A 109,640-nucleotide genomic window follows, 5' to 3' on the forward strand; every position below is an offset into this window, starting at 1 on the left:
AATCACATAGTGCCAACCTGGCAAGCTGAGGTTTCAGTTTAAAAAAACTGGTTGGCTCCCTCTTCCTCCGCCCCACCCACTTGAGCAGGGGCCAGCCTGCTCTAGCCTCCAGCAAGTCCTGTGCACACTGCTCTGTGCCTCTCTAGCATCTCTGCCTCCTCTGCACCCCCCCCCCTCGGGCAGCAGCCACCCTGAGCTCAGGCACAAGGCCCACCAGCTGGGTCCTCCCTGGTCACTGCGGTGCGCACACGCCGTGCTCAGTGACCCAGGCCAGCCTAGATGTGCGTGTGCAAAGCAAGCGGTGACTTTCTACCCCCCACATGACGAACGCTGTGTGCACATGCCCACAGAGAGGGCTCTGAGTGCTACCTCTGGCACCCGTGCCATAGGTTCGCCATCACTGATTTATGGTCCTCAAATGCAGTTATTAGCACAATGGTCCAAAGCAAAATCCAAAAGCAAAAGTCATGTAATAAAGTCTCCAGTGCTCTGTCATCCAAATGGAAGCAACCCAAATATCACTACCCTGCAACTTTATACCATTCAAGGAAGTGAGGAGCATGGAAACCTTTAGTTTCTATTGATTTCAGTGACACTTGAAGCTCTTACCTGTGGTGAAATTGTGCTCTTTGTGTACACATGCGAAAAGTTCCTAGAAGAAGCCCAAAATCCTACTGAATTAGACACAAGCACTAAGGAAGCTGACACCATGCTTGAGTAGCATAATAAGACTTGCATTAAATTAAACAGTGATTTCAAGATTCCCATTTTCTGCTGTGCTCTTGTTTTACTGCTGTCCAGGACATCTGAGCACTATTAGGTTTCTGAACTGTGGAAATGTTGTCACCGCATCTTTAAAAAAAATTCAGACAACATCATCACCCCATAACTATTTTAAACCTCAGCTTCTTTGGGGGATAATACATTCCTTTCCCAAAGCAATAAGGAAATAATAAACAGAAGAAATGGATGGAAAGAAACATTGGAGAAGACAGCAAACACTTAATTGGGGTATTTTTTGGTGCCCATAACCACGTGAAAAACTTAAGAAATATACTTTAAATAGTGATCTTTTGAAACTGCCAGGGCTTTATGGGTCAAATTTTAAGTTTAAACCATTTTTAAAGGACCTATACTTCTTGTTACGTTTATTTAATACAGTCCAATATCTTATTTCAGAAACAATTGTGTTTCTACCTTTATAGAAGATAACGAATATACTGTTGGATTAAGCACTGAATGCTTCCACCACGGTTCCAATTTTTATGAAAGCAGAGGGCCCATTACAAGAAAGCTGGCTGGGTAAGTATATCTAAAAGACAGAGAGAACCTCATGTAACTGAAAACCTAGATTATTGGCTACAATTTATGGTTCTGTCATTTCAGTATAGATCAACTGGCTTGATCCTGCTCCTGAAATAACTTTTTTTCAAAAGCTGACAGAGGTGGAGTTTGGAGGTGGAGCCAACAGTATAGAAGCCTGGTTGACCCCCTTCTAGCTTCACATGGAGTTCAGGAGTTGCTTGCCTTTAACTGTACTCCAGCCCTGACAGTGTGCCCCCCAGGAGTTGGTGTCCAGGGGTCTACCCCCCTCATGCCCCCCACACTTCTGTCTACAGCCACCACTTAACAGGTAGGCCTAGGTCTAAAAGCCTAGAAAATAGTTGTATAATTTTACAGTGTGGCTGTGAAACAGTGTGTTTGGTTTCTTTTCCTTACCCAGCAGTTTTTGTTGTCTGATAGATGCAGACACCATGGGACCAGAGTGTTCAGAATTAGGACCGCTTACTGCTTTTCTTGCTGCAGCACCTGGGGTGCTTTATTTATTTATTTATTTATTTACTTACGTACTTATTTATTCGATTTGATAAACCGCCCTACCCCCGAAGGGCTCAGGGCGGTGTACAGCAAACAACAAACATAATAAAACAAATCGAATAACCCCAATTAAAATACAAAACCTTAAAACTATAGCAGCAGCACCTATCAATAAATAGTTAATAATTAATGATAATAAAGGGCATCTGGCATCACACCCCAGTGATCAAATCCTGGGAGTGGTCAAATTCTGGGAGGGGGCTGGCAGATGGTCAGATACACAGCCAGTGTGAAGTTGGAAGGCTAATTTCTCCCCCAAAATTAGAGTCTGGTTTTTCCACTTTCTCTAGATTCCAGTTTAGCTGGGAAGGAGAAATAGGGAGGCACTGCACTGTCTTCTTTCGGTAGAGCAAAAAAAAAAAATCAACTGTGGTTGAAGTATAAATTTCTCATCAGTTTCCCGTATGTTTGGATGGTTTTATTGTTTTTAGTAGATAAACAATTCATATTAGGGATTTAGCTAGACTTCATAATATTATAGGTTGCTGGTGTTCAAAGAGAGCTATTCTAAGATATTAGCTAAGGAACTTCATTTCCAGAAAAAATTCTGGACACCCTCCCCCCAAATGCAGATTGAAATACTAAAATGGTAAAGGCCAACATTAAAATCTGATCTGAAATACTAACAGCCCCCTTTCTTTATCCCAGATCCCAAATTATAATGATTTTTTCCTGGTATACAACTTACCAGTCACTCTCACAGCCCTAATCTACCACACAGGGTTGTAGTAAAGAAGGAATGATGCAAGATGTTTTGGGTCCCCACTGGTGTGATACAAATTATGTAAAATAATTAATAAAACAGAAGACTGGACAGGATTGATGAAAGAAAGGTTGGCTGGTGCATAGGGAGGAGAAAATGAAGCAGGAGACAGGGAGAGGACAGGGGGATTGCCAGAAGAAAAGAAAGAATAAATAGGGCAGGGAAGAAGATGCAGGGACACAGGGACCCTTGCAACTCCATATTGGCTCCCTACTTGTCTGAAATCACTTCAATCAAGGTAAAGGTTTTGCAGCTTGCTCTGGGCTATCCTGAACCTCAGTAAGGCATACCATATTCCCATGTCCATTGGGCTGTGGCCAGTGGCATAGCACCAAAGGAGCAGGTGGGGCATTCCGGGAGTGTGGAGGGGGTATTCCAGGGTGTGGCAGAGGCAGGGGGCAGGGTGCACGCATGCCCCAGGCGCAGTTCCCCCTCGTTTCACCCCTGGCTGTGGTTGAGAGAAAGCTTCAAGACTGAGCAAGTTTTTGAACATTGATCTGTGCAATTTATATATATAATTTATTTATTCAATTTGATAAATCGCCCTACCCCCAAAAGGGTAGACTTATTCAAGGTGGTTCATAATACATCATAACCAGAGGTGGGATCCAGCAGGTTCTCACCAGTTCCCGAGAGTGGGTTACTAATTATTTGTGTGTGCCGAGAGGGGGTTACTAATTGGGTCTGCTTTTCCGTTAGAAATTCCATTTGGTCCAAAAATCATCAAGTCCTGTTGTTTCCTATGTGGCTGGTTAGCGAAGGTAGAAAACGGGATAATTCTCCCTGTTGGGCTAATTTAAAAACATGCTTTAGAAATATGGTAAAGTTCCTTGTTTAAGGAAACCATTCTACTTTTGATTTCTAGAAACAAAATTAAGTATTTGAAAGTATTAAGTATTTGACAGGCAGTCAATTAGAGGAGGAGTAGTTGTTTCTGTTGGCAGTAGACGATAGGACTTGCTATAATGAGTTTAAATTATGGACAGAAAGATACCAGCTGGAAATTAGGAACTTTTTTTTACAGTAAGAGTTTTTTTACAGTAACTGAGAAATTATTAATGCCCCGCCCCAGAATGCTCGGCCACGCCCCCGTCGTGCTCCGCCCATCCCCATTGGTGCTACACCACTGTTTGAATCCCACCACCATGGGAACCTGTTACTAAAATTTTTGGATCCCACCACTGATCATAACCCACAAAGACAATCAGAGTTCAATACATCAAACTGACATCAACTTTGAGACAGTATTTTACAACCAACCACTGTTCACATACTGGTAGAGAATTGCTACATAGTGAACTGGTGCTCCATGTACCCGGTATGAATCAGTTATTTACCTGAAGACACTTTTAAGAAGTGTCCATGGAAGCAGTCAGTGGTATATCAGCTAAGAACTTGGTTGTTTTTATTTATTTATTTATTGGCTGGCTTTAATATCGCACTCTCTCCCACTGAAGTGTGTTTGAAGTGGTTCACAACACATTTGTACAATACTCTTTCTTAATATATCATATAAAATATAAAATAACAACATAAAATAGATAATCTAACAACACAATATGGATGGTGCTTAAAAAAACTGAAACAAGAGTAGAACAACATACCACCTCTCCTCCCAGCTTAATCAAATAGAAGGGAAAAAATGAGGGGAAGAAGCAGAAGGGAGACCAGCCAAGATGTACCGATTTCTCCCTGTTGCTGCCCTCAGCTATAGGCCTGGAGGAACTGCTCGGTCTTGAAGGCCTTGTGGAACTAAGGTAAGTCCTGCAGGTGTTCTTTCTTCTTCTCTAGGCTGTGCCAAAATTCTGAATGTGTCATTTCTTTCATGACTGATTAATTTATTTATGTAAAACATTTATTAGGTATCTTTCTCCCTTTTGGAACTCAAGGCAGTTAAAATATGAATCAAACAATGTAAAAAAACACAATAAAAATCACAGTCTAAAAATCCCAACTAGAACCACCAATAATAAAAGCTAAATCACTCAAAATGCAGTCAATAGGTAAATAAAACTGTCTTCAATGGCTCCTGAAGATAGACAATGAAGGGACCAGGGGCACCTCCCTGAGGAGGTGGTTCCATAACTGGGGTTGCCATCAAGTAAGCCCTCTCTTGTGTACCTCCCAAACAAGTGTCTTTAACTGGTGGGATAGTATTCCTATCAAGGTAGTGGTGGTGGTAGAAAGTACCATCAAGTTACAACTGACTTGGGGTACAGGGTTTTCAAGGCAAGAGACCTTGTTTGCCATTGCCTTGAGGTGGTTTGCCATTGCCTGTCTCCATGTGGGCTGAGAAAAGTCTGAGAGAACTGTGACTGGTCCAAAGTAGTTTTCATTTAATCTGACTTATTTCATGAAGTTCTGCATTGTACATCTCCTCAAGCACTGTATCTCCCTGCCAATATCTGCAAGGCATTTCATTTTAGGATGATCTTTTTGTTATGCCATTGTACCATTTAAAAAAAATATGTACGACTATTGTGACTTTAAGTCCTATTCCTGATAGCAGATAAATATCTTCTATATTGTAATTTCCCTTATTTTATTTCAGTACTCTAAGGGAGAAATCTTCTCCTGACACGTCATCAAAATTGGGCTGGCTCAGTTTACAAGGTTTCAGAAAACTAGCTTTCCACGAAAGACTGAAATATTACAATTAAAATTCTAAAAAGCTATAGAACCTGGTCCTTGTTTTATAAGTGACTTAAATAGTCAAGCAATATGGAGCCAAGTGACCTGGCAGTGTAGGAGACGTAATACAGCAACAATAAAATCCTCAAACAGAATTTCAATGTACATCAAAGGTTGCAAACTTGAGCTCATGAAGGTGCATTGATGTGCACCAGCTGGCTTAGCATCTGGAAGCAAGCAAATATTATTTCCCCCCAGATAACATTAAAATGTTGCATTATCAGCAAATATATTTTGCTAGCATTTTAATTTTTATTGCATGTACTTTTTAGAAAGCTCTCTGCCTTATATATGTCCCCCTAGGTCTCTTAAAATAGACTTTCCTGTTTGCAATTTAGAATACATTTTGAATGCGTGTGTATATGTACACAAATCCTGAGTATGTATCATGTGCAGTTGGACATTAGTTGAACTTGAAGACAGGTATGCAGCCTCAAGGGTGTTTTTCTTCCTTAGAAACATACCAAACGTTCCCTTAATTTTCACTTTTAAAAAAAGTTGCTTTCTAGCTCTTATATTTGTGAAGCTATAGTATACAAACAGTATTTTACTCAACCACTTATTAATGGATGTGGGTAGGTGGAGTGAGCTGCAAAACAGAACTGAAGCTGGCTCCCATCCTGAACCAGTTAACCTCTAACTGATTGAACCCATTCTCATTTAGAGTGTCCCCCGCTGCTGCTTCACCTCTACCACCACTGCCATAGTGTCCTACCTGGAGGCGCTTCCCCATGGTTCAGAATCAGAGTATGAGCAAAGGTTGCTGCAGCCAACCCACTGGAAAAGAATATAATCTACATAAACATACTCCTGAGACTGCTTCTCTGTTAGCATATCTCCTGACTTCTGACCTTTTTTCGTTGCTCTTCTTATTCTGAAGAGTTGTCTGTTTGGGGTGCTGTGTGCTTTCCGGGATGTATGGCCATGTTCTAGCAGCATTCTCTCCTGATGTTTTGCCTGCATCTGTGGCTGGCATCTTCAGAGGATCTGAAGATCTGAAGTTGTCTGTTTCTTCTCACCCACTCTACAGTCCAAAGCCAAATCTGCTTTCTTTTTTAGCCTGCCTCTGTGTGTGTGTGTGTGTGTGTGTGTGTGTGTGTTTCATGTTACACATTTGTTAGCAATTCACTTTAGTGGCACTGCCTTCTTATATGAAATTTGTTGTTTGGAAGCTGTGCTTTGGACTTCAATCCTCAACATATTCCTGGTGATTTTGTAGAATACATGCTACTTAGAAACTGAATACAGACTAAAAACTTCCTGCATGTGATATCAGTTATGAAGCACAGAAATGTTCATATGTCAGAAATTTGAAGTCTTAAAAGTCAATACTCATTAACTTGTGGAATTAACTGCTACATGATTTAGTAACGACTTCTAGCTTAGATTGAGCTGGCCTGAAGTGGTTGAAGGTCATAGAAGTGGGGCCGAAGACCAGCTGGACTAAAAACCAAAGACTCAAGAGGCTACTGACCCTATTTTCCCCTCTTAGCATTTCTATCCCTGCTGGACTACTTTCTTCTGGCCCGGTAGTAGTTGCGGGATAAGACAATACAGAGGAGGTCAGGGTGGAAGAGATTCGTGAATGCTCAGAGTTGATTGCAGCAGATCGGGTCTTGACTAGTGAAGAATCCAAGATTCCAAACTTAACTCAGCTATTGGAATAACCCTGTTAATTAAAATTGACTAGAGCTGTAATATACTGATCTTGGAATCTGTGAAATTTCTGGTATACTGGAGAGATTTAATTTTTTAAGGGTTTTGTTGTAATCCTTGTAGGCAACTAAGTGGTTGGGTTTACTCATTATTAATTAGATAAGTATCAGACCATCAGCCCTATTAGAGAATTATGGAGCTTGTGGGAGAGTACATTTAAATTAGTAAGGTTAAGTTGATGATTAGTTGACATTAGTGAGATCGCCTCTATAAGGTGACAGAAGTCTGCAGGTAAGAGTGTGTTAGGCGAATCCGTGTTATATTAGATTGAATTATGCAAATTTAAAATGATGGACCATATGATTCTAGTTGGGGAGGCTGGAATGGGGCTGGAATCTCATTTGTAATGGTGGAGATATAGCAGAGAGACAAGGCATAAGCAAGCTCAATCCCCTTCTGACCCTCATCTCATTCCGAGATATGATGGTGGTAGGCTTAGGAAGGTATACTTGTCCCCAACACTAGTGTTGTGTAACACCAAGTCCATAAATAAGACCACCGTGCTGCAAGATTATCTTAAAGCACAAAATGTGGACCTGGCATGTGTGACCAAGACATAGATTACTGTAACTTGCTCTACACGGCCCTGCCCTTGAGACTGACCCGAAAGTTAAAACCGGTCTAGAATGTGGCGATGCAGCTTCTCACTGGGAAAACAGTGAGAAAGCTTATAACACCTGTATTATCCCAACTGAGCTCATGGTTCTGGTTTTGATCTTTAAGGCCTTGAGCAATTGGGGCCCTCGTACCTTAGAACGAGCTTCTCCCTATATCACCCCGGAGGACATTATGGACCTCTGACTGTAACCTTCTGGTGGCTCATGGCTCCAAGAACATTAGCTTGGCCTCAGCCAGAGTCAGCCCTGGCTCCAGCCGTGTGGAAGTCTGACAACTGATACCAGGGCTCCGCAGGACCTGTAAGTCAGATGCTCCACCAGGTTTTTGGTTGAGGCCACCTATTAGTCCATACTGTCCATCTGAAGCAAGCCTCCCCAAATTTCTATTTCCAGCTGCATTTATCGTGCTACTCTCTATCTCCTTCCCCCATTGGAAAAATTATATTTTATAGTGAAAGGAATTAAATCAGAATGTGGGGGGTGTGTGTGTAAATTATTAGGCTTGGGATTTGAGTCTCTTCTGAAATAGCCATATTGGGTTGTTAATATGTTTTTAGGTTCAAGTTACTGGAATGTAATGGTTATGTTTTAACTCTTGTAAGCCAGCCTGAGCCCGGCTTTGGCAGGGATAGGCAGGGAAGAAATATGATAAACAAACAAACAAACAAATAAAAAGTGTTAGGTTTGTTATAATTCTGTGCTGGTGATTTACATATTTGTTAATATTTGTTCTAGCCCCAACTCAGGTTCTGAATCTGATCCACTAGTGGCGATGCCAGAAGGTGGCATTACTTTGTTGCAGCAAAAATAATCAGCAGTCGTGTGGAATCTTAAAGACCCACAGAATTTTATTCCAGCATAAAGTTTGGTGGACTATATTCCGTTTCTTTAAGGTGCCACAAGGCTCCAATTTAATCTGGTGGTTTAACTTCACCAGGATCTGCATTTCTTGCTATAATCTGCTTTTCTTGCCATAAACCTAAACTTTGTGTGTGAGAAAGAGAAACAATGCATTTCCTGTTAGATTCATCTGTTTAACACCAAAACTGAGTCATACCATCCCTTCAAATCCTTCTAAAGCATTTATGTCTAAACAGAATAAGCTTACTCAATGCTTTCTTTATAACACATATTGTACCTCTGGGCCGTTTTTTCCAGATGCATGAGTTGTGTCTTTGCCAAAGTTTGGGGGTTTACTAATCTGGATTTAATTTGTATGTGAAATGCCTGGGGAGAGCGTAATAAGCTGACATGGCGAGGCCAAGGTCATGAAGAAGGAACAGACTATTATGTGAACATGGTCACTATCTAATGGATTCCCTTTAAAATTATAATAGATTTGTCTTTAAAAAATTTTTAAATTACAGGAAGGTTAGTGTATTCTAGAAACATAGTCCTGTGATCTCTTGCATTGATTAATGAATCATTAATTCACAATCTAAGGGCCAAGCCATAAGTTACCCTGGGGATCCATGACTGGATCTCCATATGTGCTTTTTCAGCTGCAGAAAGGAGCCAAGTAAAGGCCCAATCTGGCTAGGAGGGGTGAAATTGGATAGGGTGGATTGCAGGGCTGCACTTCCTGTAACAGGGGGCGCATTGTCGGTGCTTGCCACTGGTGCAATTTTTTGTAGCTATGCCCCTGGATTGGAACTTGATTACATGGAATAGAAGTTAGGCAAACTGGCCTGCAATTTCCTGGAGCTTCCCTGGTCTCCTTTCAAAAAGTTGAACCTCATCCCTCAATCTGACTCAGTTCTTCTGATTCCCTTCTGAAAACGCTTCCAGCCTGGTTATGTGTTCACATTTTCTACAGAGAAAACAGATGCAAATCTTCCTTAAGTAATTCCCTTGTCTTCCCTGTGCGGTCTCCTGCTCCTGATATATCTGAAGAACTGTTTATTGTTTGCCTTAATGTTTATAGCAATCTGCTCTTCCAGTTCCCCTTTTTTTCACCCTATTGTCAACTTATACTTGTTGTGCCAAAACCTATTCTCCTCTTGAGTCAACTCCCAGTTTTTAAATGAAGCCTGACTAAAAATCTTTTATGGCACAAACAATTTTAGGAAGCACAGGAGGCCGTAGTGACCGGAGGGAGACAAAGGCGTTGCTTTCTTCTAGCAGAACTCCACTTAAACAGCTGAGGATGCAAGCCTGTGTTTCTTTAAAAAAAATACAACTTGAGTCTTTTTTTTTAAAGAAGTAGGGTTAGAGAACTATGTATGTAGCCTGATGTGTTAGTGCTATAGCAGATGTCCCAACAATTTTACCTGATAAAGGTAGGTATAGATGAAGGAGGAGGAAACCAGAGTCAGGGATGGGTGACCACCCTTCAAGAATTGCTAAATGCAAGGTTCTCATGAATCTTTCTTGCTGTTGAAGGATGGTTACTGAAAAACAAGCTCCTCCTCCTCCGAAAGAATCCATGATTACCAAGGGCCTGATGCCCCAAGTGTAACCCTTTCTGGGGCAATTTAGTAGTCACAGAGTTGTATATACTCCATTCAAAAGCTGAACTGGTACTTAAGCAAGCACAGCTTTTATTTAAAGGCAGGAGAAACAAATAGTGTAGAGTTTTGAACAAAAAAAAATGTAGAATAGTCCCAAAGACAGTCAGGGAAGAAGTCAGCATCCTTACTCGCTGGGCTCCTACCTCATGAACTCCACAAGGGTCTAGACACTTGGTGTGCTCTTCTCTCTTCTTCATGGCTCTGAGAAGCAACTTTTCTTTGCAACAGCAAGAGAAAACTTAGACACTGCAGAACAAAAGGATCACACTGGAAGATGGTTTCAATTGGATGTTAGGGAAAAATTACTGTAACAGTTGTGCAATCAGCTGCCTAGGGAGGTGCTGAGCTCCAACTCACTGGCGGTCTTTCAGCAACAGCTGGACAAACTCTTGTCTGGGTTGCTCTAGGCCAGTGGTGGCGAACCTTTGGCACTCCAGATGTTATGGACTACAATTCCCATCAGTCCCTGCCAGCATGGCCAATTGGCCATGCTGGCAGGGGCTGATGGGAATTGGAGTCCATAACATCTGGAGTGCCAAAGGTTCGCCACCACGGCTCTAGGCTGATCGTGCATTAAGCAGGGGGTTGGCCTAGATAACCTGTATGGCTCCTTCCAGCTCTATGATTCTATGTCTACTTTTCTGCCAATGGCCTTTCTCACTGCTCCACAAGCGGTCTTCCCTGGAATTTCTTCATCCATAGAAAAAGCCTCACCTCCTTATGAAAAATGTCCCTCTGTGTTTTCCCCTTCCTTTCTGTCCTGTTTTTCAACCACTCATTCAGTTGCTGCAGAAAACATCTCCCTCTGGAAGGCAGTATTGCCAAATCGGGACCCGCTATGCAAGAAAACATGTCGCAAACATTCAAATCTATATATATATATAAATCTAACAGTGTGTTTGTCCCTGATGGTCTCCCTCAGAAGCTGCTGGACGGATTGCCCCCAAATTTTCACAAGACGTCCCTCCCTGTTGCGGGCAGGTACTCGGACCTTCAAACCGCCGAAAGTCCATACCTGAGCCAGGTAAAACGTCTTTTTCCTGCCCTCCCTCACATCCAACCACCACTTACCCACTTCCTCACCCATATTCGCCACAGCTCTCTTTTATGAAAAGCGAGCTGGAGTTTGCCTTTTTCTTCTAAGACAATCCGGGGGCTGGGGACGAACCAACACTACCGGTTCCGCTTCTTTTGCACATGGCCCTTTAAGAACCTAGGGAGCTGGCCTCGATCTGAGCGCCTCACCACCCTGCCTATGCTGCCTGACTGGGATACCCTCCTTGCCCCAGTTCTGCCTTACCCAAGCCAGGACTGTGCGTGTCAACCAGCCTCATGGACAGCGGGATTCACACTCTGCACAGTTCCGTTGTGGAATGGGAAGGGTTACCTTATACTAAAAAAACAAGACAGAACCATATAACGATGTGCATTGAAAAGGGACAGAGGGATTCCATTTGACCACCCCAAAAGGCTGTGCTGGGGATCATTGGACCTGCATGGACATCTGTGTGGGTTGCGAACTGTGATGAGAAGGACAATTGCCACAGCAACGCGTGGCTGGGCCCGCTAGTCTCTATATATAAAAAGCTAACTGTGTATTTGTTGATGATAGTATACCTCAGTAACTGCTGGGCCAATTCCTCTGAAAATTGCCAGTCACTGTAGTCAGCCAGGTGAGAGTGTATTTAGATGTTCACATACCTGAAATTTCACACCTGGCCCAGGTAAAACACCTTTTTCCTGGCACTCCATGGTGAAGGACATGCAGTTGCCTCTGTGTAACTGTCACCCTTAGAATGTTTGTGCTGCTTATAATGTTCACTCAGATGGTCAGATATGAGCAGTGAAAACAGTACATAGGCAGTAACTCCAGTGGAAGTGAAACACATACACACACATACACACGAGGGAGAGGGAAGGGAGGTGTGGCATGCAAGGGAAGAGAGGGAGGGAGGGGGAGGCATGCAAGGGAAGAGAAGTGAGAGAGGGGAGACAGTGAGGGGTGGCATGAAAGGGCGGGGAGGCAGGGGGCCCAGCATCTTGATATGACCCACTCACCCTAGCGGAGGGAAAGGGAAGAGAGTGAGGGGCGACATGCAAGGGATGGGAGGGAGGGGCCAGCCAGCCTAGATTCCCGGTTACAGTTAAGAAAACCAGGCACGCATGACTCAGGAGTAAGCTCAGTACAGTAACCGTGACATACTTTGAATGGCTGTGTCGCGCCCCTCAGAGGGTTTCCTCAGAAGCGACACCCATTGCCACCAACCAAACTTACTCCCAGGTAAAGGTTCATGACCAGCCAGCCTAGATGTGTGGGAGGGGTGCCTTTCCATTCCCCCCCCCCCAGGAATGCGGGCACACACATCAATTATTTTTTATTTATTTATTTATTTCTTAAAATTACATCGCACAGTATCAGGCTGTGTGTTTGCATGAGCACGTACTGCTGGCCTCTGCAAATGATTTGCTGCTACTGTTCCTTTTCTATTTCACCACAATAAGCCACAGCAACGCATGTAACACATGTAACGTCATGTAACGCATGACACATGTAACATCTATCTGCACGTGAGGTTTCTAGACCTGTACAAATACACTGAAGTCCAATAAGACCGCAGGTTAGCATTGCTTTTACTGAAGGGATCAGTGCAGTCCATCTCCACCTCCCTTTCAGGACTCATCTTCAATGTTACAGTCCATTTGAACTGTGCTATAATGTCAAGAATACAGATTGATGTGTGGTAAACGAGAAAACTGCCCACTGGTTCTAAGTGTACATTAGAACATCTCCTTCATTCCCAGGGATGTACCAAAAGATCTTAAAAGATTCAATCCCCTTACCACTTGTTCTGGCTTTCCTTTTTTTATTACAGTAATTGCACTAGGATAGTTACAGAGCATTAAGGGATAATTAATCCACATTAAACAGTGTTGAATGCAGATTATTACACAGCTGTTCAGACAATAAAAGTAACTGAAATAAAGTATTAAAATCAGAATCTTCCACTATCCCCAAAGTGCTGCACTTATGTAGCAGTAGATTGTGGGTTTCCCTACAAACATTTTAATTCCTTCAAAGGTATTTGTCTTGGCTGTCTTTGGCTTCCATGAGCATTCTGCCATTATGGTCTCCCCTTGATATTTATGGAAAATATACAAAAGGGACCGAGCTTGGAAAGCCCTTCCATAAAAGATCAGTTAGAAACCTGATAGCAAAAGGCATGTCTTTTCAGGTGTGCTTCAGAAACAAGTCCACAGAGATTTTATTTTCTAAAGTAAAAAGGACTTTATGTTTCATCTTTTGAACCATGGAATAACAATTAAGTTATTTTGTACTAAATCATTTCAAGTGCTGCTTTGTTGATTTGTTTTGTTTCTAGCCATGATCTTTATGTTTTTGCTGAATCAACAGTATAACACAATTAAAATACTGAAGTCAACTGGAAGACTTTTTTTAAAAAAAAGATGGCATCATCAAAAAAATGTCCCTTGCTAAATATTTATATGTAAATGGCATGTGTTTTAACTGTAACTATTCAAGAACTTACTGGTACTATTGCAATAAAACTCCAAGTCTAATGATGTTACTGGGAAGCCCCAATTTTTGTATTGCTTAGGCTTTACGCTAATTTTGCCCACTTTCAGGGGGTCTTATGGACCAGCAGGATTAAGAGCAAAGTGGCTCAAATGGCAAGGACTATCATTTGCTGAGCAAAGCTCATGTCCCATTCTCTTACTTAATTCGTTCCACTGCCCAGTACTATTGACTCAGCTTAGTCATTCACATTTTGGGCCAATCTCCATTAAAGAGGCTAGATTGGTCCCTATTTTGCACAAACAGATATAAACTAAAGCATTCTGTTTGCAGAGTGCCACTGTTGTCCTAACAAATGACATTTCCTGTGAAATATTCCTGAAGCAAATAACATATTATATACTTCAACAATTCCCTTACTGCAAAATGCATTAGATGTGTACATATGATTAATGGACAGGTTGTGCCAAGATTATCCACACAGATACTTCCAAAAGTGAGGACCAAGGGGTGTGTGTGTGTGAGGTGGGGGAACAGAAGAATGTAACAAACATCTTCACAGAGAGAGAGAGAGAGAGAGAGAGAGAGAGAGAGAGAGAGAGAGAGAGAGAGAGAGCGCACAAATACAAGAGCCAATAAGTTAGCTTGGATGGTGGAGAACCACAAAATGGGGAGCGGGGCTGGGAGAGAACTGCTCATCAGTAGAATGAAAGTCACTTTGTCACTTCAGCAGTTCTTAGGGATGCCAGCCTCTCCAGGTTGGACCTGAGAATCCCCTGGAATTACAGCTAGTCTCCAGACAACAGAGATCAGTATCCCCGGAGAAAATGGATGCTTTGGAGGATTGACTCCAACCCTACCCGCACCAGTGGTTGGGAGGATTTTCTTTGATGTTCTTTACTGGTTGAGCTTTTCTCTCTCGAGTTAGCAGATGACCCTGAAATGCAAACATAAAAGCTCTGGGGGTGGGTTCCTCCTCTTCCTCTCCTACTTATTCACCACCACCACTCATTTCCCATGATGAAAAAAAAAGTCACATTATTATTCTCAGATATGGGTTGTTATTATTAGGACTGTGAGAAATGGTTAAAGTTTATATATTTAAAAAATGGACTTTGTGGAGCATGTGTCAGAAATGTACTAATTAAAACCAGACACAAACAATATCCATTAATATCAGAAATGCCCTGACATCTCTTTTCTACCTTTGGATAAAATTAATCATATAAGTGCTCTCACTCTGACCAAAATTATTTCTAACTTCCTAACTCTAACTTCAGGAGTGGGAAGAAACCTTTCAGTCTCTCCTGTGCCTTTCTGTCCAGTTTCAGTTGCTAAAGCAGGAGTGTGAGAAATGCAGAAGTGAAGAAGGCAAAGACATTGTGAACAGGACTGCCCAGTTGGCATTCTTATGCTCATCGTTTTCACTCTCTATCAATTCTATGCACGAGTCAAGAAGGCAAAAGGCTTCGCATGCAGACTGTAGCCCTGTGCAGAAGCTGTCTGCACACTGCAGGCCTGTGCAGCCGTCTGCACACTGACTCACAACACATGGAGGGAGAGAGGAGAGGCACAAGTGGACTGAGCCAACCTCCACACGACTGCTGAGTCGTCAGCACAGGGCAAACATGCAGAAGAAGTGGCCATGCACATGCCTGTTTCCCATGATCAGAATTTGATAAGATTGTGAAGCAGCCCTCAAGAACGGGCATTGAGTTTTTAAAAGGGTGGGAGGGAAATTGCTGTTTGTTCAACTCTAAATTAGCACATCAATCCAACAATCTGAGCATCTGGATCATGTGCAATTTGCTCAAGAACGAACTACACTACAGGTTTTTAATGTTTGAGAGGACGGTTCAAGTTAAGGATGTAAGAGAATACAGTAAGAAGTGGGGGGCCACAGCACACGGCGCATCAAAGTTGTCAACTATCCAGAAAAAAAGGCTGAGCAGATCTTATGCAGCTGCTTGATATGCAGAAATCAGCAGGTGAAGTTTCTCACAGTAGGGATGCAAACCTTATGATCAAGTTGCTACAGCTGTTACAGCTACAGAGAGCAGCTGAAAAGTTAGAAATCAAGTTTGAAGGGGGAAGGATCTCATTTTAAATTAAAGCAAGCTTGTTTAATTCTCCTACCTTTATCTTTGTATAATTTGTTTAAATGCTGGGAAAAACAAAATGGGGTTTTTTTTACCATCCTTAACCCTTGTTTATTGGCCCATGCAGAACAGGCCTCTGTCTTTCTATACGTACCATGTACATGCCGCATGTATGTGCATATATCTGTTTGTAAGAAAGAGTCAATGGGCAGTCACTTTACAAATAAAACCAGATGTTGGATAAACATGGAGCTTAAGCCACATGTTCAGCTGTACATGTATACTGAATGCAACATGATAATTACTCAGTTTATGTATCAAGGAGAAACAATTGTGCTCCGTACATGGATTGTACGTGCTTTCAGTATGAACAGGGCTTTTGTGGTGGACAATGGTATCCTGGATGGTGACTTTTGATGGCTCGTAGTTAATCCAAAAATCAAGCCACATAGTGTTGAATTTCCACAACTCTGAAAGCAGCTTTGGGGGACATAGTAAGTTTCAGCGCTGCTGAGTTGTGGAGCTATTCTACCACCCTTTTTAATTAATTAATTAATTAATTAATTAATTAATTAATTAATTAATTATTTATACATACATACATACATACATACATACATACATACATACATACATACTTTGGATTTTTATACCGCCCTGTCCCCGAGGACTATCACCTTCTCCTTTCTATTTGGGAGGAAGGAAATTATCAGTCATGGAGGCAACATGGGGAAAGAGTTGCACCCCCCTTTCCCGTTCTTATGGACCTGATCCATGTTACCCCACCCCAAGATTAAACAGTATGTGAGGAATGTGAAGAATTGCAGCCATATACTTTTTGAATGTGCTGTACTCCACCTGCATAGGAGAGAAGCGACAATAAACATTTTGTAGCTCATGTTTGTACAGAAGGCAGAACGCTTTTTGTTTGGTTTAAGCAGCTTGCTTGTATGTTGGGATGTTAGGCTGATATTGCTTTGTGACCAATCCTAATGGTGTTTATACTCAATTCCCATCTATTCAACCTAAATAGACATGCCACAAATAATCTCCCACAAACATTTTTGGGGCATAAGTAGTGCCTTTTCTACAAGGCAGACGCGCTCCCTGAATCTCCCCATTTGTTTACCCCCTGCCAGCTGCTAACTGATCTATTGGTGACCGGCTAAATGTCTTTTTAAGTCAGGGTTGCTTCTTTATGGGACATGATACCAGCCAACTGGGAACCACAGAGACAGTGTGTTGACTTTTACCAATATTAGCCTGAAGCTCTATAGGGGGAAAGTGCCACACATACAAAGCCTATAATATAACCATTCCCTACCAGTCAGTGTTGCTGCTGCGTATCTGAGTGACTAGGTTGGTTCTAGTTGTTGTCTTTGTTGGAGCGAGGCGAGCGGCCGGGGGGAGGGGGGGAGGTGTCGGGGAGACTATTTAATTGTTTGATTTATCTCCAAAAACTTGTTCTTGTATTATCGTCTTTCTTTCTCTCAAGCTTTCCCATAAGACATTAGAAAACAGAGGCCTGTTATAAGCATCTTGACGGTAGGAAATCTTTTGCCTACCAAGAGCCATAGTTGCAGCTTGTAATCCAGGAGTTTAAATTCCTCTCTGTTTCCCCAGAGCCAATGTATCAGAATGTGTCAGAGGTTGAAGTTTTGATCTTTCCCTCCCTACTTCAATTTTGAATGACACAGTAATTTAAATGAGCCAGCCCTCTAAGCATGCCTCATTGTAAAGACATTACTTGATACTCTCTTCCTCTTTCCAGACCTCACACAAACACACATAGCCATTCATCGTATATCCATCATTCCATTGTATAGGATGACAGCAGTGCTCTCATGCATCACTTCAGGCTACGTGCCTGCTGGTGTTGGCTGCCAGTCTCATACAGCTGTAACCTTGGCCTATTAATTCTATGAAAGTTTATAGAAAAAAAATACAAATACCCTTTTGTCCAAACAGATAGCAGAGGATCAGATTTAATAGCAATTAATTTGACACTCACCTATCCATTTCATCTTGCACACTTAAAAAAAACAACCTTAATAACAGGCAGATCTGGAATCCCTTTGTGACTCTTCCACTCTACAACCATGAAGTTTAGAAAATCAAAGTTGGACTTTTCTGTAATTTTGTTCATTGAGTTATCTTCTACGAATAGAAACAATGTATGGTTGAAGGCTTTCACGGCTGGATTCAACTGGTTGTTGTGGGTTTTCCGGGCTATGTGGCCATGGTCTGGTAGATCTTGTTCCTAACATTTCGCCTGCATTTGTGGCTGGCATCTTCACTCACAACAACCGGACAATGCATGCATTGACCAGATACAGAAAACCCATTCATGATCTCTTATAGGAAATCGACTTAATGTATGCTATTGTCTATTTCAGCAATATAGATTGCTCACATCATAATGTGAGCAACTGATCAATCCCAGTGTTGTGAGAGTTGATGTCTGTAGAGCCAGGGTGAGGGACTTATATTTTTTTTCCTTGTGGCATTTCCACTGCAACTGAGGTTGTGGATGGATGGAGGTGTAAAAAGAACAGTCCTCTATACCAGCTTTTCAGGTTTTTTGAATTTTTTTCAGGTCTTTTACAACTGAATTCAAAAAATTCTGAGCCACAGACCTGATTGGCTGCTCCACCACTTCTAAAGAACACTTGAGCTTCACAGGCAGTGAGGTAGAACTAAGTGCAGGGATTGACTGAGCTGATATAACACTTAATAAACCCAATAGTAAATAAGAATGAAATAGAACAGATAAGAAAGAAAATTGCAGTGGTGATTATTATTATTCATTTCTAAAATACTTCCCAAATATTGGATCGAATTAATCTACTATGATCATCTTTGGAATACATTTAAGTGTTTCCCCCATTTTAGTACATTTTCACTACAATATTTCAGGAATATTATTTATAATTTATTTATTTATTTATTGTTTAGTTTTATATACCGCCCTATCCCCGAAGGGCTCTGGGCGGTGTACAACAAAATTAAATCATAATACAACTAAACACAATCAAAACTAAACAATTAAATTTCAATACAAATAAATTACTAAATCCCTTTTAAAAACAGTGGTTAGTACAAAATTTAGAGTCGAAGTCAAAGGCGCCCAGCAAAACCCATTTTTAAAACCCTCCCTAAACGGGAAGACTGCTGGCTCCGTCAATAAAAAGATATAAACAGAGGCGAGAACAGAACAGAAGGGGGCACCATTCAACGGCTGGTTACTCCAAAGGCCTGGTGGAACAACTCAGTCTTACAGGCCCTGCAGAATTCAACAAGGTCCTGCAGGGCCCGGACAGTTGGAGGAAGAGTGTTCCACCAGGCCGGGGCCAGGGCCGTAAAGGCCCTGGTCCGCGTGGAGGCCAGCCGTATCATTGAGGGGCCGGGGACCACCAGCAGATTGGCCTCTGCTGAGCGCAGAGGCCGAGTAGGGACATATGGGGTAATACGGTCCCGAAGGTACGAAGGTCCCAGGCCGTGTAAGGCCTTAAAGGTCAAAACCCATACCTTGAAGATGATTCGGAACTCGACTGTGAGCCAATGCAAGCAGCGTAACACAGGCTGGATGTGATCTCGGAAGGCGCCGCCTGCGAGCAATTGAGCCGCTGCATTTTGGACCAGTTCATATATATCCTTCTCTACTAATTTTTTAGAAACCAGTATGAATAAAAATTTTGCCATTCATCTTTTTAACTGGCCTTTTGTTCACATAGTTAATTTTGTCATTACTGCACATTCCGTGATTCCCAGTCTTTCCGGGACAGATACTCTTCTGCTTCCCATCTTGCTGTGAAGATTACTCTGGCCATATCTGAACAATTGTTCAAAAATAAAATTGGATATTTTTTGGCAAAATGCCCCAAATACTCTTAACTTCCATAGTAAATTTAATTTTCACCATTTTCTGAGCACGATTTTCATAACTTCTTTTTTTTGTCTTTTTGAATGTTCGCCACATATTCTCTTTCCTATTAACTTTAATCGAATAGGTCTTATGGTAAAGAGATTCTCTGTGATGTGCTGCTGATAAACAAACGAACAGTCTGGCAAGTTGATTTGCATGGAAGTTGAACAAATCTGGTAAACATCTGGTAGATCTCAGGAGGTGCAGCGGGAGACATGAAAGCTGACAAGAGAAACTATCCCAAGGGGAATCTCAGCTTTCAAATCTACATAAGAAAAACAATATTGAACTGGTATTTCTGAGAACCATCTTGACAAAGCCAGGATGAAGAGAACAAGCTCAGAAGTGTTTTTGCAGCACTTGTCAATTTTGGCAAAGTGTCCAAATGTGAAATGCACATTTGCTAAACAGAAAAAGGTATTACCTTTAACAGTGTAGATAACTCACTTGTACTCATGTTATACAGGATCATACAGCTTCCTGCCAAAATGCTGCAACAGTCTGTTGAAATCATCCTTATTCCTATGGAGACAACTGAAGCAAGAAACTGTGCTTAGGACAAGTTAAAAATATGTTATGAGAAAACCAGACATTCCAAAGGGAGGCAAAGGAAAAGGATCTCTGCAATTTATCAGCAGTGAAATAGGCCAAGGTTATCATTAAAAATATGCAGAAAAGGAGCCAAGTGGCACAAAGGGAATGATAATGAAGAGAAAAATGTGGACCAATTTGGCTGCAATTGCTGTTAAGTTTGGGCAGAACAAAGGTAAACAGTATAAGGAAATGGTGAAGCTAACGGCACCACACATTTCTCCCCAGCCTCTATAATCATTCAAGAAGTATTATATACATGTGTCATGTCAAACAGTCAATTAGGCCTGATTACCTCTCATAATCCTTACATAGATCAGTAAATTGTAGCGTTAGTAAACTGTAGAACTGTAGGACTTGTCTTAGTTGGTTTGCTAACAGCACAGAGATAAATGGAATTCTGATTCAATCAATAGGATAAGATGGGTGGAAGAAACAGAAGAAGAGCTGGATTTATATCCCCCCCTTTCTCTCTAGCAAGGAGACTCAAAGGGGCTTGCAAACTCCTTTCACTTCCCCTCTCACAACAAACACCGTGACATAGGTGGGAACTGTGACTAACCTAAGGTCACCCAGTTGCCGTGTGTTGGAGTGTACAGGCTAATCTGAATTCCCCAGATAAACCTCACCAGCTCAGGTGGCATAGCGGGGGATCAAACCTGGTTCCTCCAGATTCCTTCTCTTAACAGCTATGCCACTGCTGCTTATAATTCTCTTATAATTAATAGAGATAGCTTCCATGGCTCCTCTCTAGCTCACTAGGCTAAATTTTTGAAACAAATATCTCTAGCCAATAGGACTGAACAAATCATAATCCAGTTAAATTTCTTCCCTCTTTACTCCTGACTTGGGAAGGCAATCTGTGGGAACAGAGGTCAAGGATAAAATATTCCTGAACCCTTCACCCATTAAAAGAAAACAATGTGCCTCTTTCTTAAAGGGATAGCCACCCCCAACTCCACTTAGCTTTTCCCCTGATCCAATCTAGTGTTATGGTGGTTAACATGTTTGTTCATTAAATTAACACAGGAGGAGAGAGATGAAAGGGAATAGATGTCAATAAGAGCAACAAATATGAGGAAACAATTTACAATTGGATGGCTTTTCTTCCCATGTCTGAGTTCTATCTTAACAATAAGGGATGGGATGTCCTGATGATGAACCCTCCACCAAATAGAGATATTTGTTTCAAAAATTTAGCCTAGTGAGCTAGAGAGGAGCCATGGAAGCTATCTCTATTAATTATAAGAGAATTATAGCAGCAGTGGCGTAGTGGTTAAGAGAAGGAATCTGGAGGAACCGGGTTTGATCCCCTGCTATGCTACTTGAGCTGTGGAGGTTTATCTGGGGAATTCAGATTAGCCTGTACACTCCAACACCCTGCCTTCACTGATCCGGGGGTCCACAGAAGCCCTACCGCCTCCCACCCCCACCAGCTAGGCCGGTCCCGTGGATCAGCTGATCTGGGGGCTTGCAGAAGCCCTCCTGCCTCCCACGCCCACCAGTCAGAACGGGCCCGCTGATCAGCTGCTCTGCAGGCCCAGCAAAGCTCTCATCAACCTGCCTCCCCTCATCAACCTGACTAGATCCACAGAGCAGCTGCTTTATGGGCCTGGCAAAGGCTTCATGCCTCTTCATGCCTTCCACTCACAATTCCACCCTCCCCTCACCCTAAGCCTGTGGTGGCAAACCTATAGCACTCCAGATGTTCATGGACTAAAATTCCCATCAGTCCCTGCCATGCTGGCAAGGGCTGATGAGAATTGTAGTCCATGAACATCTGGAGTGCCATAGGTTTGCCACCACTGCCCTAAGCCCTCCCCCACCCCAGTCATCACCTTGCCACCCTCCCCCACACCAAGCTTTACCTTGCCACCCTTGCCCACACCAATCCTCCCCTTCAAACCCTCTGACACCCCAATAATTACCTTCCAACCATCCCCCTATATTCACCTTTCAACTCTCCCCAACCCCTAGCCATGTTCCAACATTCCCCCACCCCAAAGCTCACCTTGCCACCCTCCCCAAGCCTTGCCTTCCAACCTTCCCCTACTCTGATACTCACCTCCCAACCCTCTCCTACCACAAACCACATCTTCCAACTCTCCCCCACTCCAAGCCTCACCCCAATACTAACCTTCCAACCCTCTCCACCCTAACACTCACCTTCCAACCTTTCTCACAGCCCTAGCCACACCTTGCCACCCTTTCCCACCCCAAGCCACTCCTCTCCATCCTTCCCCATCCTCATCTTCCCTCCTACCCCAAGCCACACCTGTCCAACCTCTCCCACACCCAAACCACAGACCCAGATAGGCAGCAAGGGGGGGGGGGGCGCTACAGCTCCAGTACTGGGAGCTGTACTGGGAGCAAGGGGGACGCTACAGCTCCAGTAGAGCCAAATACAGGGGGAGATGTTTTTTCTTCCACCCTTTATTAGGGCTCATTGCATTTCCCCACGATGGGTTTTGCTGCTAGTTTATCAATAATAATCCAAATCAGATAGTATACCAATGTCTTGTTCATTTGTACATTGTAGCTTTTACTTGTATCTCTTCCCTTGATTTTTGATACATAACTGTGCTTTAAGGACATATATCACTGTCACCATCGTCTTTTGAAGTTCTCAAGAGCTTCTGGCTGAGCATCATGAAAGATAGAGTGCTGGACTTTGGTTTGATCCAACAAGGGATTTTTTTAAAAAGAATCCTTAGGTACACTTGTGGATTGCTGAGGGTATTTTTGACACCCACATCAAATTGTTAATATCCCTTCCTTCAAAGAAAGATTCTGTATTTTGAGGTTTGCCATTTCCATTGAGGTTTAATTATTTCCATTCCTCAGATTGTGGATGACGAAACTTTGCTCTCTGGATCCTGCTGATAGGCACACATCCATGTAACTGACACACTGCAAACATTTCCTACTGTTTTTGAAATCCCATACCTCCTTTCTAGGAGAAACAAGTCTCACTGATAGGAATGGACATCCAAAGTTTTTGAAGAGTCAAGAGCAATAACATACTTATTTATATAGTAATATTAACAAAAGCCTGCATATTGAAGGAATATTTCATAGCTGAAATGAAAACAATGGAGGCTCTGGCATACTAGTATAACTAAGACTTTTATGTCAGACATCTGTGTAAGTTGATGTTCAGTGTACAAAATCACAATGAATAAGATTGATGATGTTTCTACAGTGAAAAGTGTACCAACAGCTCTCGTAGTGTGAAGTGCTAATTCAAAAGTTTTGGAAGGGGACTCTGATCCTATTTTTAGTTTAAAAGGCAGACCTAAGTAGTTGCTTAAGGAGGTGTCCCTTCATCTGCATGCACTTGTGTCCATTTTGAAATCCCATACCTCCTTTCTAGGAGAAACAAGTCTCACGGATAGGAATGGACATCCGAAGTTTTTGAAGAGTCAAGAGCAATTCATGTCCATTCATGAAACAGAATTATTCCCCACCCCTCACAAATGCCTGTGAGGAGCTGCGTGACTAACCAAGTGTCTTGCTGACATTCCTTGGCATCAAAGACTAACCCTCATATTTGGCACACTAACAATCAATTATTTGTACAAGTAATAACCGAGACTGTTTTAAAAATGTGGACTGTTTATTGTAAATGAGAAGCATTCATAACAGTGCAAAAAATTCTTTGGCAGATTTACTTATTACAATACAAAATAACCAAGGTTTAACTTTTGGTAGGCGATTTTTTTAAAAAGTAAATAAATATGGAACAATTGCAACTGAACAAACACTGAGGAAAAGGCCATTCAGTCACTGACCATTGTCTTATTAAATGAGCTTTGAAACAGCAGAAAATGGCAAATGCATTGCAGAATGCTTGACTTCCTTTTATATTTTGGAGTAAGATTGATTTCCTAAGCCCAATTTACAACCAGATGTTTAAATAGAAGTTACTGTTGAAATGTATATCATTTTACACAGTTCCAGAACAAATCAGACACCTGCTTTATTTCAAAAATGGGAAACGAGAGGTATGTTTCCAACTGCTTATGCTTATATGGCAAAGATATCATAAAATAACTGAAATACCTGAGCAGATTTCTTTACAATACAGCACTGGAATTAAAAGGGGATCAATCACTTACAAAAATTAATTGGCTTTCTATAGCTAGCAATATGGTTCAATTAAGGTATCTGCCCTTATTCTGAAAGTATACGAAATTTGAAGGCACATGAGGTAATGACCTCAAAATTCAAGGCGTGATTTGGAGTCTCATCAAAATAGAACTGTATTGGTGAACAGACATGGAGAGAGAGTGTAAACTGTACACTGACATAGTTGTTCTATCTCAAGGATGCTTTATAAAATCACCTTAAACAATATTTTTTGTCACCTCGTATGTGTTCTTTACAAAATTTGGTTTAATGCAGTCACTTACAGATGCTGTTGCCACCCCACTCCATATGTTCCTTGGCTTTTGAAAGACATCTGTCAAACAAAAAAAACTGATCAAGCCCAGGAGGTTCATGTGCCAAAATACTGTTAATGGAATTGAATTGCACACTTGGTTTGTCATACAAAAAAGTATACAAGTTGGCTTTTGTACAGATGGTACTAACTCTTAAATCCTAATGACTATATTCTTAAGTTAGTGACTTCAGTTGCAGTTTTACCTAACAAAAAATACCTAAGGATATCAGGAAAAACTGCTGAATTGCATTATTAAGGTTTGTTTTATGAATAAGCACCATCAATGAAACAAAACACATCTGCCAAATGAGGTATGAGAGCTTTCCTTCACTGAATTTAGTAATACATGTTGGTTACAAGAAAGCAATATAGAAGATACAAAAGTAAACAAACAAGTTAACATAGACATACATTCAACAGTGCTTAAAAATCTTAACTGGGCATACAGATTCACAAGAGAGAAACTGTTAACATGAATTGGACACAAAGACAAAAGGGAAAAAACACATACTAAGTCAAAATTTTTTTAAAAATAATAAAAACAAAACTTTTTTCAAATAACATAAAGGAACAACTAGTCCCTGTCCGGGAAGGTTTCAGTCTGATAGTTATTTCTCAGATCATGCCACAATATAGCCAGGAACACATCTATAGCAATAAGGTTTTATAATGAATCAGTAGATACTGTTTAATGCTATCCAGAGACCTTATTTCAGTATAATTCCAACCCCTGCCCCAATTCACTTCAGAGGGCCCTGCATTTAAGCAGACCTTTAAAAAAAAAACAGGATAGCACCAATTTGTTTTAACTTTCACATTTTAAAGACAGAACTAGATTGGCATACACTGTACCATGAAAAAAAATGGACACAGTTCACACCAAGAGAAGCAGGAATGGTATAACTTAACAGATGCGTGGCTGCAACAAAGGAAACTTTTTCTATTCATTGATCTTGAAGCCAGAAAAAACTGTTGATTCTACTGAAAGGCAGAAAGTCTCGGCCCGAAAAAAAAATGGCTACTCTAGGCAGTGAATCAAGATAAAAAAGATTCCTGAAAAATGACTCACGCAGACAGGCCCCCGACAGCAAAGAGTGTGGTTGCAAACATGGGATAAATTATAACTTCATTATTGCAAAAAAATAAATCCACTCAGAAATTACACTGAGTGCTGAAAAAAAGCCATGATGAGATGTTTTTTATCATGAATCAAGGAAATATTCAAAGTAATACCTCAATAAAGTGTACTTCATAGTTTAATAACCATTTTGCATACTTATTTTCAGAGGGTCGCCATGATGGTCTGCAGTAGAATGTTGAGATTTGAGTCCAGTAATACCTGAAGCGGATTCCGCATGGGTCAAAAACAGCGGTGTGAAAATGGTGTAAAATGGTTCACACTGTTTTCATACCGCTGTTTTTGGCCCATGCGGAGTTCGCCTTAGAGACCAACAAGATTTTCAGGGTATGGGCTTTCAATGTTCGGACAAAAGGAACTTTGTCTTTCAAAATCTGATAACCCTGAAAATCTTGTTTGAATTTGTGGTGCCACTGGACTCGAATACAGCTGTTTAGTGTATTCATTTGTTCTTACACATCTGTGCCTTGCAGAAAGGTGAAATGAACCCTTTTGTTCTCCCCCCACCAACAATCTGTGGCTGTGTAAATTTTCATAATTAATTGGGGAAAGCAAAGAAATTTTCTGTGGATAGCATGCACAAAATGAGCCTACAGTTTAGCATCGCCTGGGAAAATATCTACGCACTTTAGTGCATAGTTAAGGCTCTGATGCTTTTGATTAATAATTAGGTACTCAAGAGTTTCACTGGACCATGCTAGATCGTTCAGTCTCCTGGTAGGAAAGAGTCATATTGTAGCATAATTCTGGGCACATTTGATCCTCAATGATTGTAGAATAATGGATGTCTAGCTTGGAAAGGGCTGAAGAAAGTAGGAGCTCTATGTATGCAAGACAGGCATGTCTCACCAGGAATTCGTTCATACAAGTGTTTTCAACAGCAAGCCTCAAGTATGGAGCACATGGTGGAAAAAGGTAAAACTACCTCTAAGTAGGTATAACCTTACTACCGCGTAACTACACAGACTTCCCATATAACAAAAACAAGCGGAAAGGGGTTGTGATCAGGGAATGTTGTTTTCAGACAGACACAAGCTCTGGAATATATTATTCTAGAAATTAAGGACTGATAAGGGCAATTTGCTGGAAGCATTATTTTCTTCTGCTAGGGACGTGCTGTGTGATATGGAATGGCCCAATAGAAGCAAAGCTCTTTCGCAGAACAAGGGACAAAATCTGCAATGGAAACAGGCAAGGTCCAGAAAAGGGTATGGATTCAACAGTTAAAAACGTGCAGTAGTCAGGGCAGTAATTTATACAGCCAATAAAGGATCTCCCTCACCTCCAACTGCAAACTGACTAAATCAGATGTTTTTTATCACCCTAGTTTTGCTATTATGGCTGAGAGACATGTACTGGTAGACTTTTTCTATATTTTGCAATTCTTTGTTGCAGGGTCAAATGAGGAATTAATATATGTTTTCAGTGTAACATTTATGACCATCTCCTAAGTATTCTATCAACACATTAAAAAGTAACTAGGGCAAACAGACTTCAATACTGTTCAGGAGAAGGAGAAACTGGTAGCGCGTGCTCGCTCTCCAGCTTCACCAAGCATCAGAAATGGCACTGCTACAGAAAGCCAGCTCGCCAAGTTGTCAAGTAAAATGTTACTCTCAGGAGAATCCTAGACCAGCTCCGTCCAGATTTGGGGGGGACGTCTAGCTTGCCACATAGACTGCACAGAGCCAGTGAACATGTATCGCATTTTAAAAGCCAACTTGTGATTCATCCTTATTTCATCCAATTAAATGCCACCTACCTTTCTTCTACCAGTGTATGATAAACACAAAAATAATTCTCAGAGCCTCATATCACTTGACAAAGGCTTATTTAAAAGGTAGCACCAGTTTTTAGTCTGTTGAACCTGAGAAATTTTACCACAAAATTATCCTGATGTGTATTGTGTATTCCCTTTCAATACTTTCTCATGGTGGCTTTTCAGTGGGCAAGCATAAAAAATTACACATTTTTCTTACACTGTTACATCATCACTTGAATGCTGTCCTGTAACGTCTTGGTTTGATGCCGTGGTTTTAAGCGTAATGTTACCTGCATTTGCCATCAGAAGATATCCAAATAACTTGATAATGTGAAAACTGCAAAGAAGATTTAGGGCTTCTTACTAAGAGTTTGTTTTAAGCAAACAGGACAGCAAACTCCTTTGAGCTTCACTGGTGTAGCACAATCATTGGGTGGACAGGATTCTACATAACAGGTGATTTGACCAACCTGTATTTGAAAAATACAAGAAAAAGCTTAGCATATAAGTATGACCTAACAAATAAGAAGTGTAACATTGCATTATGCATTTTCTCTACAATCAACTGTCATGCCTGGAGTTCATAAGCCATCAGACATGCCATCACAGTCTGCAGCCCAAACCGAGGGAACTTCACTTCACTCTTGCTGAATGGTACTGATAACTATGTAGCCAGCCCTCTACAAATGACCATCAGTGCAGGTAGAGAAAGAATGGAGATGAGTTCACTGGCCTTACTTACCATCTATGAATAATCACCGACTTGCAAGAACAGAGTCTACGAATGTAGGATATGAACATGCCTAGCTTCCCTTTCTTTGACTGGGGACACTACTTTTTTAATGTCCCCATTAGCAGGGAGGTAGCGTAAAGGTGGGATCTAACCAGAACCCAGGAAAGAAGAAGAAATCCATTTTGCCATGAAAAAGCCTGTGCTGAAAATCTATGTATACAACGATCATATGGGAACGGGGGATTTCTTAGGGAGGGTAACAGGGCAAGACAGAGAGAAAATACTGGCTGCATTCAACCTTATGCATGAGTGTTCACAAACAGGTGACTGTATGTAGCCTGGGGGTGGGAAGATATGGCAGCACACTCATCATTACATTCCATCTACATCCCTTCCCTTGGCTGAGTTCAATGTGTGTAATGTTGTATGTACAGGGCTACTGTGAGCTACAGTCACTCTTCTCTGCATGGGTGAAGGGGGAGAGAACCATTTATTAACAGAATTTTTAAAATATAATCAGTTTACTACTGGACCACAGCAGAAATTAAATTGTAATAGTTCTTGATATATAGATCTTGTTATCAGACCAACCCATTGGGGGGGAGGGGAGGCTCTGTTTTAAGAACGGTGTTTCTACCCATCCTGCCAACCCTTGAGGTGTCTAGCCATGCCTTCCAAAAATGGGAAGCCCATTCTCTGGACTGGCTAGTAACCCACAAGGACACAAAAAAATCTGGTCTGAATTTGTTCTTGCCAATATCTGTCTTGCAAATAGCCACTGCACCCTTCCGAAAGGGATTAAGAAAACTCAGTGCCTCTGCCTTGGAAGCTGTTGCTTCCCATCTCCAACCCTGGACTATCCATCTCACAAAGATGAAGGATTTGTTAACATATTTGCCACAAGTGTTCCTACCAGTGTTGTATTAATCTAATACTTATTCCTTTGACTAATCTCTCTCTAATGACCACCTCATTTACACTGTCATTGTTGTAGAAACTCTAATTCCATCAGTTTCCTGCACCTTCAGGCATTCCCAAGCGTGGCTCATCAAGCTAATGCCTCAACCATTAGATTTAACTTCTCAATACATAAGGTTGATGTTTGTCTCTTGTCTCTCCCCATAAAGGGGAGATTTGTCCTGGGAGATTAAGGGCCACTCTGCGTAACCCCAAGGGTCTCTTTTTTCCTTCAAGAACCCCCCTCTCCCATTGTTCAATATCTCCAGACACCTCTTTGTTGATATTGTCCCATTAGCATTGCTCATACTTCTACCAGAGCTAAGGGTGGGTCGCTCAGCTCCCTTCATTGGATCATTTTGATCCAAGGTCAGGTGACTATAACCCATATTCCCCCCAGTTCCCTTCATCTACTCCAAACCTATCCACTCAACATTGCTCATATCCTAGGACTGTGTGTGTGTGTTCTGCTGCTTTGATTATTGAGTGCTTGTTTACCTCTATTATCCTAAATAAAAATGTTAAACTTTAATTGCTCTCCTACGAATTTTGTGCAAAAGCTGACTTTTGTATACATAGGCAACAAAGATCTCGAGCTTGCCTGACCTTTTGCTAAGTCAAGAATCTGCTCTCACTAATTCCCCCACTCTAAAAGGGACAGACTCACACTATTTCAGGTAACAATTTGTCTGTATGATGATATTCATACAGAGCTTCTGTATGAATAGGCTTCCTTTTCATTTTAATGAAAACAGAGTGAGACCAGCGCAGTGCAGTGGTTCAGTTGTTGGATTTTAGGATCTGTAAGACCCAAGTTCAAATTCTGCATAGCCAAGAAGCTCACTTTATGACTCTGAGGTTCACTTAGTTGTTTTGGAGAGAGGAAAACCATGCATGCTAATTTGACCTTCTTGCAAAAAAGGACTGGATAAACATGGATGGGGGGAAACAGTACAGGACGAACACCTTGGCTGCTATGTAAAGAGACATGTTTTGTTTACTAACCTTGCATTCACATGTGGTGCATGGGTCTTTTTTCCAGGCTTCATTACTGGAATAAGATTTACCTTTTTCATCAGTGCATTCAGTTGTGCTCAGCCGTGATTCAAGTTTCTTTATCTAAAGTCAGAGACATGTTGTTTAGCATCTATGCCAAAAGTGTTTCAGTTACCTTTTTTGTGTGAGTCAGAAGCTACAGAGATATATTTTTTCTAACTAGGCTTCTCCTGCCTCCCTGTACTGCCTGGAAGCCCTCTGGAGGCAGCAGGGCAGCACAGCAGCAGCGCCATTCCCAGTTGCCTCCAGGAACTGGTTTGGGAGTGAGTTTCTACCCTCTTTCAAAAGGATATCTTTTAATGTTTTACTGAAACTGTATAAGGCTGGTAATATGTATGGAGTGACAGTGGGGTGGTTTACTCTTTTCACATTTCCTTGATCGTAATTAAATTCCCTCCTTTCCCCATATGCCCTGTAGGGATGGAAGGGGAAAAAAGGGGAAAATATTCCCTTCCCTTGGCTGAAACTCTGAACAAATTGGCAGATCTTCCCAGCTACAACTGACTGAAAAAGCTCCAGTCACAAATCTGCCATGAAACATAGGCCAATAATAATAGAAATACAGCTAAATATAGTACATGTGTGATAAATTCCCTCATATAAGGTAACTTTTATGTAACTATACTTTAATTATATATAATAAAGAACTTTATCTTAAATAAAGGTCTCTCCTTTTATGTATATGCAAGAAACTGTGCTGTGTACTGTGCAGTCACTGTACCACACACATATGTTCTATGAGTCTGAGAAGGAAGGAAGGAAGGAAGGAAGGAAGGAAGGAAGGAAGGAAGGAACCCCCCCCCCCCCCCCCCCCCCCCCCCCCCCTCCCCCCCCCCCCCCCCCCCTCCCCCCCCCCCCCCCTCCCCCCCCCCCCCCCCCCCCCCTCCCCCTCCCCCCCTCCCTCCCTCCCCCCCCCCCCTCCCCCCCCCCCCCCTCCCCCCCAACCCCCCCCCTCCCCCCCCGCCCCCCCCCCCCCCCCCCACCCCCCCCCCCCCCCCCCCCCCCCCCCCCCCACCCGCCCCCCCCCCCACCCCCCCACCCCCCCCCCCCGCCCCCCCCCCCCCCCCCCCCCCGCACCCCCCCCCCCCCCCACCCCCCCCCCCCCCCGCCCCCCCCCCCCCCCACCCCCCCCCCCCCCCCCCCCCCCCCCCCCCCACCCCCCCCCCCCCCCACCCCCCCCCCCCCCCACCCCCCCCCCCCCCCACCCCCCCCCCCCCCCACCCCCCCCCCCCCCCACCCCCCCCCCCCCCCACCCCCCCCCCCCCCCACCCCCCCCCCCCCCCACCCCCCCCCCCCCCCACCCCCCCCCCCCCCCACCCCCCCCCCCCCCCACCCCCCCCCCCCCCCACCCCCCCCCCCCCCCACCCCCCCCCCCCCCCACCCCCCCCCCCCCCCACCCCCCCCCCCCCCCACCCCCCCCCCCCCCCACCCCCCCCCCCCCCCACCCCCCCCCCCCCCCACCCCCCCCCCCCCCCACCCCCCCCCCCCCCCACCCCCCCCCCCCCCCACCCCCCCCCCCCCCCACCCCCCCCCCCCCCCACCCCCCCCCCCCCCCACCCCCCCCCCCCCCCACCCCCCCCCCCCCCCACCCCCCCCCCCCCCCACCCCCCCCCCCCCCCACCCCCCCCCCCCCCCACCCCCCCCCCCCCCCACCCCCCCCCCCCCCCACCCCCCCCCCCCCCCACCCCCCCCCCCCCCCACCCCCCCCCCCCCCCACCCCCCCCCCCCCCCACCCCCCCCCCCCCCCACCCCCCCCCCCCCCCACCCCCCCCCCCCCCCACCCCCCCCCCCCCCCACCCCCCCCCCCCCCCACCCCCCCCCCCCCCCACCCCCCCCCCCCCCCACCCCCCCCCCCCCCCACCCCCCCCCCCCCCCACCCCCCCCCCCCCCCACCCCCCCCCCCCCCCACCCCCCCCCCCCCCCACCCCCCCCCCCCCCCACCCCCCCCCCCCCCCACCCCCCCCCCCCCCCACCCCCCCCCCCCCCCACCCCCCCCCCCCCCCACCCCCCCCCCCCCCCACCCCCCCCCCCCCCCACCCCCCCCCCCCCCCACCCCCCCCCCCCCCCACCCCCCCCCCCCCCCACCCCCCCCCCCCCCCACCCCCCCCCCCCCCCACCCCCCCCCCCCCCCACCCCCCCCCCCCCCCACCCCCCCCCCCCCCCACCCCCCCCCCCCCCCACCCCCCCCCCCCCCCACCCCCCCCCCCCCCCACCCCCCCCCCCCCCCACCCCCCCCCCCCCCCACCCCCCCCCCCCCCCACCCCCCCCCCCCCCCACCCCCCCCCCCCCCCACCCCCCCCCCCCCCCACCCCCCCCCCCCCCCACCCCCCCCCCCCCCCACCCCCCCCCCCCCCCACCCCCCCCCCCCCCCACCCCCCCCCCCCCCCACCCCCCCCCCCCCCCACCCCCCCCCCCCCCCACCCCCCCCCCCCCCCACCCCCCCCCCCCCCCACCCCCCCCCCCCCCCACCCCCCCCCCCCCCCACCCCCCCCCCCCCCCACCCCCCCCCCCCCCCACCCCCCCCCCCCCCCACCCCCCCCCCCCCCCACCCCCCCCCCCCCCCACCCCCCCCCCCCCCCACCCCCCCCCCCCCCCACCCCCCCCCCCCCCCACCCCCCCCCCCCCCCACCCCCCCCCCCCCCCACCCCCCCCCCCCCCCACCCCCCCCCCCCCCCACCCCCCCCCCCCCCCACCCCCCCCCCCCCCCACCCCCCCCCCCCCCCACCCCCCCCCCCCCCCACCCCCCCCCCCCCCCACCCCCCCCCCCCCCCACCCCCCCCCCCCCCCACCCCCCCCCCCCCCCACCCCCCCCCCCCCCCACCCCCCCCCCCCCCCACCCCCCCCCCCCCCCACCCCCCCCCCCCCCCACCCCCCCCCCCCCCCACCCCCCCCCCCCCCCACCCCCCCCCCCCCCCACCCCCCCCCCCCCCCACCCCCCCCCCCCCCCACCCCCCCCCCCCCCCACCCCCCCCCCCCCCCACCCCCCCCCCCCCCCACCCCCCCCCCCCCCCACCCCCCCCCCCCCCCACCCCCCCCCCCCCCCACCCCCCCCCCCCCCCACCCCCCCCCCCCCCCACCCCCCCCCCCCCCCACCCCCCCCCCCCCCCACCCCCCCCCCCCCCCACCCCCCCCCCCCCCCACCCCCCCCCCCCCCCACCCCCCCCCCCCCCCACCCCCCCCCCCCCCCACCCCCCCCCCCCCCCACCCCCCCCCCCCCCCACCCCCCCCCCCCCCCACCCCCCCCCCCCCCCACCCCCCCCCCCCCCCACCCCCCCCCCCCCCCACCCCCCCCCCCCCCCACCCCCCCCCCCCCCCACCCCCCCCCCCCCCCACCCCCCCCCCCCCCCACCCCCCCCCCCCCCCACCCCCCCCCCCCCCCACCCCCCCCCCCCCCCACCCCCCCCCCCCCCCACCCCCCCCCCCCCCCACCCCCCCCCCCCCCCACCCCCCCCCCCCCCCACCCCCCCCCCCCCCCACCCCCCCCCCCCCCCACCCCCCCCCCCCCCCACCCCCCCCCCCCCCCACCCCCCCCCCCCCCCACCCCCCCCCCCCCCCACCCCCCCCCCCCCCCACCCCCCCCCCCCCCCACCCCCCCCCCCCCCCACCCCCCCCCCCCCCCACCCCCCCCCCCCCCCACCCCCCCCCCCCCCCACCCCCCCCCCCCCCCACCCCCCCCCCCCCCCACCCCCCCCCCCCCCCACCCCCCCCCCCCCCCACCCCCCCCCCCCCCCACCCCCCCCCCCCCCCACCCCCCCCCCCCCCCACCCCCCCCCCCCCCCACCCCCCCCCCCCCCCACCCCCCCCCCCCCCCACCCCCCCCCCCCCCCACCCCCCCCCCCCCCCACCCCCCCCCCCCCCCACCCCCCCCCCCCCCCACCCCCCCCCCCCCCCACCCCCCCCCCCCCCCACCCCCCCCCCCCCCCACCCCCCCCCCCCCCCACCCCCCCCCCCCCCCACCCCCCCCCCCCCCCACCCCCCCCCCCCCCCACCCCCCCCCCCCCCCACCCCCCCCCCCCCCCACCCCCCCCCCCCCCCACCCCCCCCCCCCCCCACCCCCCCCCCCCCCCACCCCCCCCCCCCCCCACCCCCCCCCCCCCCCACCCCCCCCCCCCCCCACCCCCCCCCCCCCCCACCCCCCCCCCCCCCCACCCCCCCCCCCCCCCACCCCCCCCCCCCCCCACCCCCCCCCCCCCCCACCCCCCCCCCCCCCCACCCCCCCCCCCCCCCACCCCCCCCCCCCCCCACCCCCCCCCCCCCCCACCCCCCCCCCCCCCCACCCCCCCCCCCCCCCACCCCCCCCCCCCCCCACCCCCCCCCCCCCCCACCCCCCCCCCCCCCCACCCCCCCCCCCCCCCACCCCCCCCCCCCCCCACCCCCCCCCCCCCCCACCCCCCCCCCCCCCCACCCCCCCCCCCCCCCACCCCCCCCCCCCCCCACCCCCCCCCCCCCCCACCCCCCCCCCCCCCCACCCCCCCCCCCCCCCACCCCCCCCCCCCCCCACCCCCCCCCCCCCCCACCCCCCCCCCCCCCCACCCCCCCCCCCCCCCACCCCCCCCCCCCCCCACCCCCCCCCCCCCCCACCCCCCCCCCCCCCCACCCCCCCCCCCCCCCACCCCCCCCCCCCCCCACCCCCCCCCCCCCCCACCCCCCCCCCCCCCCACCCCCCCCCCCCCCCACCCCCCCCCCCCCCCACCCCCCCCCCCCCCCACCCCCCCCCCCCCCCACCCCCCCCCCCCCCCACCCCCCCCCCCCCCCACCCCCCCCCCCCCCCACCCCCCCCCCCCCCCACCCCCCCCCCCCCCCACCCCCCCCCCCCCCCACCCCCCCCCCCCCCCACCCCCCCCCCCCCCCACCCCCCCCCCCCCCCACCCCCCCCCCCCCCCACCCCCCCCCCCCCCCACCCCCCCCCCCCCCCACCCCCCCCCCCCCCCACCCCCCCCCCCCCCCACCCCCCCCCCCCCCCACCCCCCCCCCCCCCCACCCCCCCCCCCCCCCACCCCCCCCCCCCCCCACCCCCCCCCCCCCCCACCCCCCCCCCCCCCCACCCCCCCCCCCCCCCACCCCCCCCCCCCCCCACCCCCCCCCCCCCCCACCCCCCCCCCCCCCCACCCCCCCCCCCCCCCACCCCCCCCCCCCCCCACCCCCCCCCCCCCCCACCCCCCCCCCCCCCCACCCCCCCCCCCCCCCACCCCCCCCCCCCCCCACCCCCCCCCCCCCCCACCCCCCCCCCCCCCCACCCCCCCCCCCCCCCACCCCCCCCCCCCCCCACCCCCCCCCCCCCCCACCCCCCCCCCCCCCCACCCCCCCCCCCCCCCACCCCCCCCCCCCCCCACCCCCCCCCCCCCCCACCCCCCCCCCCCCCCACCCCCCCCCCCCCCCACCCCCCCCCCCCCCCACCCCCCCCCCCCCCCACCCCCCCCCCCCCCCACCCCCCCCCCCCCCCACCCCCCCCCCCCCCCACCCCCCCCCCCCCCCACCCCCCCCCCCCCCCACCCCCCCCCCCCCCCACCCCCCCCCCCCCCCACCCCCCCCCCCCCCCACCCCCCCCCCCCCCCACCCCCCCCCCCCCCCACCCCCCCCCCCCCCCACCCCCCCCCCCCCCCACCCCCCCCCCCCCCCACCCCCCCCCCCCCCCACCCCCCCCCCCCCCCACCCCCCCCCCCCCCCACCCCCCCCCCCCCCCACCCCCCCCCCCCCCCACCCCCCCCCCCCCCCACCCCCCCCCCCCCCCACCCCCCCCCCCCCCCACCCCCCCCCCCCCCCACCCCCCCCCCCCCCCACCCCCCCCCCCCCCCACCCCCCCCCCCCCCCACCCCCCCCCCCCCCCACCCCCCCCCCCCCCCACCCCCCCCCCCCCCCACCCCCCCCCCCCCCCACCCCCCCCCCCCCCCACCCCCCCCCCCCCCCACCCCCCCCCCCCCCCACCCCCCCCCCCCCCCACCCCCCCCCCCCCCCACCCCCCCCCCCCCCCACCCCCCCCCCCCCCCACCCCCCCCCCCCCCCACCCCCCCCCCCCCCCACCCCCCCCCCCCCCCACCCCCCCCCCCCCCCACCCCCCCCCCCCCCCACCCCCCCCCCCCCCCACCCCCCCCCCCCCCCACCCCCCCCCCCCCCCACCCCCCCCCCCCCCCACCCCCCCCCCCCCCCACCCCCCCCCCCCCCCACCCCCCCCCCCCCCCACCCCCCCCCCCCCCCACCCCCCCCCCCCCCCACCCCCCCCCCCCCCCACCCCCCCCCCCCCCCACCCCCCCCCCCCCCCACCCCCCCCCCCCCCCACCCCCCCCCCCCCCCACCCCCCCCCCCCCCCACCCCCCCCCCCCCCCACCCCCCCCCCCCCCCACCCCCCCCCCCCCCCACCCCCCCCCCCCCCCACCCCCCCCCCCCCCCACCCCCCCCCCCCCCCACCCCCCCCCCCCCCCACCCCCCCCCCCCCCCACCCCCCCCCCCCCCCACCCCCCCCCCCCCCCACCCCCCCCCCCCCCCACCCCCCCCCCCCCCCACCCCCCCCCCCCCCCACCCCCCCCCCCCCCCACCCCCCCCCCCCCCCACCCCCCCCCCCCCCCACCCCCCCCCCCCCCCACCCCCCCCCCCCCCCACCCCCCCCCCCCCCCACCCCCCCCCCCCCCCACCCCCCCCCCCCCCCACCCCCCCCCCCCCCCACCCCCCCCCCCCCCCACCCCCCCCCCCCCCCACCCCCCCCCCCCCCCACCCCCCCCCCCCCCCACCCCCCCCCCCCCCCACCCCCCCCCCCCCCCACCCCCCCCCCCCCCCACCCCCCCCCCCCCCCACCCCCCCCCCCCCCCACCCCCCCCCCCCCCCACCCCCCCCCCCCCCCACCCCCCCCCCCCCCCACCCCCCCCCCCCCCCACCCCCCCCCCCCCCCACCCCCCCCCCCCCCCACCCCCCCCCCCCCCCACCCCCCCCCCCCCCCACCCCCCCCCCCCCCCACCCCCCCCCCCCCCCACCCCCCCCCCCCCCCACCCCCCCCCCCCCCCACCCCCCCCCCCCCCCACCCCCCCCCCCCCCCACCCCCCCCCCCCCCCACCCCCCCCCCCCCCCACCCCCCCCCCCCCCCACCCCCCCCCCCCCCCACCCCCCCCCCCCCCCACCCCCCCCCCCCCCCACCCCCCCCCCCCCCCACCCCCCCCCCCCCCCACCCCCCCCCCCCCCCACCCCCCCCCCCCCCCACCCCCCCCCCCCCCCACCCCCCCCCCCCCCCACCCCCCCCCCCCCCCACCCCCCCCCCCCCCCACCCCCCCCCCCCCCCACCCCCCCCCCCCCCCACCCCCCCCCCCCCCCACCCCCCCCCCCCCCCACCCCCCCCCCCCCCCACCCCCCCCCCCCCCCACCCCCCCCCCCCCCCACCCCCCCCCCCCCCCACCCCCCCCCCCCCCCACCCCCCCCCCCCCCCACCCCCCCCCCCCCCCACCCCCCCCCCCCCCCACCCCCCCCCCCCCCCACCCCCCCCCCCCCCCACCCCCCCCCCCCCCCACCCCCCCCCCCCCCCACCCCCCCCCCCCCCCACCCCCCCCCCCCCCCACCCCCCCCCCCCCCCACCCCCCCCCCCCCCCACCCCCCCCCCCCCCCACCCCCCCCCCCCCCCACCCCCCCCCCCCCCCACCCCCCCCCCCCCCCACCCCCCCCCCCCCCCACCCCCCCCCCCCCCCACCCCCCCCCCCCCCCACCCCCCCCCCCCCCCACCCCCCCCCCCCCCCACCCCCCCCCCCCCCCACCCCCCCCCCCCCCCACCCCCCCCCCCCCCCACCCCCCCCCCCCCCCACCCCCCCCCCCCCCCACCCCCCCCCCCCCCCACCCCCCCCCCCCCCCACCCCCCCCCCCCCCCACCCCCCCCCCCCCCCACCCCCCCCCCCCCCCACCCCCCCCCCCCCCCACCCCCCCCCCCCCCCACCCCCCCCCCCCCCCACCCCCCCCCCCCCCCACCCCCCCCCCCCCCCACCCCCCCCCCCCCCCACCCCCCCCCCCCCCCACCCCCCCCCCCCCCCACCCCCCCCCCCCCCCACCCCCCCCCCCCCCCACCCCCCCCCCCCCCCACCCCCCCCCCCCCCCACCCCCCCCCCCCCCCACCCCCCCCCCCCCCCACCCCCCCCCCCCCCCACCCCCCCCCCCCCCCACCCCCCCCCCCCCCCACCCCCCCCCCCCCCCACCCCCCCCCCCCCCCACCCCCCCCCCCCCCCACCCCCCCCCCCCCCCACCCCCCCCCCCCCCCACCCCCCCCCCCCCCCACCCCCCCCCCCCCCCACCCCCCCCCCCCCCCACCCCCCCCCCCCCCCACCCCCCCCCCCCCCCACCCCCCCCCCCCCCCACCCCCCCCCCCCCCCACCCCCCCCCCCCCCCACCCCCCCCCCCCCCCACCCCCCCCCCCCCCCACCCCCCCCCCCCCCCACCCCCCCCCCCCCCCACCCCCCCCCCCCCCCACCCCCCCCCCCCCCCACCCCCCCCCCCCCCCACCCCCCCCCCCCCCCACCCCCCCCCCCCCCCACCCCCCCCCCCCCCCACCCCCCCCCCCCCCCACCCCCCCCCCCCCCCACCCCCCCCCCCCCCCACCCCCCCCCCCCCCCACCCCCCCCCCCCCCCACCCCCCCCCCCCCCCACCCCCCCCCCCCCCCACCCCCCCCCCCCCCCACCCCCCCCCCCCCCCACCCCCCCCCCCCCCCACCCCCCCCCCCCCCCACCCCCCCCCCCCCCCACCCCCCCCCCCCCCCACCCCCCCCCCCCCCCACCCCCCCCCCCCCCCACCCCCCCCCCCCCCCACCCCCCCCCCCCCCCACCCCCCCCCCCCCCCACCCCCCCCCCCCCCCACCCCCCCCCCCCCCCACCCCCCCCCCCCCCCACCCCCCCCCCCCCCCACCCCCCCCCCCCCCCACCCCCCCCCCCCCCCACCCCCCCCCCCCCCCACCCCCCCCCCCCCCCACCCCCCCCCCCCCCCACCCCCCCCCCCCCCCACCCCCCCCCCCCCCCACCCCCCCCCCCCCCCACCCCCCCCCCCCCCCACCCCCCCCCCCCCCCACCCCCCCCCCCCCCCACCCCCCCCCCCCCCCACCCCCCCCCCCCCCCACCCCCCCCCCCCCCCACCCCCCCCCCCCCCCACCCCCCCCCCCCCCCACCCCCCCCCCCCCCCACCCCCCCCCCCCCCCACCCCCCCCCCCCCCCACCCCCCCCCCCCCCCACCCCCCCCCCCCCCCACCCCCCCCCCCCCCCACCCCCCCCCCCCCCCACCCCCCCCCCCCCCCACCCCCCCCCCCCCCCACCCCCCCCCCCCCCCACCCCCCCCCCCCCCCACCCCCCCCCCCCCCCACCCCCCCCCCCCCCCACCCCCCCCCCCCCCCACCCCCCCCCCCCCCCACCCCCCCCCCCCCCCACCCCCCCCCCCCCCCACCCCCCCCCCCCCCCACCCCCCCCCCCCCCCACCCCCCCCCCCCCCCACCCCCCCCCCCCCCCACCCCCCCCCCCCCCCACCCCCCCCCCCCCCCACCCCCCCCCCCCCCCACCCCCCCCCCCCCCCACCCCCCCCCCCCCCCACCCCCCCCCCCCCCCACCCCCCCCCCCCCCCACCCCCCCCCCCCCCCACCCCCCCCCCCCCCCACCCCCCCCCCCCCCCACCCCCCCCCCCCCCCACCCCCCCCCCCCCCCACCCCCCCCCCCCCCCACCCCCCCCCCCCCCCACCCCCCCCCCCCCCCACCCCCCCCCCCCCCCACCCCCCCCCCCCCCCACCCCCCCCCCCCCCCACCCCCCCCCCCCCCCACCCCCCCCCCCCCCCACCCCCCCCCCCCCCCACCCCCCCCCCCCCCCACCCCCCCCCCCCCCCACCCCCCCCCCCCCCCACCCCCCCCCCCCCCCACCCCCCCCCCCCCCCACCCCCCCCCCCCCCCACCCCCCCCCCCCCCCACCCCCCCCCCCCCCCACCCCCCCCCCCCCCCACCCCCCCCCCCCCCCACCCCCCCCCCCCCCCACCCCCCCCCCCCCCCACCCCCCCCCCCCCCCACCCCCCCCCCCCCCCACCCCCCCCCCCCCCCACCCCCCCCCCCCCCCACCCCCCCCCCCCCCCACCCCCCCCCCCCCCCACCCCCCCCCCCCCCCACCCCCCCCCCCCCCCACCCCCCCCCCCCCCCACCCCCCCCCCCCCCCACCCCCCCCCCCCCCCACCCCCCCCCCCCCCCACCCCCCCCCCCCCCCACCCCCCCCCCCCCCCACCCCCCCCCCCCCCCACCCCCCCCCCCCCCCACCCCCCCCCCCCCCCACCCCCCCCCCCCCCCACCCCCCCCCCCCCCCACCCCCCCCCCCCCCCACCCCCCCCCCCCCCCACCCCCCCCCCCCCCCACCCCCCCCCCCCCCCACCCCCCCCCCCCCCCACCCCCCCCCCCCCCCACCCCCCCCCCCCCCCACCCCCCCCCCCCCCCACCCCCCCCCCCCCCCACCCCCCCCCCCCCCCACCCCCCCCCCCCCCCACCCCCCCCCCCCCCCACCCCCCCCCCCCCCCACCCCCCCCCCCCCCCACCCCCCCCCCCCCCCACCCCCCCCCCCCCCCACCCCCCCCCCCCCCCACCCCCCCCCCCCCCCACCCCCCCCCCCCCCCACCCCCCCCCCCCCCCACCCCCCCCCCCCCCCACCCCCCCCCCCCCCCACCCCCCCCCCCCCCCACCCCCCCCCCCCCCCACCCCCCCCCCCCCCCACCCCCCCCCCCCCCCACCCCCCCCCCCCCCCACCCCCCCCCCCCCCCACCCCCCCCCCCCCCCACCCCCCCCCCCCCCCACCCCCCCCCCCCCCCATGACCATGCTGGCAGGGGCTGATGGGAATTGTAGTCCATAACATCTGGAGTGCCAAAGGTTCACCACCACGGAGATAGACTAATCTTCTGTTCTCACAAAATCATAAGCATGGGATCACTGAGAGGAAGCCAATATATATGAGATCTTCATAGGTAAATGAGGTTACATGAACTCTGAACACCAATGTTCGTCTTCATTTAAAACATTTCATGAACATTCATGATGATCTTTCCCTGGAGCTCACCTGCTAAGCTTCTCCCTGATATCAGGATTCTTAATTTCATTTTTCAAATCTTCAAACGTGTGCGCAGAAGAAAGGTTACAATAAACTCTAAAATCATGGTAAGGTGGAACTCCGTGGTCTCTAGCTCTCTGGATATTCATTGCAGCCAGATCTAAAGCAACGGCCCGCGCCATGGAGAAAAGCCTCTCTGTCAATTCTGTATTAAGCAGCTGTGATGTCACACGCATCTTACCCGCAACACCGAACAAACCCCTTAGAAGTGGATCGATACCCCCTTCATTAACAATCCGAAATGGAGAGAAGAATGCTTTATGAAGAGGTATATGGCCTTGTGGGATAGTCTCAAAGTTTTCATCCAGCCGATACAGAATTGGATTGATCAGTGTGTGACCAAACCTAAAGGCAGCAGTTGCAAACTCATTAGTTATGCCAGCATTAATATTGGGATCATAACCTTTATATTCGCCAAGCATTTTAAGGCCTACCTCTCCCAAAATCTTAGGCAGCCAATGGCTGTAGGTTATATGTTGCATTTCTGCACCAACAATTTTGCGTGTTTCATGGTATATTGTATCACCATCCCAGTGCGGGTTCAGTTTCAGTAGTTCTGTGGCAATTCTGTTGTGTTCTCTAAACCACAGAGTGTGCATGCTGGTGAGCCCCAGCTGTTCATTGGCACGGTGATCACCAGCTAAAAAACAAGGAATTGGGCTCTCGTTTTCATCTCTCATACATTCCGTGGGAGGACCAGTAGCAAATGGAAGAAGAGGCTTTCCAGATCTCTGTACGATGCCCTGTCTCAGAAGACCCCTGTGACTGGCTAGGTCTCTGATTTCCTGTGCCTCATGCTCTGAACTACCATATACATTGGATGCATCAATATAGGAGGTCAGCTGGTTAATCTGCTCTCGAGGGTAAACAGAATTCATGAGAAGGGATGTCATGCCACTTCCACACACCGGACTTGAACGCACAAAAAACATGCACCGTGCTCCATTTCGGACTCGAGGATCATTGGGCGGGATCATAATGGAGTAACACGGAGGGTCATTTGTACAAACTGAACTGCAATGCTGGCCGTCGGAAAACCTGGCTTCACTTAGAGCAGCAACCGTAGAGTCGAGGTCATGATCCAGGAATTGGCCCCACTGCATTAACATGTGACTAAACTGGATGTCGGGGGTTATCGTTTCAGTTCCGATCAAAGTAGTGGAAACTAAACGAGGCATTGGGAGTGTGTATCCATTGTAACGGCGGTTCGATCCAATGCCCCTTGGTAGATTAAATCCATTTTCATAAACTGACTTTAATAGGCGTTCAAAGGCGGTCAAAGAGGCTCCCCACATTGGATGCTGAAGGTTATTACAGGTGCCGTCATGTGTCCTGTATTTCTGATGAAAGCACATATCTGAACAGTTATTCACACGCCTATGAGCTGTGCAGCCTGACAGGTTAGCTATCAGGTTCAAGTACTGTGGAGATACAAGATCATTATAGTGATAGCCTGAAACAGATGAAAGAGAAAATACAATTAAATATTTCTCAAGGACTTCCATCAAAGCCTTCCATCAAGGACTTCCATCAAAGTGTTAGAACTATCCAGTTTAGTTTACTCGTGCAGATCTGACAACTAATGCTTTACAGTGCTATGCAAAGCACAGTCCTACCTGTCTACGTATGCTAAAGTTTTAGAAAGATGATACTCTGTTCAGGACGGCATTGTTAGTTATTCAGAATTGGGTAAATTTAAATCAGCGGTGCTATGAATTAAGAACACATTTTTCAAGGGCTGTTTTGGTTCTGCTGTATTACTGCAATCTGCCTTCTGACAGAATTTATTAACATGTAATCTAGTATATACTTCCCGTGGTACCTTATACAGTGGAACCTCGTTTTTTGTCCGTGATTCGTTCGGAATCACACAATGAAAACCGAAATCAGCGTAGTCCGAGGTACGCTGTTTGCGCATGCGCAACGCCATTTGTGAATGCAGAACAACGCAAAAAGCACACCAGATTTACACAAAAGTCGCCTCAGAAGCCGACAGAATCCGAGGCGACCAACGATCACCAAGGCAACAAAACGGCCGGGGGCAACCAGCGAACACCGAAACTGGCGATCTCTGAGGGCAACGTTAACAGAGGTTCCACTGTAGTGCACTCCTATGCAAGCTTACTCTAATTCCCACTTTGCTCCATAATACCTACTCACAGATAAACATGCACAGGATAGTATCAACAGTTTATTTATTGGAAAGAAATGCAAAATTCAGTTTAATCATTACACCTCAAATATACTAACTGATAAACAGATCTGTATCAGGGGTTCTCTGATCAGGATGATAGTAAGTCTAACACAGCATAATCAATATCACCAATTAAACAAACTACCCAAAGGCAAATACAATACAAGTATAATACTGCATCTTAAATAAAATTTACTGAAGCAAGAATGTCTTCACCTATTCCCTTAAGATCAAAACAGAGGATACTATATACCTACCTGGGCAGGGCAGGATATTCCATAACTGAAGAATCACTTGATCTTTAGTAACCTCCCCCTGCCCTCCCTCTGGTTCATACTTTACATGGTTTAAAGAACAAAATCTTCAGATAAAATTGGAACATAAAGACTACTATATGTTGAAAATTATCTGGCTAATTTTTTCACTGAATATCAGCTAGTTATTATTTAGGTTATGATCTAAAGACAAATGGTATTGTTAAAAGAGCATAATTACAGCTGTGAAATTAGGAAACATTCTGGAGTCTATTTTTACACTGTCACTAAACAGTTCATCTGTTTCTGTTAATGTTTCAGTTAACAACTGTATATTACTATCCAATAATATTACTAATAAAACTATCCAATAATTTAAAAAAGAAACATTGTGAGTCAAAGCTGACAACGTCTGGCTTTTCAGTATGCAAAAATATAATAAATGAGTCAATGTGAATAAACTGTTCAGTAGTTGTTTTCTGGAGAAACTTGTGTTACAGAATTATTATGGTAATATTAAAAGTTCACAAACCTAACACTCTCACTGTTTCCTATTTCAGAAGTTAAAGATAAAAGTTTTTAAGGTGCTTTAATAAAATTCGCCATAATTCCAAACAAAATGTTCTCAGTAGAAGTTATTTCCTTTCATGTGTAGCTGTAAAGTTTGGCTATCTTTCCAAATTTATGCAGGTCTGCCAACTTAAAACTCCAGCACAACTTCTAAATACACTGCAGCATGACTCAAGCCCAGGTAACTGCCAGAAAAACATCCTTGGAGAGATTATTGTACAGTTGCTTTACCAATGCAACAATTTTGATACATTCAGCCTGGCAATGTGCTTGTTCTATTAGAGTAATCATTAGTAGTTATCAAAAATGTCAATTTGAACTAGACTGTAGTTTTGAGACAGAGGTCCTTTCTGCATAGCAGAAAAATAGAGTCTTACAGATGTTATAAAAGGAGCTCTTTTCACTCTTTTTGTTCAGATAGTGTGGAAAAGCAAAGCACTGCAGTGAAAATGGGTCTTTTTGACGCCATTTTCTGCTGCTTCAGAGATCCTTCACACCACCCGCCATTTGCTGAAAGGTTTCCCAAGACTGTTTCCTCTGCTTGCATTGCAGCTGGCCACTATTTCAGCTTGTAAAGTACAAGAATAAACCTAGTTTTCCCTACCTATGTTTTCCCTACCGCTGTTTCAGGTTTTCCCTGCCGATGACAGGCACATGTTGTTTTTTTCCATAGTTTCTGGTTTCAATGGTGCGTCTTGGAAGCTATGAAGACCCGATACGAGAATTGATTCTCATATTGTGTCTTCGTAGCTTCAAAGACAAGTAATTGAAAACAAAAACAATGGAAAAAACAACATGTGCGCGTCATCAGCAGGGAAAACCTGAAATAGTGTCTGGCTGCAAAACAAGCAGAGGAAACAGCCCTGGGAAATCTTTCAGCAAAATGTGGGTGGCAGGTTGGATCTCTGAAGAAGCATAAAATGGCAGGTGCGAGCTGCAGAGAAGCCGAAAGTGAGAGCTTTACAATCGGACAGGAAAAATAAAATGCTTCTTGATTTTCACACAGCAAGCAGGAAACGTCTTCAACCCCATCTTGGGGAAAAAAGATTGCTAGTTTAGCATTTTTCAAATACCTGGGGTTGAGTGGAAATCAAACATACTGAAGATATCATGGGGGGAAAGCCATGTAAACTTCCTCCCGAAACACTTATTTCAACTTCCTCAAGAAGTTTATTTGTGTATGAAAAGGCCAGTGTTATTCTAACCCTCAAGTAGCTCCCTACATGCTAGGGAAAACGTTAGATGCATTTTAATTGTGAATCTCTGGACCAGTCTTCAAAGTGTGAAAAGACTGGTATGTTTCCTACTTAAACTGGAGGACATTCCTCCAGCAGAAGGAGCCTTCCTTCAACTTAAGTCCCTTATCCACTGCAGGAAGTAGCACTTAAGTTGACAAACTCTGCTCAGTGGAATGGTAGGATACATGTCATTATAAGCCATCCGCACAAAAAGTTAGATTAGAAAACACATTTCTGAAAGCCAGCTATATACCATTTTTGAATGTAATATACAGTGCAGGTGCACTTGCCAGATCTTTTACCAACATGATTATGGTTAGAAATGTCAAGAGTTCATACATAAAAGCAGAACCCAAAATGGTCCTAACATTCAATGAACATCCAACCACTCCCCCATTCTCCTTCCAGCTGCACACTGTCAACATAAATGTTGAACCCATGGGTATGGAAAAATATGTTATTAAATTTCAGGGGGAATGATTTGGCTGCGCAAAGCGTAAATCCAGGCTGACGTTTCAGATTCAGACTCTCAAATACCAAGCCTGCAGCTGTTCTCTCTCACTACTGTTTCAGATGTCTCCCATGTGTTTGTTTGTGATAAGTATATTTCTGCAACAATACTTTTTAAAGCTTGCTTATAACCCCTTTTCTGTCCACCAGCACAGTTTAAATAAGTGAAATCCTTACATGCCAATGTTCTGCAAACCTTCTATGCTCGTTCAGTCTTTTCTGCAGAAACTATCCTTTTAGGAACTACTGCCAGATAGCTGCATTGCAAAGTATTTTGAAATGTGTTTTAGGCCACACATTCTGTTTACTGGGGGCACTGGCCAAACCTGCTGATACTCTATTCTACACAAGCTGAGAATGTGCCCCTGAACATGATCCAGTGCACTACAGCACACAACTGGGAAAGGTGCCTTTCAGGTGCGCTTGTTAGCTATTTCTGAACCCGGCACTCTTCATCCACTTGAAAAAATACTGCACCAGTCAGTGAATTATTTTTTCTGCTGCCAACACAGTCAGGTTATGTCAGGAAAGGGCCATTTTATGAAGACTGAACTCCTTAGATCAATCCAATGACCAATACTCATCTTTTGCCTATACAAAGAATAGATTTTGTGGCTCCCTCAGGCTTTTGGCAGGTTTTTTCTTCTAAAAGAACTGTTGAATAGTCTTAAAGGTTACTAAATAATTCTTGTAACTTGAACTGGAAGGGACATGGGAGGGATATTAATCAGGTTCAGCAGTTCTACCATCATCTGTTTAATTGTCAGAGTCCCTTTGTTGTTAATAAGGATGTGATGTGAATTAACTATTGTACAACCAATTCTGTTCTTTCAAAACGAAAGAAGTCTTCTGGCAAGGGAAGTAGTTTCAGGTCAGTTTCAACATATTTTGGAAACAAGCAGTCAGTATTAATGTGAGAACAGAGCTAGTTTCAGCAGACTCTAAAATAGAAATCAAATTGACGGCATAAGAAAACAGGATAAAATTCCTTTTTTAAAAAAAGCACAGTCAAGCTGAAACTGTTCATGCAATAGAAACTATGGAAAGCATAAGGGGAAAGCACTGACTTGTTCCGTTTAGATCAACCATTAAACCATCTTGCACATGTTCTTGAATGAGCTGCAACGTCCTCTCAAATATCTCTCCTGCTCTTGCTTGCTCAATCGTGTAAGGATCTCTTGGGTACCGAAATAACGCTAGCAAATCATTTGGAGAGCGAGGGCGACTAATTGATAAAACAAGAAAAATGTACAAAAAAAAGATACATTATTCGGAAGTAAATAGTGGCAGATTTGAGTATACAGTTCTAAGACTGAGATGATAATGTTTCAAAATCTTTCATTAAAACATCCGTTAAGCAATTCGTAACTAAATACTGTGATTTTTTTCTCCCAAATTGCAAGCCAAAATAAATATGTATATTTATTAACTGATCACTACTTCCTTTAATGTTGCACAGCTATAAAACAAACTAAAGAGAAAATGTTCCCCCCCAAATGCTTTTACCAGATTCACTACAGAGTAAAATATACTAAATTCAACAAGAAAATGATTACATGATGAATCCAGATTTAAACGGAAGTTCCAAAAGTTAAGAGTTGTGGACCTTTAGGTTCCTGAAATTAGTCCTGCCCACTTCCTCAGGATTCCAGGAAACTTCAGCAGCCATTTTTAAAGCAACGGTACTCACTTAGTGGCTCAGGAGCCACATGTGGTTGTTTGACATGTCATCTATGGCTCTTCTGAGCACCATAACCCAATGTGGCATCTACCTCATGATACTGGAAAGTAGGCAAGGCCCTTGCCCAGTGAGGCTTGTGGTTAGCAAGTGGTTCCTATCTTGAAAGCTGTAGGCCTCATGCCAAGCATGGAAGTAATTATTGCTGTTTGGGCTGATGGTATTTGAGTATTTATATGGTCCTTTATTCCCCAAAGGGGACCCAAAGCAGCTTACAGTACAAAAATTAAATGGAAACAAACAGGAGAAAGTGAAAAGGGGCTGCTTTCTCTCTTTCTGCCAGAAGATCTTCCTTCAAGCTCCAGAATACAATGCTCAAGTAAAAGAGTCCTTTGGCTCATGTGGTTGGGGAAGTGACTCTCCAAGAGCAACTAGTAAAGCATCACAAGGTGCCAAGATCAAAGAACACACACCCAAGAAAGCACCAAAAGTGTTTAGGAGGCTGTGAAATTTAAATAGTTATCTCCTTTAAAATTATAATAGCAATTTGGCTTTCATGTGGACACTCTACATTTGGTGCAGTCCGAAAATCCCTCAGGAATCTATGGCAGCTGACTGTGAGATAGCTCAATTCACTGAGCTATCTCAATAATGAGTAACACTTGGATGGCAAACTGATATATGTGCCAGTACCAAAGTAATAGGGAAAAGGCACAGCATGCTTCTTGCAAATAAAGTATTTCCAAGAACTGTATCCTTCTCTTCTAACTACACTGTTACGTATTTTGAAGCTAGTTACAAAATGAGAAAAGTAATGAACGAACAAATTGTTATAGTGAAAGAAAATCCTCTTGTGAACAGGATACCTGTCAAACAAATGTGTGCGAGTTGAATTTATTGCTCTGTCAACAGTTGCAATAGCTTCAACAATTGAGCTTGCTACAAAGGGATCTCCATTCCGACTGACATCAGGAACTAAAGGGAAAGAAAAAAGGAAAAGCTGCAACATTTACCCAGCACACGAAATGACCCATTATAAGCAAAGACATGGCATCATTTTGAAATTACAGGTTTCCTTCTTTTTTAGCTAAAAATTATTACAGTCTGGGAAGTGTTCTCAAAATATTTAAATTGATCTGGAAGCAAAATCGAGACTTTTTTTTATTTAGAAGCATCATTAATCTATCTGCTGTTCTGTAGTCCTGAATCTTCTGTAGCCATTAATCAATTGTTGGTATTTCTTGACTTTTCACAGGTCTGAAGAGTTCTTTTACATCTTTAATCTTGTACTAATCATTGCATTATTTAACTCTTACCATTCACACTTAGCACCATACTAACTGAAGAATATCCAATAGTATTTCGAGCAACACATTCGTAACGGCCTTCATCTGCTGGTCCAACGTCATGAATAGTAAGAAATCCCTCGGGGCTCACATGAAATTTTCCACTTTCTGTAACTTGAACACCATCCTGCAGAAGGTTAGAATGTTAAATTACTGAAATAATCTAACTTCTCAAATTTCTCCAGCTATTCCTTTCCTCCTCCTTCCGAAGCAATGGTTCGTCTCGCAAAGAACAACCAACTGCCACTGCACCTCCTCTGGGCTGCTGCACCCTATCTGCCTCCACCTCTCTACTCCCCCAGGCTTGGAGGTGCCTTGCCAGTAGATGAGGTAGTGAGCTGGGCTGCTACTGTCGGGCTCAAGTCAGGGGGCTGGGAGGCAGCATGGCCCCTGCAGGTGGCCGGATGGGTGGGTGGCCCCTCTCTCTACCAGCCTTTCTTCCAACCTCCTCCTCTGCCTCTCCCTGCCCAGACACAGCGTTCCAGTCCAGGTTAGTGCCAAGCCAGGAGGGCGGGTGCTTTGCTGGCAGTATTTTGCCAGCCCCTGCTTCTACTTTGGGGTGGGAGACTTGGAAGGCTGGTGCTGGGCCAGAGGAGAGGGTACCTTGCAGGGTGCTTCTTCAGGGTGGGGCCGGCCAGCAACGGAATGGCATGCCAGGCCCTGATGGAATGTGTGGCGATTGGGAAGGAGTGAGATGGAACATCTTGTGTTCCATCTTTAGCTAATTATATCTTAGAATGGGATATAGTAAATAGAATGAATCTCTCTACCCTGTCATTTTGCCCCTGACACCCCTCAAACCATCCAAGACATCCAGAGTATGGAAGGTATCTTTGAAAATGGCATAGGGTGCTTCTGCTGGAGGAGAAAGCCCTGCTCACAGAAACTGTTATATGAGCCCATGTCCTGTTTGCAAAAGAGTTGTGCCATTTTCCCTACTTACATTAAGCTCTCAGTGCTTTATTCTATGCTGTTCCCAAGCACCCCATGATCTTCAAGAACTGCTGGGAACCAATAAGGGGTTGAAGTAAGAAAGAGTATGTAGCACAGAGCCCTTACATCAATTTGCTCCATTCTCACTTGTCTGGATCCAATCTATAGTTACACGGCTGACAGGAGCTGATCTAACATTTTAATGGAGAAGCAATTGTTGAGCAACATAGTCGAAAAATTGAGAAACATAGTCAGTCCGAAACACATGGTTATTGTAAATGAAAACAAAAAGGTGGAGCGTTTTTTTACCTTATTCCATGTTATTACTGGCTCAGGTTCTCCTTGTGAACTGCATGGAATCTGTACATTTGTGCCAACTTCCACGGTCATATCACTTGGAACATTTGCAAACACAGGAGTAACTAAAGTAGAACAGAAGTCATGAGAAATATGCATAACAGTTTTAAAAGACTGTAAAATGATAAAATTCAAATTAATTAAGCAGATCTCTTTAGCTTATCAAGATACCTTTATTTGGTAGTGTACCTAACATTCATGAAAATACTTTAGATAAATAGTTGAACAAATTTGAGCCAGTTTTACATAGAGTATAATAGTGAAGGAAATAATTACATAGAAAGTTTTCTAGCTTCCAACAATTGGGGTCTGAAGCAATTATAATCCGTTTCACATAAAGATGTTTGTTTGGTCAGTTGAGGTTCAGAAGTTGAGAAAATTGTATACTTCTGCATTAGAATTTAGTCCTGTACGAATATGAGAAATATCATTCATTTTTACACACTGCCTTTGTCAAGACCACTATTTTGTGCATTATTGAACATGGTACTTTGATACAAGAGCATTTATGCCAAAACGTATTTTTACTTTCTAACTCTAAAATGGATGGGGGAGCAAGTCTAGATCAGAATTCTTCAACAAAGAAGGTCTGGCATGCTTTGTTCTGTGGTGGAGGAATGTACAATCTACTAATATCTTTATGTGAAACAGAGTATAGTTCATACATTCTTCTTCATAAAACTTTTAATTTCTTCAGAGCATAGGAAAAAAGTTTCATTCAAATTTTAAAATTCAGAAAAATTAATTATATTTCTATCTCTACATGAACTATCAACATGTCTTGTTTCATTCTCCTAGCTTGTCTTAGAAATGTATATATTCATCTTGAAAGCAACAGTAACTATTTATATATGAAGCTATAGTACTTATATTATAGAAAGTATTACAACTCTTTGTTCTCCTCATAAGTATACCATTGAAAAAAAGAATATGCATTTTTCAAGTCCTCCTTATTCTCCCATTCTTTCCTGAAATATGAAATCTACCCCAATGTGGGGTAGAATATTTTCCACAATGGAACATTTCCCAAAAATAAAAAAAATGCTATATTTTCCTGTGGAAAATTTTCTATTCCTGTAAATATTGTCACTTATTGTATTGTTGGAGGCTTTCACAGCCAGATTCAACTGGTTCTGGCAGGTTTTCCAGGCTGTGAGGCCGTGGTCTGGCGGATCTTGTTCCTAATGTTTTGCCTGCATCTGTGGCTGGCATCTTCAGAGGTGTATCATTAGGCAGTTGGATGCCAGCCACAGATGCAGACAAAACATTAGGAACAAGATCCACCAGACCACGGCCACACAGCCCGGAAAACCCGCCAGATCCAGTTGAATCCAACCGTGAAACCCTTCGACAATACAATAAGGTTATTGTTTGAAAATCACATGTGCACTGAGAATGAAAGGATTCCCGTAGAAGGAAATACATCACCACTGTTTTATTTAACTAAACCAATGCATACATCACAAACATGACCATGTGAGCTGGTGAAAACCTGTCCATTAGTAAGCACAAACTGCCTAATATTATATCAACCACCTGCAAGGTTAAATTTAATACAATAATTTCAAGGTTTACATCATGCTGAAACAAAATCTATCCTAATATCTATAAACACAGCTTTTTATAAAAAAATGAAAAGAACCTGGGTCTTTCTGAACATACCTCTAGGCTGCACACTCAGATGTACAGCAACTCTTTGAGATCCTACAATGTTGACAGCCTGACATTCATACTGGCCTTGGTCATGTAAAGCAACTCTGGAAATCCTCAGGGTTCCTGATGACAAGACTAAGTGCCTTCTATCTACAGATAGCTGGCTTCCTGAAAGACAGCAAATATTAAATGAAATATTATTCCAGTATTACAACATACACTTTTTTCTTCTAGAGATTCATGAGTAATGCCAGTCAGGGAAGTTCCAAGACTAGAACTGATATATGTATATAGCAGTGCCATTTCATGTTGAGAAAATGGCAATAGTGTAATCCGTAATTTAAATTATGTTTCCTCTGTCAACATTACAGACCTGATCCAAAATGAAGCACAAATTCAATTGCCAGATTCCTGCCTCCAAGCCAAATTAGAACCCTATGTGTCTATTTAAAAAAAAATACTTGGCATCCCTATACACAGAACTCCCAGAGACTCATCCAATCTGGTCCTTATAGAAAGAAGAGATATATAAGTATAAGTATATAAATATAAGAATATAAGTATAAGTACATAAGTATATAAGTATAAGTATAAGAAAGAAGTATATATAGTTTTTCATTGATTGTATAAGACTCTTGAAAAATGATAAAGATACATGATTTTTCAAGCCAAATTCTTACCTCCTTTAGTCCATGCAATAACTGGTTGTGGATAGCCCTGGGCTTCACATGGGAAGTCAACAGTTTGCCCTTCAATCACTGATCTGTCTTGAGGCGTCACAGTAAATTGGGGTACAGCTATACAAAAAGATTAAAATTGATTTAAACAGATTTAAACTAGGTCCTGCCAGAAGTTTACATTAGAGGTCTTCGAAATCCATCTCTATACATGTACACTGAGAACCACAAGTCAGTCATGAGAGTAGCAAGGTACTACAAATAAATGAAGGCAGCAATTCAAAACAGGAATAGTTTAATCAAGAAGTAATGCTGCCTGGATTCAAAATATCTTATTTACTATCCTTCAAAAAAAATTCCAGTGTATTATGAAGAAAATACAATGGGGTGGATCCAACCACATAATTCACTTAGTGCTGAAAAGCAAGGGACAATTGTTGTAATTAAAATTTTCAGTGGCATACTCAGTATTCGGCCATTATAGATATTTGAAAAATAGCTAGAGTGGATTTAAGAAAATTTGCTGAAATTATTTGTAATTGCTTGTAATTGCTTCTCCCAGCTGTTTTTTTAAAAGTTCCTGCAGAGGATCAGGAGACTCACTTAAACAGTATGCACATGGCAGGAAGAGTGAAAGCAGGTAGGGGGAATTGACAGAGGTGGGATCCAACCAGTTCTCACCACTTCTCTAGAAGTGGTTACTAATTTTTTCTGAGTGCCGAGAAGGGGTTACTAAAGCAATCTCCCTGCCCAATAGGGACTGGAGGTACGTGTGTGCGGCAGCGCCACTGTTTGAGTCCCACCACCATCGGAACCTGTTATTAAAATTTTTGGATCCCACCACTGGGAATTGATCAAAAGCACCCACCTCATTCTTGCAGGAATACAAGTTAAATAGAGTGTGTTCTATCAATTTGCTGCAGGTCACTGATTCCATTCCTCCTCCCCCCCAAATAAAGATGTCTGACAATAAGTTCAATTCCAGTCCAGGCAAGAACTCAAAAGACTTTCATGGAACTGGACAGATTTATGAGCATGAGTTACAGAAGAAAACTTTTAATAAATTGAAAATTTTAAACAGGCAATGAAAATTCAGTGACTTGGCAAACTGCATGTTCAAAACTCACAATTTTGTCCATTCTTTTAAAAATCCATGACACTACAATTTCACCACTGCTTTTATCAGAACACTATTTCATTGTTAATAAATGAGACATAAAGCTACCTGTCTGTAAATGAGACATAAAGATACCTGAGAAAACGTCAAAATATATAACAAAAGAAAGGCGCAGTTTTAAAATAAATAATAAAAAGATTACATCAACTGTATCAACTGATGAGTTAACCATCAATTTTAGATACTTCTGTTTTGCAAAATACAAAAACGGTTGAACAGAAGATCCCACTACTTTGCTTAAAGAGATTATAAAGCTGCAGTTTCACTTGCTGAATGGCACATACCTTGTACAATAATAAATGCAGTTGCATGGATGTTATCTAAGCTGTTGGCTGCAAAACACGTATATTCGCCACCATCTTCCTGAGCCACGTTTTGTATATAAAGCCCTCCTGATGGAGTTATGGTGACTCGGGGATCATTCGGTAGTGGGGTTCTGTCACCTTTTGTCCATGTGATGCGTGGTTGGGGATGACCAGCAGCACTACACTCCAAAGTGACACTTTCTCCAACCAGCACCTCTGTGTTTTGTGGATGGATCACAAAACTTGGCCTAGCTGTCAAAAAGAGAAAAGTCCAGAATAGCTTCAAAGGACACAGTTACTTTTGCCATAAAGACTGGATGAAAGAAATATCTTTAATAATAATTTAAGCATTATAATTACTATGTCAAATTAATGTTAAGTGCTCAGTCCCAAAAATGAAATGGAAACGGTATAATTAGCATAACTAGACAACACAGTGGCAGGAACAGAAGAAGAAGAAGAGAAAGAAAAGTTTGGATTTAAACCCCTCCTTTCTGTCCTGCAGGAGACTCAAAGGGGCTTACAATCTCCTTGCCCTTCCCCCCTCACAACAAACACCCTGTGAGGTAGGTGTGGCTGAGAGAGCTTGGAGAAGCTGTGACTAGCCCAAGGTCACCCAGCTGGTGTGTGTGGGAGTGCACAGGCTAATCTGAATTCCCCAGATAAGCCTCCACAGCTCAGGCGGCAGAGCTGGGAATCAAACCTGGTTCCTCCAGATTAGATAGACATACAATGTTCCTGTCTTCCAACTCAAAAAAAATTGATACAAGATGCAATGGAAAGGAGGTTGGCCTTCAAATGAATATTTAGTGGTGTGGAAACCCGGCCAATATTTCCTCTAAATTTTGGCACTAACGGAAATCTGCATACCCGGTGAACCAAAGTAGCGCAGGGTGACTTCTTGAGTTTTTACTTCTCCAGCCACGTTTTTTGCCATGCACTGGTAAATGCCTTGGTCCGTCTCTTGCGTGTTCTGAATCATCAGTGTGCCATCATCAAGCAAATTTAAACGGGAATCTCCTTTCATACTAAGCTCGTTACTAAGGAAAAAAGACATCTATAATAGCAAAACTTTAAAAATTAGAAGAATATTGGACATTTCTGTTGGGAGTAAATGACAACTATAGTGAATACTACCAAATATAAATAGTTTCGTTCAACATACGTGTGTTATACACACATGTGCATATGTAGTGTCAATCAGCTTGCTCAGAGTAATTACTGTTGGAGTGGATTTTCTTTTATTGTCTCTCTCTCGGGCTATGGTTGAAGTATCTGTTTATATGTGTATGGCCTGTGGCTAATAAACATTGATTGATTGATATTGTCTCTCTCTCTTTGAAATGTTCTCTCCCCCTCCCCTTCTAATATGAATACAAATATATCTGCCTAATGGCTGTGTTGGAATAAACTGTGTGGAGTAAACTTTTTTTAAGGACTCCTGGTTTATTTCCTGCCTGAGATTAATATGGCTGCCCCTCTAGAATGTACAACTAAACATGCACGCAAACAATTCTTGCAACCTTACGATGGTCCAAAAATTTTCTTTAATCTATTTCTAGTACAATTCTATAGAGAGAAACTCCATTTTCTAAAGCCATCTTACTTGTTTCGAAGCCAAATAATTTCTGGTTTGGGATTGCCTTCTGCTCTGCAAGTGAAGTAAACGGTATTCCCTGAGGTAACATCCACATCCTGCGGCTCTGATGTAATTCTTGGCCTCTCTGTGCCATGAACAAATCATATTAATAGAAAAGAGTGTTTTAATTTTTATTTAAAAATAAATTGTAGTTTGGTCTTTTTGTGTTGCCATAAAGTATTCAAAAACATTTCCTACATAGGCTGGAATTAAGGATACGCTGCAAGTTTAAACCACATAAAACAGAACATTAATATTTTGATTTCCATCTAACAAATTCATTTGTTTAGAAAAATCTTATGCTGCCTCTTCAGGGAATCTGCCATATAAATACATTTCCAGTTCAAAGTACTGCAGGATATGGTTTTTTTTAAGATGTCTATTTTAAAGGTAACGCAAATGGGCAGCTGCTAACATGGTTCTCTTCTATCAAACAATGTATGTGAGGAAGCACATGTTCAAAGGCATACAAAATCTGAAGTCCTTCAGTGCCAATTATATAGGACTCCATTACTATTAATAACAGCTGTAAAGTTTTTAAAAACCCTATGAAGTAATGAAGGAGATACAGCAACCTGCCAGGAGCTTGACAATATCCAGGGCTCATTCCGCACATGCAGAATAATGCACTTTCAAACTGCTTTCAGTGCTCTTTGAAGCTGTGCGGAATAGCAAAATCCACTTGCAAACAATTGTGAAAGTGGTTTGAAAATGCATTATTTTGCATGTGCAGAAGGGGCCCAGGTTTTTGAGTACTATGCATGTAGAAAAAGCAGGATTCTAGACCCCTGGTGGGCCAAAGAACACAAAGTACATAACTGATGAACTGCACTTGATTGGTAGGTCAAAGATCACACAGGACCACTTTAAAATATCTTGCATTTTCCTCTCCATTGGCTTTATGTATGCCTACTCAAAGCATGTGAATAGGTCATGCCAGGCTGCCCACGATCTCTATATCGCACATTTATTTGTTGCCTCACAACACAGGAAAATAAGATATAGAATACTAGTATTATAGCTGCAGCATTACAGGGATGAAGTAATAATTCTCAAATATTAAAAATTGTTTAACATAAGTCTAGTTTTTCTTGTAAAGCAAAAGGAGACAACTGTTATGGTTATTACGTGATTTTAGGGTTTATTGCCTCACATACCTTCATACTGCAAAATACAGGAACAGGAGCCAGCAGAAAAAGAAGCAGAGAAAAAAATCCCAAGGAAAATATTAAATATTTTATCAGTATCAAGTACAATTTAATATGAAATGTACATTCCATTCAGTTTCCCACAAAAACAAACAGAAATAACAAAATATGGAGGAAAATGGATTTCCCTCTTTAACAAAAATTCTCACCACAGTTAAGTTCTTCTGGGGTTATTGTGGCTACTGATCTTCCCTGGATCCTTCTGGGATATTCACAAGTAGCTGCAGCTTGGGCGTTACCAGACTCAGCATATGTCTTTAGCAAGTCTGCCAGCCAAAGTATTTCACAGTCACAATGAAGTGCATTTGAATCCAGACGCCTGGGCAAAAAAGAAACTATCACTGTAATGAGATTAAACAATGTATTAACTTGTCATGACAAATAATCAAAATTTTACATCACTTGCACTTACAGGATGCATGTAAATAATGCGATTCTGGGACCTTTTCAGAATGCAAATACACATTAAAATCTAGAAAATACTAGATTCAGTGGTGCCAGTGGAACATCAGTTGTCACTCTTCAATTGTTTGTCACGTGCACTGAGTGAAGCTGTATTTATTTGAACAAAATTTAGGATGTAAAAGGAAATGCTAATCTAACAAATCTGCAAAGTATTATTAGCTTTTCAGAATACAAAGGATGCTGACAGTTCAGTCAACATTCATTCACTTAAAAAAATTGAACTTTTAATTTTCCGCATTAAACAGGACAATGAAAAATTAGCCAATACTAATTTCTGACAAATTAACAGGATAATAAATTATACAGAAAAAGACAAGTAGCACAGTCTGCAGTTCCTTTACCTTTTCCCAAAGCATTTTTCCCCAAAGCATTTTTATTACAGTACAGCCTTATCACTTGGGGGGAAAAAAGCCTCCCTGAATAATTCAGTTTTGCTTAATTTGTTGAAAGCCAGGAGAGTGAGAGCCTTCCTGACCTCACCACACAGGCCATTCCATTGGTTGGAGGCCACCACAGAGGATGCAAATGTACAGGCAGTTGTTGATTTTGCCCATTTGCAAGGTGGTACCTGAACAAGGCCCTGGTCAGACGGATGAAGCTGTCATGTCATGGCAGAACACAGGGAGACAGACGGTCCTGCAGACATGTTGAACCAAAGCCATGAAGGGCATTGTAGGAGACAATCACTTGAATTAAGTCTGGTAACTGATGTACATCCATTGCAGAATGAGAATGACATGTGTGATCTGCCTAGATCTAAAGAATGCATGAGCTGCAACATTCTGTACAAACTGGAGTCTCAAAACTGATTTCGAGGGGAGAACTGTGCAGAATGCATTACTGTAGCCTACTGTTAATGTTACCATGGCACAGATCCAGGTGGCCAGATCAGCCACATCAAGGTAGAAAGTCATCCCGTGGGCTAGACTGAGTTGGGATTTTTTTTTTTTGGCAGTTGAATTAATTTGCTTTTTCAGCTGCTAAGCTGGATCCAGGGCAACCTCTCGGCTCTTAACTGTCAGCAAGGGTTGTTGTTAAATATCATATCATGTACACCATACTGTACAATATGCCAGCAAGTCTATATAATTATTGATACAATAATGACAAAAAACTATTAAATGTCACCAGCTTTTCTGCTAATAAAAATTGTATTTATTTTTTCGACTTAATATACCACCCCAGCCCCAGAGGGCTCTTTTGACTACCAGAGAAGCCCATGCTGCAGATTGTGGGACCTGCATGTACAAAAAATGGCCCTATGGTACAGAGGAGAATGAGGCAGAGTAAAAAAGTTGGCTGGATCCAACTCATTGTATTCATGCCCTGTTCAGTCCTTCAAAAACACCACAAAAGACAATAAAATGATGACAGGAATTTGTACACAAAACATTCAATAGGAAATAAGATTAAAGAGGCTCAGATTGTTTAGTCTATGGACCAGAAGTTTGTAATCTTCAAGATAAATATCAGAAAACAAAGACTTGCCATTTTAACCTTCTACAAAAAAAGGCAGCTCTCTGAAGACAGGGATGGGAGAGTTCAAACCAATAGTTAGCATTGATTCCTGTCAGAATTTTTATGAGTGCAATTGGCACAGGATGTGTGGGATTACTAAACTACTGGGAGTGTGAGTTGCAGTGTCAGCTCTACTAAGACCACCATGATTCACTGCATTGACCCAAGAAAACAATGCTGGGAAAGGGAAAAAAGTAAAGAGAGTTGCAGTCATATTTAGTAGTCAAAAGGTTATATGAATTACCTACAGCAGTGATACTCAGGGGGCTCAGAATCAACCTGTGTCCCTTTGACATGACACCTGTGACTTTTGAGTATCATTCTCCAATGTGGCAACTTTTCCTCAGCCCAATTCCATGAAAGCAGGCAAAAAGCCATTGCCTGTTAAAACTTCCTGCTGACAGTTGGCTCCCATCTTCAAATATCAGCACCAGAGGGACTAGAGAATGGTTGAAATGCAAATCCCATGCCAGGGATAGAAGTAAAAGGCCCAGGAAATCACATGGATGCAGCCACAGTTATAGTTCTATAGTTAATAGTTTTATCATATTGTATTTGTGTATTTTATAAGGTGGCACACCAGGCATACAGGAATTATGTGGCTTTTTCGGTTTCTGATCATTGTGAATGTTGGTTGTGGTGGGTTTTCGGGCTGTGTGGCCGTGGTCTGGTAGATCTTGTTCAAATGTTTCATCTGCATCTGTGCCTTGCATCTTCAGACGTGCATCACAGAGAGAAATCTGTTACACACTGTCTCTAGTGAGAAAGGAAAGTTTAGTGGGGTATATATTGTCCATGTCCCAGGATGGGGAGCCAATCAGTAAGTGTTTGGGTGGAATTTGCTATGGCGGTTTCCGCACATTCAGGCTTGCGGGCTTGCATCGGCATGATTGATGCCAATGCAAGCCCTGGGGCCATTCGCAGCCCCCCGAACAGCTGGCTACCTTTTCCCTGCCTTTCGTCGCTCTGAGGAGGGAAAGGGACACGCCCCCTGGCCAGAGCGACGGCTGAAGCGACGGAGGCAAGGAGGCGTGTCCCCTTCCCTCCTCAGAGCGACGAAAGGCAGGGAAAAGGTAGGCAGCTGTTTGGGAGCGCCACAGGAATATGCTGGCTTTCACCCGCTGCTGTTCGCTCGGCAACGGGTGGCAACTGGCCTATTCCAAAAAACTCGCCTCCTGAGCGAGTTTCAGAAGCGGCGTCTTCGCGCAACTTCAGGAGAGCCAAGACGGCGCTGCTGCATCCAGGGACCCTTTCCCCGCCCCCCGTCCCTGAAGCGCTGTTGTTTCCCCGTGCGGAAACCGCCTATGTAAAGGTGTGGTTGAGTGCACCCTAGGACATGGACAATATATACCGCACTAAACATTCCCTTCTCGCTAGACACAGTGTGTAACAGACTTCTCTCTGTGATACACCTCTGAAGATGCCAGTCACAGATGCAGGCAAGATGTTAGGAACAAGATCTACCAGACCATGCCACACAGCCCGGAAAACCCACCAGAACCAGTTGAATCCGGCTGTGAAAGCCTTCGACCTGCTAGCCACAGAAAGAGCACTGTTGATTCACAACTTAAGTATGGAATTTTACATAATTTATTAAGTTTATATTCTATCTTCCTGCACCTCTTAAAACAGTAAGACTGAAGTGCAAATTCCCTGATTTACTACTGAAATTCTGAACCTGACCAAAAACTAGCTTTTCTAGGCATTTTATCAGCAGAATGGAGACTGCCTGTCATTTATTACAATAGATTAGAATATCAATACAGTTAATTATTAGTGTGACCCCATCAGTGGACGCTTAAATCCAGAGACTAAGGGCATGAACAAACAAGACAGATTTTTCTACCAACCTGACGAAAGTTCCAGGTTTGCAGAGCTTAACAGAAAAAAAGACATAGGATTCTACAAAAAAACCCCAAATGATAAAAGCGGTGCCTGGAGTTTTTAAAAAAACAGATGCCCTCAATGGTCACTGCAAGGCAGCCACAACACTACTGCCATTCTTCAAGCCTTGGTTTTTGTCGGTAATGGTCAGGGGTAGAGTATCTTCTAGAATTATTTTGGTCTTTCAGGGAGGACTCACTGGGACAAGTACTGACAGCAACCACCAGGTGGCTTGCTACCACACTGCTTGTATGATTCACCCAGGAAGGCTGCTTGTTTCTGTTCAACAGCAGCCACTCCTCAAAAGCCAGGGTGGTGCAGTGATTCAGGTTTCCAACTAGGATCTGGGAGATCCGGGTTCCAAACCCAACTCTTCTGTGGAAGCTCACTGGGTGGCTTTTGGCCAGTCACACACTCAGCCTAGCCCACCTTACAGGGTTGTTGTGAGGATAATATGAAAAAGAGCAGAATCACGAAAGGTACTCTGAAATCCTATTGTTAAGAAAGGCAACATATAAAGGAGGTAAATGAATGACAAATATAGCTGAAGATATAGAGAGATTAAAAAGTAGGTGGGTATGGATTGGTAGAAAGGAAAGCTGCCAAGAAGAGGGAAAGAAGAAATAGTGTGGAGAGGGTGATACAGGGGACTGTGAGTCCCCCTACCCTGCAATTTTTTGTAGGTTTACTACTGTGCAATGAGGCCCCACTCAATCAGCATCACATATGTGTGAAAGAATCTTCCCAGGAAATGGTTGTCAAGAGAAGGGGAGGAGGGAAAGTTGAAGACAGAGAAGCAGATAAAGGTGAGTTGGCTGGTGGGTGGGAAGAAGAGAAGGAAGCAGAAAAGGGGGATAGGCTATGGGGCAGCCAGGGAAGGAAAATAGGAAATAGGAGGAGAGGAGAAACACCCCCACAAATTCTTGCAGGTCCCTCACTTGTTAAGCTATAAAAAATTGCAAAATAAAGTGATGAGACAACAGAAATGCACATGGAGGGTGTGGGGAGAGAAATCTTACTTACAGTCTTTTCATAGATTCCAAATGACTAAATGTTCCAGGAGTTAAATGTGATATTCTGTTGTTATGTAAAAATCTGTGGAAATATCAAATTTATGAATAAAGACTTGCTTTCACTAGCCTCCTCTCTCCACACATACTACTATTCTTCCTCTTTATTTCTTTTAAAAACCAATTTAGGAACATTCAGAGCAAGATAACATCTAGATAATATTCAATCAGATTCTGATCTTTAAACTGTTAGCTACATCAGGACAAATAATGTACGGAGAGATTCCATGTAGGTAATTAATTTAATAACAGCATTTTTAATCCATTTTACTCTACTTCTGAATGGCCTGTGGGCTATAACAAAGACTGACTGACTGGCTGAACAAACTATTATTTATACTACTAGCTGCAAAGCCCATTGTGGGGGAAGATGAAATGGGCCATAACATAGGGGGGGTGAGCAAGCATTTCCCCCCACAATGGGCTTTAAGGGGCCACAGAGCTTCCTCCTCCTGGCACCTCCAACCTACCTTGTCCTGAGTCTGTGGCTTGGGTGGGGAGAGGGTAAGAACATAACGTAGGGGGGGAGGGTGGAAAGGTGTGGGGTGGGATAGGGTTAGGGTTGGCTTGGGGTTGGGTGGAAAGGGAAGCTTTGTGGTGGGGGTGGGAAGGTGTGGCTTGGGGTGAGGGGAGGTTTGAAAAGAAAGGCTTGGGTGGAGGAGGGTGGAATGGGGAACCTTGGGTGTGGGGGGGGGGACCAGGAAGGTGTTTGTAGGCCAGCTGAGCAGCATGTGCCAAGGTACCTTTGTTCTGCCGGCTGGGGTGGGAACCAGGAGAGGTTTGGAGAAAGGCAGAGCAGCGTACTCAAAGGCACCTCTGTGCTGCCAGCTGGGTTGGTGGAATGACAAACTGGTAGAGGGTTTGTCATCACGACATTCGATCACTTAGTCATTTATTGGTTAGAATACACAACTATATTTGTAAAGCAGGGACCTAAATTTTTACTATGACAGGCAAAAATGGGGCTGCCAATCTCCAAGTGGCACTTGGCGATCTCTACCTATTACAACTGAACTCCAGACAAGATCAGTTCCTCTGGAGCAGTGTTTTCCAACCTTTTCGATGTCACGGTACCCTTGACCTCACTCTTCATATCTCACGGTACCCCTGCCATCCTCCCCCCACCTTCCCCTCCCAGTTCCCCTGCTTCCCACCCCCACCTTTCCCTCCCAGGTGAAGGGAAGCACGGGGGGGTGGGTGGGAAGTGGCTGCTGACCTTGCCGCAGGCCCTGCCCCCTGGACCAGCTCCATATCCTTGCTGGTGCCGGTGGGAGACACCACAAAAGTGAGGGGGGCCAGTAGCATTGCTGCGGTACCCCTGGGACATGCTCAATGCACCCCAGGGTACCACGGAACCCTGGTTGGGAATCGCTGCTCTGGAGAAAGAGGCTGGTTTTGAGGGTAGACTCTATGGGATTATACCTGACTGAGAACCACACACATATACACCAAACCTTTTCCTTCCCTGGTTCCACCCCCAAAACTGACAGGTATTTCCCAACCTAGTGCTGGCATCCCTAGGAACAAAACACACTAGCAGACCAAAAGTAACTGACTAACAGTACCATCCCTAAGTAGTTATATTTTTCTAAGTCTACTGACCTCAGCAGCCTTTAAAGCGTGACAGCTTAGGATGTCACTGTAAATATATAACTAATTAAGGTACCAAGCTCAGTTGTATGCATGCTTACTTTCTGGAGCTTTCCCCCATATAATTGCAGCCGTATAATTTCTACACCTATCAGTTCACCCAGTGGCTTGTTTACCATAAGAAAGAGGCATGACAGGTTGATCCAAAGCCACTATTTTAAACTTTGCTGCTTACGTTGATCCTCTAAGTCCTTAGCTTACCTTTTGGACTAGAAAGTAACACCATGGGGATATCATGTCTACCAACCTTACAGGAAACAATCTGCCTGCCCCACCCCAAAAAATTAGCTTTCTGACAACAGTTTAAGAGGATTCAAATTTTTAAAAACTCACAATCTTTCAAGTTTTGGAAGATGGGTAAATGATTCTGGTTCCAAGGTTTCAATTTGATTAAAGTGCAGATACCTGTAATGGTGTTAGAAAGCATTTTTAATGAAGCTTAACTCTCAGAACTTCTTATAAACATGCAAAAATCACTTCAAATCTGGTTTTCCAATCTCCATATGGAAAGCAACAGCCAAGATTAAAACATAATGAAAAACACTGAAACTCCCATATCAGGTAGGATTTATACCTGCTAGTAAAAATTATCAGATACGAACTCTAGGAAATCCAGGAAATTTCAGAAAAGTCTATAATCATTTATCACTTTTAAAATATTGATTTAAGGTAAATATTTAGAAAAAATACATTTTTATTAATCATTAAAGAGTACATTTCACCATGTTTAAAGTAATCCTGTCATATTTAGTAAAATATGTTAATTAAACAGTGACTTTTTTCATAAAAGAGCTTTTTTTCTTAATCTGATCAACCACATAAATTCACTGGATTTCATCTTGTGTTACTAATGACAAGGTACCATCCACAATTTGTTAGGAAGTAAATCTGTAAAGCTATCCCATTGAACACAGTGATATCAATTCACATGTTTAGTATCACAGTGATAATAAACATGTACAGAATTTTACCATGAATTAATGATGGTATTTAGATAAATTGAAAAATAAAAGCAGCATCTAGTGTTTCAAAACTCTTTTTTTAGTTTCTGTTATTTATAATCTGCCTTTCTCACTGTGTCATGGTAGATTACATAGTACAAATCAGAACAATCAATAGGTCAGGACATTAAATAAAATAATCTGCAATAAAATGATCTGAAATCAAGCAAAAATCTGAAAGAGCTCAAACGTATCTGCAACAAAGCATAAGCATTAATGTGATACGTGAGACAATGCAAAATTACATAGTTGGATCATACATAGATCTTCTCCACAGCAACTGAGTTGCATTATTCCATCCCTGCTAGATGACCCCAGTAACCTTCTCCTTTCTTATTTGCTGATACCATATCCTGTGGACAACCTGCCAGACCATGCAGCATACAACTAAGCCCTCCACACATGGTCATAGAGCGGGCATTTGGCCAGCTGAAGAAGCAGTTCCACTGCCTCCATCATACAGGAAGAGGCTGGACAATGTACTCTTGGCAGTTATCAAGTTCTTCTCTGTCTGTCATGCTCCTCAATATGGCCATCTTCTGTCTGCTGCCACTCCTTCTAGGAACTTGTTAAAGGGTCCTTAAGCCAAGACTACAGTCAAAGGAGACAAGCGAGGCAGGATATCAGATGTCATATTGAGTGCAAACAGGTGTGAGAGTACATTTGGTGCAGGAGTTGCCATGCCACTGAGCTTCCTTTTATGGGTCCTCCTGGTGCTCTTGAAGGGAGAAGACCCAATGGCCACAAGATAAGTGAAGCTCCATTGCATTTATGGCACTTGTAGGAATCTTCTCCAACCCACAACAGTTATAAAGTCCAAACACTATGGCTTTCATGTCGTCTCTCTCTTTATTATCATATCCAAATGGGGTCAAGGGTTCTGGGATCTACCTAGCCCTTTCAAGCCTCCTTAGCATTAGACCATCAGAAACTGTTTTAGAGTGGCGAAAGTCTGCTATCCAACACAAATGCTGGCAGTAAGGCTTTCCAGCAGATGATGTCATCCACTTCACCCCCACAATAGTGGAACAGGGCAGACTAGATCTATGTTCCACGGACCCATACAGCCTGTTCCAAGTGTCCTCCCCATTATCTGGAATTGTCAACAGAACCAAGTTCTGAAATGACCTGTCCTCTGCGATGGGGCCCCATTCCCCAAGAACCCATCAATTTTGCAAAGAGTACACTGCAGGCACTCCATGCATGGCGTGTGTTATCTGCTGGGGGCGCACAGTTCACAGGCTGAGAACAGAACACCCTTAGGTCTGTCCATGCAGATGTTTGATTGTTACTAGCAGGAAGAGTACCATCCACTTGGCCAGCAGATTCAGAATCAGTGGTGCAAATCTGCCTCCCCACCTAAATTCAAATAACGCCCAGAGTCTCAAATAGTTGTGCCAATGAGGACACTTTATTGGAGGGCTTCAAGACCAAAGGAGTTAAGAGAACTAAAATCAACTTCTGTGTAATCCTAAAGAAAATGGGTGTAACTCTTCTGTGATGGCTTCTAATGAGGGCAGAAAACCAAGAGGGGCAGCCAGCTGCTTGTAGTTGATGCCTTTCAATAGTAGGACTGTTCTGTGGCCAGGGCACAGTGTGGCATGGGGGAGCAGTGGTTGGAGCCAGAGCTCTCCCTATTGGATCTCCACCTGCAGAATGACAAAACACTGACACATGCATCCTCAGCAAGAGGCCAACAGCTCCTTGGTGGGCACTGACAGGTCTCTCATGGGTTGCCCAAGAGTCCACTCTGTGACCTCAGAGCAAACCTCTGCTGCAACCCCCACCCAGCAAAGTCTTGTGCCATTCAAAATACCCTCACCTGTCTTGAGTTCATGTTCAAACTAACAGCAAATGATGGATCCAATTTGGCATCCAGTCCTTGGGAGTTTGCTTCTGCAAGGGAATGAGTCCAAGGATTGTGTTGTTATCCACTCAGCATGGTGGGACTCTGCCCCCATTTGTACGGTCCTGCCCGAGGAGAAGCCCAGCAACTGCCTGAGCTGCCATTCCAGCATCCAGCTGAAAGCAAAGGCCACATTCCCTGGCAGAGATTGCAACCCCAGCCCCAAACCTCCTTGTGCACAGGGGCAATGGTGGGAGGGGGAGTCTGGGGCTCTTGCCTTTTGAGACTGCATCCCATGCTGCACGGCCTTCTCATGAGTTGTGGGGCATTAAACTGGGGTTTATGCAGAGCTGAGGGGGGCTGTCATTGGGTGCTGAGGAGGGAGCGTGGCTGCCAAAGGGGAGAGAGGTGATTAGTCACATTCTTAGTTGGCAACTAGAGCTCCTTGTAGCCTCACAGGAGTGGGTGCAATACTGGGGATACTTGGCTTTTCCACTTTACAACTGCTGATGGGCTGCATCCTCCTTCTCTTTGGTGCAACTCTGCACCACTGTCCGGCGGCATTCCTGAGCTGAAAAACATTAGGGAGCAGACTAATGCTTGCTACACCCCATAATCCACTAACAACGCCAGTGCAGAGTGGCTCAGTGGTGCTGGGGGCCTAAATTGCCATATTTGGTCCTTGTACTGGCACATCTCCTAAATGCTGGCGCAAGAGATGGTCATATCCCTAAACCCATCCCCCAACCCACCCCGCAACCCTTAAGGCTGCTCTGTGAAACTGTCTTTCCATTCAATTTAGGGCCCCCGAAATAACATGATTATCTACAGCGGATTTCTATAAATAAATAGACCTGCAGTAATTCTTAGCCAAGACCTTCCTCGTTATAAACAAGTTGGTAGTGTCAAGTTGCAGCCAACTCACGGCAACCACTATATATTTTCAAAACAACATATGCTCAGAGGTGGTTTCCCACTGCCTGTTTCTGTGTAGCTATCCTCGACTTTCTTGGTGGTCTCCCATCCAAACAGTAACCAGGGCTGATCCCACTTAGCGTAGCTCCCGATATCTGAGGAGAACTGGCTAACCCAAGCCATCCAGGACAGGGCACAAAAAATTACAATTACTCATTGGATTTTGAAACTCAGCTCAAATTTATAAATAGAAAACTCTAACACATGTGTGCGTGTATATATGTGTGTGTGTATGTATGAGTGTGTATGTATGTGTGTGTGTGTATATATATATATATGGCCATATGCACCTGCACTCTTCATTTTATATATTTTAGACAGATCTAAGTTCAACACTGATAAGATAACAAACCACTGCAATCATAAACTATGTTACAATGAATGATCTTTTTGATCCACCAAACTCTTGTTGGAAACCGAATATCCAACTTAATCCATTTTACAATTAGAGTTATTATCAATCTTCCCAAGTTTGCTGGTTCAATATTTCCATTTCAGTTTGGCTTCTCCCTTGTACAAACTGACCTCATGATTCTCTTTTGTACCTTTCTTGGGTTTCCTTATTCTGAATTATTCCAGTGAAATGCATTATTTTTCAATATTATTCGTGAATCAATAAATAAGGATTGCATGTGTATGTATAAATGTGGTAAACTGTATGTATAAATCACACACATAAGCTACATATAACGTGTAAAAATGCATAGAATAAATAAATAGATCATCAAGAACAGCAGATAATGGGGCTGACCAAACCTTTTCAACAAGGACAACATACAGAAACAAAAAGAAATGTAAAAGAGGACATTCATCCATCCTTAATTAAATTATGAGAAGACAATATGCACACTCAGGGAAAGGGGAGAGGGCCGGAGAGGCATATTACACGTTAATGTCAACAGTACAGAATTTGCTATCATCTATCCTGATTTTCAGCATTTTGGACTGTAGAAAGATAGGAGAGAGGAGGGGGAATCACAAAAAGCAATAATGCTGCATGCCAGTTAAACTGCATTCCTACTGAGCTGTGCTGCAAACAAGCCCTATGAACAATTTAACTCCTTGGCCTTTCCCATTAACCTAGACAGAGTTATCCTGTGTTAACCTCAGTTACTCTGAGATAATAAATATGTCACAATCAATCAACATGGGTAGCACAATTAACAGCTTTGTTGGTAATTGAGAACAAAAGTTACATTATCATTAGTACAGTGAAGAACCATTCTGCAAATAGAGAACGAAGGCAGAATCTATTGAAAACTTTTTGCTGTGCGTTCCCTATTTAACAGCGCAGCTGCCTGAAATGAAGGAGCAAAGCTTCTTTTATCCCTACTGTTAAATTCTACACATGCAATCTGAAAGCAAATTTTAAGAAGACAGAGTACTCCCAACAACCCAGGACACAAGTTCAAGGGAAATAAATGGTTGTCTCTGCTTGGAATAACAAATTGACTTATTTATGTGTATCAGATTGTCATGCATAGTTCTTCACTTTCACAACTAGGCATCCACATGAGCAAAACATCAGAGAGCATAAAGAATGGGGTTGACATTCTTCAAATGAATGTCAACAGGTATAATATATACTTAGCAGACCGACTCATGGCCAAAGGAACAATCTGTTAATTTACTATCCTACAGACTTTGGTCATTTGAAATGCCTGTATTCTCTGTATAGCTTTTGTGCCTTATTTTAACAGTTTATGAGCAAATACATTAAGCACAGATGCAACTGAACACCTTTAAAATACATATAAAATACATTCAAATGAGCCCTTCTGTACAAATTCAGTCTTGTTTAATGAAATTTTTCAATAAATAATGGCCCTCATGAAGACAGTTGACTTTAAAAAGCCAAATGAAGGCCTCCCTTCATGGGACTGTACCATATTAGAAAGCACATGGGGTTTTCCTCATTTGAAAGAGTACCCCAACCAGATGTAATCTCATGTACACATTTCATAGGAATTGTCTTCTATTTGATATATTTTTTAGAAATTTTATTTTCTGATTTTCCCAAGATTTTCTAGGTCAGCAAAGGAAATAAATCACACAATAACTTTGTTTTTTTTTTTAAAAAAGCAAACATAACAATCATCAATGTTAAAACAAGCCAACCCCCCCCCACACACACACATACAGTAAGAGGCGGGGGGGGGGATCATAAAACAGTATTTGCCACCTTAAAATGGCTGGAATTAAAAAGCCCTGAGGCTAAAAGCAGGCCAAATGTAACACCATTAGAAAGACAGAACTGTTCAAAATAGAGAAATCAAACTCATTGCTTTGATGCTCTTTGGTTACTTTGTTGAGATTAAAAGAAATTCCTTTAACATCCCCCCACAAAATCAAAAGAACCTAATACACACAGTTCAATGTGTGTAAAATCATGCTCGCTCTTCAAAATCATTATAAAGTGATATGAGACTCTTTAAATGTAACAACAAACACAGTATGAACATAGAAAGAAAGAATTTGACATACATGTTTTCTACATTCCAGTGAGTGCAACCATATTGGACTAAAAACCCATTCCGTGCAGACATGCAAGGCATGCAGGCAAGAAATGTTGACCAAAACGTGCACTTTTCCTCTGAGGCAACCAAGCAGATGACAGCACAGAAGAGAAAAGGCACTTACAGTTGTTCTAGAGAGGCAAGTCCTTTAAATGCTTGCCTGTCAATTGACTGGATTTCATTCTTGTACAAATAGCTGAAACAAGAAACAATCAGTAATATTAGTATACACAAACAAGACTTACATTAATGTGGGAAGGAATTAAAGTGACACATTGATGAGGACAGTTTTCCAAATACACATTAAAAGGCAACAAAACAAGACATATATACATAGACACTAGGGGGGTGGAAACCCTTTTATTTGAGAATCTGTCAGTCCTACTATCTGGGATAAAAATGAAAATTGGAAATCCTGTGACTTTCACCTCTGCCCTTTTTGAAAATCAGAATTAATCAGCAGTTGTCTCCCAAAGGCCAGTGGTACAGGAAGACCTGACTCCATACGATTGGTGGTAGCAGGGGCGTACCGCCCAGGGGGATATATCAGGTCAAATCCCCCTGAGTTGCAGCTAATTAGTCACATGGGGGGGTGAAAATAGCCCCCCTCCTTCTTCCCCCGGGGCCATACACTGACTTCAAGACCTGGTGTAAAAAAACATGTTGCTTGGTTGTGGTGGGGGAGGGTGGCCGCCCATAAAAGGGGGGGGCTCAGATTTTGCACTGGCCTACATTTTCCCTAGATACGCCTCTGGGTGGTAGTCACAACACAATACACAGATATATCAGAAAACATGAATGCATGAAGCAGCCTGATAAAGAATCACACCATTGGTCCATCAGGGCCAGTACTGTCTATTCAGACTAGCAGCAGCTCTCCAAGGTCTCAGGTGGAGGTATTTGGTCCATCAGTACTGGTAAGTTTGAGACCATGTGTTATGAACCATTTCATCAAGATTTCTGCAGCTATTCCTCACTAAGGAAAGATGTTAACTCATCCAAAGCAAATTCTGCTGTTTCCTACTTAAAGCATTTTGTGAATCAAAAATCTAGATATAAACAAAAACATGACCAAAATATATAGAAGATTTCCTAATACAGTGGAACCTCGGTTTTCGTTGGTAATCCGTCTGAAAAGAATCGATGAAAACCAAAACTGATGAAAACCGAGGCAAATTTTTCCATAGGAATCAATGTAAATCCAATTAATCCGTTCTAGGCACTCCAAATGACATACCAAAAACACATTTTTGGGGGAATAAACATAGTGTTTAATGCTGAAAACAGTTACAAACAATAACACTAGGACCAGCTTCAGAGCCAGTGGAACAATGTCGCACCAGAAAGCCATCCAAAGAGGTCTGTTTCTAACGCCTCTTTAAGATTTGTCTGAAATGGGGCAAGACATTGTCATTAAACAAGTTGCAGACACGGCCTGCAACAGCTTTGTCCGGGTGATTTTTCTCCACAAACCCCTGCACCTTACTGCAAATTGATGAAAACCGAGGCAAATCAATGAAAACCGAGACAAATTTTTCACTGAAAAAATCGATGAAAACCGAAACCGATGAAAATCGAGGTTCCACTGTATTAAGTAACCATCAAGGTGAAAGGTTAAGAAAGTTAAGAAGCTACAAAATAGGAAGTGTTTCTGAGGAAAATATTATCATATTTACCAGACGCTGTGGATCTATCATATAACGGACATAATTTTCATCACAAAGATGATTGCAAATCTCTTCCTAAGCATGAAGTAAATTCTCATAAACACAGCTGAAAGGCACGCAGTCCTATTTCAAGTACTTATAAGGCAACATTGAAGAAATCATACAAGTTTTTACTTTTCAAATTGCTCATGATTTATTACTCAATAAATGAGAGACAGAGAATGCACAACAGTATATTAGAGCAGTATAAAAAAGGTATTCCAGCACATCTGACGGTAGTCTCCAGTCAGTTAAGTTTTTGTTTTTCCTTGTCTTACTGTTTGTTTGGAATTCACAGTTTATTTTGTTGCACAGAGATCTTCATCTCTCCCTCTAATGTTGCAAAAAATGTTTGGAGTTTATTAAAATGTTTCTTACAATGAACCACACATTGAAGCTAAGCAACTATTTTGCCTGGAAGGCTGAATACTGAAGTTCTGAAATAACTTTACTTTCTTAGACCCCTAGAAATACTGCAGAGTTCCCTTTAAACACAGAACTGTGAGTTAAATGAAATTTTCCAAAATAGAAAAATCGTTTCGCTGTTTAACATTTTTGCCTCTTGAAGACCAACAGTGAGGGGGCCAGATGCATAAAGTCCCAATTGCATATTGTTAATTATTGAGATAATAATACCATTCTCCAGAAATGGCATTTGGCATATTTGGAGGAAAGGAGCCTCAGAACATGACCTTAACTGTTAAGCAGATTCACAGGAGTCAATGTACTGAAAACAACACAATTGTCCTCCTGCCACACTCCCAAGGCATGATGCAACTTAAGACACCAACTGAGCCTGAAGCCAACCATAGCACAACCAAGTTCAATATAAATTTCAATCAGGATCCTTTTATCTCCAGGGTGTTACATCTCTCTGACCTCAAGTCGGACCCAGGCTGGGATTTGACAACAAGAACTCTAGGGAAGGGCACCTCAAGCCAAAAGTCCAGGAAGAAAACAAACACTGCCAAAGCACATTTCTAACTTGCATCTTCTCATGACCCTTGAGGCACACAGAGTCCAAACAGGAGTAGCCACATCACCAACTGAGCACACAAGGAAATGTACCTGCTCACAGTTCAGCAAGGGAAGGGGAGCCATCAACTCAAGCTGTGACAGTCGTAAATGTTTCTCCATGCGCCACATACCTAATCTCTGCATTGCTTCAACAGTTGCTAGCTGTAAACATGAAACAGTGCAGAAAAGGGAACAGGGGGAAGACTACTGGTAACAGACATGTCAGAGTTATATCACCATCCTGTCATTCATGCCTGTGCAAACCATGCTCACCTTTAGCCAACAGGGAATACAGGGTCACAACTACCATCCTGGATTATGGACAACCACTATACCAGCAGTGGCAAACCTTTGGCACTCCAGATGTTATGGACTACAATTCCCATCAGTTCCTGCCAGCATGGCCAATTATGATTGGCCATGCTGGCAGGGGCTGATGGGAACTGTAGTCCATAACATCTGGAGTGCCAAAGGTTTGCCACCACGGCACTATACCATGAGCATTTCTACTTCTCAGAGAACCATACATCAGCACCAGCAGGACGTGCTCACACATTGCACTGCAAATCCCTAGGTGAATGGTAGCTCAGTGGTCATACTTCATTCCCCACCCCCTCCAGCACATGGGAGTTCCAAAGAGTGAGGGGAACCTGAGGCATCCACAAGGTAATTAAGAGCTATGGTTTGGAGCCCATTTGCTTTTTACTGCAGTTACAGCAGAACAATATTATTCCTGTGCATCTTTTGAACCGATACCGGCAGCTTTTCAACAGGAATAAGGGCCAGAATGGATGCCATTCACAGTCAAGTCTACAACATAATCAACAGCAACAAGATCACCAGTGTACATCTAGTTGTTCAGCTATGGGGTTGCCAAGTGGCTTATTCTGGCCTGTCTCCCACAAGCCATTAAGCAGTTTTTGACCAGCACAGTTGTGCCTATCATGCAGCAACAGGGGCAACTTTAGTTGAGATTCTGCGGACTTTAGCACAATTTTCAAAGGCACAGAAGTGTTTTTAGAATGAAGTCTTTTGCCTCCTCCCCTTCTCCAACCAGGTACCATAGATTTGGAGGATTTAAGAGATTCCAGATGAACCATCAGGAAGTGATCTAGGGGGAAAGGATATCTTGACCCAGCCTGACCAGGTCAAAGGAGGGTGGGGTCTGGGATCTGATAAACTGCTGGGAAGAGAGGGGAGAGGGGGAAAAGACCTATGGGGGAAAGACATCCCCTCCTGTAAGGAGGTCTCAAAATGGCTTACAAACTCCTTCCCTCCCTTTCCCCAAAACAGACACCTTGTGAGATAAGTGGGGTTGAGAGAGTTCTGAAGAACTGTGACTCAGCAGGCTTCATGGGTAGGTGTAGGGAAACAAGTTCAGTTCACCAGATAAGAGTCTACAACTTATGTGGAGGAGTAGGGAATCAGATCCAGTTCTCCAGATTAGAATCCACTGCTTTCAACCACTAAACCACATTGAGATATTAACTTACAGATATTTTAAATTTTCAAGGTCTTCAAATGCTCCAGTAGGTATTCTTTTGATGTGGTTGTTATTCAGAAGTCTAGAAAATTAATGAAAACTGTTATTTCTTTTCTCTTCTCAGCACATTTTTTAAATGCAACCCAAAACAAAATTGAAACTTATAGAACAAGCCCCCAAATCAAAATATAGGCACTTCATGAAAATACAGTGGAACCTTGGTAATCGTCACCTTCGATTTTTGCCGGTTTCGGTTTTCATCAGTTGCCCCCGGCCGTTTTTTTGCCTCAGTTTTTGCCAGGTTATGCTTTTTGCATAAATTTGCTAAGCCGTTTGAGTAGCGCATGTGCAAACAGCGTAGCTTCGGTTTTCGCTGGTTTTGGGTTTCGGACGGATTACCGGCGAAAACCGAGGTTCCACTATACACCCATAAAACGAATCTACTTGAAGAAATTTCTGCAGTGGAAATATAGCAACTACTGGCTTGGTCAGATTTAATTGCACATAAGATTCAGGACCTCCTGCACTCCCAGAACTTTATGGATCTGAAAAATGAAATCTTACTGCCCGAACACTTGGATGAGGCGTGGGAGCTATATGAAACCTAACAAAAAAAATTATCGAGAATTGCTCTCTTCTTCTTCTTCTTCTTCTTCTTCTTCTTCTTCTTCTTCTTCTTCTTCTTCTTCTTCTTCTTCTTCTTCTTCTTCTTCTTCTTCTTCTTCTTCTTCTTCTTCTTCTTCTTCTTCATCATCATCATCATCATCATAGTTTATTTACGGTCACTGACCAGCAAGATCCAAAAGAATTAAAATCATAAAATTTACAGATATTACAAATATACAGATTAAAACAGTTAACAAAATGCAGATAATAGGCCTCAGGAACTCAGAACATCAGCTCAAGATAATGAGTGGAAGGTCAGTCTAATAATAATTAATAATAAGGATTAGCTGGCAGAGCCAGTAGTGCTCTGTCGGGCCTTCCTGATTTTACTTGATATCCAGGCAAACTTGGCAACAGAATACGTTAGATTTTTATTGGTATCTGATAACAGTATTTTAACCTTTTCTTTCTTAGCCAAAGGAGAGTTTGTCTGGTCAAAGGACAGAAGCATCCAACGTATCTCATCATAGTTTGAGCATTCAAATAATATATGTTCCGAGTTTTCAACACCTCCTATTTAGCAACTGCAAATTCTACCCTCAGTTGGTACTTTGTTATAAATCCCGTTGGTATAGTTGGACAAAAGGGCGTTGTAACGGACTAGGCTGTAGGCTCTTCGATAGTTAACGTTAAACAAAGAAGTAAGATAAGACATTATTGAAAGTTTATTCAGCATTATTTTACTGAAAATTGGGTGTTTAAGTTTATTCAGATCGTGTTGCCTCTCGACATCTATGATTCTAAGTTTAACAAGATCCCTAGCTCTATCATAATTCATGCTGGTAATTAGTTGTTGAGAGAGTCCATAATGTGAAAGTTTCCGTAAAACTGCTCTAAGCCACAGGGGAACAAATATGTCAGACAAGACAAAAAATGCTCTCTTTCGTTTGCCCAAAAAACAAACAGACATGTAAAAAACAAAGGCTCAGAAACTGATGACATTTGTCACCAACTTAAACGGACCTCCTGTAGTATATATGTGAGGTATAGGAAAACAGGCTGTGATTATCTATTACAGGAATACTTCTCTTTTCGAGAACAGCTGCAGGTTCAAATTAAAGAAAATAGGGCAAAGGTATCCAGATGCATTGGGAGGCTCTTATTTTAGCAATCTCCCAAAATTACTCTGCAAAATTTTGGAGTTTAAGATCCAGAGATTTCTGTCCATCCACATTAGCCCTGCACTTATACACCTGCACTTATACACCTGGTTCCAATACTGGGGAAATTTTCAGTAACATGGAGTGAAATCTAAGAATTCTTCATACAACCTAAGCAGAAACAGTATCTGCTTTACTTTATATGGGACAATTTATTTAAACAAATGTTTAGCATTCTGTAACACATATTTGAGGGAGTGGCAAGAAGAGGAAAATTTCCTACCATAAATAAGTACATTTCGAAGACTTCAAATGAGCAAAACACAGAACAGCAGAAATGGCATTAAATATTAACTCCAATCGATTGCCCAATATGTCTTAGTTCAGAAATGGCAAAAACATGAATCACTGATGACCACTGGCCAATGTCTGGTGCACCAACTGGCATTTGCTGGTCACAGACATACATTATACATTCTTTAAAAAGAGGAATATTTACAGCAGATTAATTAGGGCTTTATGATAAGAGATATGAAGCATATATTGAGCATATTTAACCATGGGCATTCTTAAGATTGATTTCAATCAGCTCTATTTTAATTGATTTTGTAAGGTAAAATATAGATGGTTAATTATTCAAATCTATTTTTGCCTGTATAATATATGAACAAAACATTTTCCATCAAGTTAGTACACATGGTCTTTTGTGGGGGCTATAAAGTACATAATAGGTATCAAACATATAAGGAACTGAGAAACTGAAAACAGGCATTAAGAGGGAAAGTACTTGGAATCAACATTAAATCAATTTTGATTAGCCTTCATTAAAATAATTTTGGTAAATAATTTATACAACATGTAAACAATAAATGCTTAAAACAAAAGGCAAAGGATGCTTTATGAAGGATGAAGTAGAACTTACAGTGTGTTCAGATTTTTAAGACGTCTAAATGCACCAGGTTGGATTTCTTTAATTCTATTAAATCGCAAATCCCTGTTGGAAGAAAAGATAGATATATACATTAGTTCAAAAAAATTATAATTCCTGTTAAAAAACGTTTAAAAATATTAACTTTGTTACAAACCAAATAATTGGAATTTGATTTCATTTGACATCTGGGTTTTTAACGTTATTTAGGGTTTTATGTCTTGATACTAATTTAATACACTGGAAGCCACTTTGAGCCTGCAAGGGGAAGGGCAACATATAAATATATAATAAATGAATGAATAAATATTTAGTTCCTGATTTTAAAATGTGTCAGGTAAAATGCACATGGTAGCACATGGGAAAGGAAAGGAAAGGCTGCTGCTGAGAGGCTGTGGCATCAAATCTACAGGGAAACTGTCCATGTGGAAACCCCATCACCACCGTGCTGTATTACCATCTTTAGCAGCAACGGGGAAACTTCACAAGATTGTCCATGCGTGGAAAATACCTTATATGTATAGTCCAATGGAATACAAAAACAGCTACTTTTCCTAGAAATCCAGTGATTTGGACTGGCCTTAGCAGCTAGCCATTATGCCTGGTTTTTCCTTTTGTATCCCCTCAGTAGACCACCAAGCCAGCAGAATGGCTAGGTCTGCTTTACAGAAACAGATACTCACTATGCAGCAAAAGTGAGAGGCCAGCCTCTCCCTCTCAAGCCATCTAAACATGCTTCAGAACTGCAGGCTAACAGGGCAATCCACATGGGAGTGGGGGCAGTTCCACAACAGCTTGAGCAAATTACTAGAAGCTGGAGATGGCACTGTCATAAACACGTCTGCACTGCCTCCTAACCAGTTTCAGGCAGGGCGGGAAGCTTAGAAAACTAAAAAGTTCTCTGACCAAGATGAAAACCTCTACTGCAGCCCAATGGACAACCCCACACTAAAGCATGGCATAAGTCTCCAGGTAGTGCAGGGAGTCAAATGCTCTATGAAAACCCACTGAAGTTGGCTTCACCCTTGGACTGCCACATCAGCACTGATACAGGTTCCCGCTATGGAGAAGCATCAATGTGCATGGCAGCTTCCAGGTTCAGGCACTGGAAAATCCCCCCTCCCCCCCTCACACATCACTGCTGGGGCATTTGTCCTTTACACTGGTAGAGTGGGCACTTGCATCAGCACGCCTCCTCACCACTTCCAGGATTCCATTTGGCCCCCTCTGTGGATTGTGCTGTGATACGCTTAAAAAGACACATCCTCACTTTTTAAAAGTTTTCTCTGTCCTCGCCTCCCAAATACCTAACACTGCAATCCTAAACAGAGTTACAGCCTTCTATACCCATTGACATCAATGGATTTAGAAGGGTATAATTCTAATTAAAATTACACTGTAAGTAAATGAACAATTAACTTCCTATGAATAGTGTTTACATATTTAAATTATTTCAAATCAGAGTTTAGTTAAATGATCACCTGAAGTCTCTTTTTGTGTGCCAATTCAATATTCACTGTTCACGGTAGATCAGTGATGGCGAACCTTTTCAAGACCAAGTGCCCAAATTGAAACCCAGAACCCACATTTATCACAAAGTGCCAACAAAGCAATTTAACCTGAATACTGAGGTTTCAGTTTAGAAAAAACAGTTGGCTCCGAGGCGTGCGTTACTTGGGAATAAGCTTGGTGGTAGTCGGTGGCTTTGCATTGAAGCAACCGTGAAACTTTTCACAACCCTAGGAGGGTTTACTTAGAAGCAAGCCCCTTTGCCAGCAACTGAGCTTACTCCCAGGTAAAGGATTACGCTTTAGTTCTTCGCATGAAAATCAGTGGAGTTTAACAGCGCTTAACAGGGTTACCTACACTGATTCCCCAAAACTAGGTCTTAGGTTTAATGCTAATAATTGAGTCCAGTGGCCCAGGCCAGCCTAGATGTGTGTGTGTGGGGACTCTGTGCGTGCCCACAGAGGGGGCTCTGGCACCCGTGCCATAGGTTTGCCACCACTGCGGTAGATAAACCATTTCTCTAGTAATACGCAAGCTGGTCCCTGTGCACTGAAATAAGGGTCACAATTGAACAGGAGGCTCCATAAGCTCCTCAGTTATGCATAAAATATATATTTTTGTACATACATTAAAAAAATTCTCAAGTCAATCAGACTAAATATGCTCCAAAAGTAGATTAATAGTGAAAACAATTGTGTATCAATGTATTGTCGAAGGCTAGACACAGTGCATAACAGACTTCTCTCTGTGATACACCTCTGAAGATGCCAGCCAAAGATGCAGGCAAAACGTTAGGAACAAGCTCTACCAGACCACAGCCACACAACCCGGAAACCCCACAACAACCAGTTGTGTATCAGTTAAAGAGGAAAAGAAACAGGAGAGAGAGAAACCAGTTACACTCCTGTTTCTGATAAATTAGAGCCTGCACTTTCACCATAGGGCAGATTGGTCCTCTCATTGGAATAGGGTCATTGCTACAGCAAAATCACCGTTAAGGCCATACTGCGCTTCTTCTTCAACAAGGGCCACGGATTCCTTTCTGCTTCATTTAAGGTTTTCAACGCTAAGGCGTGTGCTCAACTCTTACATGGTGTCCCTCTTTGAATCCATTCGTGGAATAGGGATATTGAACGGGTCCGATCTACCTTCCTTTATAAAATCTTTGGCCAGCCCCATTCAGTACCCTGTGCCGCTCTCTGTTTGGAGGCAGGTCAACACCTCCTTGAGACCAGGGCCTGGAGTATAACCTTCAAATACTGGGTAAAGCTTTGCTTTAGACATGATGATAACTCTCTTGCTTTATCCACCCTGTCCTCTAGAGATCAGTGGGCTCTTATTGAAGCCAAGGTGACTGCCCTGGGTCTAACTGTGGACACCTTAGCCATGTGCTGAAGACAATCATAGGCAAACTTTATGAGTTTGAGTAACATGGCTTGATGGCCCAGGCTAGCAAGTACTGCTCGCTAATTTCCCTAGGTATTTCACACAACTCCTGGGAAATGTCCAAATATTTGTTCTTACTTCCTGACCCTAAGCTGCGTCGTGCACTAACTTTAGCTAGGTGCAATGTCTTACCTTCTGCTGTGAGACAAGGAAGAGGTACAAATATCCTGAACCATGAAACATGTTGTTTATGTAGGTTACATAATGAGGAATGTATACATCATGTGTTGTTTCACTGCCCTCTACATGAGACAGCTAAATTCTGCTATCTCTCTTGGCCAGTTCTGAAGGCTGGACTGAGCAACAAAAGATAACATTTCTTTTGAACAACATTTTGGGTGCTGCTTTAGAGAAAATATCTAGGTTTCTTAGTATAGTTACAAGAAAGCGCTCTTAATCAATTTTTTGCCTGATCATTGTAAGTTCATGTTTGGTTACTGTACCGTGTGTGTTTTTATTTTATTTGAATATATGCCATTAAAGGTTCTGGATTAATGAAATAAAATGATTAAAATATTGAACAGCACTGGGCCCAGGACAGAACCCTGTGGCACTCCACTAGTCACTTCTTTCCAGGATGAAGATGAGCCGCTGGTGAGCACTCTTTGGATTTGGTCAGTCAACCACTTACAGATCTATCTAACAGTAGCATTGCCTAGCCCACATTTGACTAGCTTGTTTTCAAGAATATCATGGAGGACTTTGTCAAAGGCCTTACTAAAATCAAGGTATCCTACATCCACAGCATTCCCTTCATCTATCAGCATGTCACTCTAGCTACAAAGGAGATAAGATTGATTTGGCATGACTTGCTTATGAGAAACCCAGGCTGACTTTTGGTGATCACAGCATTCCCTTCTAAGTGCTCCACGGCATCAGGTTCTGCGTTGGCTTGCAGGGATGGGTTTGGAGCTGGCTCTGCTATCTGCATTCCCTCATGAGGAATCAGCTCAGTGTCTTCAGGCCCTACATCAAAGTCCTTAATATCCAATGACTGGCTCCTGACACTCCCCATCTTTTTGAAACAATATGGCATCGGTTGCTCATCCAAGGACTTTAACGACAAAATTCAGCTAAGAAAGCCTGTCATTTCTACAGTGCTTTCACAAGCCAGCTATCAGTTGCCTTTATTGCACGGGACTCCTTGTTTTGCCTACACGATGCTGTGTTTTTTCCCGTAATTTGTGTATTAATATCCCAACACTGACATAATGTCACAATGACCACTTCCCCCCGCCACCAGTTGTCAGGCTTCTGCTAGCAACCATAAATATTACCATCATAAGTTACAGATTAATAGGGACTATACCTACAACCGCAGCACAGGATGAACAGACATTGATTAGATTTTATAGGTTATTCTGCAGCGTTGCAAAAAAGAAAGCAACTGTATCTGCTAAAACTGTCCAGTTGAATTTTTCCATGTGAGGTTTTTTACAACTTAGTCTACAAAGGGAGTTGAAAGAACCTTTGTTAGATTATGACTCATCTGCATGACATTTTATGAAAAGCATTATTCATGTCTATTCCATTATATGGAGACAGAAAACTGAATATCTCTTAGGCAGATTCCGCATGGGCCAAAAACAGCAGTGTGGAAATGGTGTAAACCCGTTTAAAACGGTGTAAAAGCATTTACACCATTTTCACACCGTTTTGACACCACTGTTTTTGGTCCATGCGGAATCTCCTTTAGGCTTCTCTTTATCAAGTTTAATTGGACACCTTTCAGTTTACCCAACCTGAAGATGTAAACAGGGCCCTTACAGTAGTGAGTCTTACTACTCACAACTCGTGCCTCTCTGAGCTCTTTAGAACTACCAGAAAAGGTCTAAACAATTGACTTAAGAAAGGATATTAACGTCCCTTAAGGGAAAGTAAAGTATCCAGTATGCTAAAAGAGGTTATGGTGAGATTATTGTTGAAACAGCTCTCACTTGATCCATCTAATCTTGACAACTTCTGCCCAGTCTCAAATATTCCAGTGGAAGTTAGGCTTCAGAGAATCCTAATGGGCATCAGTTAACTAAATCTATTTTTAGTCTGGTTTTAGAGCACAGACAGGAGATGATCTCAGAAGGTGTTGCTAGGTGACAATGTTCCACTCAGTTATCCTCTAGCTTTAACACTAGGATCCACCTCAGACCCACTGCTGTTCAATAAACTTACAGGGAAATCCGCCTGAATTCCCATTTTCATTTAAACTGAGAAGGGAGGTGCTCTGGATATTCTAAATTGCACCTAGTACAAGTGATGAGTTGGATAAGGAGGAAGAAGCCAAAGATCAATTCAGACACGATAACCTTTGCCTGAAACATAATTTATCCAGGAGTTGGGTTATGCTCCCTGTGAAAACTTAAATTTGAAGCATAGGACATAGCTGCCAATGCCTGTTTCTGGACAATCTGATGGCAGAAGTTGCCGCAGGCTTCCTCAGTGTGTTGCTTAATGACAGGAAGAAACCACTAATGATTACTCATGCCTTAATGCTACCAGGCAAGATTACAGGAGGACTTACATGGCCATGCTTTTGAAGAGGTTCAGAAATTGCAGTTGGAGAGGAATGTGGCCAGATTGTCAGCATGAGGCAAGCTGCCAGGAGCTTTTTAATGGGAGTAAGCTGCCAGGGGCTTATTCCACCTATTTTGTTTGATCTATGGCAGTTACTTTATAGGCCATTTTAGTGCTGGCATGGACTCTTTAAAGGCCATAAATGGCCTGGGACCAGAATTCTGTAACAAATGACTTCTATACAAAACCACTCAGACACTGAGGTCATGGTGTCCTCGTCTCCAGCCTGATAGGAGGGTGGTTGATTACAAGAACAAGGGCATTCTAGGGAGCACCACCATAGATGCTGAATGTGCCAACAAGGGAAGTACGCACAGCACTCCTCACTTTCAATTTCAGAGAAAAGTAGACAAAAGTGTGTAAGTGACAAAAATAACTCCTTTGAAAGAGGCTTTTAAAAAACTTTATTTGACTGAATGAAAGATTACATGGGGGGGACACAAAATTACGACTTGCTGTAAATAAAAAGACATAGAAGGCAAGCAGGGTAATAAAACGCTTTACAACAGTGTGTTCAAAAGTGCTGTAATTCATTCTGACACACAGATCATATTTCATACAATCATATTGCTACAGAGATTCTGGACTCCTAATGGTAAGTGAAGTCACTGTTTCAATATACTCAAAGAGGAGCTACATTGCAGAAACAGATTCTGTGCTCACTTTACTTCTTTCTAGTCAAACAACATCTCTGAAAGAACTATCATCTGTACATCCATTCATACTACATATTGTTGTAACACAGAACATGGAGTGAGTTAACAATATAATGTTTATTTATAATACATAAATAACAAACAATAATAGAGGGAGCAAACGAAAAATAGTCACAGTGCATTTCTAAACAGTTACACCCTTCTAAGACCATAGACTTAGATAAGATAAGAGATAAGATAAGATAAACTTTAATGTCATTGTGCACGCACAACGAAAATACAAACATCCCCCGATGCACTCTGCAGTCCTCACACCCCATCTTCCACAATTCCCTTTCCAACCATCGCTACACAGCCACGTCAACGCGACACCATGGAGTTCAGCATAGCCACAGCTCTGGAATAGAAGCTGTCTCTGAGCCTAGTTGTCCTTGTTTTTATTATCCTATATCGTCTACCAGATGGTAATATTTCAAAAAAAGAGTATGCAGGGTGAGATGGGTCTTTCAGAATACTCTGAGCTTTCTTTAAGCAGCAGGAATTTTAGAGTTCTTCCAAAGAAGGGAGAGGGCAGCCAATAATTCTCTGGGCAATAGTAATCACCCTATGGAGTGCCTTCCGATCTGCTACTGTGCAACTGGCAAACCATGCACAGATGCAGCATGTCAGGACACTCTCTATGGCACAGCGGTAGAAGGTCACCAGCAGTTTTTCATTCAGTTGTTGTTTTCTTAAGTCTCAGATAATACAATCTCTGAAGAGTTTGACTCCTTTGCACACCAAACTTCTATTATTATCAAAACAACCTAGTAATGTCCTTCAAGTTTATTCACCTAGTCCCATTTTCCCTCAACACAAGATTCCCTCCTAGCAATCCATGTGGAAATGGACCTTGTGAATACATGTGTCAAACCCCCCAGAATGACCACTGCTATCTAGACAACAGAGAGCAGTTCACCCTGTCAGCTTAAAAGGGTAGATTCTATGGCATCATATCTCTGCTGCGCTTCCTCTACAGGCCCCACCCACAAATCTTCAGGAATTTGCTAACATGGAATTCACAACCCTACCTGTGAACATTTAACAGATATTCAGTTCTTCTACCAGTCATGTGGCAAACTTGAAAGCTGAGGAATTCTGAACATATATTAAGGAGCTAAAATGTCTGTTCAGCACATACTGTTTTGGAATGTTTCAAAAGAAGCTGATTTTACAAACGGATTACTTTTTACCGAGTGGGATAATGATGCAAAGACAACAGACAAAATGTACTTTTAGAAAAAACAGGGAAAAAATCATAACTATTAATCTACTTAGTTTAGACACAACCATGAATTTAAACACAATATGTGGAAAAACATGTATAGTTTCTGGCACTGACAGCTGGAATGCACCAACATATTTTCCATATAATATCTTCAAAATCTTGGAACTGAATAAGTCAGGGAGCTTATGTTTTCTTTGGACAGTCATTGTGCTTCCTTTAAAAAACTTCCTGGAGGGCAAACTTATAGTTATGCTTATGCCGAGGTTTAGATGTGATATATAAGCTCCTCCTTTTGTCTCTACCTTTGTCCTGTTCCTCAGAGTCAATACAAAAGCAATTCTCCACAAATCCTTTATTTGCTTTACTCACAGACATAGCAGTTTCTAAAACAACATAGACCGCAAGGAAACTGATTTGTGAAAGGCCGGAAAGGGAATACAGGGCAGGAGTAGAGTCTGAGCATCAAGCATCAAACCATTCCTTAGTATATTTAAGTACATTAACATCCATTTTACAGAGGCAAATTAGAAAAGCTGAGGGAGAAGTGATTTGCCTGGAACCACAAAGTTAAGTCTCCATCAATTCCTCCAAATCATTTCCCTTCCAATTACTTTCTCCCCAAATCCATCTCCTTCCCAGAATAACCACCAAAATCAACTTGATCCCAAATAGTCTATGAGTTAATTTCTACCTTGGATGACAGTTGCTAATTTCCACTAAAAATATACACTTCTCTGCCCGACAAAGAACAAAAAATCTCAAATTTTCTCCCATCTCACAATGTATGGTTGCTTGGCTCCCCTTTCTAACCAATCCAATCTTGTTCAGGATTCTGTCCCCAATCCCCCTGACTAAGGTTAAAGATGTGGGTGAACCCAAAGGGGAGGGAAAAAACTTGAAAAGGAGGATACCTTGCTCCCTCCAGGAGTTAATTCAAATTTTCTGATGCCAAAAATTGAGAAAATTTGAGGACCACTTAAAAAAACCCTCATTGGATTTTCTTCGCACAAGTTTTTACACTTTTTCCCATTGGAAATTTTGTTTTGAAAAACATCTAGTTTTTCAAAAACTTTTTTCCCCTTCTGAAATTCAGTGAAATGTGCCAAAATAGCACAGGGTATAGCAGTTTGCAGCTCTCATGCTTTATTATTGTGATTTTTGCTTGTAAATACTCAAGTATTTCTGTTTTTAACTCAAGTAAATGTGCTAATTTATACTACTTTGCATGCTAAGTTATAAATTATGCATTTTATGTTGTTAAAGTGGCAAAGCAACCTTAGGACTGACAGGAAAGTAAGCACTACATATATTTCAGTTTTCCTAAAATTTCTGTTTTTCCATAGTTTCAGATAAACTGTGAAAAAATTTAAATTTTTGTTCCATCAGAAGCCATATGGTAAGTTGGTCAGTCTACTCTGACTTTATTAAACTGTCTTTACCTAACCTACACACTCCAGCTTCCTCTGCAGAGCATACTGGGAAAGATCTTAACACATCCTTTTTGCACTCTTGTATTGGCATCACTCTATTATAACCGTAAAAAGAACATTCAAACTCTTAGGGAAACAAGAAGAAGGCCACCTTGCTTCAAGATGGCGTCGGAGCAGGGCATAACAGAATGAGCTCCGGGCTATTCTTTGTTTTAATGTGAGTCTTAGCCCATATTAAAGTACCAATTTCTACAAATTCATTGAAGGGCGATGTATGGATTGCATTGGAGACTTACCTCGCCAGCAGGGAGGCTATTTTTGGAGATAACTGAATTGAACTTACTAACAGAACTGTTTGGGACCCAAGGGGAAACGCAAGCCACACTAACCTGACCTGACTGTTGGTGCTGAAAGCACAAGAGACCCAAGTGGTGGCAGTGGAACCTGCTGAATGTTTTTAACTAAAATTATGTAATTTACTGGTTTTAATTTGATTATAATCCTGTATATTAGCCATCCTGAGCACAGCTTAGGCCGGGGAAGGCAGAGTATTAAATTGAATACTACAACTACAACAACTACAACAACAACTGACTGACTGACTGAACTGGTTTTTTCTCTATCGCTTTCTACTTTACCCAGCAATTTTTCTTTAGCATAAGAATACACAAAAATATTCTTAGCCGTGATTCTCAAGGGGAACATTCAGATAAATGCAGCTCAGGGGGTGAGTGTATAGGGACTATTCTAACCCGGCTTCTGTTTCCCGCCACCAGGCTGCCATTTCCTGCCAGGGCAGGAAACCCCCCTACCCTTAGCTCCCCTTTCCCACTGCAGAACCTACAGCCAATGGGAGAAAAATAATGTAAAATATGCCACTAGGCAATGATGTACTCACTATAAGAATTCTGGAAACGCTATGGTTTTTCACAGAGTTTGCAACAATTCTCAGAGGGACCTAACATCACTACCAAATTTTCTCTAGAAGTGACACTAAGTTGTCTACCAATAGGATACTACATGCCCCTATAAGCACACACGACAATGGACTTTCACCGGTCATCAGCCACTTGTTTGGAACCTTAATCCCAACTCACATCTTCAGGGAGGAGGGAAAACTTTCAATTTCTGGATTCAACCACACATGCAATAGCTGTATTTTGCACAGGAGTACAGTGATGGCAGCTCAGTTACTTGTTCTCAAATGACGCTGATAAGACAGTCTTCTCTTCTCTTTCAGCTGCTCTCTGTGATGGTTGTGCTAAGGGCTGTTCCTGAGCCATACCGTACCAGCAACTGCAAAAGTCAGTCCAAACAAGATCATTTATTTTTGTCATTTAAGTAGTTTGTGTTCTCCCCCTCACACACTAAGAACAATTCATGTCTTTTTCCAGGTGAAACATGTCCCAGTCACTTCTATTCACAATGTACTTGTCCAGATAAAACACAGTCCGTTGTTTTTTTTTGGCATGTTTACCTTTGTCAATGCATTATTAAAATTGTTTTAGTATGGTGAGTTAGGAGTTCTTTGGGGGCACCTTACTCCCCAACTAAAATCTGAATCATCCTGACCCAAGCACACATGTGCATGCAAGACCACTAAAGCATCATTCAACACAAACCTGCCATTTTGATTCACTGCACCTGTTGTTGAAACATGGCTCTCAGATTGCAGTTTATGAGACTATGATAGAATCATGTTCCTGAAACAAAGCAGGCCTAGGTCTGTTCTGTGTCTAGATGGGAGACGCTGTGGCAGACAGTTATGTTTTCTCTAACACTTGAACCAAAATAATACATACCAACCATTTTTAAATCAATGGAGAACAGGCTGTTCAACAGTAACAATACAACAGTAAGAATAAAATCATCTGTAGCGTAGGAATGAGTTGCCCTGGCCTGGATGGTCCAGGCACGCCTGATATTATCAGATTTTGGAAGTTATGACCTGGTTAGTACTTGAATGGGAGACCACCAAGACAGTCCATGTTTTTACTCAGTGATCCTTATTAAGAGCAACAGATTACTACTATATCCCTATTTTCATCTGTGAAATGTTGGAAGATATGCATACTTAAAACTAATGAAGATTGCAACGAACAGTTTCCCAAACAGATGGTTCTGCCTTTTGAGAAAAACAACAATAAAGCTGGAAATGAGGGGAATGAGAATGGACCACTTAAAATGGGATTGTTAGGGGAGGCTGCAGTTTTCCTTCTACAGCTGCAAAACAATTTATTCACCAGTATCTAAACAAACATAAAGCCTCCATACCATGTTTTCCAGTGAAGAACAAAAGATTTGCAAATGCCAGCAAGACCATATTACTTTGGTCTAGCTTATTCTTATTTTTTTTTCAATTCAAGGTCAGTTCTGCAGGAAATGAAAAACAGCCATCAGAACAGCAAAAAATCAAGCAGAACTGAGCCTGAAGAATAACACAAAGAAATTATATAGCCAAGTCAATTCAGTAACTGGTTTCTTTTGGTGGCACTTCAATACTTCACCCACAAGGAAAGAGATGGGCTACTTTAAACTTTTTAAAAAATCTACTTTGCTTAATTGCATAATTCTTTAACCAATACAGTGGAACCTCGGTTTTCGTTGGTAATCCGTCCAAAAAGAATCGATGAAAACCGAAACCAATGAAAACCGAGGCAAATTTTTCCATAGGAATCAATGTAAATCCAATTAATCCGTTCTAGACACTCCAAAAAACATACCAAAAACACATTTTTGGGTGAATAAACATAGTACTTAATTCTGAAAACAGTAACAAACAATAACACTAGGACCAGCTTCAGAGCCAGTGGACCAATGTCGCACCAGAAAGCTGTCCAAAGAGGTCTGTTTCTGACACCTCTTTAAGATTTGTCTGAAATGGGGCAAGACATTGTCATTAAACAAGTTGCCGACACGGCCTGCAACAGCTTTGTCCGGGTGATTTTTCTCCCCAAACCCCTGCACCTTACTGCAAATCGATGAAAACCGAGATAAATTTTTCACTGAAAAAATCGATGAAAACCGAAACCAATGAAAACCAAAGGCAATGAAAACCGAGATTCCACTGTATCTGCAGCTGTAATGTGCATTTCAAATACATGAACTCTACATATGGTTTGTCTAAACAAGTGCCTTTTGAATGTTTTTCAACTAGAATACCACGCAGAATACTACATGCGCAGAACTCCAACTATGCCTACTATGACTGAATGATGAGTTTAGGCATTAGAGCTGGCCAAGGTGGCCAAGTTAACTTCCCAAGTTAAAGAAAAGCTCAACTAATTTCATGGATAATAGGTGTGAAGAAAGTGTATGTATTCCTTTAAATGTACTTCGAGATCATCTGTCTTTAATACTGGGTCTTTTATGAGGCAACCATTTGGCTTTACTAAGTCATTTACAATGCAACCATTGGGCCTCACTGAAGTTGTAAACTGTGTTTCGTTTCAGTGGTGTTATTCTTTAGATAAGGGAACTGGCTTTTACAAAGCCACATTCTAAACCTGACAGATAAAGCTTAATTCCCAAGAATACTCAGGTGGGGGTCATCTCCCTCTTTATCTAGAAGATCCACTCTATTCGACACCCAGTTGATTAATTACGGATCAAGTGGTCTAGATGAGCCAATTCTATAAAAACTTTGGGGGGAAAAGGGGGGGGGAAGAGAAGGGGATTCTCCTTGAGATTCTCCTCGTTATTGTTCTTGTCTCTATTCTTACTATTCTTCTTCCTTAGGCTGAGTAGTCTTGCATTGTGTTTTTATTACATGGAACTGTTTAGAGCTGAGAGAGAACTGATGTTATCATTTCTTTTTCTTCCCATTTAATATCTAAATAAAACAGAACAAAATAAATTGATGACTAGGTTAAGGACTGTTAAAATAAGATCCAAGAGAGAACAGTAAGACTTTTGGTGAATTTTATCTTAGTATATTTTGGATTTTGATTCTGAAGAACCAATAGAAAAATGAATTGTGTCACCCCTGCTGGTCAGGGCATCTTCTCCAGGATGCTCCACTGTCATTTTTTGTGCTGAAAAAGCCCCCCTTGATTTATACGTGAGTTAGGTGTATTTTAAAAAATATTTTAGGGTTTTTCTTTAGGGGGCGCACTTTTTAGGCTAATGACACCAAAATTTCAGGGATTTTTCAAGAGACTCTCCTGATGATACCAGCCAAGTTTGGTAAAGTTCGGTTCAGGGGGTCCAAATATATGGACTCCCAAAGTGGGTGCCCCCATCCCCCATTGTTTCCAATGGGAGCTAATAGTAGATGGGGCTACATTTTGAACCAAACTTCCCCAAACGTGGGTGGTATCATCAGGAGGGTCTCCTAAAGATACTCTGAAATGTTGGTACTGCTAACATAAACATTCCTCCCCTGATAAAAAATCCAGTTTTGAAGGATTTTAACTCTTGTGTTTTAGCTTGGTTGCTGGTTGAGCTAAGGTTTTTGTACTTTTAAAGTTATTCTTGAGACCATATTGTTTTTGTTGACCCTCTTTTCCACTTTAGCCAATTTACTGTTTTTCTTTGAAATAAATATTCAAAAACATTTAACCTACTGATGCCTCAATTAATGTAATTTTATTGGTATCTATTTTTATTGTTGAAATTTTCCAGTAGCTGCTGCATTTCCCACCCTCGACTTATACGCGAGTCAATAAGTTTTCCCAGTTTTTTGTGGTAAAATTAGGTGCCTCGACTTATATTCGGGTCGACTTATACACGAGTATATACAGTAACTTTAAAAGAAGTTAGGCATGTTTGTGTTGTGGTTAATAATGAAGAAGACTAAAGGGGACCTCCCTATCCAGAAGAAATACATTTCTGAATTCCTGACCTTAGAGGCAACATCAGGAGAAGGCCTTGACTTCTGTCCCGTTTGTTGACCCTCCAGGGCAACTGTGAAAAACAAAATGGGGTATAAGATGGACCACAGGTCTGATCCAGCAGGGCTTTTCTTATGGTTAGTGCAAATGTAATATGGCAAGATATACTGCTCTGATAATAGAAGGAGGGATAAACTGGCACATCTGTGTGTATTTGGGAGAAGACTGGTGTAGTTTGTTCTCTGAAGATGGTGCTCTTTGCAGCTGTTTGCTATTGCATAAATTGATCAGGACATTCCGCTAAGATATCCTTCCAAAGATTTGTTTAGAAATTGATGCTATTGAGAGATCTCTGAGTCACACCCAGTGGTTGGCAACACTAACCATATGCCTGTAATGTAAGGAAAGGAAGAAAACCTAACCACAGCACGACCGGGGAGGGTCTTAGTCGATTACTAAACTGTGTTTTCCGATCAGCTGTCTCCTGATAAATATTAAAAAGATAAAAGGAAACTAAATGGGGTAGGGACAGAATAAATTACTAGACCAGTGCAAACGGAAAACACAATGGGGGATTTGTGGTTTCAGTTCTTATGTTGGTTTATGAATTCTGCCCAGTAAGCATGGTTTGAATTGGACAAAGTAAACCCTTGATTCAAACCAGAGTAGGAAGCTTTTCAGAGTCCGCTAGGAAGCCTTTTATAGTTAGATTTGAGGAAGCAAAAAGAGGATAAATTAATCCATCTCATAGTATTTATCCTAAGTTTTATAAATGTTTGTATTACTTACAAGTTAAGAGTTGTATAACTGGTATATTCCAGAAACTCAATAATCTGAAAGAATTATAAAAAGCAGGAGTGTAGGACAATCTTTGTGAGAGAAAAAAGATCACATAGTTGTGTCCTATTAGAAGTAAATAAGGGGTAGGGACTTTATAGGGTAAGGACAGAGTATGGCATGTGTGCTGAATTCCACCTAAGCTTTCCACTATCAAAAGGGGAAGACATTTCTGTGAACTTCTCCCTCTCATGGCAAAACCCCAATTCGCCTCTCATGTTATTATTGCTGAGACCACGATTAGTTTATTGTATTGTATTATTATGTATTGTTATGATGTATTGTATTACTATGATGTTGTTCACCGCCCTGAGCCCTTCGGGGAAGGGCAGTATACAAATTAAATCTCCAATCCAATCAATGATGTTCCTGAGGGTCAAGAGCAGCATTTCAGGGAAATCAGCAAGCTGAGGGGTGAACTGGAGACAGGTATGTTCTGTGCGACTGATAAATACCTTAGTGGAAGAATTATGGTAGTCTGGTTTGAATTGCATGATTTCATGTGAGCCAAACAGGATACATGAAATTAATATCTACACTAACTGGAAGTAGGGAGGAATGGGAGGAAGATCAGCATTGGACATCACCTTGCTTTAGGAATTTCCTGATATTCTATGGTTTTACCATAGAGTTCTGGGGAATTCCTAGAACATAGTGACATTCCTTTTGAGTTTTACTTGGAAGCAATGTCATGACCCTAATTGATACTTCCCCACTCTATGCCCTGCTCCTTGAAGCTCCTGGGAATTTAGGGCAGCGATCTGGTAACCTTAGCCAACATGTTTTGGTTAAGTGGAAATTTCCACTTGTTGAAGACGATTTTTGATGATTTCACCCACCTTAGATTCCTCTTTCCTGTTTCTGAGGACTCCTATCCCTGAAGAACAACATTTTAGTGGGCATTATGGAGTGAATGGTCTTTTCAGACAGGAGAGATTTTGCACAAGATCCAATCCAATACCACAACATTAATCATTTTTCCTGGTTGTTACGAATAAACCTTATATTCTTGCTACTGCTATCCTATAGAAAAACAAAGTTCCATGTTTTCTTTCCAGAGAGCTGTTTATATGTCCCAACAGATAAGCCTTGGGTTTCATTGTATATTAGTCTTTAAAATCTTTTGGATTATTGTCTGTATTGACTTCCAAAACTCTTTATCTTTTCCACAAGTCTATCAAAAGAAATAAAATATCCCCTCCCTATTGATGTTCATAAAGTAATCAATGCTACTGATATACAGTGGCAACAAATTCCACCATTTAATTATTCACTAAGAATGATGCAAAGCAAAAAAAAATGATCTGCCTACATACAGAAATATGGTTTATCTATAGTGGTCAAGTATTGGTGCACTACAGTCCATCATGTCAGGCTAAATGTGAGATATGAAACACAGACAAACCGCAGTGCTTATACTCAGTCTATGTCACTTTTGCTAACATTATTTAAATAACATTAGCAAAAATTAAGTGTATTTTCATCTGAATCACATTTTCCAGAAAAGTTTCCCTGAATGCCAACATCACTACTCATTAAGTGAAGTACTTCCTTTGTTCTTCTGAAACCTATTGCCCATCAACGTCTCAGATGTCCCCAAAACTAGCATTACTGAAGTTAGAAACAGTTATCCCTGACCACTTTCTCTAACCCTTGCATAAACCTCCAAACTACGTGCATAAGTTTATAAGCTCCAAACCATAGTTTGCAACCATTCTTAGAAGAGGGTACTACAGTTAGCATCAACAGCAAAGGATCAGTAACGTTAAACACAGATCACATCATGTGTGCGTGCCTGAGAAGAAGGGTGAGAAATAAGGGAAAGAGCATGTGAGCGATTGGGCTGTACCATGTTTGGGCTCCACCATGTCTGCACAGAGTGCAAGGTATCAAAAAGTATTTTCCTTGTATCTTCTCTTATTTGGAACATAGAAGTAGTGCATCTTTGCTTCCATCTGGTGTCACTTGATCTCACTGCCTTTATAATTAATACACTATCCACAGTTTTGAGTTTGTGCCGTTCACATCCAACGTATTTCAAGACTGTGAAAGATCTGGTTGATTTAGCAATAGCAGCCTTGCTCAGACACAACTTCAACCCAATACAGATGACAAATATTGAGAAAGAAGAGTCAATTCCGGACAAAAACACCCAAGAAAACTAAGGGAGGGAAAGAATTTGTCATTCATGTTAGCAAAGAATTCTTTGGGGTTTTCTTTCCTGTTACGAAAACAGGACACAGGTGCAAACAAATAAACACAGACTTCACATATAATAGCATGAGTTTGGTGTTGTATTGGAGAATAATGCCTGCCAAAATTTCAAACGCCTGTAAAACACAGCGTATGTTTGCCAGGAGAACTGTCTTTGGAACCCTTCTCAATCCTCCTCTGCCTTTAACTATGCATCTTTGGCCTCTTTCCCCAGCTCTTCAAACTCACATTGGGAGGTTTCAATTTTTTTGTACTGTGGCAGGAGTTTCAATAGGCACCAGTAAAGATTTTCAATTCCTTTTCATCCTCAACTCTTCAGCCTTCTTGCAATATATTCAGGAAAGACATGACTGGAGGCAGTTTGACACCCCTGCTCTAAAAGAACAGCTCAAAAGACTTACTGCATGTCAGAGGTTCACTGGGCAACAGGAGAAGGCTTAGCAAAAGCTGAAGCTGTCACTGGTTGGTTTGTTACAAGCTCCACCCAAAGACAGTTTTGCAACTAGATCACGTTATACGAATGAAGAAGAAGAAGAAGAAGGAGGAGGAGGAGGAGGAGGAGGAGGAGGAGGAGGAGGAGTTTGGATTCATATCCCCCCCTTTCTCTCCTGCAGGAGACTCAAAGGGGCTTACAATCTCCTATCTCCTTGCCCTTCCCCCCTCACAACAAACACCCTGTAAGGTAGATGGGGCTGAGAGAGCTCTGAGAAGCTGTGACTAGCCCAAGGTCACCCAGATGGCATCAGCATGGTGGCCTGACTACTTTCATTACATAGTGTTGCCAGAGAAGCTGGTCCCATTGCAGTCAACTGCTGACATTATTATACAGGCAGCCTGTCTGCAATGTACTTTCGATCACTCTTTGCTAAGCTTCTATTTGACCACAGAACTTTTTAAAAAATTTCAAGCAGGTTTTTAAATAGATACTCAAGTTTTAGCGGTTAGAAAAGGTCTCCATTAGATCAGCACTGAAGTTTTTGTAAGTTTGCCCTCCCACCCGAAGTTGTCCCCCCCCCTTACAAATTACTTCACTGGCAAATAAAGCATTTTTTAAGAGAGTGGGTTTCATGAACTTATTCACATGGTTGCTACTAAGAGTGCCAAAGATCTTATTCACTGTTGATTACACCAAGATAATGAAGGGAAGTTAAAAGACTGAAAAAAAGATGTCATGCCTACAACTATAACCTATTCAGGGGTGGTCATCAGAAGGTGAAAGAGATGACTGATGAAGTTTCTCCCATAGTATAGGTTGTTCACGTGGCCTCCCAGTCCTCCACGAGGACCCAAGCAGCTTTGGCAGGTGAGGACAGGGGAAAGGGGAATATCTCTTCTTCCAATTCCTTCCATGCATTCATCAACTGGATCCAACTCAAATGGTGAGGAATACCAGTCACCACGCTACTGTACTATTTCAGACAACAGATAAAAGAGTCACAGGCCCCTTCCGCACACGCAAAATAATGCGTTTTCAAACCACTTTCACAACTGTTTGCAAGTGGATTTTGCCATTCCGCACAGCTTCAAAGAGCACTGAAAGCAGTTTGAAAGTGCATTATTCTGCATGTGCGAAAGGGGCCCCAGGTTTGAAAGTTTGCCTATCTAAGCTTTATCCTGCACAGAGATATTACAAGCGTAAACGGTCTAGCCTAGGTACCACCATGGTGTGCAACTTTCCATGTACATGAAACAGTTTTGATTTTTAACATAAGGAACATGTAGTCTTACCATCTGTAATAAGAAGTGGTACAGTACAGGATCATACCACATGTGAGAGAGGTATGTTTGGATCATACTTAAAAAGCAACCAAAGTAAGAAGGAGTAAATGTTATGTAGCGGATGTACTGTATTATGTTACATTTATTAGAGAGCTACTCATACAGCCGGCACGTTGTAATAAATTCATTAAAAGCAGATTAGTATTTACTGGAATCAATTGCAAGTTTTGACCCCTACACAAATGTTCTTGTGATAATCCATTAGGACTGTGTAAAAGGATGTAAGATTCTTTGCAGATTGAAATGTACAAGCAAGCAAAGAAGCAAGGACATTATTGAGGCTCTTTCTGCACAGCACAAATAAGATGTCCTTAGGACATTTTTAAAAGAATGGTCTTTGCTTTTTCTTTCTGCACAGCACATGTAAAACGTTGTTAGAACATTTTAAAAAAGAACCCTCTTGGCTTTTTTGTCCACAAAGCAAACACTTTATTTTTCCCCCCTCCCCGTTAGAGCACTTACTTTCATTTTCGCTGCAACTCTTGCACCCGCCATTTTCTGCCGCTTGCGTCTCCCTGGCGCTGCCATTTGCTGCATTTATTTCCCACAGAGGTTTCCTCTGCTAGCAGCTCATCCACTTGCGATTTCCTTGTAAAAAGTTCATGAATAAAGTTTGTTTTCTCTGGGGATCCCGTGCATTTTTCATTTTTTTTTGTTTTTGTTTAGAGGGAGGTGTCTTTATTGCTACACAGACACCCTCTGAGAATTGTAGCCGCTCAGAGGACTGGCCTACTACCCATTAAGGAGGATTAGGTAGACCAGTCCTCTGAGCACCTGAGATTCTCAGATGGTGTCGGCCTAAGTACAAAGACACCTCCCTCTAAACAAAAAAGGGACAACAACTACACACGCGTGGGATTGCCAGAGGAAGCAAACTTTTTACAAGGAAATAGCCAGTGGATGAGCTGCAAGCAGAGGAAACCAAATGCAGCAAATGGCAGCAGCAAATGGCAGAAAATGGCAAGCGCAAACTGCAGCAAAAATGAAAGTGCTCAAACGGGGGTGGGGGGGGGGGAGGCAGGGAAAATAAAATGTCTCCTAAATTCCACAGTTCCGCACAACAAGCAGGAAACATCTTGCAGGCAGCTTAAAGAGAAAGGGTGCACATTAAGCGACTTTTTAAAAAGATGCCTTTAGATGAAATAGGGCGTCCTGAAGACGTCTTGGGGGAAAAGCTGTGTGTAGTTCCCCCCCATGCCGCTCTTTTTCACGCCCCCATGATGTCTTATTTTTGCTGGGCAGAATGGGCTTTTGCATTTAGCCAGGAAAGGCACTGGTGGCATGAGGACAGCAGCAAAATCCTGTTCTATTATCAGTTTCTAATTTATTACATTGTGTACATCAAATGAAACTCGGTGTGGTCCAAATGCAGTAATAGGCTGCATTTGGCTGTGCCACAGGAATCAGGGCAATAAGTAAACAAATGAACCAGTGTAGTGTTGTTGCCACTGCTGCTCGGGTAACATTAAGTGATTTCAGATCAGGCAACATAATGAGGCGCAGGAAGCCGGTGTTCTTCAAAGCAAAGTATTTTATTTGGAAGTAGTTGCTACAGCTCAGGCAGGGGAATCGCACTTTCGTAGCCAAGCGCTAGAACTTTTATACACCAACATCAAAAGGGGCAAGGGGGCAGGTAAGAGGGCAGGTAAGGGGGCAGTTCCCTTACCGTACAACAATACAGAAACATCAACACATAAAAGAAAAGATACAGTTACAACTTTGTGAATGGGACCATGAAATCTTGCTGTCAGGCCTCTTCCCGCGAGACTTTATGCTAGTGCTGAAATGGATAGCGGAGAGAGTCCATCCATAAAACTGGGTGAGCCTGTTTAATGCACCCAGGAATCTGGTTATCAGATGGGCTGCTTCCTTGAGTTATGACCTGAGGCTCCCGCGCCTCAGTCCCGCAACAAAAGAAAGTTCAATTGGTCCAATGGTGATCTTGGCACGTTCTTCAATGGCTGGAATATCTGGGGTGCCGTTATCAGATTCAATTTGTAAATCCAAAGGGGTCTTTGTTTTTGCTAGAGAGATCTACCGGGTGTTGGCCCAAACTGAATTTCCAAGGCTAGCTTCCTTGACTCTTAATATCAACTGTTACAAGATTTTGCTTTTACCCATAGATACAAATATTTAAAATAACATTTCTAAACTTAAACATTAGAGAAAACCTTAAAGAACCTCCAACACAGTACAAGCACATGTTCCTATAAGCAAGAGTATCCTAAATGAACAGTAACAAACCCTTTAATTAACTAAAGTGTAATCCTAAACATTGGGCAGCTAATAAATTCAACATTGAGGGGGCTTACATTAAATCTTAAAAGGGACAAAGGCAAGAAGGAGACCATGTGAAATACCAGCACATTTGTATATACATGTTCTTTCCAAGCCTTGTAGAGGCTTTTGGACAACACTGGCCTCTTTGCTCTGATCCTTAGCCAGTGTAGTTCGGTGGCAGGCTCAGGAAAATATTTTTCCTATTTTCCTGGCGGTAACCGTGTTGGGGTTAAGAGTGTCATACTAGTATCTGAAAGATCCAGGTTTGAATCCCCACTTGTGCCATGGAAGTTCACTAGGCGACCCCGGGCCAATCATACTTTCTGAACCTACCTCACAGGGTTATTGTGAGGATGAAACAGAAGAGAATGATTGAAGCTGCTTGAGTCCCAATGAGCAGCAAGCTGTGATATAAATGTATTAAATAAATAATAAAGTTTTTCTCCAACATCTAAACTAGCAAACAAATGAAGGTCCAACACTTCCAAGCCTAAAACCTTAGTATGAGCATATACAATTAGTGTTATAAGCTCCTCCCCCATCCTCTCCAAAATTACTCGTGATCAGATAGGGCAGGATATATTCATCATCATCTGGGTAAGAAGTCCTACAGCACAGCTATCTTATGCTAGAAAATATAAGAAGCCTACTGAATCAAACCTACAAGTTCAGAATCCTGCTTCCAATAATGGTGAGCCAGACACTTCCTTGAAGTCTGCAAGCAGAGAATGACAATAAACCCTCTTTTACCACCCAGCATCTTTCTACTCCAAAGTCGACAGCTTAACTGGTTCCATTTGGCTATCATGGCAAAAAAAAGACAGAGAGAGAGACTGATCACCCTTATTTTCTACCCCTTTAAAAGCAAACTAGACCATCTTGCAGTAGTGAATTTAAGGGGTTTCTTGTGTATTTGAAGTAATTTCTTCTCGCTGCCTTGAATCTACTGCCAATCAATTCTACTGGGTAACTAAGTTCTGACACTGTATGAAATGTCTACCTCGTATCTTGACAAAATTAATGCTATTATATATACATATATCAATCCCCTTCTAATCAACTTTCCCCCCCAAACTATAAAACATCACATATATTAAGATTTCCACATAGCCAACATATTGATTTCAATTTCTACATTTTCTAGTTTGACAGCAATCCTTTAATTTCAAATCCTTATTCCCATAATACTGAGGATGGAGTTCTCCATTGCTGCTATTCTCAAACTGGCTATTTTCACTGAGCCGTTGACTTCTTTCCTGGACAGCCACAGCCAGTTCAAATCCCAACCGTGCATTTATGAAATCTGGTGTTTTGGCCCCAATGAACATCACTGTACAGAACAGAAAGGAACAGCTAGTTCCTGCGTAGGAGTGTTCTTTTTTAAAAATCTTGACAACAATGACAGATCAATTTTCTTCTGTCCAAAAAATATGTCCCGACCTCAGGTTAAAACAGACCCCTGAGCAGCAAAACGATGCTGTTTATACACCCTTCACTAAAATATTGAGGTTTTTTAAAAAGTCTTCAATTTAGCCAATCACAGAATCTTTTCCATGCTGCAGGAGCAACATTGATGGCATAATCCTTTATGCGTTTGAAACAATATCCTAAAATCTACCTCTCTCTCAGTTGCCCCCATTCCTACCAATGTGATTTGAGCACATTTAAATGCTATTCAGTGACTTTTTCTGTTCTAGCAAACAGAGTGGTCAGTTTTAAAATTAAAGTGTTTCTGCCATTTACTTGGATGCAGCATTATGACAGAGGACTTGTTTTAACCAGACTTCACCCATATAACAGAAAACATGATTATATAACCATGATTTGTAGGATTCCTCTTCAGGTACAAGAAACATGAATTTTAACAACAATGAAAACACTGAATCACAGTTTAAGCGAACAATCCAATATGAGAACTGTTTATGAGTGTATGTGTATATATGTGTGTGCATATGTGTATATATATGCATGTATATGTATACATTGTGTGTGTGTGTGTGTGTGTGTGTGTGTGTGTAAGTGTAAATCCCACCCCCAATCCATTCACAATGTTTAGCCCCAGAAAATAGCCAGATGGAAAAGTTGACGGCTGCAAATTCCACAGCTGTGTCTGCTATTTCCAGAACTGCTTTATTTGCCTCCTGCATGCTTGTTAACAGTCTCAAGGCTATTAAATTCATGAGGTCTGAGTGCTTTCTTTTGATTAACAATTGCAACTCTGATAGTACTTAGTCTTCTGAATCCAAAACATACAACTCCCCCCCCCACACACACACACTATCAAATGCTATTCTTGTGCAACGAAACAGTCTTTGATAGAGCAGGATGTTGCAGCTGTGTAACACTGCACAATTTTTTGTATTGTTTGGATTTTTAAAACAGAGGGAGACACGACAGCTTCTGGATACTAAGGAAAGGAGTGAAGATTTCAAGAGCTTCTGGAGCACTGCCCAAGTGGTGAAGTGCAGTAGCTGAAGACAAGCTGTGCAAGTCATAGCCTGGGAGGACAACTTGTGTGTTTCTGATTCATTCTGTTTGAGTGATGGACAGAATGAAAGCGATATTATTCATGGAACAAGGCTTGGTGCTTGAACAACATGGAATTAAGATAATGCTGTGGCCTCACCACATAAAAGGAGATGCATTTTAAAAGGATTAAAAGACTTTCTCCTTGCTGAACCGGATGAAGAGGAAAAATACTCTTTCTAAACAGCTATTTAAAAATGCAGTTATTTTTATTCAAAGGAAACTAGAGGGTATTATTTGAAAGCTCATATTCTAGATTTACCAATATTTTATAAACCGGCATGGTGCAGTGGTTAGACATTATTGGACTAGACATGGGAAGACCAAAACAAGGCTCAAATCCCCCATAAGCCACAGAAGCTCAGTGCTGACGTTCAGTCAGTAACTCTCTTTCAGAACCAAGCTACACAAGATAGGCATCTTAATATTGGCCTTCAGACCTGTCATTTCAAAGATAAAGTTCCCACCCAGATATTCCTTGAAACTGCACGGGGGAGGAGGGTCTGCTCAGAACCACTGCAGTGTGAGTGGAGGAAAGGATCCTGCCCCCCCCTCCCCACACCAATTTTTCTGATACAGAACCTGGCTAGAGGTCATTATCTATTTATATAGCCCATGGCACCATTTCAGGTTGGGAAAAAGGTGCAGGGGAAAGGCAGACTCCCTACCTTACTGTATGCCGTGGTGGTGCCGACCAGAATCAGATGCCATAGGTGCAGTTTAAAAGAATTTTGGGGTGGGACTTCACTCTTAAAATGGCAGCACATCCCTAGGACAAACTCGGGACACTCATTAATGACGAATACCTGAGTTGAGACACAATCATGACTTTCTCTACATTGTTCTTCTGCACATGAAATAAATTACTGGCACATACGTATTAGAAGAAAACCCAGAGAGCTTTCCACAGAACTTTAGCAACTTGACACGAAAGCTTCATGAGGATCTTTCAATTTTTTCTGGATATCTGGCAGCCTCAAAAAATTTCTGATACAAGTGAGTGACATACTGGAGGAGGCAGCAACCACCGGATGACTGGCTTTGTTCTGCTCCAGAGCTAGAGTGTCTTAGGAAGCCTCTCTAGGCTGTCTTCCACACTGAGGGTTCTTCCCGGTGGAGCAGCACCAGGGTACTTTCTTCGCTGGCCCCACAAGCGCCTACTGAGGCCCCATCCCTCAGCCATACAACATGTTTAGGTGGCTACCCTAAGAACACTTTTCACTGGCTGGTTATTCAGTACTAGCGTTCCCTGACCTTGCCCTGCTTTAGCACGAAAAGTCGCACCAAATGTGCACTTGCTTTCCCTAGGGGAAGAGGAATATTGCCCCGATGCTCCTCCTCTCTCAGCGCACCGCAAACAGGAAGTGCGTCAAGAAGATTTCTTACCCCAATGCACTTCCTGTCCCACCACGTGCCTCTGCGTGGGTGGGTAATTGGCCACAGGCTCCAGTTAATAAAATGCAATTTGCTTCTAAGAAGCTCTGCTTATGAGTGTCCCTTGTGCAAGCTGATCGATGACACAAGCAGGACGGTGGCTGTCCTAGCTTCAGTCCCACCCACCTATATTTATCTATTAATGTTATTTATAGTCCTCCTTTCTCACTGGGACTCAAGGGAGATTTCCCAAAAAGTGTCAATATAATCAACAGTATGGGTTATTCAATAAACAATGAAATAGGATTTGGGTTGTAGAACTCATGATCAGGTGGACTGTGCTGTGCTGCAGCAGCCCAGCCCCACAGTACCTGTCCCCTATATTTTATAATAGAAATTATACATAGGGCGAAGAACTGTACAGCAAAACAATGTTATTATCTCTTGTAACCATGTCAGATACTTAAAAAGAAGCTTATTGTTATCATACTTAAAACGGTACTAAGTTGTGTTTCCATTTGGAGTAGGTCTTGTACTGCAGCAGAGCAAACATTACAGAAAGTTAACACAACATGAACTATACAAAGATCAGAGTTAAGAAGTTTCCAGCAGGAGCTCCATAACAGACACACTAAAACAGACAAATCTGTTCTGTATGGTTTTGTCATATATACTTGTACACACTATATTGGTGTTGTGCTTGGAACTCTCTGATTCTGGTTATCCATGTGTAGAAATAAGATATACTGCAACTATTCATTCTTCATTTGACTTCATTTGACAGGGAGCAGCAGTGGCATAGGAGGTTAAGAGCTCGTGTATCTAATCTGGAGGAACCGGGTTTGATTCCCAGCTCTGCCGCCTGAGCTGTGGAGGCTTATCTGGGGAATTCAGATTAGCCTGTACACTCCCACACATGCCAGCTGGGTGACCTTGGGCTAGTCACAGCTTCTCGGAGCTCTCTCAGCCCCACCTACCTCACAGGGTGTTTGTTGTGAGGGGAGAAGGGCAAGGAGATTGTAAGCCCCTTTGAGTCTCCTGCAGGAGAGAAAGGGGGGATATAAATCCAAACTCTTCCTCTTCTTCTTACACAGGTGTCAAACTCACGGCCCTCCAGATGATATGGACTACAGTTGCCATCATCCCCTGCCAGCATGGTGCTGGCAGGGGATGATGGGAACTGTAGTCCATAAAATCTGGGGGGCACGAGTTTGACACCTACTCTAAACCTATTTTAAATCAAGAGATCTGACCCTTTCATCCTCCTTAATGTTTGTGCTCAGAGGTCCATGACAAGACATCAAAAGTCCACTGAAAAGATCTTGGTTTTCACGTCACAAACAGAAATAGTTTCACGCCATACTCCTGTGATAGAGCTGGATTTTCAGCAGCGTTCATTTATAAATAAAAATATTTTTAGGGGCCAGAAAAATCAGAGGAGCAGAGTACATGATGGCAACCACAGAGTTCCTGCAGCTGTCAAGAAACAGTAACACTTCTCCAGTTTCCAAATCATTAGCTGCTGGATCTTAAACACTCATTCAATTTTCATTTCAAAGGAATCAGCTGGCTCTTAGCAACAGTAATAGCCTCACAGCAACAAGAATCCAAACCTGGCAACAGATGAGAATGAACACATCCCCTCCCCCAACATTTGAGACATTCCATTTTAGCTGAGCCAGCATTTGCTCTCCTACTGCTCTGTACTGCACTGGATTTTAGGCCCACAGTTAATATAAGTTATCCATAACCACTCTTTGTATTCCAAAAGGGCTCAGCAGTTGCAGGGTTGTGGTATCTCTCCACAAGAGAGAGAGAAGAAATCTCAGATGTGTTGGAAAGTCTGACATACTTTTCACTTTACTTCTGACATGGAGCTGATTGCAAATGGAACCATAAATGCAAAAAAAAAATAGTTTTATGAGGTAGAAGTTAGAGAATAATTGATCCCAATTTTGAAACGATGGTTCCTCCATATGCAAAGTAACTAAGTAGCTGTTTATGCTAAAGCAAGAACAAAAACCATAGAATCACCTAACATGTTATGTTCAGAGTTTTGCTGATCCTTATATCAGGAGTAAATGTTGCCTGACATGTCTGAACGGTCTAACACAGTGGTGGCGAACCTATGGCACTCCAGATATTCATGGCCAATTGCCCATGCTGGCAGGGGCTGATGGGAATTGTAGTCCATGTTAGACCAGTGGTGGCGAACCTATGGTGTACCCCATAAGTAGCTAGCACTCAAGTCAACAAAAAATAATGGAATGAAGTTTCTCATCCCTGTGATTTCAACCTAAATTTGGAGTGTCATAGGTTCGCCACCACTGGTCTAACATAAAAGAAATACACTGGTAGATTGTAGAGGTGATCATGGCGGGGATATGATGATAATAACTTCATCCCTGTGCATTCTAAAAGGATTTAATCTGGCATCCTCATAACCATACATACTTAGAACTCGCTAGTAAATTTTTATATTGGGTTCACAAATGTCAGGCAACGTGAAAGAATGGCTTTATTCTTCATCATTTATTTTAAGGGTTATTACTGTTCCTTCCCCCCCACTCCTCCCACCAAAAAAAAGATGATCCAGACCAGCAAACAAAGTCTGCAAGATATAAAAATTCAATAAAAATATACGGTATGTATCAATTATATTTAAAACCAACACTTACAAAATACCAGCATTATAAAAACATCATAAAACTAATAATCATAATCTGTAAAGAGCTTCTTTAAAAGTATCCACTTAAAAAAGTATTTACTTTTAAAAGGTATTAACTTTTCACTTATAATTTTATAGGTTTGAAGTGAGGGTCCAATTCCAATGTATTCTTTCCTATGTGTTCTTTCCTATGATACACAATCCTGCACTGTATCTATTTATACATAGATGACACAGTATAGAAGAAAAAGACTAAGATGGCAGCTTCGTTATTCAATTTTCTCACACTGATGTATTAACCCTACTGTAAACACAACAGGAACTTTCAGAACAACGGAACCAGAGGAAGTGTCCACTGAAAGAGTTGGCAGAGCAGCTCTTCGCCCATCTTCCCTTTCTTCAACTTGCTAGTCATTTGTCCCAAATCTCCTCTCTAACTACTGAGAGAGCTTCACAAGAAAAATGTGCCCCAGAACAGTGGGTTGCAATGACCAGAGGGTATCAGATAAAAATCAGTTTTCTGCCCCCTTCCACTTCCAGTTATAGACAGTGAAGGAACAAGGGGAGGTGACTGGATGGATACCATTCCTCTTTGTCACTGCATCACTTCATCCTGTGCTGAGGAAGGAGAAAGCGAAGTTCTACCAACTCCTTTTCTGGGATCCAACCCAACACATTGCTCGTGCTGTCCCTGTTTCTAAGGATGGGGATGACCATCCTATCTAGGATGCAGAATGGGCTTACCAAAGTCATAACCTTCCCCATGCAGGTGAAGAAGTGGTTAGAGGGATCCAATCCTTTTTTAGATACACTAAGACCACGCGCAACCACAAGCCCAGACCTATAGAATATTTACAGACAAGAAAAATAGCATTTTACATTTCTGAATAACATGCAGAATGGAAACAAAATAAACACCAAATGAGAAGGATCCTGTCACATGCTACCTCAATAACCTCTGAACATCATTGTACTGTACCAAGGGAATATTATGTGGCTATTCTCTCTTGCTGTAGACTACAGTTAACTAAAATGTGGAGACACCACTGGATTTTGCAACTTAGAAAAGCTAATTAATTTTTATTAAGAAGTACAGAGCAACTCCTTCCCTAAAGCAGCCATTTCTGTACTTCAATCTTTTTAAAGACTAAGCCACATGATCCAGACCACACAACACACATCACGATAGTTCCTGAGAACTGAAATCAATCAGCCAAACTATAAATCAGCCAAAATGGGGGTCACAGGAATCACTGGGAGGAAACTCTACTCTCATGCCAATTATAGAACCATTTTACTTACTAAAATACAACAGGCAATACAAAATGCAACATCCACAAAGTTTTAGCAGGGTTAATATTTTACATTCATAATATTAATATCCATTCAAATCTTCAGAAATATGTTTGCATTACTGAGAACTACAACATGAACCCACATTCAGGGTTGTACACAAGAGGTAATAATAGGAAATGGCACAATGAATATTTATCAGCATACTTTATGAACATACTTTATTTCAAATGCAACAAACATTAACCATCCTCTTCCTCTGTGCAAGTAAGTGAATTTTTTACAACTTCTGATGGATCAATGGTACATCAAGTCAAAGTTAAAGGTAAAGAAACATTTTTCGTAGTATGTAGAATCTGAGACATTACTGAGGGCCTTGAAAAGTCCATGCCTCATATATTCTACTCTCACCCACACAGAATTCTAAAATTAAAGTTGTGATTCTAAGAACGTTTACATGGAAGCAAGTTCCATTAACTTCCAGTGGATTTACTTCTCAGTAACCCTACTGAGCCTCATAATGTCCCCCTCATGAAGTCAGCGGAACTGTTGACATACTTGAAGAACATGAGCACCACAAATATATCAGAGATATAAATTTGTACAGGTTTTCTTACTAAAAAATGGAGAGGTGAAAGGTTCTCTTCTTTTAAAAAAATAGTGCTGAAAGACAGACTTTAGAAAGTTCAAGGCACCTGGTTGCATGAACTTTTAAGTGTAAATCCAGCCTTACACAGGGCTGGCTTCTTTAAGTTTTTAGGCAGACTTCTAGGAATTTGGACATCCCCCCCCCTCCCCCCAGACCAGGGGTAGGGAACCTGCGGCTCTCCAGATGTTCAGGAACTACAATTCCCATCAGCCTCTGTCAGCATGGCCAATTGGCCATGCTGGTAGGGGCTGATGGGAATTGTAGTTCCTGAACATCTGGAGAGCCGCAGGTTCCCTACCCCTGCCCCAGACTCTTCAAAATATCCTTCAGCAGCTCTTCCTGTGACAATACTGGATCACAATACTTCAAGCATGTGCAATATTGCAACTATGTAAAAGTATTTCCAAGTGTAAAATCCCAGCAGGTACTTATGTAAAGATTCTCCATGAGTAAACATACCTTGGTACTGTTCACATCTACAAGAATAAGGACAAACAGGTGTTGGGATTATGCATCCTTTGGCACATGAGAGAATTACACCTAACACTGAGTCCTTGCTTTACTTCTACAGACCAGGTAAATAGAAATCAAGGTAGCATACAGTTTCAGATCACAAAGGAACTGATGTGCTTACCACCCAAGGGCTTGAGCCTAGCTTAAATTTGTGCACTGTAAGACTTCTGCTCAATGTGCATACTTTCAGTGATGTCACTGTGGCTCACATTCTGTAACATTAAGCATGTGCATACATCTTTACAAGATCAGGGGCTTATATTCTACTGGCATAATTCAACACAGGCACTCCATTGTATATTTTATGGCTACAAAAGTTAAACAAAGGGGAAATTATCCCCAAATGACCTCTCTTTTCTTATGAAGAATGCCACACCTAAAGTAGCTAATAAGGGCCCTATTTAAAAGCCTCTCTGAAGTGGTTGCAGTTAAAGGGGATGGGGGGGATCAAATTCATGCACAAAACATCCAGGAACCCGCAATTTCCAATCCAAAATTTACACTAGCTGCCTAAACGCAACAAGAGAAGAACCAAAATAGAAACACTGGCCCACAACCATTCTGAACATATTCCCCAACACCTTTAAACAGTCCTGGAAACTGAGAAGAGAAGAATGAATGGAAAGCTGCTATAACAAAGAGGCCAGGGTAGACCAGCCAGTCGGAAAAGCCACAGAGCTTATGCTACTGGTTACATTCCTAAAGAGGACAAAGCCACACAGAGGTCTTGAAGGTGTGGGGCACTCAGCAGAAAACAAAGAAATCTCACTGGAAGGCTTTGCAGTAAGAGCTCTAAATGAGCACAGACTGAAATGTTTGGGAGTAAACCACAAGCAGGATTATTTTTAAACACACACACACACAAATATATATCTGAGTCATTTTTTTCCCAAATCTTGTCTGAATTCCGTGGATTTAAAATCTACTCACGCCCTACTTCGTAATTAAACTCTATCCAAGCCATCCAGCTTAACAAGTTTGTGGATCGCAGCCAGCTGGCTGCGAATGGCTTGGACAGAGCCGTAGCTTGCAGACCCAAACACACCCACTAAATTTAGTGGTGGTGCTAACAAAAGAAACTCTTGCAAGGGGACCCACCCAAATACGCAGACAAAGGCGCGCCTCGCCAGGTCTCACTCCCTTTCGCCATGGCCAGGTATTCCCCCCCGCTCCCCGTCCCGGTCATCTGAGGCTGCTGTGGCTCCCTCCCCGAGGCCCACTTACAGGATGGTGGTCTGCGGCGCCACGGCGGGGACGCTCTCCAGCATGAGGTGCATGCAGCGCACCGTGGTGCGGAAGCAGAGGCAGCGGCTGGGGCACCACACGCTCCCCCGCTGCGGCTGCAGGGAAGCCAAGGGGAAGAGGCTCGAGCTCCACAGCAGCACCCCGAAGCAAAGCCCGGACAAAGCGGCGCGTGCCATGCCGCCGACAGCTCCGGGAATGCGGGGTGCGGGGAACCCCCTGCACTGGGCAGACGGAGTAGTTGCAGCAGCTGCAAATCTCGGCTCCCCGACTTCAGCGCTTGCTCCGGGGGCTGCAGCGGCGAGCCCGTCCCAGGCGCAGGCTTGGAGGGGTGGAGAGTGAATGAGGGGGTGGGCGACAAGGACCGCCCAACCAGCAGCAGCAGCAGCAGCGGCACTCCGGAGCAAGTCACGGCTCCAGGGGGAGGGACGGAGTCCTGCTGAGGAAATGGCTAATTTTCCCGCCAGCTGGGGAGAGGGAGAAAACAGAAAGCCTCTCGTCTGCCTGCCCTTTCTGGCTCACACCGGGCTGAGGGAAAGGGGGTGGCTGGCGAAGGATATTGATGTGTCTAGGAGAACAGCTGAAATTCACACTCTTGAAAGAATAAAACCGTGTATTTGCAGTTGACATTTTTTCCCCTCAAAAGATGACACCGCAATATCTCCATTTAGCTCAACACTCACCCCAAAGGCTTTTGAATGCCCCGCCTTTCTGGTGCCTCTGGTGCTTTGTTCAGACGAAAGGACGCTCGCTTTCTAGGGAAAAAGTAGTCATGGGCAACTCTGGAATTTTACCCAGACCCGGCAACTTTGACAGGAAACAAAGCCTCTAATTTTGATACTCTTCCTCTCGGTTGAACTCGCTCCTGTTGTACTGCACCCAAGTAGCTTAATGAATCAATAGCCTCCAATGTTTATGCTTGCCATAAACCTCTCATTGAAGCATTCGAAAAATTCCAGGGGTAGTTGAACCTGCAGTGTTTATGCCTACCTTAAACCAAAGGCGTATGTAACCCCTGTGTAAGAATGGGATGACCCAGAAAGGGGTGGAGTCTGAAAAGAAGCAGAATGCTGCAGAACTCATGAGGTTGGAAGAAGCAAGGCTACCAGGCTGGGACCTTGATTGATTTTATTAAGCCCTTAACACCTTGTTTAAGGTAACTGCAATGTTGTGGGGAACTAGTGGGAAGGGAGTTTAATTTTTTTTGCTATATTGTAGACGTTAGAATTTATTGTTTCAGGGTTTTTGTGTATGTAAATCCTGAGTTTTCTGGGAACCTTCAACACCTTGAATCCTGTTCACCAAGCCTCTGAAGTCTTCAAAACCAACCACCAGCAAAGAAGAATTGGACTTGGCAATATCAGTAGACTGTAAATATAAGGACTCAAAAATGCAAACTTAACAGGACTGTAAAGCGTAAATGTTAAATGTTCTAAAAGTATTATTTGTTAAGAGAAGTAAACTGTTTTGTTTAAACTTAGTTCTTTGCAA

General features: G+C 45.8%; 1 protein-coding gene and 1 long non-coding RNA gene across 4 annotated transcripts; both read right to left on the reverse strand.

Annotated features, from left to right (window-relative positions):
- Window positions 1-23,922: 23,922 nt before the first annotated feature.
- LOC125433450 lies at window positions 23,923-30,480 on the reverse strand. The gene is made up of 2 exons (XR_007244622.1): window positions 30,365-30,480; window positions 23,923-28,139 (listed from the first exon to the last, which is right to left on the reverse strand). It is a non-coding gene; the product is annotated as an uncharacterized LOC125433450 (long non-coding RNA).
- Window positions 30,481-41,337: 10,857 nt separating this feature from the next.
- On the reverse strand, window positions 41,338-108,918 carry PXDN (peroxidasin). Of its 3 annotated transcripts, none has more exons than XM_048497937.1 (17): window positions 108,132-108,466; window positions 77,058-77,129; window positions 74,380-74,451; window positions 70,288-70,359; window positions 64,159-64,230; window positions 62,129-62,200; window positions 57,388-57,557; window positions 55,998-56,115; window positions 55,262-55,431; window positions 54,371-54,643; window positions 52,913-53,029; window positions 52,242-52,400; window positions 50,532-50,644; window positions 49,260-49,416; window positions 48,810-48,918; window positions 47,333-47,490; window positions 41,338-42,952 (listed from the first exon to the last, which is right to left on the reverse strand). In XM_048497937.1, exons 1-17 carry the CDS (start codon window positions 108,326-108,328, stop codon window positions 41,445-41,447), a joined length of 3,609 nt encoding a protein of 1,202 aa, XP_048353894.1. In that variant the 5' UTR covers window positions 108,329-108,466; the 3' UTR covers window positions 41,338-41,444. The 3 variants fall into 3 exon arrangements, with proteins under 3 accessions (XP_048353894.1, XP_048353902.1, XP_048353909.1); XM_048497952.1 differs by lacking the exon at window positions 108,132-108,466 and adding an exon at window positions 108,833-108,918 and having other exon boundaries at window positions 41,339-42,952; XM_048497945.1 differs by lacking the exon at window positions 70,288-70,359.
- Between the last annotated feature and the right edge of the window lie 722 nt (window positions 108,919-109,640).

Source organism: Sphaerodactylus townsendi, linkage group LG01, assembly GCF_021028975.2.
Source record: "Sphaerodactylus townsendi isolate TG3544 linkage group LG01, MPM_Stown_v2.3, whole genome shotgun sequence".
NCBI lineage: Eukaryota > Metazoa > Chordata > Lepidosauria > Squamata > Sphaerodactylidae > Sphaerodactylus > Sphaerodactylus townsendi.

Bases quoted from the DNA above. Each gene is read 5' to 3' on its own strand.
- PXDN (XM_048497937.1), bottom strand. From the start codon at position 108,328: ATGGCACGCGCCGCTTTGTCCGGGCTTTGCTTCGGGGTGCTGCTGTGG. The intron at 52,401-52,912 runs GTAAGAATTTGG...GCTGTCTTTCAG, and splicing joins TATTGCATGGACTAAAGGAG to GAAGCCAGCTATCTGTAGAT. The intron at 50,645-52,241 runs GTATGTTCAGAA...GTTCTACTTTAG, and splicing joins TCTGAGTGTGCAGCCTAGAG to TTACTCCTGTGTTTGCAAAT.